This window comes from Populus alba, chromosome 7, assembly GCF_005239225.2.
Source record: "Populus alba chromosome 7, ASM523922v2, whole genome shotgun sequence".
NCBI lineage: Eukaryota > Viridiplantae > Streptophyta > Magnoliopsida > Malpighiales > Salicaceae > Populus > Populus alba.
Genome location: NC_133290.1, coordinates 4125876 through 4267817, shown reverse-complemented (window position 1 = coordinate 4267817; position 141942 = coordinate 4125876). Strand labels below are relative to the sequence as shown.

The window sequence follows — 141942 nt, the reverse complement described above, 5'->3', positions numbered from 1 at the left end:
CAACTCTTTGTTAGGTTTCCTTTCATTTTCCAAGGTTGTTTTGTTTTGTTCTTTCTCAATGATTCGTGGATTTGTGCTAATGAATCTGCCAGTGGTTGCATCGCCTCTCCCTATGGTTTAAGAAGCTGCACGTCGTTGGTTTATCACGTACGTGGGCTCTCTTGGACAGCAACCTGAATTACAAGAGTCATCCATTCCTTTTGAACAAATTATATCTTGAATTGAAATTTTACAGTTTAAATTTTTAAATTAAAATAATTTTTAATATAATATTAAAAATTTAATGATTAAACAATTACGAGTTCAAATTTTATTACTTTAATTATATTTAATAAAAATTAATTATAAAATAATGTAAATTTATACAAGTTTTAAACCAAAAAAATTTCAGTTGTATCTTGATATCTTACCTGATAAACCTTATCTGCTTCTCTTTTTTTTTTTTTTTTTTTAATGCTAAAATTCTCAATTATTAATTTGTTTTGCGAGTTGCCGACGGACAGGAGGGACAAATTCGCAAATTTTTTATCCCTTTTCACTGAGGTTAATCGAGAGTAACAAAAGACGTTCAGACACTAGGCCCATCAGCAAATGACGAAAGGTTTGTAGGCCCAATTACATTTATAGGTGGTTAGGCTTTCATGGGGTTTCTTGCCTGTTGGCGACGTGATCCAATCCAAATTTAATCAATGCATTCTTTTAGTTGGACCGATAAATTAGACATCTTCATTTCGTGAACCAAAAAGTTACTAAACGGAACACTCGTTTACTGATCCAGTTCAAGTTTTGAATTAGAAGTAAGTAAAAAAAACTAAAAAATTAATTAAATTAAAAAATAATAATTAAAAAAACCGAACCATAAAAAAAAACCAATTAAAATTTTGAAAAAACTGACCGGTTTGGTTTCGGTTTTATAAACCTGAAACAAAAAAAACCAAACCGAACCAAGCTCAAACCATAAAAAACCGAGTAAAACTGAAAAAAACCGAGTCAAGCCAATTTGAACTGGTTTTATCTTAAAAAACCAAACCAAACAGGTCGGTTTGAATCGGTTTCGGTTAGGTTTCGATTTAAAAAAAAAATTAGTTTGTTTAATTTTTTTTATAAAAACCAAACTGAACTGAAAATTATCACTCTTATGAGTTATTGATTATGTGAGTTAGTCTAATTTAATTTTTTTTTAAAACAATAGTTATAATGATATTATTTTAAAAATAAAAGAAAATAAACATATTTTTTACTTGATTGTGAATTAACCCATTATATATACCAGGTTAGTTTTTCTTTAAACTCTACCAGTAAAAGTTTTAAAACTAAAACCAATATTTCATAGCAAGTTATCAATTATCAATTAAATAATTCATTGTCTACTATTATTGTTATCATCCACCTATTTTAGTTTTTCTTACCATTGTTATTTATGTCAATATTACCATTGTCTTCGTTTCAGTCTTCATCTACCCTAGCTATGATGTTTCAAAGTGCAATAATAATTTTTTTAAAAATATTTTTCACTTAAAAAATATATTAAAATAATATTTTTTAAAAATAAATATTTGTAATAATAGCACATAAAATAATATAAAAATAAAAAAATATATTAATTTAAAATAAAAAAAAATTAAATTTTTCCAAAAGCATTTTTAAAATGCATAAATAAACAGAATCTCAGTATATCCATGCTCACTTCACCCCCTGTGGTAGTGTTGTTTTTGTGGTTGAAATGCACTTTTAAAAACTTTTGAATTTTCTCTTTTTAGTTTTATACTATTGTTTTTTTGTATTTTTTTTTATCATTTTTATGTATTAATATAAAAAATAAATTATAAAATATATATTATTTAATATATTTTTAAATAAAACACTTTAACAAATAATTTAACACCGGTCATATCATTTATTAATTACCTAATTGACCACCTTAAAATTTGTATTTTTCAATTATAAAACATTGCACTCAAAGCATTTACACATTCTTTTCTTTTCTTTTTTCATTTTTACGTTATTTTTTTATTTTTTCTTTTTTTTTTTGGATGAATTCTTTGTTTTAGATGTGATTTAGTATTTTCAAAGTTGTTCATATACCATATCATAAATTTAGTTTCACCACATTTTGTTCATGTAAACATTTGAAAGAACTTTAAACAAACATTTAAATGATTTTTCTTATTTTATTAAGAGGCTTAACATGATTTTGACTTACATAACAGAGGAAGAGAGTGTTTAGTATTGTAGCCAAAACATTGTTTATCTAAAATTTAAAAATAAAAATAAAAATAAAAAATTTAAGTGTTTTTAGATCGTTTTAATGTACTGATATCAAAAAAAAATCTAAAAAAATAAAAAATATTATTTTAATGTATTTTCAAGTGAAAAAATACTTTGAAAAAACAATTGCTATCACAATACAAAACGGGCTCTTATTCTTCTTCATTATATTATAATTGAGATGTGTCATCCAACTTCGAGGGTTATGTGTTCATATCTAAAAATCTTTAACAATATCCCAGAAGTTTCATAGTATTTCTAAATCTTTTATGTCTAACAATTTAGTCCATGCTTCCCTGTCATTTCACTAAACGATACTTGAATTTTATCTTGTTAAAAAAAACCTAATATATAGCATTTTAAACAATCAACTCAGTCAATGCACCTACACTATTGTGCATTTAAAAAACCTTGATATATAGCATTTTAAATAATCAATTCAGTTCATGCTCCCACACTGCCATGCATTTACATAGTACAAACATAAATATTCTACTAACTCAACTCACATAACATGTTTTTTTAAACTACACATAGCACTAGTTTTTTAAAGAACCAAGTACATCTAAACTATATGACCACAACTTCTATATTTACAATAGTGCTAACAGAATATGACATGTATCCATGGACACAACATCACACGAAGCACCATTAAAATATTTTTATCCCATGAAAAAGGAAATAAGACAATGTTTGTCAACGATTACCTTAGTGTCTTCATTCAACCATGTTAGCTTATATGGCATAGGATAATTTTCAATCGTTAATTGAAGCTTCTTCACTATCTCTATGGAAAACTACGTTCTTGCGGCTGTTATTGTCTATAATCAAGTTGGGAACTTTGTTGTTAATAGTGGCTTCCCATAAAAAACCTATATGTAGAATCACTTGATAAAATTTGAGTCTGACTTAATGTTAAAAGTACATGTTATACTATCCACATAGCATGCTTGGGTCAGATTCTCATCCAGTAGTGTTAGATCCTCACTTGAATGCTTGGACCTTATAGATTAAATAAGCTCAACTACATTAAACTTGGTGTCAACCAGTCATTGAGAATCAACAAGAGGCTTATTTGCAACTGCGATAAACAAATAATGATCTTCATTTATCAACATCTAAGGGTCCTAGACACTCATTCACTTACTTAACAAAATTAAACACTAAATGTTTATAAATCATTGGACATCAGAAATTATAAACTTGTTTATGAGATTATAAAAATTAGGCGTGATAGAACCTAAAAAATAAAAATTGAAACCCAATAACATATTAAATTGAGAAACCTAAAAGAGAAATTATCAATTATGATAAAAAATAATCAAAATTGAAGATCCAATTTAGATGGGGTAGGATTTAATCAGAGTATTTGGATTCAAATTTTGGTTTGGATTTGAGAGAAGAGAACTATTAGTGTTATGGTTTAGATTTTTAGGTTTTATGAAAGAGAGATTGTGAATTTTAGGAGAGATATATCAGAATTAGAGAGAGAAAGAGAAAAACAATGTTAAGTGTGAATATGATCTATCTCTTCTTATATATATATATATATATAGATATATATATATATATATCTTTTAATATTTTTTGAATTTTTTGTAAGGGTGAGCAAAAAAACTGATAAACCGATTAAACTGAGAAAACCGGAAAAAAAAATAACCGAAAAAACCAAACAAAAAAAACTGAATTAACCGATTAAAAAATCACAAAAAAATTCCGGTTCAGTTCAGTTTCGATTCCTAAAATCTGAAACCGATTGAACCGAACCGAATCGAACCGGTTCAACCAGCCATTACTTAAAAAGAAAAAAAAACTATAAATAGAATATTTTTCTAACCTAAAGTAACATTCACCCATTAGCCTCCGCCGCCCCTTCTCTGCATATCTCATTATTTCTCATTGTATTCTCAGTTTCTCACTTTACTCTTCGGGTTGATTTTTCTCCTCACCCTCTACTCTCTGCTCTGCTTTAATTTTTCTCCCCTCTCTCATGGATTTGGTTCCTTTGAGTTTTCTTCGGATCTTAGTTCTCCTGTTGAGTTTGTGGTTGGCTCTACTAACAACCAAAGCAGAGGACTATCAGGTCCACTAAGAAAACCCCCCAATCTCTATTCCGTAAAAAAAATCCCATCTTTGACGTTAGTCTCCACCAACAAGCAATCCCTTGCTTTATCAGAAGTTGCAGGCATCTCAAATAATTTGTTAAACAGTGCCTTATTGTACTTTCAATTATTGCTTTTTAAAAATAGAAGAGAGGCTCCTACTTTTTTGATTTCTAATTGAGGCATATGCTTTGTTTGTTTCTTATTTAAATTTCAGATCTGAGATGATAATTTTCTAGGGAGGGCAAAACAACTTGATTGGAGTATTGTTTCTTCAAAAGCCACTTTAGACCTAGCCAATGAACCAAAACAGAGGGAGGAATTTATTTTTTTGTTTGAGGACCGTTGGGTTTGAACCGGTTTGGAAGGAAAAAAAACGAACCGAACAGAACCGAAATTAATCGGTTTGAACCGGTTTTGGTTCGGTTCGGTTTAAAAAAATTAAAAAAAAAATAAATTGGTTTGGTTATTTATTTTGGTTCAAAACCAGACCGAACCGGAAATGCTCAGCCCTAATTTTTTGTATAACATGGTGTAATTTTTCAAAATACAACAAAAAAATTAAAATGCTATAAAACCTTAAAAGGCTTTTTATAATTAGCTATAACTATAGTCATAAATCAATGTTGCTAAGCAAAATATTGGCACCCATGCTCGTGTACTATTCAAATTAAAGCTATGTATAAATTAAATAAATAATTATATTAAATAAATTAAACTGACTTTGATAAATATTATTGAATTTTCGCATTTAATATCCTAAAACATTAATATGAGAAATTAAATTTGGCAAATTAACAATTATTCTTTTAATACATATTTTATGTATTTGTGTGTGTGAGCTTGCGTGTTGGGGAGGGAGGGAGGGAGGGAGGGAGGGTGGGGTTTGGTCAATTATTCTAGAGTTTTCACGCTGTGATTGCTTTTATTTTAAGCATTCTTAAAATGAAGGATAAATTATATATATAAAAAAACCTCTGAACTCAAGGAAGAAAAAACCACTTAATATCTCATCCTAAATAATATGATTTTTTTAAAATTTGTCCCTTTCCTTATAATTTTGTTGAAAACTTGATCGGAAAGCACGTAAAAATTCTTTTAATTCCTCTTTGTATTATTATAACTAATAATAATAACAAAAAAACACCAACCGAACTTAGGAAAATATGCTTACTGATGAAAAAAGAGTACGCACCTTACCATCTACCATATTAGCCGTTATCCTGTGATATTGCTATATTCGAAAATTGGACGGAGGAGGGTTCATATTACAAAACTGAAAATAGAAGGACTCAATCAATTAAATTGGAAATTGGGTATTCAATTGATCAAATTAGCTAAGTAGAGGGACCACGTTTGTGATTAACCCGTTGACAAGTACAATAATGGAGTACTTTTTTGGTGTTTAATGGTGAGGTTGCTGGGCTACGTGGCTACGTTCTCCATCAAAAATTGATCGCGGCCAAAAAGAGCACCAACGTGGTTCCTCTCCGCAACAACCGCCACATCACCATCGATTGAAGTTGTTCTTGTGATCTCCTAAACGACCATGATTACCCTCCAAACTCATGCCACGTTGCATTATTTAGATTTTATTTGAAAGTTTACTCAATGTTTTTTTTTATTTGAAAATATATTAAAATAATATTTTTTTATTTTAAAAAAATTATTTTTAATATCAAAACATTAAAATAATTTAAAAATATCAAAAAATATATTAATTTAAAATAAAAAAATATTTAAATTTTTTTTAAAAAATATTTTTTTTTAAAAAAAAAAAAACATCTTATTGTCTATCAACGTTTACCAACTCTTCACGAATGATTGACTTAGCACAAAACCTTTGAAATAACAAGATTCCGAAAAAAAACTGTTTAATGGATAGACAAGGACATAAAAAAATAGTTTGAGATCGAGTTTTTATTATTTTAAAATATAAATAATAGAAAGACATGTTTTTTTTTTTTTTAGTGTACTTAAATACTATCTGAATAGTAATAGTTGGATTAAAATAAAGAAAAAGAGGAATAGAAGAAATTTTGAATTTCTTGAATTTTCTTATATTTCACTTTACAATTGGGATTGTTATAGTAAATATTTTGATCTAACACCCATGCCCCAAGTCCATTATATTTGAATTCATTAAATTATTTTTTTACTTTTTTTAATTTAATATTTGGGATTGCTATAATATAAAATGTTTGGATACATATAAAATTAAATTTAATAAATAGTTTTGTATACTATTTTACTTAAATTTAATGGATCAAATGAATGTAAATATGGTACCAACATTTCAAATATGAAATATTTAGTCTTTTGGTATTTAAAAATACAGTGAAACTTATTTTTTTTAATTCTTTTATTTAGAAATATATTAAAATAATATTTTTTTTATTTTTAAAATTTATTTTTAATGTTAATAAAAAAAATTAAAACAAATAAAAATTATTTTTTTAAAATAAAATACAGGCTGGAATACAGGACAAGCGGACACTAAAATTAGATTTGTTTTTTCTTTTTTTGAGAGGAGAAAATACAATTATCTAACTTAAAATGCCAATGATGTTTTCTTTTTGTTCCTTAGGCAATTAAAGTATTAAACAAAATAGAACACGCCCCCTTCTCTCCCCGTTTCTCAGATTGAGAGAGAATATTTATAACAAACCTTCCTTTACTGCAAACTCTCCATCGCAGGTAACAAACACAAAAACAGAAAAGAGAGAGATGTGGCGGTGCGTGGCTCGTGGCCTTCGCCTTCCTTGTTCAACCAAGAGATCATCTAATGACTCTTTTAGATCTCACATTTCCAGATTATTCTCCACCGATTCTGTACGTCTCTTCTTTTCATTTTCATCTGAATCGTAGGGTTTTTGATAGCTCACTTGTTACTTGATTGTGATTTTCAAGCTTCTTTAATAGTTGATTTTTGTTCAATATTATGCGATTGGATTCTGTTAGGGTTACATTTTCTGTTTAGATTCTACTATCGAGGGTTTTTCTATAATTGTTTAGGAATTCGAATTTTTATGAGTTATTGTTTATTTTTATTTTTTTAAAAGCTAGTTAGTTTACTAGTTTGCTGAGATAAGATGGAAATCAAAATTAGCACGGCTCTTGATAATTGTTTGTGTTGTTTGTTTTCTTGCATTTGTGATTTTTCGTAATAAGCTAGGTTAAATTTTTGCTTGTTTGATTATATGATGTTTGTGGTGGATTGTTTGATAGACTGGGGGGAGATCCTCGTACACGGTTGTGGATCATACTTATGATGCGGTTGTGGTAGGAGCTGGCGGTGCGGGATTGAGAGCTGCTATTGGACTTTCAGAGCATGGATTCAACACGGCTTGCATTACCAAGCTTTTTCCTACTCGTTCGCACACCGTTGCGGCTCAGGTATGCTGTCAGCTTGAAGGTGGTAGAGTATAAATATTGATGTATTGAAGATTTTGTAGTTGAGTTATGTTCTAGCTGATATTATATGATTTGTCCATACTGTAAGTGTAGAAAGATGGCTGGATCAACATTTTTGGTTTCCTAAATTCATTCTTGGTTGGAAGAATACAATGTTTACTGAGAGACATAAGGGCTTCTAAACCACTGGGGGTGATTTTGCTATTGATACGAGGTTCATATTTTGAACTGTTGGTAATATTTTGGAAGCAGTTTGGGTGGATGGGGGATGAGGATCAGAAGGGCATGTGCTATCTTTGTGCTTAGTATGATTTTTAACTGGGATACAAGGTTCATATTTTTAACCGTTGGTAATATTTTGGAAGCAGTTTGGGTGAATGGGGGATGAGGATCAGAAGGGCATGTGCTGTCTTTGTGCTTAGTGTGATTTTTAACTGGGGATCATAAGGGCATGTGAGCTTTAGGGTTCCTGTCTTTAAGATTCAGATAAGAAAACACCTCTTTTTTTGCTTGTTATGACTTTTTTTATAGTATGTTTTTGCTGTTGGATCAGGTGTAGTTACTGTAGGTATAATCATTAACTGCACTTAATGGGATGCCACTATCTGATATCTGAAGTCTGCTTCTTTTTTGATGGATGTATTACTGATATGCTATGTAATGCTAAATTCTGTAGGGTGGTATTAATGCCGCTCTGGGAAATATGACTGAAGATGATTGGAGATGGCACATGTACGACACTGTCAAGGGAAGTGACTGGTTGGGTATGTTACTTGATTGAACTAGGAACTTTTTGTTGTAGTGCATGCATTACATTGAATCTGGAAAGTTGAGATTTCACTGTGATGCAAGTAATTATCCTACATTTAATGAGGCTGCTCTGCCTTTATACTTATCTTCGTCTTACAAAGTCAAAGATAAATTGGCATCTGATACAGTAAACCACTGGCATTACATGTGTATTCCTTATATTTGCTGAAGGGTACTGCTTTTCATTTTGAAAGATCTTTGTGTTTTGGGAAATTGGGACTTAGGCTAAGGGGCTTACGAACATCACACAAATATGCACAATCTACATTTTGCGATGCTCACGGCTAAATTTTGTTTTTGAACATTAATGTTCTATGATATTTGCACAGGTGATCAGGATGCCATACAATACATGTGTAGGGAGGCGCCAAAAGCAGTCATTGAACTTGAGAACTATGGTTTACCATTTTCTCGAACAGAAGATGGAAAAATTTATCAGCGTGCATTTGGGGGTCAAAGTCTAGATTTTGGAAAAGGTGATTTGAGCTTGCAGTCATGTGCTTTATGTTAATAACTTTCTAATATTTGGTTATTCTTACAGGTGGGCAGGCATATCGTTGTGCATGTGCTGCTGATAGAACCGGGCATGCTCTTTTGCATACTCTATATGGCCAGGCTATGAAACACAATACACAATTCTTCGTGGAATATTTTGCTCTGGATCTAATAATGAATAATGATGGTATGTTTATAAATATCATTTACATTTTTTTCTAACATTGTTCACTTGTTTGTGCTTGGTGGTATAAAACAATCAGTGTATCTTAACTATGTTTGGGAGGGTTTTAAAGGGAAGGGAGAGGGATTAAACCCTCCAAGCTTGTTTGGGGGTTTATTTCCAAAGAGAGGAAAGATTGGAGGATTTATGATAACCTTTAAGTCTCTCCATATCATAGAAAACATCAATAATAGAGGGAATGGATTTGTTATACAATTTTTAATTTTTTCCCCATTATTACCCTTAGACCTTATCATCCTCCATTAACCAAACTCCATGTACTTGGACTAAAACCATTTGTACATGGTTGCTCAAATTGGTTGAAACATCTTTACGTCATGGGCTTCAAGGGATTTTGGGTACTGAGCTTATCAGATCTCTGCCATAAGGCTAGTTGATGGTTTCTCGTAATTGTTCAAGGATAATTTTGTATTGTTGCTGTACAAGTCATATTCAAGATGTTACATTAAGTGGTGCCTTTTTGGTTTATTTTTAGTGGTATTTACTTTTAAGCTTTATTACATTGCATTTATTTTATTATCTATATTGAATTTCTTGCTTTTTTTATTTTTTTTTTTCTTTTAGGCCTTTGCATAGAATAAACAGTATATTTTCTTGTTATTATACTTGGAGGATACATATGCTGTAAGTTGACTGCTTATTGATATTTGATGAACAGGTAGCTGCCAAGGAGTAATTGCATTGAATATGGAAGATGGGACATTGCATCGATTCCGTGCTGCGTCAACAATTCTGGCCACAGGGGTACTATATTGTAGCCAATGCTTGCTGGATTTCAAGTACTTGAAAAAGATGCCTTACTTCAATTTACCTGTATCCTTGTATGTTTTCTCAGGGCTACGGTAGAACATACTTTTCTGCAACCTCAGCTCATACATGCACTGGAGATGGCAATGCAATGGTTGCACGGGCCGGGATTCCACTTGAGGTTAGCTGTGATTCTCATACCTGAAGTGAGTGATATAGAAGTTTTCATATCCAGGTATTTATTTTCTTCTTGATGTATACTTCCACAGGATCTGGAGTTTGTTCAGTTTCATCCCACAGGCATATATGGGGCTGGGTGCCTCATTACAGAAGGTTGCTTCTTTTTTCAGCTCACTTGGAAAATGCGTTGCATGTCTTTTTCCTCTTTTTTTTTTTTTGCATGTTATGAATGTAGCATGATTACTTTCTCCAAATAAACTGATTTTGATTCATTTTAAACTGAACAATGTCTGATTCTATTTTTTATCTGTGTCACGTAGGATCTCGTGGTGAAGGTGGCATCCTTAGGAATAGTGAAGGTGAGCGATTTATGGAAAGGTATGCACCTACAGCCAAGGATCTTGCTTCAAGAGATGTTGTTTCAAGATCCATGACCATGGAAATTCGGGAAGGTCGCGGTGTAGGTATGCTTGATTACTAGATCCAGATATTTGCTAATGACATGCATTTAGCAGATTTTATGTATGTTTATTATCATTATTTTTCTTGTATCTGAAGATTTGACTTGAACTGTGAGCTGATCTAGAACAGATTCTCAGAACAGTAGATTTTTGTATGACTAGAATGTAGGTTTTAGTAAGAAATATTTCTTATGTTTATTTTTGTTCTTTTCTAGTTTATATTCACAGTTGCTTGTTTCTTGTGAATCATGTGAAAGTTGTATTACATTTATTTATGCCTGGACCGATATCTACTTTTAGGTTTGAGTGAGAAGCTATATATCCATAGGTTGCCCTCTTACACTAGACTACAAGGATTGAAAGTAGTACCTGCTCTCTATCTGATATGGATACTCAGTTTAATATATAGAACGAATTTCATGCTGTTTTGACAGGACCTTTGAAGGACCATATCTATCTGCACTTGAATCACTTGCCCCCAGATGTGCTCAAGGAGAGGCTTCCTGGTATTTCTGAAACTGCTGCCATTTTTGCTGGTGTGGATGTTACAAAGGAACCCATCCCAGTGTTACCAACTGTGCATTATAACATGGGCGGAATCCCCACAAATTACCATGGAGAGGTGAGAGTTAATGAAATGCAACTTTTGGGTTTTGCTATTGTCACTAGTCAGATGCTATAAAACATGTGTACATACACCAAACTTTTTCCAAAAAAAAAAAATTGTATATAAACCAACAGAAGGCTAAATAATCGATTGAGAAAATATTTAGAACTAGGTGCTTTAGGGTTAAATTATCATGCTTCAGTATAACATGTTCATGAAAGAGCACATTTCAAATCAGCAAAAATATAAAAAAAATTTAAATCAGACAATGTTGTTTTTTGATTCCATCACACTCGTACTCAATTCATTTTCAGTATCCTGCGTTCTTAACTGTAGCTCATTATGTTCTTCAGGTAGTAACCATTAAAGGTGATGATCCAGATGCTGTTATTCCTGGACTAATGGCTGCTGGTGAGGCAGCCTGTGCTTCAGTTCATGGTGCCAACCGACTTGGTGCAAATTCTCTTCTTGACATTGTTGTGTTTGGCCGAGCTTGTGCAAATAGAGTAGCTGAGATCCATAGACCAGGCAAGTTCAATGTTTAATTGCTGTAGATGAATTAGCGATGGGGTAGGGATTAGTATTTGGTTTCCTATACAAAGAAAAAGAAAGGCTCGAGGATTTGATGTCTTCAAATCTCATTTTGCAGGGGAGAAACAGAAACCTTTGGAAAAGGATGCTGGGGAGAAAACTATTGCACGGCTGGATAAACTAAGAAATTCAAATGGATCAATTCCAACTTCACAAATTCGGTTAAATATGCAGAGGATAATGCAGAGCAATGCTGCAGTGTTTCGCACGCAAGAAACATTGGAAGAGGGTACTCAATTTACATGAACTACTGTTTTGTCTTGCTATAATTCCAAAACTCTCAGGTCATGTTTTGTGGAATGCATGTTGATCTAGTAAAGTGAACTATCACTACTTCCTCTTGTTGGTACATTAAATTAAACCATTACGGTCTCTAGCATACCATCCTCTCTCTGCATTTAATGGATATTGATTGTCCCAATCTTTTCCCTTTTCCTTGTCCCTTTCTTTTTCTCCTTTTTGCATGAATTGTAAAATTGAGTTATTATTACATGAACTTGAAGGGAAGGGCTTGGGACTCAAATACCAGTCCCACAGCTCTAATTTTTTTTTTTTACTATTTTAAATTTTCAATTGGCTTCAATTTGATTATACTGCCATTATTTTGAGGCAATTTTTATTTTGATCATATTTATCTTACTATGCTTATGAATCCTACCCTGTTACTTCTGCAGGTTGTCATTTGATTGATAAAGCATGGGAAAGCTTTCATGATGTTAAAGTGAAAGATCGGAGTTTAATATGGTATATTACAGTTGAGGCTGTTGATGATCAAATTATTTGCAGTTTGTTTGCTGTTTGAATTTCAATTATCATGTCTTTTAACAGGAACTCTGACTTGATCGAGACTGTAGAGTTGGAAAACCTTTTGATAAATGCCTGTATAACTATGCACTCTGCTGAAGCCAGGAAAGAGAGCAGAGGAGCACATGCCCGTGAAGACTTTACTGTTAGTCTAGTTCTCTCTTCAGTTAATTGTTTCTCTTTTGCTTCCAGTTTTCTTGCAATAAAAGTAAGTTGCTTTGCTTTTGCAGAAAAGAGATGATGAGAAATGGATGAAGCACACTCTGGGGTAAGTCTTATATCTTGTTTCTACCAGAAGATTATTTATTTGAATCGAAGATGTAGATTTCCTGTTATCATAGCAGAAACTGAATTCTGAAATGGAGCAATTCAAATGATAAGTCAACCTGTTAGTTTGGAGGGTTGTGATTACATCCAAGTCAACCTCTCATTATCCATTCATGTTAACACGGTGGTGCTTGTTGCATTTGCAGATATTGGGAGAAGGAGAAGGTCCGACTTGATTACAGGCCAGTTCACATGAACACATTGGATGATGAGGTTGAGACCTTCCCACCAAAGGCTCGTGTTTATTGATATATATATTTGCTCTTTAAAGAACTAGGATGGCATGTGGAGAGGTTTCGCTGAGATGCAATAACCTCCATGGTGAGAATAAGCCTGCGGTTGCAATAAATTATCTTAGGTACATCACTTTGACCGTAATGCTGCTAAATTCAAGATGGAAATCATCCATATATCTTAATCGATCAAAGTTGGATTTGTATTTTTAGCAGTAAGTGAATGCTGATTCATTGTTAGTTCAGCCAGCAATGAGTTGCTTGGAATTTTGTCTGAAATTCTTCAATTTCCAACGTGGTTTCTACATTGTAATGGAGTCACTGGTCTAAGGTGGCGTGTACTGATCACATACTCGTTCCTAAAACTGTCAATAAGATAATGATTGGTTGCATGTGTTAGGTGCGTACTTACTGCCTTATTTTAATCTCAATTAGTTTTCTCCGGCGCCAATCATCATGCTATTACCAGGAAATGTTAGATAATATGTAGGCCTCAACGTATATCATTACTATATTTTTGTGCCCTGGGCCAAGCCATAATCCGTTCAACATGGAAGCAATGTAGGGATGCGAGGTTTGTTTTAGGCTCTATTTGTTAGGAAGTAGGGGAAAGGGTAAAAACGAAAGGATGGATATTGACCTGGCTGTGGCTAATAATTGAGGAAAAGGATGGAAATCAATTGCAAGAGATACATGCTGCGAAGGATAGCACCCAGGACCCAACCCAAAAGGAGGAAGCAACCCCGCCCTCCCTTCTCATCTTCCTGAGAAAAAGAGGGTTCGTTGCTGGTTTTAGAGGTTTTTGTTGCTTTCGGCTCTTGAGGTCGAAGATGCTTTGTTCGGTGGGAAATTCTTTTTGGAATGGCTAATCATCTCTTCTGCCTTTTCTCCTTTCTAATTCAATGTGGGATTATGAAAATTGAGTGGTCATCTTTGAATCTAAACTACTACAGTATAGATCACTGGGAGCTGGTTTTGAAAGAATTGGAGACAATAGAGGGAGAAGAGTAAAGTTTTTTTCTTCAGAAAGATCAAATGAGAGCTTGAACAGGTACCGTCCAATTCCTTTTTTTTTTTTTTTTAAATTTGGTGATATATCATAATTCGTTACATGAACTGATGAACATCACGATAGAGGGGCAAGTAAAGACCGATCGTGTATACAACTAACTACTGGGTGGTCTGCATTTAAGTCATCATTGTCTTGTTTAATAATTATGACTATTGTTGTGATGACCAGTGGACAGTGTGTTTTTAGTTTCAAAAGCATGGAATTTGAAAGTAAGGTAAAGAAATTGCTGTAATGAGTAGTTTATCTGATTTGTCAAAGAAACAATGTCACCCACCACAAAAAAATAAATAATATACGTCTCTCTCCATCTTGTCTTGAGGTGAGGACAATTAAAGCCACCATAGCAGTCTTCGGATCAAAACACGAATCCATTGCAAATTTGACTGAAAAACAACCATTTGTCATCATTTACTAGGAATTATTTAAAAATGATCGTCACTTCATGTTCTTGTTTGCAATGAAGACATGCACCCACTATCCTAGTAAGGATTAGAGTTTTGCAAGAGCTTAGCAATCAAAAACAAATAAGAAGAAACAAATCCTAGTGTGACTAATCAAAATGATGGAGAAATTGCTTAGTACACGTTGTGCCCATCACTTTCTTCTGATCTTATTTAACGTTCATTGTCTACTGTCTTCCAAGTAGTAGAAGCAGCTAAAAGTCAATACTCGGCACCAAAAACTTTAAAAAAAAAGAAAAAAAAAAGTGGTTTACAGTAAATTATCGGTCCCCTATAATTAACTTCTCTATTGTTCAAACTTCAAAATCCTTCATCCCTCAATTACTCGAAAACAATAAAGAAAAAAAGACAAGACTGGACCCGTGAGCCCTGTTCGTGACATTTAGAACGTCATTAGGAGAAGCTACCACAAAAAATAAACAGCAGGGTAGGTGTTAAGCTTACAAATTTAACCTTGATAGAGACTTTCTATAGGCATTGGAGTCCAAGTTGGACGTAGAGTTAAAACTTAAAAGGTCAGCCGGCCTTTCATGACGGACCAAATGAAAGAAGATAACAGCTTGATGAGTGGGATAACTCGTTATCTTCCACATGGTGACATCATACTATAAGAATAAAAATTGACTATAAAAATATAATTTAATTGATCAAATTTTAAATTTATTTTTTAAAAATTACTAATTCAAGTATTATAAATTTCAAAACCATTAAAAACTTGTATAATTACTAATTTTAAGGTTTATAAAATTAATTGAAGTATGTACAAGTTAACCTAAACATCCATATTAATAATAATAAAAAAAAAAAATTATCTTGTAAAATATCAAATTCAAATTCAGCAAAAGCTTGACAAATCCTAACAAGAAGATGCTAATAATATTTTTTAACTTTATCATTAAATTTTATGTAAACAAATACACACACAAAAATATCATCCAGGAAAGTGCCGGTGAATTAGATGGTGCCTGTTGGATTTTGAATAGTCTTGAATCTCTTTATTTCATTTTCAGCCGCATTTTCATTTTTTTAAGTTCCTCCACGAGGGAAAGGGTATTTGATAATATTATATACTAGGTGTGGGCCCGCATTACGTAGCCGGTCCATATTCTTTCCATAGTAAAAACAATGTCCAGACACAATAAGTACGTTTTGAAAAAAAATAAAAAACCAATGACATAGCTCTGAACAGTATAATAAGTTGATTTATTTTAATTACAGGATAAAAAAAAATTGGCAATGATAGTAAATAAATAATTTTTTTTTTAAATCATGATAACTTGAAAAAAATACTTTTGAAAACACAAAATTAAATAAAAAATTAGCATGAATCAACTCTAAATAGCATGATAAATATGTAACTTAGATGATAAGAAACAAACCAACCCGGATTAACACAAAAAACTTATAGCTCAAGTCATGATATTAGGATAATCCAACATAAAAAAATATTGAAGAAAATTATGAAGTCAATTTGTTTTAACAAAAATAATGTCAAAAAATGAAAGCAAAAGAAAAATAAGCAAGAAAAAAAGGATATTGATCCAGGTTAACTTATCAGGCCCATGATATGGGTCATTAGACTGGAACTACCATGCATGGAAAAATTATGAAAACCAATTCTCGGTAAATCAAATATTGAATTATGAATTTGAAAAAAATAAAACAATTATAAAAAAAGAAACCCAAAAAATAGCAATTAGAAGAATAAAAATAAAATCAAAATAAAAAATAAATTAGAGGGCAACCACAATCTTCGACTAAAAGGTGAAATTGAGAAGAAAAATAATTTTAACAAAAAAACAAAAAAATCAAAATAATAAAGATTAAATTGAAAAAATTAATGTACCATAAATTTGTATTAAGGGATCAAATTAAAAACAAAAACAATTGCACAAAAGGGTTAAGAAAAATACAATTGAGCATGCGTCCCCCACCGAAAATAGAACATCTTGTTGCTCCTAAAGCCATCACGGATGGAGGATTTTGGTAACTGGACGACTCCACACGCGATGCCCGAATGGCGTAGGGGGTGTCACATGTTGACACATGGAAATTTTTTTAATAGTATTTAATTACTAAAAATTACTAAACAGCCCTTGATCAAATTCAAAAATAATAAAAACCTAGAATAAAAGGAATAAAACAACCTTGAAATCAACCCCTTTTTTTTTCTTCCAAGAGTTATTCTGTCATTTAATTGTTTTAAAAAATAAAAAGGATGAAGAAGCCTCTTTGTGCATGCTCATTTTTTTTTCTTCCAAGGGTATGATCATAACTTAAATGTGCAATTTTTTAAATAAAAAGACTAAAGAGCCCTTCACTGAAAATTTAACATATATTTTGTTTTTAATAGTAAAATAGTCATTTTATTGTAATAAAAAAAAAAGATATCCTGACTAATTTGTCCCCAATCAACTTTGCAATAACCAATGTATTCTCTTTAAAAGATAATCCTACCTTAAATTGCAAATTTAATTAGTTTTTTTTATTTATGGTAAAAATATAATTTTACTATTCCAATAAATAATGAGACGTGTCTATTATTACAATATTTTTTAGTTTTTTTAATTACTATTTCAATAAACAGTGAGACGTGTCTATAACCACGTATTTTCATGATATCTTTTAATTTATTTTTTTAATGTAGTTGATAATTAAACTAATTATGGTCACCAAAATAATCATGATACACAATTATTGCATGCGTGTGATCGGGTCAATAATAGCTTGATTCATGAAATAGGGCTTCTGAATTTATTTATTTATTTATTGTTTTTTGACGATAAGAACCAAACCCTATCTTTCCATTAAGCTATCACGGCACACCCCACCTCTAGAGCTAACAATATTGCTAGAGGACCCAAATCCTTACGACTCGCCTAAGAAAGAAGCTAATGCACGTCGTGGACTTTGTAGTTATCGGGACTGTTTTTGCTTGTGATTTTTCATGGATGATTAGTAATCTTCAAGTTCTTGCTGCTTAATTTTGCCATTTTTTTGTATAGTATTGTTAATTTCTTTTTATGTAAGTTTGGGAGTGTGTTTCAAAACGTAACTTTACTTTATCAATTTATTTTTAATATTTTTTAATGATTTTGATATATCAATATAAAAAATATTTTTAAAAAAACATTTACATCATAATATCAAATAGTAAATACTTACTGTGACTACCTCATCGTTCGCTTTTGAAGTCTGAAATCTTGGCAAAATATGATATTTTTTTGCCAGTCAGACCTGTGGCTAAGGCAATAGCCAAGAATTGAATAAAAATAAAATAAACTGATTTTTATTGCTAAAGAGATTCAAAAATCTTGTAAAAATAAAATAAGAGAAATATTAATGTCAGTTTAACTATCATCACAGTACCGTTGACAACAAAAGAGAAAGTAGGCTTTTGTAAACCTACTTTTCCATTAATTAAGATGGAAAACAGTAATTATAGATATAAGAGAAGAAATTAATAATTTAAAAATATATAGAAAATTAATTTAATATTTTTCAAATAAAAAATAATTTAAAAAAACATGTAAAAAAACAAAAATTAAAAAACGGTAGACTGCTGCAACAATTTGTTGTCTAATCAAGCAACTAACAGCGGTGGACTATGACATGAAATTTTGTCTACTTATTGGAAATATAATTTTTCTACACCTTGCGCTAAGATCTTGAATAATGCTATGATACAATCCAATTAAAGCTTCACTTTGTTCAACAACGTCTAAACTGGGAAGAAGGCTTCAGTCACTGTAAGCGGATATACGACTCTTGTATAATTAATTAGGGCAAGAATAAATTTATTTTTCAGGAGGGCTGCGCGCGCGTGTATACACAAAACTAATTGGAATTTTTTAAGTTTTGTGAGAGATATTTCAGAGAACAATTTCAAGCCAATAAGTTAAGCTTGTTAAATGAGATCCTAATATATAATTTATATTATTTTTTAATATATATTCTTAAATAAAAAAATTTTGGACTTGAAACTTATATATACTTGTACTATCTTATGCTTGATTTTTATTAAATAAATGAGGGTGATGATATTCAAACCCGTTATCACTTGATTATTAAGGTTCTATTATTATATCAAAAAATCATTTTAACTTAATAACTTAAACTGTTAGATGAAATCTCAATATATTATTTATATTATTTTTTAAAGACAATGATGTGAGGATGAGAAGTTAAATTCACTTTTGAATGAATCATGTAAGTACAATCTTAGAGTTGAAATCCACTTTGAATATTTATTTTTGGGTTTTTTTTCTTGTCATAGGACCCATAAAATCAGCCTAAGTTGTTTTATTTTTGGAATTCAGGCTCTACTTTTTTTTTTTTATCTAATTTCATTATTTTTTAGTTTATTTTATTTACTAGTTTAGCCTTTGATCACCAAGGGTAAATTACTTGTCTTGTTTGTAAGTATTTGACCATGATTATTCAAACTTACAGGTGTATTGTGCATTTCTTTCGTTATACATTGTTGTTGTTGTGAGCTATAGATTGAACAAAAAATTACAATTGTTTATATTATATATTTTATGAAAAAGTATCTAAACAAGTCAAAGTTGCAAATTTATATATAAAACTTAGTCATGCATTATTGTCATGTAAACAAAAAATATATATATAAAAACTAAAAGTAGAGAAATTATGGTATACACTTGACAATGAAACCCATAAGCACAAAAGGTAACAAGATATTATTGTTAATGATAGATTTTTTATCTTGAAGTTTTATTACTCATTTCTTAATATAAAATAAAATTAAAAAAAATTCATAGGATTCCAACAACAATACTTTTAAAATGTAAATTTATTTTAAAAGTTATCGAATCAAGGTGCCATATACTCAAAAGCTTTCCTGGAGTAAAAGAACTTAAACTTTAGAAATGAGAGAAAATAAGTAAAACATGAAAAATATTGATATGTAGAGTGTTAAAAAGTTTTTTTTTTTTATGGATCCAAAAATTATTTTATAATAAACTTGAAATTCCAGAATTAAAATAAGTTAGCAAAAAAAAAAAAAAACACTTAAATCAGGATTTGAAGTCCAGTCTTGAGTGAGCATGCATGTATGGGTTAAATTCATACTATTTTGTTAAGAATTATTTATGATCATTCAACTGTTCACTGTATAAATTAAAATAAAATCTCATTTTTATTCTATATATTCTTTGTAAGAACAATTTTAATAAAATATTAACCCTGAGAGTGAATACACCGCACTTTGAATTTGGCATAAAATGTTTCCGTTGGCTACGTTTTATAAAACAAATCCCAACCTCCGCAATTAAAAATATACATCTTATACTAACTTCTGTCAGGTAAAATTAAAGGCATCTCCGCAATGTGGTTGTCAAACACCGTTGGATTCAAATCGGTCAAGATTTAGGGTTACTTGGTTCAAGATTCAACAACCAAGATAGTAGTTGAATCGATGACGATGAGTATATATACTATAAATAACAATGGATTTTAAAATTGAAAAGCGATGAAGTTTTGAAAAGAAAAGAAAAGAAATTATTATTTCTTAATTATTTAGTTACAAACCAGGTTTCAACTAAATTAGATGATTTATTATGCGAGGCAAACTACAATAACTATTCTTGTTTATTTTTGTATTTTAAAAATAATTTTAAAATTTTTTTTATTTTTTTCTTTACTTTAAATTAATATATATTTTTTAAATTATTTTTATATGCTAATATCAAAAATAATTTTTAAAAAATAAAAAAAATATTATTTTGATATATTTTTGAATAAAAAACACATTCAAAAGCAACCGCAACCACACTTAAATTGGCGAGACAGCTACAATTTTTCAAATAGAGCCAATATAAAATATTAGGTTAAACATGAAATAAAATAAAATAAAAACCATATAGTAAATACATATTTTTTTGGGGGGGTGAAGAACATATATTTTCCATGGAATAAATCTTCATTCGAAGGATATAATTAAAAAAATTTCTTAGATCTAAAATCTTTGAAAATTCGAGAGTGCCACGTGTTTATCATAAAAGATAATTCCATCATTGGCAAACTTGATCGGATGAATACCTTGTCTCCATGACTGGCCGGAAGCCTATTAGTGTCATGTTTGACAGATATACAAGGCCAATCCTTTTAAGATGGCTAACTATTTCAAAGAAGTTAAAACAACATATGTTCATTTTCAATTTCCTTCACGGCTGCTAACAATAGAAACAAGCCTACCCCTGTTTTTGTGTATGAAATTGTACTTGGATATTTTAAAAAAAAAATATTAAATTAGTATTTTTTTATGTTTTTTTTTTATGGTTTTGATATACTAATATAAAAAATAAAAAAACTATTTTTGTATATTTTTAAGAAAAAATATTTTTGAAAAACATTTTATACCACAATAATATACACTTGGATAGTGTTTGATATTGTGGTGGCATTTATTTTCAAAGTATTTTTTACTTGAAAATACATCAAAATAATATTTTTATTTTTTACAATTTATTTTTAACACAAGCATGTCAAAACAAAAAAAAAAAACACCAAAAAAATTATTTAAAAAAATATAACCACGTCGCAATAACAAATGATCTCTTAGCTAGTTTGACTACGCCGTAACTTCTGTTTTTCAAGGTACTTCTTACTAAAAAATATTAATTAATATTTTAAAAAAAATATTCTTCATTAATTTATATATGTTGACGTTGAAAAACAAATAAAAACATATTTTATTATATTTTTAATTAAATTTATTTTTTTGAAAATCACCATCATAATACACACCAGAACACGCAAAGATTCAAGACGTTTTGTTATTTATCACACTTCAAAAGTTGCATCCTTGAATCGGGGGGTGGGTGGGTGTGTGTGTGTAAATATAAAATATAGACGTTGCAAGTTGACCGGGGGTCTTCCTGACGTGGATACACCACAGATCCATGCCAAAACCATAACCCATCTAGGGTTGCTTTCTCTTTTTTCCATCTTGCAACCCTCCCTCAAAGTATCCTCCACCGTTGCTTTTTATGATCATTTCCATTGGTTCAAGATCGATGGCTCCTCCTTTGGGTGGACCCCATCTTGTACTGCTTTTTCCTAATTAGTCATAGGCACCAGGGCCCCACAGTGGGTCCACGTGGGCCCCATAACCGCCCTAGAAAGAACGGTCCTTAATTGGCAAGCTCTTCCCACTTTTATCGATAGAGTCCTCCTCTTTCTTCACCGTGGATCAGTTTTCTTCCCCTTTCTATTCTCTTTTTATCTTTTATCTCTACTTTTACCTATCCACCTCTTCACCACTTCCAAACGAAAGGCTTTTAACACCCTTAAAGGGACCCCACTTGATACACCTGTCGATCTACGCAAAAAGAAACGGGCAATTGTCCACAACGGTATAATTATCTACCTGTTAAAACCATTAGTTCTTGAAACTTGGGCCGGAAGTTTCTAGATCATGGGTTAACTAGAGTAATAAAAATAAAATTGAAAAAATTACTCTTAATATTTTATGATTTTGATCGAAATTATTTGTTTTGACTTTTTAAAATTACAATTTGTATTTTCAGTGAGTATAAAATATACTAAATTATAGAATAACTTGCGTCCAACAAAATTCAAGTTGTAAAGTATGATTTTTTTAAAAGTTTATATGCAAATATAATTTCAACTAAACTATAGAATAACAAAGATAATTTTTCTAAAACTCAAAAGGTTAATAAATTTTTTAATATATTTTTAACCTGATTATTTTTAATTTAATTAATTATTTTTTTATTTATTATAAAAACTCAAGCCGAGTTAAGCTTCAAATTAATTAGATTGTTAGTTCACTGCAATCTTTTCTTCTTCTTCTTTCACTCTGTAAATCAAGAGGAGAGAGAAAGAGATAGAGCTAATTACAACTTAATCCTTGTAATTGAATAAAAACTAATTAATATTATTAACTTCAGAAACTATATGTTTAAAGTATGTTTTCCATAACTAATCCTTTTGTTATTTTGTACCTTATTTTGTTTTCTATTGAGAAAACGGTAAGATGGAGAAAATTGGTAAAAAATAAGGCATTTTTAGAATTAAAAGTTAATTAATTGAAGATGGCTAATATTAATTAAATAACTATTTGATATCCATAATATTACAGGCATAAGATATTATTTTTAATTAACTAAAAAAATTACTATTAATCATAGCTTAAACAAACAAAGAAAGTGCATACGTGTTAGCATAATAATGCAGGTGATGCTTTATCTAAATTATCCTGCCAAGGTACTGTACCCGTAACGTCGTTTTCAGCTACAGTAAGTGGCGCGATTCCATTTTGGTAAATGAGGACGCTAGATGTCCAAAATGGACGGCAAAGATATACTTTACATTCCCCAAGAAGATCACAACAGATGACGTCATTAAGACGGCGACACCGACCCGCCGTATAACGATCGACGTGTCAAGTGGGCTGTGGGCCCCACGTCAAGGTACCCGAATAGAGCGGGAGTGAAAGGGAGAGAGAAAATATTTTTAGGAAGAAAATAATAAAAAAAAGTGGAACACGTGGACGTTGATGACCTGGTGTTGTCATGTCGAGAAGGAAGTGTCCTACGAGCACAACAACCGCGATTCTCAAGTCCCAGTAGACAGAAAGAAGCTGCGAAAATGCCATCAAAAACTGTGGTTGCGGAAGTACAAAAATTATTTTTGAGATACATTTTTGTCAGATGAGTTTTTTTTTTTAGATTAAGTTCTTTTTAATTAAGCTTTTGGTGTGTTTGTTTTTGTTTTTGAGTTTGTTGTGGGGTGCAATTCTTAAAAAAAAAAAAAAAGATTAAAAACAGTAAATTTATGTTTTTGTTGCTGTTTTTATTTTTTTATTATTTTTAATAATAGCCCCACTATTAAAAGCAAACACAATAGCAAAAATAAACTTAAACTAAATGATTCATTGATTTGGAATTTGGCCTAGCTATATTATCAAAAATACATATTTTTTTAATAAAATTTTGATTTTTTATTCTTAAAAGTAAAAAAAATGGTATGGTATAGTCAACTTGATATCAATGATCAAGTCTCGTACAAAGTCACCCCTTACTCAAAATTTATTACAATTCTAGTTTATGGCATTTAATAACCTTTTTAATGTTTATACATGGATTTTGTATGGGATGGCAATATATACTAATGATGGAGTTTAACATTATTCATACTCGAACCTGAATCTAAGATTGGTATTCATACATGATCTAATCAAGTTTTAGATATCCAAGTTTAATATTATTCATTCTCGAAATTTGAATCTAAAATTGTAAATCATACTCAACTTGATTATGTTTTAGATATTCAGATTTGACATTATTTATACTCCAACCTTAATCCAAATTTGTTAATCATATCCAACTCAATCATGTTTTGAGTATTTATAATCCCTCAGCTGAAAAAAAAAAAGACAACACCATTGTGTTTTTATAAGATGGAAAGTCAACTTGTAAACTTGGTAGGTATCTTTTAAAAGTGATTTGGTGAGATGAGATGTTTTTTTGATAAACCTAAATTTAAGGGCCCAAAAAACCTTTCACAAAACTCAACCTTTCTTAGACTCGACTAAAAAAATAACCCACCTCTATTATGAGAAAACAATGTGTTTTACTATTGTTAAGTATGAGAAGTCAAATGATGACACTAGTTAGGAAAAAACAATGTGTTTTTATCATTGTTGATGATATTATCCAAGAAAGTGTTGGACAATAAAATTCAGATTCTAGTATAATTATATCTACTTTCTAGTTTTACGGTAACAATCATAATTTTCAATCTGATCATTGTGTGAACTAAAACTTTACCCATGGCTTCCTAAAATAATGTTTTATACTTGGGTAAAATCTCGGGTCAATGAGAATTCATAAAGGCATTGTGATAAATGTAAGAATAAGTTGTATAAATTTTATTATTTACTTTCTTTTGACTTTTAAAATTTTTATTTGGCGATGATCCTTTTTTTATAAGGATTTAACAGCTTAGTTTGGGAGTTTCATAACTATACAATAAAGGTTAAAGGAATGCGGCAAGGACTTTCATATTTTAAGAGGATTATTTAAAGTTACAATTAATCATCTTAGACAAACAAGAAAACTAAAGGGGAGGCAGCTTTACCAATCAATTTCCTAGCTTATTCTGAACATCTAAAAGTGGCAACAAAGATCCTAGTATTTATAAAATGAGAATTTTGTTTATGACATTGTTTAAATTTTGTTCATGTTATTTTATCTAATCAGGTGCACCAACTTTAGTTTATGTGTTATATTATTATTTTTATTATTTTCTTTATGTTTGGACTTAGTTAACCTGCCTTGAGTTTATTATAAGTGGATAAATATTAGCCCACAAGTTTTAGGTTCATTAAGGTTATTAGTTGAACTACTATATAAGGTTTTGTAAGCTGAAATTCTTAGGAATTATAGATCTATGAAATAAACTTGTGTTTTATGTGATGCAACACGTTTTCTTTGCTGTGATAAAGAACAAATCTGACTTATCAAGGTATAATTGATCTTGTGACATTTTCCATTCACTTCTTGTTCACAAATTGATATTAGTTGGACAGGGGTTTCTTATTCCACTAATGTTGGTGCCTTGAGACATATTTTTATCGTGTCACACTCCTATTAAACCTAATTTCTTAGCTTTCTGATAGTTGTATCATCTTTATTGTGGGTTATTTAACCACGTGATCAAGAAGTTCACATCAATTTATTTTAAGGTATTTAATGTTGTTTTGGTTGGTGTTATGTTTTTTCAATTGAAACAGTAAGTTTTGGTTTCAAAGTGTTTTAGTATGTTTTTTCGGAGCTATACTATTCATGTAATATTAACACACATGTATAATTCAAAATATTAATTTCACAAGCATAATTTCAATTAAACTCCAAAGACAAATCAACTTGAAACTATGAAAATCAAGTTTCAAACACAAGTAAAAAAGTGGGAGTTAAACTGATATATGACTTGATCGACTCGATGAATTCAAAAACATTTAGGATGATTGATAAAAATATAGTTTGACTAGAAAAAATTCAAGATAACATAATTTTTTTTTTTAAAAAATATTGAGATAATAACATATTAGATTAATTCGAGTCAATAAAACTAAAACATTCCAAGAAAAATTTAGGCAAAATTTTCATAATAAGTGAGATTCTGAGTAAGATGAATTTTGTTTTGGCTTGTTTTGTATTTTAAGCTACAACGAGAATATATCGATCATTTCGGCAAAACATAATGAAATTAACAACCGGAAATCCTGATTCTTTCTCTCTTTATATATATATATATATATATATATATATTTTTTTTTTAAAAAAATTTAATGGTATTGAGGTTTTACTTGAACCTTGTTAAATCAAAACTAAGCGTACTCCTGTAAGATTCAATCATTGTCTGACCATTTAGAAACAAGATTTCAAAATTTATATACATCCATCAGTGATTTACATTCTTAAACTTCATCTGGATTAAGCCTTGGCTATACATTATCATTCATCTATTTTCTATAAGCATTCAAAATGACCCATACTGTTCAAAATCCTTTTGAACAATCAAAATACTTATTTTGGCCTACCCTTTAGTCGAATAATTTAAATCTATCATAAATTTAAAGCCTGGCTATTTTCACGAGTTAAATGAATAATTTGAACATGGGATATAAGTAATTTATAAAAGAAATAAATAAAGTAGGGAGTCAAATGTTCTAGCAAATAAATTAATATTACCTCATTTTGTTGAGAACACTGAAAATATAAATTTTGATTAATCAAAAAAATTAAAATCCTTTACGTATCTGTATGTCTATATGCTGGCAATTAAATGTGAATTTTTTTATTTCATAAAAAAATGAATTTGTTTAAAAGATTTGGGAAATCATTTTTTAAAAAAACCTCAGATTTAATTCATACTAAATACTATACAATTTCATTATATAATTAATTAGTTCACATCAAACTGAAATCTATCATATCATGATAATTATTTATACATCTTATTTTTTTAGAATAAGAGAAGGATATTAACTCTAGAATACATAATATTTAAGAGAATGATTTGTATTGTGATAATTTTTAATTTTAAAAGAACTAAAGTAATATTTTTTGATGATTTTAATGTGATAATGTAAAAAAATATTATTTTAATTAAAAAATAATTTTTTTTACATAATAATACCAAATACAAATTGCTCTTCCCATTTTTTTTTTAATAAATAAAATGTAAACCCTAAGAAATACAATTTGCTCCGTATCTCATTATAGCACCATAAATTAAAATCCTATTTAAAAACCATAAACTAATATTTTCTTCAATCGCATAAGTGGCCCCCATTTGTCGTCTGTGTAGACTTTAATCATCGTTTGTCCACCACCTCCTCCTCCTCCTCCTCTATTCTAAACGTTGAACTTAAAAATCCCCCCCCCCCTCTCTCTCTCCCCCACTGTCTACCATCATCACCAAATCCAGCTAGTGATCCTCTTCCTTCACTGCCCTCTTCTCTAAGTACGTGCTCTCTCTCCCTGCTTCTTTCTTTCTTTGACTGCTTTTTTATGGCACTATAAATCCACCATTTCAAGATTCTGTCACTCTTTCTTACTAACAATGTCTTCTTTCAACGTAACTTGCAGGTAAGAAGGTTGGCTGGAGAATGGCATATATGTGTGCAGATAGTGGAAATCTAATGGCAATAGCCCAACAAGTTATTAAGCAAAAACAACAACAAGAACAACAGCAGCAACAAAGCCACCACCACCATCATAACCAACAGCAACAATTTCTTGGCCTAAACCCATTTTCTTTAAATCCTTGGCCGACTAATATAATGCCTGCTAACCCAAACTTGGGTTATGGGCTCTCGGGTCCGGCTGCTTTCTCTGACCCATTTCAGAGTGGACAAGAAACAGGTGACCCACCTGTGTTTAGTTTCTCGAACATGGAGCAGCACCACTCAAGCGGGTTTCGGCTTCCTTATTTTACTGGAGCTGGTGGTGAGTTTGACTCGGATGAGTGGATGGACAGTTTAATGAACGGTGGAGACTCAACGGATAGTTCTAATCTTCCTTCTGGTTGTGACGCGTGGCAAAACAGTACTGATTTTGGGATGTACACTTCTGATCCGTTTAATACGTGCCCCAGTCGACTCACTGCTGGCTGCTCTCCACCGTCTGATCTTAACGGGGTTCTCTCTAATTCGCTCTGGGTCGCCCCATCTCCTCCTCAAGAAATCAAGCCCACAACGTCACCCCCGCCACTGCTTCCGCCAACAGTAAAAAATGAAACCGTCGGAGGGTCAGAGGAAATTGTACAGTTATCTTCCTCGCCGGTTTTGAAAGCGCTTGTTGAGTGCGCTCAACTTGTCGAGTCCAAAGCTGATCAAGCCGTGAAATCGTTGGTTAAGTTCAAGGACTCGGTGAGTGAAAACGGTGATCCAGTTGAGCGAGCTGGTTTCTACTTCGCGGAAGGATTATGCCGAAGAGTTGCTGTAGGAGAGCTTGATGTCTTGAAAAAATTTGATCAGACAAGTGAAGAGTTCACTCTGTCCTATAAAGCTTTGAATGATGCCTGTCCATATTCAAAGTTTGCTCATTTAACAGCAAACCAAGCAATTCTTGAGGCAACAGAGAAAGCAAGCAAGATTCACATAGTTGATTTTGGTATTGTTCATGGAGTTCAATGGGCTGCTCTTTTACAAGCTTTTGCTACACGTTCAGCTGGAAAACCTGTTAGAATTCGGATCTCAGGTATACCTGCTCCAGTTCTTGGTAAGAATCCAGCTGCCTCTCTTTTAGCTACCGGTAATAGGCTTCTTGATTATGCCAAGCTTCTTGGTTTGAATTTCGAGTTTGAGCCTATTCTGACTCCAATTCATGAGTTAAATGAATCTTGTTTTCGGGTCGAGCCGGATGAGGTTTTGTCTGTTAATTTCATGCTTCAATTGTATAATTTATTGGATGAGTCTCCAGTTGCTGTAGAAACTGCTTTAAAGATGGCTAAATCGTTGAACCCGATAATTGTCACTCTTGGTGAATATGAAGTTAGTTTGAACCGGGTTGGATACTTGACTCGGTTTAAGAATGCTTTGAGATACTACACTGCTGTTTTTGAGTCTCTTGAGCCTAACTTGAGTAGAGACTCACCAGAGAGGCTTCAAGTTGAGAGGTTGTTATTGGGTCAGAGAATTTCTAGTGTTGTAGGGCCAGAGGAGCCTGGAACGAGAAGGGAAAGGATGGAGGATAAAGATCAATGGGGAGTTTTAATGGAAAGTTCAGGTTTTGAATCGGTTTCGCTTAGCCATTATGCAATGAGTCAGGCTAAGATACTCTTATGGTATTGCAATTACAGTGATTTGTATTCTCTTGATGATTCCCAGCCTGGGTTCCTAACTTTAGCTTGGAATGAGGTGCCACTACTCACAGTTTCGTCTTGGCGATAATCGATGGGGCTGGACTTGAATTTGATTTAAGTTTCCACCTGGTAATTTTTCTCTGGTGTGGAACAATGTTCTAGTTTGTATTATACGCCATCGAATGGGATTGTTGGGGGGGTGCTTCTTGATCAGATCACGAACTGGAAGGGTAATTAGTTTTTATTTTATTGCAATTGTGCATTGACAGGTCCATTGAAGCCTGTAACTAGTTGTAGTCTTTCAGTTTGGTCATTTAGATATATGGTTTCCTTTTGTATTCTGTTGGGTTTTTGTTATAGGTTTGAAGTTCTTGAGTCTCACAAATTGTAAAAAACATGTGAAAGGAAAAGTTTCTTTCTCTTAGGTGTTTGTAACTCTTTTATATAAATTTCAATCTTATGAGCTTTAGTTTTATTTCTTGTGTTCTTAGTACTTAGTAATAGTAGATTGCAATGAAGAAAATAGATCCAGGGTAAAGTTGATGACCTTAAAACTTGATGAGGCCTCTTGTGGTGCTCTGCTTCATGACCCATGGCCTGTGTGGGTCATTAATCTTGTAAAGGGATCAGTTTTTCTTCCTTTTTCTTAGCTATGACTTGCAGGCAACAAGAATGATAAACAAGAACTGAAGGAAGTAAATGGGGTCATAATTTTTAAGTTTGTAATGGGATCAGTTTTTTTTTTTTCCTTTTTTTTTTTTTTGCTGCAACTTGCAGGCAGCAAGAATGATAAACAAGAACTGAAGTTAGTAAATGGGGTCATAATCTTTAAGTTTGTAACGGGATCAGTTTTTTTTTTCCTTTTTTTTTTTTGCTGCAACTTGCAGGCAGCAAGAATTATAAACAAGAACTGAAGGTAGTAAATGGGGTCATAATCTCCTAGGTTCTGCAGTTGGTGTTCGATGCAGACCCACAGGTCATTGAAATCTGTGCGTTTGAAATTGGCAATTTGATGAGCACATGCGATGAGTGTTTACAAATGTAAATGGTAATTGATTTAGACCTACACGGCTGTGTTTGTTGCGTAAACGATCTTAGCAGATGATCTTAGTAGATCTTAGCAGATGATCTTAGTAGATCTTAGCAAACCTACACATTTACTTTTTATATTCTAGGCTTTCCAGTTCTTACTCTGCTTAGCTGCTATCAATTTCCTTAAAAATCTATGAATGAAAAGGACTTGAATTTGTACATGGGGCCTCATTTCCTTCCCTGACAATTGCATAATCTCAGTCTACAAGGCTTTTTATCTCTTGATCATGGCTTTAATGCCTGCCCTTGTCATCCAGCGATCAGACTCTCTGTCATCTCTGTGACATAAATTGAGAAGCAACAAAGGTGGAGGAACCAAACCTCTTTCCAGCTCTCTGAAAATTAATGGGCCAGGACACGACAAGTTTGGCAATAGATTGCATGACGTTGCTGTTCCTGGTTCAAGTGATTGTGACCATTCAGAGTCTTCTTTAGCAAGTTAAAGAGTACCAGAAAAATTTTCATATGCCAAGGGTCCCTCCCCTCTGTTAATTTTTTTGTTAACAAGAATAGACAACTCTTTGTAGTGCTTGTCATGCTTCTTCCAAGTTCTAATTCTCTTCTTGCAGGCTCGCACCACAATTCATCGTTGCTAATCACTACCGTTCTTCATCGCCTCAAAAACAGATGCGAAAGAAACTCTCACGAGCTCACTCACCACTCACCACTCACCAGATAAGCCCTGTACTGTGACATATCAAGCTGATCTGATCTCTCTTGCATTTGAGCCCTGCAATGTGAATTGTACGAATAAAGATGAGGGTTTTCATGTTTTCTGCACAGTGCCAAGAAGCCGTGTACTTTGATTCTGCAATTTAATTTGACCACGTCAAAACAATGCACTATAGTTGAATTGTACAGTATTATATGGAGCAGTGGACCAGCAGATTTCGTGCCCTAAAGACTTCAAATTCTACATTTGTAAGTATCTGGGATGGTGGAGATGGGGGGCCATTTTTCTATAAACTTGATGCATCGAGAGCTAAAAGTCTGTACATCCAATTGCACCAGATATTTGTTGTCATGATTCTAGCTTTTGTGAATTTTGTACTCATGTGAGATTCAAAATTCCCAAGATTTTATTATTGTGATTTTAGCACTTATTGGTCTTTTAATTTGCAAATTAATGTCTAAGATTAGCGAAAAAATGCTGAAAAGCTTTCTGCATAATTGCTGTGCCAAATTCTTTTCCTATCAAGTAATTAAAAACAAAACAAAAAAAAACCCTCCAAGGTCTGCATGATTGGGAGCAAAAGCTCTCATTAGGGCCCTTATTACTTGTAATTTACTCGAGTGAATCAAAAACAGGTCTTCCAGCAATCTGTAGCGTATGGTCACCAGGGAAGTTCAGACTTAAAACTGTCATGATGAAGCTGAAGGCAACAAATATGAAGATGTTTGTAACAGTGATAGAAATTAATTTATAATTTTTTTTTAAAGATACATCAAAATAATATTTTTTAAATTTATTTTTAATACCACAATATAAAAAAAATTTAAAAATTTAAAATTTAAAAATTAAAATTTATCTGGTTGCACAGCTGCGGGTGCCTAAATCCAGTGCGACAAGGTTAGGTTTTGTCTTCCACCGTGCAACTTGGTGAACTGGCATGCCTTGTTTTCTCCGTCTTTACATGCCAGTAAGTTATTGGAGTTCTCACACCGGCATCTAACTCAGAACCCCAGCAGAACATTAGTTTTAAAAAAAGGTTACAGATCTATACTCAAAATTTAAAAACCCAGTTAGCCTTGTCAAATTTTACGTGCTTCAAGTGTTTAATATTATTGTAATTGTTTTTTTTTTAATATTTTTTAGCTGTAAATACATAAAAAAAATATAAAAAATAATTCAAAATTAAAAATTTTAAAAAAATACAATCATGCCGCAAAAACAAATAGCCCCTACAAAACCATTGCATGATATTCCTGAAATGTTATTTAATTAGAGATTATCAGAGTTGTTTTACACTGTAATTAATTAGAAGAACTAATTTACAAGAAAAAAATAAAATAAAAATTATTACTAGTAATTACATTGATCAATGATCATGATCTACTATTAACTAGGGGTGTCATCATAAAAACTATAAGAGTGAAGAGTAAATATTTTATTTTTTGATGGCTAAATGCATAATTATCATGCAAAAATTAAGAATTAAAATTTTAGGGTGCCAAGCTCCCAAAACTTGCTGTAGAACAGTCCACGGGCATGGCTGATTTTTCTCGTAATCTGTTCTTATAATTTGTTTTCTTATGAAATAAAATATTTCATAAATAAGTATTATTGTGTGAACTTACAACCATATATTCTAGCCAAAGTGGCACTTTAAAAATTCAAGCCCTGCAATATACAGAGACAGAGAGAGAGAGAGAGAGAGCAGAAGAAAAGGGGGAAGAAAACTGACCTGGAAAAATATATAGGATCCGGATTTAAAGTCAAGTCATGACCTGATGGGTGATTCATGATTGTCTCGCAGCTGTTACTTTACAAGTTCTTAGCTACGGCTCTGAGTGTGAATGTGCTCGCTGACGTTGTGTGGCAGCTGCAACGGTCGGGTGGTCCCACCGACTGGAGACATGGACGTAAAAAAAGTGACCTTTCACATTTTCTGTTTTTTTCTTAACAGAGGAGCAGCAGCGAAGCTGTGGTAGACTAGGACTGACCAACCACCAATGCCATCGCTCTGTCTTAGCAGGACACAAGCTGCAGATCTATGGCTTAATTCTCTTTTTTAAATCTCAAACTGATCGAAGCACATGAGCTGCTAGATGGGCCAGGCCCATCTAGTCCATTTGCGTGCTTGAGCCGATCTTGCACCATCCGCAAACGAACGTGAGCCCAGTTGGCCTCGAGTGTGACCCTTTAGCCTTGCGCATGCCCTTACGATAGTACTATAAAGAATATTAATGAATAGTATTAAAAAAAACAACATCTACTTAGATTGAAGCAAATAATAGATTTTATTAATTCTAAAACAAGGTTTATTATTTTCACCCCATGATACAGGGTTTAACATAATTAAAAAAAAAATACATAGAAAAATAATGCATACTGATAGAGCACACCAACATAACCCATAATAAAAACACTAAATCAAAAGCATCGTGGTTCAATAAATGGAAATAGATAAGAACTTTCAATTTCTTTTAATACAAAAAATGAAGAAAAATATGTAGCTTTTTTGGTTGGGTCAAACAAGCTTGTTAGATACATGGTACTTTTTAATTTAATCATTTTACTTTTGATTTTTTATTTTTTTTCCCTTAACTTTTTTTTCAAAGTTCATATAGTTTTTAATTTTACCATTCAAATCAAATTTATAGTTTTTTTTTTTCCAATAGCAATAATATATTTTTTTTCAAAATTATTAATAATATTAACAATAACGAAAATAATAACAACAACAACAACAATAATAATAATAATTAATATAATAATATTAAATATATCTGATTTAAGTTTAAGTGGGTCTGACAAACATACCCAACCTATGTAGGTCTGGCAAGCATACCGAGCCCACCTTGGTTGGATATTACAAGCCTTCCAGACCCATATTTCTTGAGTTTTGGCAAGCATGTCATATCTATCTTGGTTGAGTTAGGCAAGTATGTTAAACTCGCAATGCTTTTCAATTCAATTATTCTACTTTTGAATTTTTTATTTTCTTTCCTTTACTCTTTTTCAAAGTTATAATTTTTAATGTTATTATTCAAATCAAAATTTATGGTTTTTTTTCAATAGCAATAATATTTTGTTTTCAATAATAATAATTTTTAATTTTACCATTCAAATCAATTTTATGATTTTTTTATAGTAATAATATTTTTTTAAAAATTTATTAATAATTATAATAATAATAATAAATATAATAATATTAAACATATCTTACCCAAGTTTAAATGGGTTTGACAAGCATGTCAAACTCGTTTTCTTTCTCCCCCCCTCTCTCTACCCCCTAAAAAATCACACTAATCATTTAAAATTTTAAAGTTGTATTTGAATTGTTTCAATAAAAAAAAAAAAAGACAAAAGAAGCTCCTAACCTAAAGATTAAAATTTTGTGCTTTGAAAGGCAAATCAGTATCTATACTGCAACCCAAAAAAATCGAACAAACCATTTTATCTCCAATCATTTTTTCAATGCCAAATGCATTTAATGAAAAAGACAATCTCATCCCAACTGTATGCTTAATAAGTTTCTTTAACAAAAAAAATTATATCATTACACTGCTTTAATCCACAATAATTTGTGTTGTCATGAACAGCAAAACATTGATCTTTTTTAGTATATTGTATAATAATATATATGGTTTCCCCTCCCTTTTGTTTTTCTCCAGACCTATGTTGGTTGGTTTTAGCAAGCATGCTAGGCCCATTATTTTTTCCCCTCCTTTTTTTTTTTTCTCTAGACCCCTCTAAAAAATCACGCTATATCATTTAGAATTTCAGAGTTGTATTTAAACTGTTTCAATAAAAAAAGATAAAAAAGCCCCCAATTCAAAGGTTAAAAATTTATCCCTTAAAGGCAAATCAATATCTATACTACATCCCAAAAAACCCGAGCAAATTGTTTTGTCCCTAATCATTCTTTCAATACCCAAATGTATCTCATGGGAAAAACAATCACATCCCAAATTTGTATGCTTAATAGGTATTTTTGGTAAGAACAATCACGTCATTATACTGCTCCAATCTATAGTGATTTGTATCTTGGTGAACGATAAAAAGATAAATAGCAAAACACTTATATCCTTTAGTATATTGTATAATAATATATATGATTTTCCCTTTTTTTTTTTTTCTCCAAACCCACGTGTTGGTTGAGTCTAGCAAGTATGATAAACCCACTTTCTTTCCCCTCTTTTTTTCTCTATCTACCTCTTAAAAATCACGCTAACCATTCAGAATTTTAAAATTATATTTGAATTATTTTAATAAAAGAAAATAATAAAAAAGATCTCTAATCCAAAGATTTAAATTTTATACATAAAAATTAAATTAATATCTGCAGCCTAAAAAACCTAAGCATACCATTTTATCTCCGGTGATTCTTCCAGATGCTAATAAATATCTCAGTAAAAAGACAATTCTACCCGAAATCCATGCTTAGAATATTGCATATTTCTTTATTAAGCTCTGCAGCCTGAATGAAAAGTGGCGATTGTTGAAGGCTGTTTCCTTGCCACGTTTTTGGTTGAAATGCTACGTGCCATGACGTAGGTGCAAGGGTCGGTTTTACCTATCGAATCAGTTCTAATTTGCTGGATAATATAAAAATGTCATGTTCTTGCTGGCAAATGACACTTCTCACCTTTTCTGGATAACTATATTGAGATCAATCTCCCTGGAAATGCGAAGATGGGCCATATAGTAAAGATGAACCACGCCATTAAATCATTGAGAACTTCTCCACCTTGTGTTCTCTCATCTCCTACAAAACAAGTCGGTAGAAAAACTCCAGGGGTCAGTTTCAGGCAGGTCACAACCATGGCCGGCAAGCCGGAGAGTGAGCAAAAGAACAAGTCCAATGATGAGAACCCAGATGATAAAAATGGGTTAGTGTTAATCCTCGGCTGGTATTTTGGTTAGATTGTTGCTAGCCATCGTTTTTTGCTATCTTGTGGTATATATGTAATTTTGTGGTATTCCTGTTGTTAAAATGTTATCTAGCTAGCCGTGTACATAACTTTAGTGCAATTGTTTTTGGTGGGCATGTAAATTAGGGACCTGATGTCCCGTTCATTTGGAGAAGGGTATGCTACGAGGTCTGATGAAGAAGGATTTGGTGGGATTTATGGCGGAAATCGATCAATCACAGAGGTTGAAACTGATGTGAAAGTCGAACAGAGTCACCCAGAGCGATAAAATTTTTAAAGTATGATAAATTTTTTATGGTTTTAATGATAAAAAAAAAATCAGAGCGACGACATAATATTGCAACGCATAAAAATTTTATGTAAGATTTTTATGTTAATTAGTTACAGTCCTTGTAAGAAAATAATTGAAAGTCTAATTTATTGAATTTCAACAGGAATCAGGAATAAAAATATGAATTGGAATATGTTTGTTTTAATGTAATAATTATTATAAAAAAGGGAAAATAAAATATTTTATAGACCCAGCTATTCTATGCTATTTTTATTACTATAATCATCATCAAGAATATATATTAAAAATTAAGGATATGACTCGATGATTTAGTAATTTAATTAATTATAATGTAATTTTATTGTTTCTATTTTTTTTGTTATGGGATTTCTTGTTGTATTCGATGCTTAGAATAGATTATCAATAAGATATTAAATTTAATAATTTTATTGTATATCAATTGTAATCTTATTTGTTGTATATCAAAACTGATCTATTTTTTTTTAAGAATTATATTAATATTTTAATTTCATTTCCAATTAGAGATAGATTTGAATTCATATCATTAATTGACATACAAAAAATAATATTTTTTTATATAGATTAGTCTTTTAAATATAATGATATCTATTTAATTTTTAAGAATATAAGGTATGGATTTTTTAAAATAAGATATATAATTTTTTTTGTTTTGATATATATAGATAATACTGTGGGCTTATCCAGTCCAAACAAAAAAAACGATTCACACGTAAGCCCGATTGGCCGTAAACGAGTAAACCCGTGCGCCATGGAACGACACCGAACAAGGGATTCGTCAAGTCTTCTAATAAAAATCTCAGTTTTTTATTTCAATTTTAACAAAATAAAATTGATTTTGTTTCAAAAAGTAGGGACAGGAAATATTTATTTAACCGAACGACGCTTCTCCCAGCAATATTATAATTAAGGCCGTTTGTTTACGTTGTGTAGCTTTTAAAATAAATTATAATTTCAGCGTTTCGAAAGGTTTTTTAAAAATAATTAAATTTTTTTATTTTTTTTATTAACTTTAAATTAATATATTTTTAATGTTTTTAAATCATTTTAATATATTGATGTTAAAAATAATTTTTTAAAATAAAAAATATCATTAAAATGTATTTTAGCACGAAATATTATTTGAAAAACAACCACAACTATATTGTTAAACAAAATATTTAATAATAATAAAACGCAATTTACTATTTATATGAAACCATTTAAATTTTATTATAATTTTTTTTTATTTATTTAAATTAAAAAAAGCCATGAGATGGGAAATGTCAAACTATTGAAAATACATTTTTTTCAAACAAAAGGCCATGTAGTTATTTTTTTTATCACAAAGATTCATTTGGCTGTATTTAATTTAAAAATCACACGCGTAACGTGGAAGAAAAATAAAGGCCACAAAGCACACGCGTATGAATTGAGCCAATCCTTTCAATGCCGTCCATATCTATCCTACTAACCAGCGTGATTACTACGAATATCATATCTTGCCAGCTCATATGTGCCGTCCATTTCTGCACCATCTAAACTGAATCTCAGCCCTCCATTATTCAACTAAGCGACTAATCCTGTCCGTCCATTCCCTCAAACCCTCTATATAACAATCACTTACACGCCTTTCATTTCTACCTAATCTTATTAGCAAAGCTCTAGTTTCTCCTATAGATCTACTCTTCATGGATCATCCATCGATCTTTTCAATTGCAGCTTCATCTAGATAGCCTTGCGATCTATATCTTGATATCCGTTTCGATGCTTGAACTCCATGATCTCGATTTGCTCCGAGATAGCTCCTGAGGTATGTATAAGTGTTTTGTTTACGTTCCTAAGCTAAATCTAATTGAATATCATCTATTGGTTATTGATCAGGTCATTAATCCGCGTAAATCTAATTTTTTTCTGTAGATATGGAGCGGCCCTGTTTCGATAGCTCGAATATTTACCAGATCTGTCCTTTCCGGCCATGCTCTCCTCGAATATGAGGAATTATAGCAATATTTAAGTTTGGTTGTTGGCGGAAAGCAGAAGATGATTTGAGATTTTTTCTGCAGGTGGTGTTGTAAGCAGTCGCAGAATCCGCTGAACGTGTTGCTGGATTTTGACATGGCTGAAGATTGGTTATGTGAGCTGTGGTGTAGCATGTAATGTGTAATTTGTTGGTGGAGAAGGTCAGGAAGGAGATGATGCTGGTGTTGGTGTTCGATTTATTTATGAGGATGATGTATAAGATATATATCGGGACCAGAAGGCCAAGAGGCCAAGGTCTTGTTTATTATCTTTGTCATCCGACCTTTGCCATGACAGGTGCGCTTGCATGGCAGGTCAACCACTATCTTAATAAAATTATCATTTTCGTGTTTGGAGGGGAGATCGCACGGGGATTTCCCGGGTTCTCCCCTCTAGTCTCTGTGTCCCGCTTTCTCTTCTCTTTGCCTTACATTCCATGGCTAACCTTGATAGCGCGGCCCGACTCCAGCTAGCAATCATGGCACGATATTGCAATTTTTGACGGTGACCCAAAGGTATTCTCCTACTCATATCCTATATCCTCAATTCGAATTTCCTGCACTTAGAATCATGTAGTCACATGCCCTTTCACTTAGAATCAGTTGTTAGCAAGAGATCATGAATTTTTAATCTGGGTTCTCATGTGTTCATCAATATTTGCTCCCATCAAATATTCATCTTGATAATATGGGCTAATAAGAGAATTCTCTACTAAAACTTGTTTCACCACTTGAAACTGGCTGTTACACATCAGAGTACATAAAAAACAAAAAGATAATTGAAGTTATGATATCAGGTCTTACCTTTCACTCTATATTAAACAGTATCTTTTCCTTGCACTGAAGCTTTTATTCCATTGCACAACACCCCGTTATTGCTGGTAACATTCGTTCCAAGTTATTTCATTATCCAACGCATCTCATGTTATTATTTTACAGAGCAATCATGATCACAAGTATTGTTTATTTAGATATAGATTGTCAATCCATTACTGCGATCTTCTGCAGAATTTCTGTTTCGATAGCTTTACTGTTGTTGCTAGCGTTTTACAATTACATATTTTTTAGCATGTTAATTAAGCTTATTGTCCTCTATGATATCCTTGTAAGACCTTGGGGATGGATGTAATTGGCTTTTACATAGTCTTGTGATTTGCAATTGGATCTTCATGTTTGGTTCTCTGGGTGTGTGATTTGGCCTTAGTATGGTAGTGTTGAAGATGGATTTGTAATCCTCAGTGGGCGATCCACGTTTGTAAAGACCTTGTGCTGCTGAGCTTCAATGATCAATGGTGATGGCTTCAAAGGGTGACAGAAAGCTCAGGAGGGGCCCTCACACAAATCTCAATTGATTCACACAATTTTGAGGTGACATGTTCTTCAATGGTTTACTGTTCCACCTGAAAGAAAAATAAAACACTCAATTAAATTGTTATGCAGTGTCATTCAGTTTAAAATCTGCGCTGCTATGTTTTCCTTGTTTTAGCTGGAGATGTTGTATATGCTCTGCGTGTCTTCTTTTTTATGTGCTGTTTTATTATACGTGCTCATAATTATCTATCCTTTCCACTAATTCGAAGAAGAGTGGTCCTCTCTCATTTTGTTTGGTATTTGGTAATTAGTTAGTGTTTTTCAATATAATATTCTTGATTGGCGAAGCAATTTAATTGAAATACCAAATTGTCCACGTATTGTTCTCCCAGAAGTTTCACACGATAGGTTTCATGAATTGCCACGTATTGGAAGGTTAAGGTAATGCCTTTCCGCTGACAGGGATGGTGGTGATTGATGCTTGTCCCTGACCGAAGTTCTTTCAAAGCAAGCTTTCGGGTGTATATTTTTTCGAAGGCCACTAGAACAACCATATTAGTAATTGTAGTCTTCGGATCGTGAAATAGTAAGTATTAAGCTGATTTTTTAGTTTTAATGTATACAACAAAAAAATAAAATTATCTTGATGTATTAAATATATATTATAAGTGTCTAATGTTGTTGTGTTTTTGTTTTTTGAGTTGTTTGAAAAAATATTAAATTGATTTTTTTGTGTTGTTTGATGGTTTTGATATGTTCATATTAGAAATACATTAAAAATTCTAAAAAGCTAGTTTATATTCAATTAGAAAGCAATACATCTGGCATTATATTACTGGACACTTGATTTAATTCTTTATCTAAAATCATGTTATGTAAAAATGAAATTATGTTTCAGTCCTAATTTTGTGTTGTTCAAAAAAGCAAATACATAGTTGTTTTTTCCAAAATTTCTTTCTAGATTTTTTGTTTTTAAATTTGCACCTATAATATATACGAGTGTTTTTTTATTCATTTTTCAAATGATAAAAGAAAACATGACATAATTTTTTCTGCATGTTCTTTTTAACAATATGAAATGTATATATATATATTTAAGAGCTATAAATTTAATTTATATAATAAATGTAATTATAATGAAACAAAATATTAAGAATTTATATATTTTAAATATGGTTTTTATATATAAAAAAAATGACCCGACTTTATCTTGAATGTAAATTTTTTGATTGATAGAATATATTTTTCTCTGAACATGTTCTCTTATTATTCATTAAAAGAAATCAAGATTAAAGAAAGTATTCATTTACCATCATAACGGTAATGTAAAAATGGTCTCCGGTGATAAATGATTCACAGGAGTGCAAAAATGAGTCCAGCAGGAATCTGGTTTGATGCGGTCAGCTCTTTATTATTGATTTGTCTAGTCAAATGATATATATATTCGAAATGTGCTTTTGCCCGTGAAAAAAGGTCAGGTCATTAAAAAATTTCATTTTGTGGTAACTTTGGTGATTAAGTAGTGGAGGATTTGTAGATAAGAAAAGAGGAGAGAGGTAACTCTTGTTTTGATGCGCGTTCTTCAATGATAATAAGATCCGTAAGCTCAAAACGGTAGAGCGCTCAAAGTCCCGTGATCGGGTTTTGAGAGGCTGGTGGTTCAAATCCACTCGGATCTCTTAATTATTTTACAATCAAATCTTACCTGCTCTATCTAGTAATGAATGAGGCAGCTTATTTTTTAAACAAGTAAAATAAATCGTTTGAAAGCATCATTACATTTATTAGTAAAATTAAAATAATTTATTAGCAATTATTTGGCGGTTTTCTAGCTCTTGTTAAAATAATATCAGTCAATTTTTTGTATAGCACAATTCTTTTGTTTATTCTATTCTACTTCTCACCCCCTATTTTTAAAAGTATTTAACTTGCAATATTAATTATAAAATATATGATAATTACATTTTATGTCAATTAGATTTTATTTGAATTATGAAATATTTAAGTATAAATATTTCATTCGAGTTTAAAAAACCACATTTAATCTTGCATGCTTCATACTAGCTTTTGTAATTGTTTTTTTCAATATACGCAAAAACGTTAAGAATAAATTTTCAACTCATCATTTATTACCCAACTAAATACATTAAAATAATTTATATTTTAATGAACAAATGATGCCATAAAATAATTAATATTTTTTTTGTCCGTAAAATTTATTTTTCCAGTGTTTTGATATCACGTTATATTATTTTATAGAAAAATACTAAAAGGAGTGGAATATACATGTTTCACTAAGGACTCCCAATATGATTTTTTTTTTTTTACAAATATACAAATTAAAATCTATTCACATTGGATTTTAGGTGATTGAAGATGAACTAAATTAAATATTTCATTAAAGATAAAATCAATCAATGGGATGAGCAATTATGACTAAATAAAAAGAAAAAATTATAACTTTGAAGTTATAAAATCCTGCTCTGAAAAAAGAATTGAGAGGTTTGAAATAGGTATAATTAATGGGATTTTGTAATATATGTATAATTATATATACATATATTACAAAATCCCATTAATTATACCTATTTCAAACCTCTCAATTCTTTAGTAAGAAATACAGCTTTTGCAAAAAAAAGAAAAAGAAAAAGAGAGGAAGTTGTAACAACAGTATTTTCTGACCTAGCCGGAGCAGCTAGATTCGCACGCATGGATTCGCACAGACAAATTGTGGAATGCTAGACCACAGAGCTCAGGAGGTTTATCGAGCGGAATACCAATAAAGTGTTTAATTTCCACTATACATATAAACTAGCCATGGCCATTTATCCAATGCATTGAATCATTAAATTATATATTATGATCCGGGCTCTTTTTATTGGCCCTTTGATATTTTTTTTTCTGTATTTATTTATTTTATTATTTTAGGGTTTTTTTTAATTATATCATAGAATTTTTTAAATTTAAACTGTTTAATAATAATATCAAAAAAAAATTTACAATCTAAATATTTTTTTCTTACATTCTATTATATCTTTTAGTGCAGGGAAAAGCTAACCTAGTACAATGCTAAATTAATTACCTAGATAAGCCTCATTACATTCTGAACACGATGGATATATTTTTAATATGTGCACTAAAAAAACAAAACGTATCATAGCAAAATTGAAATAATTTATAAAAAATAAGTCAAATTAATTTAAAAATTTAGACCAAGAAAATAATTGAGTCGAGATTTTTTAAATATGAACCACTGTTCAAGTCCAATAAAAAAATTAATTTTTTTTAATATTTAAAATATTATTTTTTCATATCCTAAAAATCTTAAATCCAACTCGCAAAAAAAAAAAAAAATGATAAAAAACTAGTAATCCACAAAGCTTTAGTACAAGACCTAGAAGCACTATTTCCATTAGTGAAATGAACAGTCTAGGAAAAAAGTACTAAAAAAGACGACATTGTTTACGAAATAAAAGACAACGTGATGTTGTAGAGTAAAAATCGCAAGGAAGAGACAAATGAAATGTTTCAATAATAGAATCTTTCATTAATGTTTTCCTCTTATGAAGGTTTTCAATAACTCCATATATCATCATTTACAACTAAAATTTTCATTAATTAGGAGAAATTTATGTAATACATTGATTAATTTGTATATATCATATTCGAAAATTGAAGCTTTTCTCTTCTTTTTTTCCCTCATTTGTTTCCATTTCTAGAAATGATCATAAGAAATGTAGAAGGCTCTTTATCTTCCTAGTACAGTAGAATAAAAAAACCAATTTTTTAAAAAATATTTCAACAATATACAACTCATTTACTATGAGAGGCCTTTAATCCTTTAATCACTCATGGATTATTTGTTTTGATAATAACAATATATTATTGCATATAATATGGATGTCAAAGTATTATTATTATAAAAAAATTTCTACATCAAATTAAAACTATAAACTTTTTAGATGCAAACTTAACTTAAGATTCTCAGAATCATATCTTTATATAATCAACTCTTTTGACATCATAAAAAATATATATTTTTGTTATATATACTTCCATCCAAAAATATTTCATCATATATTTTGTTATTTACATTTAAATAAAGAACATAATACTTATCATGTGCCTTGCACTATAAAATATTTTAACAATCAATTGTAGCTAAAAATGTTATCACATTGGTTTTAATTTATACCATTTATGTGATAAATTTATAATTTTAACAAAAACATGCTCAATACTCTTCTTTTTCTCGCAATAACTTTCTCTCAAATCTTCAATCTAGATGCTTCCCATATCTTGGGAAATAACTTGGAAGAGTAAAACTTCAACTCTTCTCTTTATTTTGACTGTTAGTAACAACTAGTTTTGGGGTTTTCCAATAAATACACATTCTCAATATTTCTAATTGTTCTTGCATATGATGGTATGATATTTCTTATTCTAAAAAATTCTTTTGAAAATCTTTGAATCTTATCACATCAAAATCACCTTTTCATCTTTATGTGTTAGATTATAATCTATAAATATTTGAGTTTATATTTTGTAATCTTTTCACCCTATAAGGAGTGATCTTTCTCTTGTGAGAAACAAACATATTATGAAAAAATATAAGTGACACTTTAACCACTTAGGTTTATTCTTTAGGTATGAATATGAGAGAGGTTCTCAATCTTGATCATAAAAAAAAAATATGTGATAAGATTTCTATCTTGAGTTCGTGAAATTGATTATCAGCTCATTAAAAAAATTGTGTTTAATATTGAGTTTCAAAAACAATTGAGACATGTTTAATCCTTAACCCATAAAAAGTTTGAGTTTAATTTTAAACCTGATAGAAGGATTATGTAATCTAAACCATTATAAAATTAAAGTATCTCGCTTTATTCTTATCTCTTTATTTATGATTAATTATATTACTTCGGTGTTTTGACTATCTTTGTGTATTAAGATATAGTTTGTGAGTTTTGGTATTAATTTTTGATTTAGGAATTGTTAACGAAATTGAGATTAATTTAGACTATCTTGAGTAAATTGGAGATTATTTTTAAAGTGTCATAAAAACATAGCAAGTCAAATAAATTTTATTAAATTAATATTTTATTGAATTTAATTAATATTTTATTTTAAATTATCTTTTTAATAAAATCGCCAAATCATGCTGAATTTCAAAACACGAGTGGAACATGACTGTGCATATCACTTTTTCCCCCCTCTCTATTCTATTTAAATTCAATGTGCTTGCCCCACAGTGTATTTGCCGCCCGATTGATTGATGTTAAAACCTAAAAAATCATATGTACGCATGTAAATGACAGCTACCGGTTTTCTAAAAAGATATTTAAAACTGTGAGTGAGAGGAATTATTTTTTAAAATATATTAAAATAATAATTTTTTATTTTTTAAAATTTATTTTTAATATCTACATATTAAAACAATAAAAAAAAATTAATTGAAAGCAAAATTTTTCTTTCAAAAATATACAAAACTCCAGTTGAAACGAAGGCCAAACAGCGGAGGGAGGGGGGATTGGCAGGGGCCCGGCCACGGCAAAAAAAATGCCCCTCCCTTCTATATTTATAATTTATAATTGTAAATATTTATAATATTTCTTGACCCTTCAATTTATATTTCTTGACCCTTCAAACTTTCTTTTCTTGCTCCGCCCCTGCAAACACCCATGTATTTGAGAGTGTTTCAAATCTTTATTTATTGTTTCTATTTCTAACCAGTAACTTGCGTGATTATAACGAAAAAAGAAATTGTTTTTGGCTTACTTGCGAAGAATTTGTAATTTTTTTTAAAGAAAACTCATCTAACGAGTCGTAAATGATTTTCCAGCATATTGGCACAAAATTCAGATCACCTATGGCTTTTAATCGCTATCGCACCCATCTGAAATATATACGATTATGAAACATGAATGTTCTTCATTGTTAAGTGCAAAACCCAGGATTGCTGGTTCTAAATTGTCGGCATTCAATGAAGATTCCAATTTACATTCAAAAAGTGATTTTTCTGCTCGGTCATCACTCTGATAGACCTAAAGCTATTGATCATGATGCTCTTAGTCTTCTATCATCATGTTCATATAGTTTTTTGAGTGATAATTTACTGATTGCTTGCAAAATGGAACTTGTGTAGGGATCCCTTTTAGTATTGTTCTCTATCTATCTACCATATTATGAGAGATTTGTCCTAGGCCCTGTCCTTGATACAACAAATTTATGTGCTTGGACTTTATGTTCTCATGCTAAACATATTCAATTAATTCAGATGCTTCAAATTCAATTTCAAGGAGGCAACTTGATCAGAAGAAGCCTTTTCTCGTTATATTCGCGTGTTTGTCAAAATCATGGTTCTTGTCGGAGACATTGCTGCCTTTCATCAAGTGTTGCCTTTTGGCTACTGAAGTGTTCATCACTTGTCGGAAGTTCATAAGCAAGGACTTTCAAAGACCCAGTGCTCATAATCAAGGGGTTCAAGCAGTCTGGGCATTTGGATAGAACCCAGTAGATCCTTCACAGACAAATAGCAACGTATTATTCATGGACATTGCAGAATACAACTAGCAGCATCATAAGCTAAATCTATTCTGCTTGAGGTGTTTGGATTATTTTCCACGAAGCCATCTTGTACAGACCTGCTTTGCTTGGGTTTTAAATTCGGTTGTTGGTTAGAAGAACAATTTAATAATTGAGTGGGAACATTACAAATCGTTTTGAAGTAATAAATGCTATGCTTCCTTCTTGATAATTTAGCCATGTGATCAATTGACTATCTGAGCATTTCTTCGTCGTCTTTTCTAGCCTTTTCCTTGAGATTTCTTCAATCTTCTCGCCACATGAGATCCGGAGGAATGAAAACCCAGTTAATGATCTTAGTTATTGCTATGCCTAGCTCCTTGACTTTGACTGTAAATCACCAACCCTGCACAGGCCATCTCCTTTCAGGATCAGGAAGCCATGAAGACCTTTTCTTCTGCCCTTTTTTCTCCTCTTGAGTCACCATATCTGCTTGCTGCCTTGTCTCACAATCGCTGGAGATTTTCCTGAAGCTGAAAACCTTGCTTATAAACGTGTAAGCCCTGCTTTTCCTGCTCCTATATCCGATATCTTGATCATTGCTCATCCTCATAGAAGCTGAAAGATTCTCATAGCGGGCAACTCGTGTACATTCCGATGATATAGATTCTGATACCAGCAGTGAACTGTTCGATCGCCCAAACTTTATTGATGGCCCTCTTTCTACCCTGAAGCTTCTGCAAACAAGCTCCATTGTCTTGCCTGTATCTTTCTTGGTAGAAAAAAAGTATAATCCTCCTTGTTCCTCTCAATTACTACCAGTGAGGTCGTTTTCTTTGAAAAGTAATAGATTCTTTAGCTGGAAGGTACAGCGCCTGTGCCATTTGCGTGGCGAGGACCTAATCAATGCTTGGTCTGTGGAATACTTGCTATTTAATGCTTATTTATTCAAGCCTGAAACTTGACATGCTAGCTGTTAATTGGCTAGACGCCAGCACGATTTTGGTTTGTAAGGAAAGTCAATTGTTCAGGCAAATGCCCATCTGCTCATAGCTTGGATCCAACAATCCCCGGAGCAAGAAAAAGACTTCCAGCCACCGACGGTACCGCTCGCTATTCATGAATTGGAGACAGATGGGCCAACTCTTATCATTCATGTACTGTTCTTCTAAAAAAAAAAAAAAAAAAGAAGAAGAAGAAAAAATCAATATGTGCAGGCTAGCAGTCAGCCTCAAAAGTCAACGGAATAGCAATTCTTTCCTAATTATGATAATAATCTCTCCTGGGCCTTATATGAACCCTACCAAGTTTTATCTAGTTTCAAATAACCCAGGAAAAGGAACCAGGTTAATAGCCATCCTTGAATTTGAACCTTTTCACTAAGCCCACCTCCAAGAGTTGATGTATAAGCGGATTACGTCCAAATAGATGTCGGTTAAAATTCAATTATTTTTTAATTTAATTTTTATATATATATATTTTTAGATTATTTTGATGTTTTAGTGTAAAAAATAAATTTTAAAAAATAAAAAAAATGTTATTTGAATATATTTATGAACGGAAACACTTTAAAAAATGAGCTCTCTTTTCCCTCTCTTAGTGACCTGAACAGTAAAACCAAAAACAATAACAACAATAAAGAAAGGAAACTTGGTCACCCTGAAGCAACAACAACAACCGATCTATGAATCGAGAGGCAATAAAAAAAAGAAAGAAAGAATTAGTACAAAAAACTGAAAGGATCATTGCTTAGCGATGGTGTTACACTCCAAAATACATCTCTGTACATGGTTTGACGAAACGACGTTTCCGGTCCCTTTCTTCCTTTCGTTTGCGCCAAGAGATTTAGTCAACGATTCAGCCTCATTATTATGTGATTTCAAAGCTGTAAGCAAACCCTCCTTAGTCAACATAGGAGGGTAGCGAGAAATGCTAAAAAAACATATGGCCAGACATTAATTATTTCAGACAAAAACACTAAACGTGACCAAGCTGCGATGGTGCTCTCTTGAATTCTATTGGTGAGATTTGCTTAACAAGAATCGATAAAAATCTTCACCAAGCTCTAGCAATATCTCTTCGATTCTCTCAATCTCTACCATTATCTTGAAGATTTACTGTAAACTTTCGGGTAGTGTTTAGTTATTTTTTTTAAATAAAAAAAAATATAGGTAGCAGAGATAAAAGTAACATGTCTTTATATATTTTTTTATTATAAGAATACATAAATTCATTTTATTTTAAAAATAAATTCATTTTATATTATTTCTGTCGCTTTTCCTTCTACCAAATAATATTAATCAAACACTACTTTATAATTTCCTAAACCTTCCTTTGGGGTAAAGCGCTGGAACAGACCTTGCCAAGTATTAAATATGCTAAAACGTGGAAGTGGCAACATTTTTTATTTATTTATTATTATTATTAATATGAGTATTCTGTCTAGCTTATATGTATTTTAATTAATTTCATGAATCCTGAAATTAATGATCATGTAAGTTTTCAATAGCTCTAAGACTTTTAAAACTTGAATTGATAACTTCTAAAAAACAAATTTAAAATCTAACTTGTTGAATTATACTAATTAAGATCTATATTTATGGATGCAATGTATTTTTCATAGATTCCTATTGTTTGTTCATGGATCATTAGCATTTTTATTCGGAACCTGTCGTCTGTTTTCTCACCAGGAAAAAAGAGAGTATATTTTCATTTCACACCTTGATAGTCATGCAGCGAAATGGATGAAGTGATCTCTATAATATTCGAATTTTGATGTGTCCAGAGGACATGGCATTTTTTTTTGACACACCACATGCTCACGATAAGCAAGCGTCATGCTGACATAGCCTATTTTTATTTTTAATTGTTTTTACACGTGTCATTAATCGAAGCATGACAATTTATTAGTTTTTTTTAATCATATATTATTTAGTCATTAATAATGATATCATCTTCTCCCAATATCTTGGTATTTCATATCAGGGTTCTATTTTTGAATCATGTATTATTTAGTCATTAATAATTTAAAAAATAAAATCAAACATAATGAATTGAATACTAGTGTTTTGTTTTTGTTTTTTAAATAGTTAAAAATATCTTCTCATCTCTTTGAATAACGTTTCTATGACATGAATAAATAAATATTTCAAAGGAGACTCCTAATTCAGATAAAATAAATAGATAAATAAAATTATTGAGTATTATTTAAATAACTTAAAACTCCCATTATAGTTGGAACCTTAATAATAAGAATTCAAAATATCACACATTGACCATTCAAAGAGAAATTCAACAACTAAATGTTTTTGACAAAAACAAAAATAAAAAAATATGGTATATATAAATTAGAATTTTATCTATTTAATTTTGAGCAACATTAATTTCATTAAATATTTTTCTCCAAATCACCATCTCAAAAATAAAAATCCTCAAAACATGTATATTTACAAACACATATATTACTCTTCACATTATCATAATCTTTAAATTTATCGATGAATTTTTTTGTTGGTATTTGTATTACCATTTCATTGGTAATTAATTTACCAACAAAATCATCGACAAAAATAATTTGTCGGTGAATCTTTCATTGATAATTTTTTATTTGTTGGTAAATTTATTAGTAATAAAAAAATATTATTATCAATGGATTTACTAACAAAAAAAACAAGCAAAAAAAAGAATTACCCGCTTCATTCTATCGGTAATTTCCTTGAAAAAATACTACTATATGTAATTCCATCGATAATTATTTAAAATAATCTATTTTACAAAACTATTAAATAATTAAATTAATATTAATCAATACTCTATAATAGTTAAAATACTTAGAAAAAAAAAAATCAACTCAAACAATAAAAAAATCAACTCAAAAAATAACTTCTAGTTTTGTACAAAGACTTTGAAACGCCATGCCAGGTCAAATCTTTTGCTCTTGCTTCCTCAATATAAAAGCAGGAAACCGCCTCATTTAAACAAAGTCCCAGCCAGCTACCATTTCATTTCTGAAACACAAGAGAGAGGCCTTGATAGAGCTTCAGTGGAGAGTTCTTCTTCACTTCTGCTTCATCAGGTTTGCTAGCTTGACATTCCTATATCTCAATTCATTTCACCATTGCTAGTTTTATTTTTCCACCTTCCTTTGTTGCAGTAACTGTAAGCTTTGAGTTTAGCATGACTAAACGATTTTTTCTTGGTTTTGTTTCTTGTTGAAATTAAAGGCCCTTTTGGTTTTCCATCCGAAATGAAGCTCAAAACCCTAGCTTTCTTCAAAATTATTACTTTAGAATTTGTTCTCTTGGTGGATCTTTCAGGTTCTAATTATAACTTCTAGTTTTTGCTAGAGTGATCAGGCTAATATTATGCTGTGTGCCTGATGATTACTAAAAATACTTGACTTGGTATTGCCATTCAAAAAATTAATAGCATAAGAAAGAAAGCAGAAAGTCCATGGCAAGATAGAGCCTAGTTGATGAAAATTATTTCAACGGGAAAGTTTATTTTCTATGAATACTAATTTTGCTTCAAGATTTAAGGGAGAAAATAGATGTCATTGCTTTTTTTTCTTCTAAATGTACGAGGAGGATTGATTTCTTAACACAAGTTAAACTCTTTTTGAAGTCAACATGTATCTTATAAGAAGGCAGCCACATACTCAGCAGGAGAATGGCCCTTCAGAACGAGATGCAAAGGTAAAGTTTGAGTCGGACGGGCGTTTTTTACTCTGTGATTTTCGTCTCCTGAAGAAATCATGAAAAAGTGGATTGAAAATAGACATTAAATGGTTTTCCGACAAGCAGGTTTGTGAGCTCAGGGCTGCTCTTGGACCTCTATCTGGTCGGAGTTTACAGTACTGCACTGATTCATGCTTGAGAAGGTATTTGGAAGCTCGGAACTGGAATGTCGACAAGGCAAAGAAAATGCTGGAAGAGACGATTAAGTGGAGAGCAACCTTCAAGCCTGAAGAAATCCGCTGGGTATGTGGGATGCAATGATTGCCTGCACATTTTCTTGATTAGATGGCCAGATCTAACCGCTGTTTTTCGATTCTAGACTATATTATTCAGACCATTTTTTTGACATATGCACGTGTAATTTCTCAGCATGAAGTAGCACATGAAGGCGTGACAGGGAAAATCTCCAGAGCAAATTTTCATGATCGATCCGGGAGGACTGTGCTTATAATGAGGCCAGGGATGCAGGTTTGTACTGTTTTTTTCTTTCTTTTTACTCGTTTTTATCTAGTGGTTTTTGTTTTTCTGGCTCTTTAGCAAGCATACTGTTACCGAAGCTTTTGCAAATTGACCTTTGACCTTTTCTTCTGCAATTTGGCAGACCACAAAATGTACTGAAGACAATGTCCGCTACATGGTCTATCTTTTAGAAAATGGAATCCTTAACCTTGCTGATGGTCAAGAACAAATGTCATGGTTGCTAGACTTCACTGGATGGTCCTTGAGCACCAATATTCCCATCAAAACTAGCCGTGATTGCATCAATGTTTTGCAAAACCATTATCCCCAAAGGCTGGCCATTGCATTTCTTTATAATCCTCCAAGAATTTTCGAGGCGTTCTGGAAGGTTTGTTCTTCTGTCACACGTCCATTTTGTCTGTTCTGAGCATAATCAGCGGTTAAATTTAAGTTTGTTGAAAACCAAGCATCGTGCTCTTGAGGGCATCACAATTCAATTAGTCTAGTTTCACCACCACCTGTGCAGTTGACCTTTTATATTGGACTGGACTCGCGTTTGGGATAACCATAAAATTGCTGCATTTATTCTACTTCAAATTTAGCACCTGGACATGTGCATTGCTGAACCTGTCACCACTCCATCTCTTCAGGTTGTCAGATACTTCTTGGATCCAGTAACATTCAACAAGGTGAAGTTTGCTTACCCAAAAAAGAAAGAAAGTTCGGAGCTCATGCAGTCTTACTTTGATATTGAAAATCTTCCAAGTGAATTTGGGGGAAAAGCCTCACTCGAGTATGACCATGAGGAGTTCTCACGGTGGATGGTCGAGGATGACGAAAGAACTGCCAAGTTCTGGGGATCTGATGAAAAGTCGAGACACATTGCTGATGATATTTAGCTCAGATGGATTGCAATAACAGCTAGCTAATCTGGGCTGCCTGATGCTCAAATCTGGTATTCTAGCAACTTAAGAAGAAAAGTGTTGCTTGGACTCTATCTAAAAAAAGGAACTGGAAATCACGTGGGGTAAATAAACATAATCGACGATTATATACACTCATGTTGAGTGCTAAGTATCATCTGCTGTATGAAAAGAAACTATTGTTAAATAGTTTCCATTCTATTAACTTCAATCTTTTTTTATGAGCAATTAATTACTTTAATGTTAATAATAAAATAATAAAAAAATTATTTTAATATATTTTTTAAAAATATTATATACCACAATACCAAAACAGTACCAACGCAGGCAGGTACAAGAGCAACACTTTGCGTGGAGGAGACTGACCAGATGTAATACTTCCATTTTAAACGTTTAATTCAAAGAAATAATAAATAAATAAAAAACAAACAAATTGATGAAAAGAAAGGAAAAGTTTTTTAAAGTCAGAGAATAAAAGCAAGAAAAAGCATGTCTAGAAGACAACAGGGAAACCCTACAATTCCTTTTCTCTTATAGCTTCATCCCTAATTCCTTCCCCACTATAAATGCAGAATTATAGCTTCAGTCATCCTCTAATCCCTACATCCCTCACAATATGTAGCTTCCACGTTAAGTAAAAATTTACAATTAATATTATTTAAAAATAAATAAAATATTTTTTATAATTCATCTAAAATAATGAATTCTCTATAAATTATTTAAATACTTTCGTATAATTTATATTATACTCAATATTTATTTGTTTGTTATCTAGATTAAGGATAACGTGTTGCATGATGAAAACATAACATTTTTTTTTATCTAAGATAACTTAGTAATCCCATGCTTAAGGATTACTAATCCAGCTGAGTGCGCTTTTCGGGGATAGGGTTTTCTCGAATAAAAAAAAAATATTATTACTTATCCAGCCGTCATGTGAATTTTTCTATAAACACAAGTGATTTCTCCATATAAAACTCTCATACGAGTTAATTGAGTGTATATATCATCCGACAAACACCTACATGTTAGCTCTAGGTATCTCTCATATATGATTTTATAAGAACAACTATTTTATTTTATAATTAAAAGAACATAATATGTAATTGTTTCAACCGCTCTAATTAATGTTTAGTATTGACCAAGAATATTTAAAAACAATGTTTTTATACAATAAAAATCTCATGATTATAGTAACATTATAATTTTATTTACAAAATATTTTTGTTCATAACTTTATCTTTACCCTAAATTAAATATTTAATAAATATTAAAAATAAATTAAATATATTTATATAAAGAAAATCGATATTATATATATATATATATATATATATATATATATATATATATTTCAGGGCATAAAACAACATTAATATATGAACGTTACGAGTAACCCCTTCGATCTTTTATTCTCTTCCTTCATGCTTTACAGACAAAAAAAGACACCAAGAAAGCATGCGTTTGTTCTACCTTATCTTTGGTTGTTGGCTTATTAAAAATCGCCAGCCATGAAAATGGACCAGTAGCTGTATGAACCACATTGATTTCCAGGGATGGTTTAGAAATGAATGTGAATTGTGTTTTTTTTTTTTTTTTTTTTTTTTATTTTTAATTTGTTTTTAGATATTTTGATATGCTAATATTAAAAATAATTTTTAAAAAATAAAAAATATATTTTTTTATATATAATTAAATAAAAAATATTTTAAACTACAATCACTACTGCAATCCCAAATATATTCTTAATAGCGTTGTTTACTGCTTTTCAAACGCTATTTTACTATTTGTTTTGTTTAAAATTATTGTATTATATATTTTTGTATTTTTTTGATGTTTTGATATTAAAATAATTTTTTAAAAATAAAAAAATATTATTTAATATATTTTCAAAAAAAAAAAAATCTTAGCCACAGCCTCTGCCTTTTACCAGTTTACATAATATTTTCTGTTGGAAAAATTGTTCAATAATCAGCAGTACTGATTGGACCACCATTGCCTAATAATGCGTCAATTATATAAGTTTGTACAGTTTCGTTGACATTAATCAGAATTAACTATTTGATCGTAACAGCTTGTCGTCAGGCTCAATAACTTATTCACACCAAGAACAATTAATTTTGCCTTTGAAAACGGGTCATTCATCAACTTTCTCTCTCCGTCTTCATAATTCATGGACTCTCTCTTTCTCTCAGATTAAAATATTAGCAAAATAAAATTTTGGAATAAATCGGTTTATGTCCATAGAAGAAAATTGACAAAATTTCAAGTCACAAAGGCCTCAACACAATTTTCTTTTTAACAGGCCTTCCATTCGTTCTCTGTTTCAAATTTGGTCCTTTTATCTTTAGTTTTTGTCAAACAATAAAATCAAGTGTCAGTCAAATGACTAGGTTTCTTTTTTTTAGATTGAAATAACTCTATAAAAGTATATTGAAACAAATCATTGATCTTAAATCCCAATAACACAACAATGAAGGGTCAAATTAAAAATAAAAAATAGATAATCAAAGGAAGAAAAAAAAAAAAGAGAACCAAAGATGACACCCCTGTATTTTTTAAAACAAAAGAAATCAATTTTTTTTTCAAATTTGATCCCTTCTTTTTTAATTTTTTAAAAACAAAAAAATTAAAATTTTTCTCATGAAATTGAGCACTAAACCGATGCCATATTGCTTCTTTTTTCAAAAAAAAAAAATGCATGAATAATATAAAAAGTAAATAAAAATAAATTATTAACCCCAAATCTAGCATGAAACTTGGAAAAAAAAAATTGATGATAGAGAAAAAGAGACCAAAAAAAGAAGAGCAAAACACTATATGAATCCAATATTTTGTTTTGTCTCACAAGCTACAAGGATTCATTGATCCCTTTTGATTTTTTTTTTAATTTTAATTTTAATTTTAATATGGGACAATTGCAGTTCTGATATTTTAACGAGAAATTGACCACAATCTTGAAATGTATTTCTTTCCTTCAACTGTTATTATATGGTTTAATACGTTGAAGTTAATTGCCCCAATTGACCGTCATGTGCAGAACTATCAAGAAAAGAATTCAAACACAAATTTTAAAAAATAAAAATATTATTTAAATATATTTTTAAATAAAAATATTTTAAAAAATAACTTCTGATGATAACAAATAAACTCATAAAACCTATTACGTTCTTTAGAAAAATATGCCGAAGAAGAAAAAAGAAAAGAATTGATAGAAAATAAAAAGGTCAAAGAATCCAATGTCAAAAAGAGGAGGGTCAAAAACGAACTGCTATCTTATTATTATTTCTTCATCATTAGAGAAAAGGAAGTTCCATGGGTTCTAACATATATATATATATATATATATATATATATATATATATAAAAGATAAAATAATACCATGTAAAATATAGTTAGAAAAATAATGGAATTTAGAAAGTTACTAATGACATTTGTGATTCTCAAGTTCTTATTTACGACTTTTTTAAAATTATAAAATTGCTAAACACCATATTTAATATAGAAAGATAATAAAAGAGAGAGAAGAAAAGGAAAAGAAAAGATCTCAGAGGTAAATTAAAATTCTATTGACAATATTATTAGCATTGTTAGAAAAATCTCGATAAGAAAAATCTAATGATACAAAAAAAATCACCAACAGTGATTAAAGTGGGTCACACAAGCGGTCCAAAGATAAATAAGCTCCAATATTTTTGGACGGTTCATGTGACCCACTTTATTAACTGTTTATGACTTCTTTAGTGTTGTTAGATTCATATTGTCAAAATCTTTTCAACAGCAATAATGATGTCATCATCAGAGTTTTGGTGTGCCTCTAGCATTTTATTATATTTTTGTTTTTCGGTCTCTCCTATCTCTCTACAAATTACAAGGAGGAGAGAGCAGAAAAAAAAAAACAAGAAAAATGATACCTGAGACACATCAAGGCTTTGATGATGATAATACTGGTAACGTTGGAAAGATCTCAATAAAATAAATTCAACGATATCAAAGAAATTCATAGATGGTGAACCGAGCAGGTCACACAAGCCCTCTAAAAATATCAAGGTTCACTTGCTTTTGGGGTATTTGTGTGGCCCACTCTGATCACTAATAGTAATTTTTTTTGATGTCGTTGGATTCATCTCGTTAAAATCTTTCTAACGATACTGGTGGTGTTATCATCAGAGTTTTGGCGTGTCTTCAAAGTCTTTTTTCATTCTTTTCCTTTTCTTCTCTCTCATTTTTTTATCAAATCTCGTGTCCATTTATTTTACAATTTTAAAGTTGTATGTAATACTTACAACTCAGGAATCTCATATATTATTTGCAACATTGATGTTTTTCTAAATATTTTTTACATTACATTATTTTTTTTAACCATGTTATAATCCCAAAGAACTCAAAGAAAAGGACCCCCCAAAAAAAAAAATAAAAAAATAAAAAAATAAACAAAGGTTAAATGTCTAATCATATCACTTAATCAATTTTTTTTCTTAGATTTAAATGCCTATGAATATTCAATGATTTGGTTAGTGAAATAATAGGAGAATCGGGAAAACTAGCATATATTATTGTGAATCAAATGCATGCATTTTTTGGAATTATTATTTCACCACCTCTCTAGCTGATATATCATTGTTACTCTCCTGTACTGAGAAAGACATTTACAAGGTTGAAGTTAGTTTGTTAATGAAGCGTGGTGCACCTTGATATTAAATTAGATATTTTTTTTTTAGTTTAAAATTATTTTTGAATTGGTTTATATATTTTTAATCTCGATTTTGATCTTTTATAATTTGATATAGTTAAAATCAAGTCCTTTTATTATTTTTTCAGGATTTTATTTATATTTTAAATATAAAACTAATAAAAATAACTTAAATATCCTTAATTTTAAGAACCTTTAATCTAATCTAACTGATCAGTACTAAATTGTTTTCTATGAAATTAATTTTGAATTTAAAAGATAGAATTTAATATCATAATCTTAATTATTCCTTTAAAATCTTTTGTTTAATCTTTCTCAAGAAAATATATTAATAATGCTGGTGTTTTATTTGAACAGAAAAAGGGTATTTAGGCTATCAAGTTTTTTTTTTTTAAAAATTAAAAATGAGAATATTTGGATGGAGAACTGGAATTGTGATATTAAATTTTAAGTTATTTAGTTCGTTTTCAAATTTCAAATCAATTCTATTAAAAATATAAAAAAATCATTGAAAATTATTGAAATTGAGTGAGAATATTTAAGTCATTTAATCAGTTTTATATGTAAAATATACACGAAATCCTGAAAAAAACGAAAACAGCTTGATTTCAAATATATCAAAATATAAGAAATTAAAATTAAAATCAATATTAAAAAAAATCATTTAATGACTTTAAGTTTGAGAAAAGTTTCACCTCTTTAAGCTTCTTATAAATACATTAGCTTAAATATCATTAATAACCTGAAAAGTTAGAAACAAAGATGCCTAAAAATCTCAGCATGTTAAACATATTAACGAGGATATTAATTGCTCCAATAATGCTTTCTTTTCAGTAAAAGTTTTTTCTTTTCGACTCTAATTTCTTTATTTTTATTCTTATATAAAACATGGTCTGCCATCCGATTTTCTCAGTAAAAATTTTTAATTTTATATTTAGATTAGATAGAGTTGGAGAGTATATTTTTAAAGTATTTTTTATTTAAAAATATATTAAAATAATATATATTTTTTATTTTTTAAAAATTATTTTTAAAATTATCATAATCAAACTAATCTAAAAATTTATTAAAAAAATTAATTAATGTTTTTTAAATATAGTGAAACGCCCTTCTGCCTCAGTCCACAAAGTCGTCCAGCTCCAGCCTCTAGAAAGAACGTAGAAAAGATGCATAATGCGGGCAGACTTTACATTCCACAACAAAAGGTTCCAGTCACCCTGCCCTGCAAAAGATTCCAAGTCATGTCAAGTGGCTCTCGCCCTTTGGCTTTCCCATTATAAATGAACATATCAAGTTTCCCTAAACACATCTCCCTCGCTTTCCCTTTCTTCCGAATCTGGTAGGGTTCATCCTTTACGAGAGAGAGATTAAATGTACCACTCTACCTATAACTCTTCAAAACTCTCGAGGACCATTGTCTAAATCTAAAAGTCACACCTTTATTGCCTCTCCACAGAACCCGAATCATCCCCATCACCTAAAAAGTGGCTTTTTAAATAAGCTCACCACTATAGAATCTGGGAGAGCTCTCTTTGTTTTGCTTCACCACTCACAAGGTTTGTTAAACTCTACATTTCATGACCAAGTGGCTTTTTTTTCATTTGGGGTTTTTTTGTGTGTGAATGTGATGGAGATCTGTTGCTCTTGTTAAACTCACTAGGCTGTTTTTGTGTTTTTTTCCCCTTAATGTGATGTGGAGCACCTTGTTCTAGTTTATTTTTTTAAATGATTAGGTTATTTGAGATCTGCTGAATTACTCTTTGGTGGGTTTTTCATGTTTTGATAAGTCGTTTAGTTTTGGTAAGTCTTAGGTTGTAATTTCTTTGCTCGGTGATTACTAGGATTGCCTGTGCTGTGTAGAGGTCTGGATATTCTAGACTGTATAAATATTCAGCGTTTTGGGTTCAAAGAACTGAAGTAATCTGAAATCTGTTAGTGTTTGTGTTTGTATTTATGTTTAGAAACCAAAGCATAAGGTTTGGTTGGATCAGGTCGGCCATTGTGTAGTCTCGGTGATCAGTGTTTGATTGGGTCATGGATTCTCCCATTGCTTTGCTGATCGATAAAATAGATCAATACACTACTACCAATTTTTTAGAAGATAAAATTAAACAGAATAAGAAAAGGTTGACCAACGATTCCTATGTTGTCTGCCATTAGATCGTGTGTGGTGGAATACAGCCTATCGTTCATGAAAGTTTTTTTGTTGGCAAGTTTATTTTTTCTGTATTCAAATGAAGATAAAATATTCAATATTGTTGGCCTGTCTTTGAGTTTGCTACAAATCCTGCGTTTTTTAGGTGGAGGTTGTATTTCCATTTCGATTTAGGCCTTTTGAGAGGCTATTAGTTCAGCTGCAAAATAAATTGGTTGGAAATAATTATCCTTAACAGACTTTTATGTTGAAGACTACTTACCATAGGTTCAACTTTATTGGCAGTCAACATGTTTCGAAGAAAGCACTCTCAGAATCATCAGGAGAATGGCCTTGCAGAACAAGAAGCAAAGGTAGTGTCAAAGTTTGGCAGACATTTAAGTAGAAAGCTTTTGTTTTTTGTTTCACCCTACAAGTGTCATAACATCAAGAAATGAATTTATATTTTACAATCATTCCAAAGCAAGGTTTATGAACAAAATGAGAAACTTCTCTCAAATTGTGGTTTTATCTGAACAAGATAAGATTTCCGAGTGATTGAAAGACAGATGTTGAATACTTTTTCTGCAAGCAGGTCAGTGAACTCAGGTCTGCTCTAGGACCTCTTTCTGATCGAAGTGTAAAGTACTGCACCGATGCATGCCTGAAGAGATATTTAATTGCACGGAACTGGAATGTCGACAAGGCAAAGAAAATGTTGGAAGAGACACTCAAGTGGAGAGCAACTTATAAGCCTGAAGAAATCCGCTGGGTATGCATTGTTGCCTACTTATTTTAATAACTTCTACAATGTTTTTCCATTCTATATATGCTTGATACATCAATTTTTTATAATATTATTTTCATTCTATTAGATCAATTGAATCCCTTACTATTATGCAGCATGAAGTAGCTCATGAAGGTGAGACTGGTAAAGTCTCCAGAGCAGATTTTCATGATCGATCTGGGAGGACTGTGCTCATAATGAGACCAGGAATGCAGGTTTGTTCTAGGACTCTACTTTTTTATATTTATTGATGTCTTCTTATTGGTCTTTTCCCCATTTATAAAGTTTCCGTGACTTAGCTTTTGTAGATTGACCTTCCACTTTTTCTTTCATTTTTGCAGAACACAACATGTGCAGAAGACAATGTCCGCCATTTGGTTTATCTTATAGAGAACGGTATTCTTAACCTTGGTGAGGGTCAAGAACAAATGTCATGGTTGATAGACTTCACTGGATGGGGTTTGAGCGTCAAGGTCCCTATCAAAACTGCTCGTGAATGCATTAACATCTTACAGAACCATTACCCAGAGAGACTTGCTGTTGCATTTCTTTATAATCCGCCTAGAATATTTGAAGCATTTTGGAAGGTGCATGCTTCTTCCTAATGTCCATTGCAGTCCATTTGATATTTGGATTAACCTAACACTCACTGATCTTTTGCCAAATTATTTTTTGATTGCATATTGATTGTTACTTGGTATAAAATATACCATGGGGCATTGGAAGGTTAAAATTTGGAATTCTTCCATAACTAATACCTCATGTTTCAGAGAACCCGTGATCATAGTAGCTCAACTTTCATACAATTAATGGATTTAGTAGAACTTAAGTGAACATAATAAAATGTTTTGGAAAGTATGGACTATCTTATTTGCTTCTCACTAAATTACATTGCATGATATCCGTCTTTACCAAAATAATCTAGACAACTCAAAATGTGTGAGGACCAAGTGTGGTGCTCTAGATCGTGTCTTCTTCTGTCAGTTATTTCTATCACCTGGGCAGTTGATTTGTTTATTTTTGCTCTTATCCTCTTCTCCATTCAGATTCGATGGGAGAGGGTGGGAGGGTCTGCCCTGTTATTAGGTTTAGTGATAGAAACTCCCATCCCCCCCTCAGGTGAAATCTTATAATATGCATGTTTGCCCGTTAGAACTGGTATATGTGCTCTAGATATATCTCCTAGGTAGATTTGAAAATTTATCATAGAATAGAGCTTTTTCTGTTGTATTATGCGCATAATTGCCACATTTATATTGCTTGAAATGTTTTACCCCTTCATGTTTGGAATGACGAACCTTGTGTTACTTCATTTGTATAGGTTGTCAAGTTCTTCCTGGATCCAATTACTATCCAGAAGGTGAAGTTTGTTTACCCTAAAAAAGAAGATAGTTTCGAGCTCATGAAGTCTTTCTTTGATGTTGACAACCTCCCAAACGAGTTCGGGGGAAAAGCCACACTGACGTACGACCATGAAGAGTTCTCACGACTAATGGCCCAGGATGATGTAAAAACAGCCAAGTTCTGGGGGTTAGATGAAAAACCAAGCCACATTGCTAACAGTCACTCAGGGGCGCAGGTGGCGCCAGAGCCAACACCTCTTGCCCTGCCGGCTAGCTAAGTCTGGCTGATGCTTGGACTAGTAGGCAAGAGACCAGAGACATGGACAGTGTAGCCTGGACTAAATTAACTGATACTTCATTATCAAATCTCATAATGGAACTTGAAAAAACGTTGAGGTGAATTAAGCATTATGTTGTTATGCTAATGTTTACTTCTAACTATTAAAAATAATAGTCATCCACTGCTTCTTCCTCTTTTGTATGCTGTCCTTTTATTCTCGTGTTCCCTAACCTCATTGTTCTAACTAGAAAAGAAGCAATAATAATGTTAAACTGTATCATCTTTCATCAGTCTACCTTTTCCTTAGGATTTTCTTACTTTGATAGCTATGAGTCCATGACCACCGCTTCGAAAGTTGGCAGCATCGAGGGTGCAAAATTTGACTGTATCATCGAACTAGATTGGAGGGTGCTGCTACCATCACAGCATAAAATTTTACAAGTTTTATTATCCACGCTCCGTTGTGGATTCGAGATAGAGATATCAGTACCGTTCTTGCAAGTTTAGTAAAAAACTTGCAAGAATGTAAAACTTGCAAGAATGTACAAATAAAATTTAGTCAAAACCAACCTGATATAGGTAAAAGCAAATTCAATTGTCAAAAATCTTACGTAACATTGTTTTCTTAAAAGTGAAAAAATAGAGTAGGCCGTGGGGAACTTTTCTCGTGTCAGTAATCTTAAATTGATTGTGGAGGAATTGATTTGACATAAGAGGCTAAAAATAATCTATATGATTAATTAAAACATTGGTTAACTATTAAAAAAAACTAGTATGATATTTTTTTTTTTATATAATTTTAAGGCGGATAACAAGCAAATCACTTTATGATCAACCAAAGTTAAAAGCAAAAATCATGATTTAGGTAATGAGCACAATCAAAATGCATTAACTTGTTCAATCAACTATCATTTTTTGTTTTCCTATCCTTATTCTCTCCTTGACTGCCCTTGCCCTTGGATTGGATTGAATATAAGTCTAAATTGAAAAGTTATTTAGAGAGTTATTAGACAATTAAAAATTATATTGAGAAAAAAGTCTTAACCAAGCAGGGATGTAATTTTGGAATTAATTAAAGGGTTCCTATATAAGCAAGGGCAAATTGACCAAGGGGCTAAGAATAGTTGGCGTGTGTCAAACGCTCACCAATGTGTGGGAGAACCTACAATATTTTGACGATGTGTGCAGAGTTATTCGGTCTAGAGATGAGCAACTAGTTTTCCTATAAACCATAAGCCATGAACTTGATTGTTTAGATGATGAAAAATCTCTCAATGTAGAGAGTTGGCCTTTTTTTTTTTGTTGCTTTTTGGGTCCAAGTCCACCTATACTAAAATAGTATAAAATATGTAGGAAACAATTACAAAGATATGAACATACACATATAATAAGGTTTTCTAATAACTGTATTGCTTTCCAAGATGTCCTTTTTTATTAGTTGGTTAATTTGTAATTAGCTATGAACTATTACAACTAGTTGTATATAGTTGTATAACAATTTCCATGTCACTAACATGACTAGTCTTACAATATATAGACCTTATAGATTCCTTAAAAAAATGGGATGTTTCGATATCTAGTTTTTTAAGCATGTATCATTTAACCAGTCTTAAGGTTGTCTAATTATTTTAGAGAGTTTACTAGTTTCTATAGAGGATCCTCTAACCACCCTCAAGGTTCCCTCTTTTTAGATTCAAGGTTGTTTAGTGTCTCTTCATTTAAGATCGCTCCAAATTTAATGAATATCATAAAAATATGTACTATGATTTAAAAAAATCATTAAATTTTGGGAGAGAGAACCTTAAAAAATTCCTTATGATGTTGGCTTTTCATTCCAAAATCATACCTAAACTCCTCCATAATAAGATAAAGGAAACACAACTGGTTTTATGATGGTTAAAAGAGGTTTTATAAGCTTTAAGTGTGATTTGATGACTAGTTTATAACTTGACAACATAAACATTTGCTTGAAATTATAGAAAAAAGAGAGAACAAGATGGAAACTAGACTAATTTTCTAAAAGTGATAGTATAAGGATAGTTCTTAGTCTTATCCACACACACACACACACATCATTAATGATGTCCTGTCATCTCCAACCACATGTCCCATATGACAACCCTTTAATTTCTTATATTCTTGTCATGTGTCGCTGATATTTAGACAACTCCATGTGATCTATAATAATGGCTCATTTATTAGATATCTATGCTTGGGGCCGGCCTAGATATATGTTAAAGTCTTTGTTATCCTGAATATAAATACTTAAGATGACTATTAGTGGTTTTAGGATTAACACTCTTATTTTGAGGCCCAAATTGAGCACACCAATAATAGATCCATGGTTGGGCTCATAATTGAACTTAGATTTATCTTATCCATCATTAGGCTTTGTATGAAATGTAAGGCAAAATTCATTAAGATCACCAACCCAAAACTCGGCAAGACATTAGTCCCGTAAGAAAATACTATGCTAAAATAGGATTTACCTTTCTATTTTAGTTCATTATATAAAAAAGGTATATAGTCTCCTAGGTGCCCAATTGGCCTAATTAGCATAACCTCCAAGGTAGCAAACTCATATGAACTATAAAATATTTTAATTAGCCTAACTAGAATGACCTCTAAAGTGGTCCAATTGTCCTAATTAGCATCTTATATACCAATTCTCATTTGGACTTAGGATCAATGCTCTCATGCTCGGGTTAGAACACCTAAACCTAATTTCCTTCATCTACCCTTTTATGTAGTTAGTACTTAGCATAAAATGCTAATGTGACCTTACTATAGTGGTGCTATATAATGGTGTTAAGGCATTCTATGCTAGAGTATTGCCCATCTAAAACAATCCTTTCTTAATCAATAGTGTAACTACCAACCATTAAAGATCATGGACAATTTCTCATATATACTAATTCTCCATGCAAGTTGATATCTTTTATTGGTATAAAAACACCTATTAAACACTAGGCAAGAGTTATTTCATCCATTTCAAACATATATACATGCATTACTTCTTTTTTTCCCCACAACACCAACATTTATCATCTTCTTTAATACATATTACTTATTTCTTTTATGACTATATTTCTTATATAACTTAACTAACTTAAGCATGAGAGATTCTTCAAATTTTACAAGAGACTTTGTTTTGTAAGTGTGTATGAGATTTCGGTGCATCTCTTTTCTTTCAACTTTACAACCCATTTATCCAGCATTGAAAAACCTAAATTCAACGAGGTCTGCTTCCAGCCTTTGATCTTTCTTAATCTCAATTTAAAGAGAAAAAAAAGAATAAATGGTTTTGCTTTTCAAGTCTTTGTTTTTGTAAAAGAGATAAACACTTCAAAGAACATGATGGGTATATAGCCTATGGTTAGTTGTTGTTGTTTTTTTTTTTTTTTCAAATGAGTATAATAAGATAGGCTAGACTATCCTGATGGGTAAAATATGCTAGGTCTTCTAATTTTTTTGTTAAGTAATTTGATTATAGATAATCAATTCCATTTACATATTCTTTTTATGAAAAGAAACTCTTTTCAAAAAATGATTATCACTTATCTTAAGAAGAAAACCATGAGAATGAACGTCTATGCTAATTAAATCCATACATAAATATAATTAGACTATGAAAGATTATATATATATATATATATATATATATATATATTTTTTTTTTTTTTTGATAACAATTGACTAAACCACACACCATATATTCCAAATTAATTGAGCATAAAATTTAAAAATAGAGATAATTAAAAAAAAAAAACCTTCTCTAGTTTGATTTTTTTTGTTTGATATGACTTAAAAAAATGAATTTGATTTTGAATCATAATTTAAAAAAATAACTTATGTTAAAAGTGACTTTAAGTTAAAAATATGTTTAATAAAAATGATTCAAAACAATTTTTTTAAAAGAAAAAGTTATTTTATAATTCAAAAGTTAGAAAAATTAAATTAGATTTTGACTTAATTTTATAATAAAGTTAAAAGTTATTTTTAACTAGATATAATAATAAACTCTTTAAATAAAAAATTAAATTAATTTGGAAAGTTAATACCAAATAAAAAAAAATAAGACAGGGGATCAATTTGTAATTAACCGATCTACTTATGAAATTCTTCTCTGTATTTTGTGAAACGATCAAAAGCTGAAACTAATAATGGTGCACAATGCCTACGATTCCTTCGAGCTCCTCACAAATTCCCCTAACAAAATCGACGCAATCGAATCCTACGGTTCAAAACTTCTGGTTGCTTGTTCCGATGGAGCTCTCAGAATCTACGCTCCAGAATCCACAATCTCCGACAAATCTCCACCGCTTGATTACCATAACCACGGTGATCAACTGCGAAAGGAACCGTACGCACTGGAGAGAACCGTAAACGGATTCTCTAAAAAGCCGATTCTGTCAATGAAAGTATTGGCTTCAAGAGAACTGCTTCTATCGCTCTCTGAGTCTATCGCGTTTCATAGATTGCCTAATTTGGAGACTATTGCGGTGCTTACTAAAGCTAAAGGTGCTAATGTGTTTGATTGGGATGACAAGCGAGGGTTTTTGTGCTTCGCCAGGCAAAAGAGAGTCTGTATTTTTAGACATGACGGTAATTAGTTCAAAATTTGGTGTATTTTTTGGTTGTTAACTAATTGATTTGAACTGATTTTGTCTTGTTATAAATAATAATGAAAGCGATAGAAATAAGGATAATCTAGCAGTTTGCATTTTTTTTTGGTTATTTTCGAGGATTGTAGTGGTAAATGTTAGTGAAAGCAATGGAAACTAGGAGAATTTAGTAATTTTTGGAGTTAATATAATTAATTAAAAACTCGGTGTTGTTTTGGATGATTATATTGTTATTTGATAATTAAGGTTTTAATAATGGTGTAATTGATTTGAATCGCTATTTAGATTGTGGGGTGATTGACATTATCAACTTTGATTTTGATTGTTGATGTCGAGGTGGTAATTAGTTATTTTGATGTTACTTTGTGCTCGTTGGGCTTGAATCGATAGTTTAAAGTTGATATTAGGTTATTTGGATTGCAAATGGAGTTACATGGTTATCTTTGTTTCTTTCATTTCTAATCAAGTAATGGGACGATTTATCATTAAATGCATTTTGAAATTATATTATGTTATGATAAATCAGTATTTTGTTTTCAAGTGGAGCTAATTATAGTGTTAAAAATGATCGGAACAAATGTTTCTTTGTTATTAAATGATTGGAAAAACAAAATTATAAAGTTAATATTAGGTTATCTTGATTGTGAATGGAGTTGTGATACTACATTTGAATTTGATATTGTGATAAACTACATTTGAGTTTGATATTGTGATAATCAGGTGTTTAATATATTTTTTTTCTTGTTTGTTTTTTTGGTGGAGCTGAATTTTGAGCTTATTTTTCAGGAGGAAGGGGATTTGTGGAGGTGAAAGATTTTGGAGTTTCAGATACAGTGAAGTCAATGTCATGGTGTGGTGAGAACATTTGTATGGGGATTAGAAAGGAATATTGGATATTGAATGCAACAAACGGTGCATTGAGTCAGGTTTTTCCTTCTGGAAGACTAGCTCCTCCATTAGTGGTATCTCTTCCTTCCAGGGAGCTTCTTCTTTGGAAGGTACTCTGTCTCTCTGCTGCTGACACTTGCATAGTTTTATTTGGCTTGCCTTTGTTAATAGGAACTGTTTAATTAATTCATTTCTGCCTTTTAGTTTCTTAATTCATTAGTAAATTATGTGCTTTTTTGGTGACTTGATACCCCTGCTGATTTGAAAAATTAGTATTCTTTTCATGTTGAGCACTGGAGGAAAAAGATCAAAGTTAGATAGCTTGTTTTGGGGTTTGCCTGCTTGATTTCTTTAATCTCCTTCCCAGGCCAACTTTTACGAACTATTTAAACTGGAACATAATTGTTGTGGTATTTTCAGAAAAGATACCGATGACATGTCACTTTCTTTGGAAACTTGGTATGTGACAGATGATGGACTTTCATCTATGATGAGCTATGTGCTGCAAGAACACCTGTGCATAATGTAATCACAATGGTTAAAAACTGCATAGGTTGCATTAGTATTCCTTACAGAAATATTAAATGGCTGTTGAAGGTTTTCAATGTGGTCAAGAGTTACAGATATAACTCTTAATATGCATGTCCGGAGCATATTGGCTATTCTCCCTTATGCTATTTATTTGTCTTCTCTTCCCACACAACATGAATGAAGCAAGAAACTCTTGTTTTTGTTGCTACATCAGGATAACATTGGTGTCTTTGTGGACCAAAATGGCAAGCATCTCCAAGCAGAGAAATTATGTTGGTCAGAGGCCCCTTCTGTTGTTGTCATTCAGAAGTCCTATGCAATTGCTCTGCTACCAAGACGGATTGAGGTACCTTAACCATATGCCACACCCAAAATTAAAAGGGAAAACCCTCCCTCTCGTTTCTATCTATGTGGTTGTGCATTTGGTTAGAATTTGCTATTAATGTTTACAGATCCGGTCTCTTCGAGTTCCATATTCATTGATACAAGCTGTTGTTCTTCAAAATGTTCGCCATCTTATTGAAAGCAACAATGCGATAATTGTTGCATTAAGCAATTCTGTTTGTGCGCTGTTCCCTGTTCCTCTTGGTGCACAGGTATTCCCTATTCCTGTTTGTAAGTTTGTTGATTTGCTATCTTTGAGTTGTAGTAAAGACATGGAAGGCACACCTTCTCATCTATTGAGTTCACAATTTGACTGTTTTTAAGATTTCAAACAAAATGTACATTACATTTCTCTTTGCACAATACCCATGTCTGTAATTGAATTATGCCTTTTGCTGTAACCTTCACATAAGAACCTAAAAAATTACTAGGAAGTGGTACTTCAGACACAGAACTAAGGGCAGTATTATGGTGCAGATTGTACAATTGACAGCATCTGGAAATTTTGAGGAAGCCTTGGCCTTGTGCAAGCTGCTTCCACCAGAAGATTCAAATCTTCGAGCTGCTAAGGAGGGGTCAATTCACATAAGGTGAATGTTCCACTTAGGCTTTTAAAATAGGCATTAGAATAATGCTAGTTGTACCACTTTTAGTCTTACATTTTATTTGAATAAGCTAATGTCATCGCCTTTCAGATACGCTCATTATCTTTTTGATAATGGGAGCTACGAGGAGGCTATGGAACAGTTTTTAGCATCCCAAGTTGATATCACCTACGTGCTTTCTTTATATCCATCTATTGTTCTCCCCAAAACATCTATGGTTCCAGAACCCGAGAAGCTAATTGACATGTCTCCAGATGTTCCATATCTCTCAAGAGGTTCCTCTGGGTTGTCTGATGATATGGAATCCTCACCTGATTTTGATGAGCATTCAGCACTTGAATCCAAGAAGATGAGCCATAACACTCTCAAGGCTTTAATCAAGTACTTGCAGAAAAGAAGATATAGCATAATTGAAAAGGCCACTGCTGAGGTAACAGACGAGGTTGTTTTAGACGCTGTTGGAGATAATTATGGAGCTTATGACTCTGGTAGATTTAAGAAATCCAGCAAGGTAATACCTGGCTTTTATTTCTTCATTTTTATGTGATTTTGGTGTTATTCTGCTCTAAATAGGTATGAAGTTCAAATACATGGACCTTAAACAAGGGTTATGTATCAGTCCTTTGTTTCAGAGAACTAACTACTGGCTCCTTCATATAGAGAAACTAATCTATGAAAATTGTCTGTGCGCGCGTGCATAGCTGTGTTTGGATGGGTGGGGGCTGGGTGACTGAGTAGGAGAGGCACGAGAGCCTTGAGCATGTTTATTGATGTTTTACAGAGATCGAATGCCTACATAACATATGGTGTTTATCTGTTGTCTATTATTTGGTTTTTCATGCCAATCAACATTTATTATTTTCACCAATATACTTGTCAAAGCAAGTCTTGGTGCCATGGCTACTTACTGATTTTAAGTTTATAACCTCATATTGTATTTGGTCCCCCAGGGTCGTGGTAACATTACCTTTAACTCAGGTGCCAGGGAAATGGCAGCAATATTGGACACAGCTCTTCTTCAGGCTGTTCTTCTTACAGGGCAGACTTCAGCAGCCTTAGAATTACTGAAGGGTGTTAACTACTGTGACCTAAAAATATGTGAGGAGATTCTTCAGAAATGGAATCATTATAGTGCTTTACTAGAACTCTACAAATGCAATGGCATGCACCGTGAAGCTCTTAAACTTCTGCATCAATTAGTTGAAGAGTCAAACCAGTCGCAGCCCGAGCTCAACCCCAAGTTCAAGCCTGAGTCTATTATTGAATATCTCAAGGTAGGATCTCTCATTTGGTTTGTAGCTTTGGTGCTGTTTTTTTGTTTTACTGGTGAAACTAGAAAATAGCATGGAAACATAAGATTGGATCAACTGCATAAAAGAATTTGACAAAATATGGTGTTTCGTGGCACTGATATGTAAAAGTATATATATGGCTGCCAAACTTATTAGACACGATGTTTTTTCTCATTTTATCGTGCCAGCATATTCCTTCACATGGGTTTGACAACTAATTCAACTTTATGTATCCACTAAAACTGTTCCCTGGCATCTAGGTTTTCACAAAAAATTCTCTCCTGGTCTTAAATATTTCTGTGTCTTGGCATATTAATATTACTATTTTTTTTGTGCTTTTAACCATTTGTAACGACACAAGTAGTTTTGATGTTTTGTTGCTGGAATATCATGAAAGCAATTTTATGTAGTTTCTTTCTTTAAATAGATTACTACTTCACTGAATGAGTTAAATCTACAACCTTTACATGTTTGATTCTGAATAAGTTCTGATGGATTTCTACATGCAGCCTTTGTGTGGGACTGATCCCATGCTTGTCTTGGAGTTTTCGATGCTTGTTCTTGAAAGCTGTCCTACACAAACTATTGAGCTATTTTTGTCCGGGAATATTCCTGCAGACTTGGTCAACTCTTATTTGAAGCAGCATGCTCCATGCATGCAAGGCAGATATTTAGAACTTATGCTTGCAATGGATGAAAATGGGATCTCTGGAAACCTGCAAAATGAAATGGTGAAGTCTTGCATTTATGTCATATCATTTTTCTTATTCATTCTAATTGACTTGGCAAAACAGATAGTGCTGCCAGCCTCATGTTCTTAGGATGGGTACTAGCAATGATGCTGCTAATTTTACGATCATTAGTAGTATTTACTTGTCAATTTTATGTGCTACAGGTGCAAATCTATCTCTTGGAAGTACTTGATTGGCATGCAGAGTTGAATGCTCAAGAAAAATGGGATGAAAAGGCTTATTCGCCATCGCGGAAGAAGTTATTGTCTGCTTTGGAGAGCATCTCAGGGTATAACCCAGAATCTTTGTTGAAATGTCTTCCAGCAGATGCATTATTTGAAGAGCGTGCACTTTTGTTGGGAAAAATGAACCAGCATGAGCTTGCCTTATCTCTATATGTTCACAAGGTATTCAGTATTAAAGATCATCTGTATGTTCCTTGTTCATACATACATATAATGTGATTCTTCATTATTTTTATCGTTAGTGGTTGAAAAAGTTACCCAACCTCAACTCATTTTGGATTTGAGGCTTTGTTGAGTCGAGGTTAGTTCTTACAAGTTCTTTTACCTTTCCAGCTTCATGTTCCTGATCTGGCATTATCCTACTGCGACCGTGTCTACGTGCCTGCAGCTCATCCACCATCTGTAAAATCATCTGGCAATATATACCTAACTCTCTTGCAAATTTACCTCAATCCCCAGAAGACAACCAAGAATTTTGAAAAGCGAATAACAAATCTAGTATCCCCACAGAATACTAACATTCCCAAGATAAGTTCTGGGACCCTGGTTAAAGCTAAAGGAGGTCGTGCTACAAAGAAAATTGCTGCTATAGAGGGTGCAGAAGACATACGAGTCAGTCTTAGTGGCACTGACAGTAGCAGGAGTGATGGAGATGCAGATGAATTTGGTGAGGAAGGGGGTTCTACTATTATGCTTGATGAGGTCCTTGATCTGTTGAGCAAAAGGTGGGACAGAATCAATGGAGCTCAGGCCCTCAAACTCTTACCAAAAGAAACTAAATTACAGGTACTTAATATTTGGCAATAACATACAGACCTTGAACAATTCCATCTTGATCTTCCCATTAATATTTATTTGCTTTAATTCCTTTGCAGAACTTGCTTCCCTTTCTTGGACCTCTTCTGAAAAAATCCAGTGAAGCATACAGGAATCTCTCAGTAATCAAAAGCTTGAGGCAGAGTGAGAACCTGCAGGTATCCACTGTATAATGCATACACATTCAACTGGGGGAACATGTTAGTATAAGTTATTTGCACCAGGAATCCTAACCAATCACAGTATTTCTATAAGAAGATTTAATAGCTTGAAGGAAAGGATTATTTATGAAACACGAGAGTAGCACTAAGAATTATGGCATTTAGCTTGCACTGATCGTAACTTCTGTCATAGAGGCCATATTTATGATGGGGTAACCCTTTTGTATCAGTACTCACTAGTATGGCTGTTGAAAAGAAAAACATAATTGACACGGAAAAAAATCTGTTCAATAATTATCAAACCATCAATTTGCACAACTTCTGTGCAAGATTCAATAATTCCTTGCAATTTACAGTACACCAAGTTTTATAGCAAAGTTCACTGTAAGAGGCAAGTTCAATTATCTTCAAACTGAAGCTAATATGACTAAAACATTTCATTCTTGAATCAAAGTGATTGTCTTGTCTTGATATATACCTTAGGTGAGTATTTTTTATGCATTCATAAGCCCCCCCCCCCCCCCACCCCTCTTACATAAATATAATTTTTTTTTCTTCCAATTGGTACATTTTTCTTTGCTGGTGTGCTTTGCACAACTATCTGTACCCATTCTATTTTCCTCACAAATTATCATGTATACAGGTGAAGGATGAAATGTATAATCGTAGGAAAACAGTAGTCAAGATTACCAGTGATACTACATGCGCGCTTTGCAACAAGAAAATCGGGACGAGTGTTTTTGCGGTCTACCCCAATGGTCAAACAATTGTTCACTTTGTTTGCTTTAAGGATTCGCAGAGCATGAAAGCTGTGGCTAAGGGCTCAGCTCTAAGGAAGAGATGAGGTATTTTTTCAGTGGCTAAATAAAATATTCCTTTTCGACCGAAGCTTGGGAATGACAGTTTCTTTTGATCAGTTTGAGCACATCTAAGCTTATTGTTGGTCTTCTCCTGCCGGTGATTTGAAACTGCAATGGCAGCATTCAGGTGTTTGGACGGTGACTTCTCATCCGGTTGGTAATATTTTATGTCGTGAATGTAGATAAGTGTAAATCTCCGGCGGCTTGCAATTCAAAGGGCTTGAGATGATTCATATTTATTGACTGGAGTATTGTGATTGATTGAGGGTGTCTTGTTGTAAAAAAGCTTGTGAAAATAGCCGCATAATATTTCTGTTTGTTAGTGAGAGGCTTGAGACCATGTAAAGATATTTTTCCCGATCACCTGAAACATGGCAGCGTTGTGTAACTTTGACAGTGCGTATTTGTTGAATGGTCTGTTTTTGTTTCTTTCTTTACGCCGTCGTCTGGGAGTTTTGCTTGGATAAGGGGAGACAATATGATAATGATAGCACCGTGTAATTTTCCTTGATCTGTTTTCTTTCTTCTCTCCTGTGCTTGGCAAGTGAAATTATGTAGCAAAAATAGAATTTCAATGGCAAGAAAACAAAATATCGTGAATTTCCTTGTTTAACAAAGATGGCATTGATCACAAAGAATTGCGATTTAAGCCAGCAGGCAACCTTTGGGGCTTGGCAGCAAAGCGATAAACAGCAACACCAATCCTAGACCCTTCACAGGGACTATCCACATGAACAACCTCAACATTAAAAACCTTCTTGGCCCTCTTAAAAAACACAGAATCCTTCTTCCACCTCCTCAAATGAGCCATAACAAAGACCATCTTTTTACCCTCACCCAGCATCAACAAACGCAGTGTTTTAAGCAAAGGCTCGTAAAGGTAATCGTAATAGACGACGTCGGATGCCAACACAAGATCAAACTCCCTCCCCACTGCCTCCACGTCAGCATCCTCTCCCCACCTTAGAGCTGCCACAGTTACAGCCCCACCTCGTGAAGCCAACACGTCAGCGTTAGCATCCACGTTGAATTGCAAGTTGGGTATCACGTGAGGCAAGTCTGTGACCGTGACCTTGGCACCAAGCGTCACAGCTGCGGCAATTCCTACAATCCCAGTACCTGACCCCAGTTCAAGAATCTTAAGATCCCCATGAGTAGAACCGTTGGATATTGTATCAAGAATTGGTGATAAAGGGCTGGTGCTGTGGTTGTCGAGGAGAGTGAAGAGAGTTGTAGCTGCTGGCCAGAGCTGGAAGGAGAGACCTTGTGATGGGAGTTGTCTGATCATCACCGTTGACTTGATCGAATGGATGTAATGCTGCTGTACTTCCTGTGCTGGTGTGTCATGTTGTAGTTTAGAGAATCCGTTTTGCTTGTCTGGTAGGAGGATCTTGATGGGGTCTAAGTCATCTTCAGAGTCTTCTTCTTGCTGCTGAGGAGTTGCCATGCGCCGTCAAGGCAGAAGCTTTCACTTTCCTTGAAGTGTCGCTGCTTGATAAATTAGGGCTTTGACTTTGAAAAGGTTGTTTATATACATGTTGGCTATGCGTTGGTGAATTTTCTTTCGTGCCCTACGTCTTGTTTTGCCAACAAACTTCTGATATGGATTATACTGTGGAGAGAGGCTGATATTGATTTTTCACCTTCATATTTATTACTAATTTTCGAAAATAGATTATTATCCAGAGTTTCTTTAATAATTCTATCTGTTAAAGGAAAGTGTGATGCTGCATTTATTTGGTATTGTGTTTTAAAAGGAATTTTAAAAAAATAATTTATTTTAAATTAATTTTTTAAATATTTTTATATCATTTTGACATGTTAATATTAAAAATAAAATTTAAAAAATAAAAAAAAATTATTTATATACCTTTCTAATAAAAAATACTTAAAAAAAACTACCATATTACCATTAAACTTTTATTAGATATTCAAACTCTCTCTCTCTCTCCTTGTACTGTGGATAAGCTTAAGGTATTTTTTTAAAGATTTTTATTAATTTTCTAGTGAAAAGAGATTTATCTTTGTTTAATTTCTTTTAAAATCTTCATAATAATATACAAAGATGATAATTTAATCCTACTCCCTCTACCTCAACCATTTTGCCCTCTTCTAAACATGCTTTAATAATTTTTTTTTATAGGTTATACTATGAATTTTATAATTTAATAAACTTTATTATAAAACTTGTAAGGTAAATTCTACAAAATCAGCTGTAGTAAAACTCATCTTTCTTTTTATTTGTGCGCGCGCGCACATTTTAATTTTATTTATAAACGCGCATTTTAATTTTATTTATAACTTATTTTCTAATCAACTTTGAACACACAAGTCTATTCAAATTAATTTATATAATGTACCATCATAAATCAAATTTATAGTTTAATAACTATATAAAATTTTAGTCAAATTCAAATCTCTAAAATTTTAGTCAAATTTATAGTGTAATTTGTAGCAAATACTAACTGTTTAGTATTCCTAATAGTGTGGGGAGAAAGAAAATAATATATGATTCTTAGTTAAATTAGTATATAAAAATTTAGTCAAATTCTAAATATGATTTTCTAATCTAATTGGATTTTAAACAATAGTTATCAGACCCAGCTTGGTGGGTCAATTCAGATGACCCGGGACCTTGATCGAGCCTATTTTATTAAAAATCCGGGCCTGCAATTAGCCTAGAAAAACTAGTTAACCCACTAGGTCAACCCGAAACCCGGGTGACCCATTTTGTTTTAAAATGTGTTTTTTTTATCTAGCCAAAGATTCCCTTTTCATATTTTTTTAGTTGGTTATTAACCCATTTCAAAGTTCATTATATAATTATTAGAAGAATATTTTATTTCAATTTGAAATTTGAAGTGGGTTAGTATGTATATTCTATATTTACAAGAAAAAAATTATGTTTTTTTTTCAATGTGGGATAAAAATCTTTTGAAATAATCTTTTAAACTTTATTATTTACAACATATATAGCATATATTTACATGGATTGCTTCTTAATTTTTTTATATTAAATATTAAAACCTCAAATATTGTTTTTTAATTTTTTAGGTTGATCCGGGTCAACCCATGTAACCCGGAACCTCATCCATTGGCCGGGTCAACCTTCAAGCCGGGTTTGATAACTATATTTTAAACATATGGTTTTTTAGTCTTTTTCATAAATATAATCTCTATTCTAATTGATATATGCAAATTGAAATAGTATATAGGAATTTAAGCAAATTCAAATTTAAAATTTCAATCATTTTCATGAAAACAATCTCGACTTGAGATTTTTGTGAACCTAAAATATATTTTTAAATAATTATTTCCCAAGAGAATATTAGCAAAAAATTAACATTATAAAGAGTGCAAATTAACTGTATAAAACATTAAATAATTTTAACATTTAGATTAAAGCTAATATACAATATCGAGATAAAAAAATATTTTTAAAATAACTATGTTAAAACAATTATATTTATTTAATTTTATTATGTTCATGAACAAGCTTGGACTTGATCAAAAAATAACAAACCAAGCTTACATTAACTTTATTTTTAAACTCGAAATTATTCAAACTTGGTTTAATTTTATGAACCAATCTTAAATATCATGTACTCAGACTAGACTAAGCTTGTTTACGGTGGTTGTGAAGAGCTTGTATAGTAGTGTGGTTGTTGTTTCTTTTCAAATAACTTTTCTTGTCAAAATATATGTCAATGATTTTTTTTTAATTATTTTTAATATCAGCATATCAAAATAATTTAAAAACACTAAAAATATATTAATTTGAAATTAATAAAAAAATAAAAATATTTTTAAAACACAAAAAAATCAGGCAGTTGGAGCTGCTGCTTCCTCTGTGGTATAGATTATTTATATTCCCATATCAAAGCCGGGCAAAGAAGAAAGGAAATATTCACTCTAACCGCTTGCGAAATATTTCATCATTGTAATCAGGAACCTCTGTGGTCTGTAGTATGATTCCTTTTGTTCTTTGTGATTTTTTTTTACAGCACTCTATAATTTCTTATAAGATCTCTACAGATTAAAACTAATCCAACACATCCATGGAAATTGATCACATGCTAAACTTTCTTCTTCTTCTTCTTCTTCTTCTCTCTCTCTGTTTTTTTTTTAATATATAATCACATCAAAAGCAAACAATAACAAATCATATAGGTGAATCTCTAACAAATTAAATATTAAATAGTAAAATTTTAAAAAAAACATAGATAAAAAAAACAAAGGAAAAAAAACACTATTGCAGTGAATAGTGTTATGTGAGGTGGTGGATAATAAAAACACCACATGTTTTAGTTTTTGTTAACTAGATTTATAGCCTGCGCTTTGTCGCGGGTTGGGCAAATTGTTTTTCACCATGAAAAAAGAATGTCAAGAAAAAAAAATCGAAGACTTGAGTCACCGATTCAATTGATAATTTAAATAATATGATTAAAAAAAAAACAACAACAATAAATAAATAGACCAAAAAAATAACAACAAAAAAAAGTTTTAAAGAACCCTATCTAAGCCAATCTAGATTTTGAAACAACTCAATGATGAAGGTCAATTTTTTTTTTAAAAAAAAGACAACAAAAAAAAAAACTCAAGTTTAACTAGGTTAATTTAAAAACTTTGTGATCATGGATGTAAGATCGGGTAATCTCATAGAAAAAAGCATAGAAAAATTAACGTTTAAACACCATTTCCTAATAAATCAAAATGAGAACAAGATAACTTCAAAAGAAAAAAGAAAAAAGGTGAAGCTCAATCTCTAGCAAATAAAAAATTGAAGGATAAAATTAAAGAAAATAATAATTTAAAAAGGTAAAAAAACTGGATTCAAGCCCACTTGGGTCAAGATGCAAAATCTCTGACCCACCCGTTATACCTGAGTGAACGTGTTCGGAAGAAAATTAAATAATATCATGAAGCTCAATCATCGAATCACTTAATGTTGAAGGAAAAAAATTAAAGAAAAAATAGAATTTAAAAAGGTAAAAAAACTTGATTCAAGCTCACTTGGGTCAAGATACAAAATCTCTGACCCACCCGAGATACCTTGGTGAACGTGTTTGGAAGAAAATTGAATAATATCATGAAGTTTAATCATCAAATAACCTAATGTTGAAAAGAAAATTAAAAAAAAAAAAATTTAAAAACAATGGAAAAAAATATAAGTTAACTTGGGTTAAATCACAAACCCTATGAACATGGAAATCGTGAAATCCTTGAACCAAGTTCAATAAAAAAACTTAATTATCAACTAATTTAATTTTGAAGGATTAAATCATGAAAAAAAAATACTAATGTAGAAAACTTGCTTAAAAAAAAAGATAGCAATAAAAAAATATTGCTTACAAACTCAAACCATGAATATCCTCTAAAAAGTTTTGAAGTCACTTCTTCTCTAGTTGTGTCTAAAGTTATAAAATCAGACTCGACAATGGATTTGACTATGTTTATTTGTTTAGAGGGTTTTCAAGAGATTTTACCTCCTCCTATAATAAATACTAGCTATTTGACCTGGGTTCTGTCATTGATCAATTTTTTTTTTCCAGTAAAAAAATTGAACATGCAAACTTTTCTTACATGTTTTTTTACGTAAAAACAATTTCTAAATATAAATCAGAAGGTCTATGCACACATATAATTAAATAAATCAAGAACTATTTGTGTAAATAGATGAAAAAAAATCATTAATGATAACTAAAAACAAAAAAAATAAAATTAAGAGAGACGTAGATCAAGATATTAAATCTCGCAATGCAAGCCATTTACCCAGATGTGTTTAATGAATTTATTTATTAAAATTAATTAATTTATTAAATCAAATAATTATAAAAACCGACATACAAATAAAACTTATTGAATAAAATAAAATAAAAACATGTAAGGTTGCTTATATTAGAAATGTTATCCAAAATACATATTTTTTTATTTTAAAAAAATAAAGTTCATCTATATAAAATGTAAAAAAAAAATATAGATGAATCACAATAACCTCTTAAAAAATTAAATACATACAAAATAATTAAAATTAATCTCTATTTTAAAAAAAAATGCTAAATAAGCCCAAAAAATTCTAGAGAAGAGGTATTAATTAAAATATAAATTAGAAATTATTAAGAAAAAGACATAAAAAGGTATTACTTTAAAACAAAAAAATTACAATGAAAAAAGAAAAAAAAATAGACAATGCATTATTAGACTTGATAAGCCAAGTCAAACGTCTGGCCCATTAAGGTAGGCTTGCATGCAAATCTTTAGTTTTTTAAGTTAATGGGATGGATGATAAGTTGTTGATCCAAAATTATTTTGAAAAAAAATAAAATAGACAACGCTTTGTTTGAAATTCCCCTTATTTTGGTTATTATGGTGGCTGAAAAATCAAGATTCTTGTTTTTTTTTGTTTTTGCTTTGAAATCCAATTTTCAACACAAAAAACCTAGAAAAAAAAACACTAAACAACTTCATAAACCCATAAATACCCATAAAACTTTTTCATTTAAGAACACTTATGATGTCCTTTCAATGATCATTTCCAATATTACTTTCTAAAGTAAAAGAGATTAACTTTCTAAAATAGGGTTTATCGTGGGTTAATTGTGATGTAAAAGAGGCTCGTGAAGGAGATTAACTTTCTAAAGTAGCCATGAGTGCAATTATACAATAAACTCTAACGCTATAATAGAGCAAGGAAGAGGCTTGAGAGAGAGAAAACATTTTTGTTACACACACGCTAACTTGGCTAGTACGTACTAGTGAGCTTTTGTATAATTTACCTTATATATATATATATATATATATATATATATATATATATTACTAACAATAGAATATAACTGGATCTAAAGTTATATTTGATGATATTGCTTCAATAATACTGTTACTTAGAATTCCTTCTTTTTAGTGTCCAAAACCTCTGTTTATTGTCTCTCATGACAAAGGAAAGTAGAAAAGCAACGAATTTCAAGTCTCTTCATCCTCGCAGCATCTCTGTATTACTATTTAGCATATATTCATTGGTTTGTACCCAAGCCAAGTACCAAGTTCTTGTACATGTAACCAAGGTTTGCAAAAGTTGGTCATGCAAGCTTTAGTGGGTGTTTGTTTACGCGGTAGCTTCTGCTTTTAAAGCTAATTGTGTAAACCAAGCGTTTGGTAACATAAAAAAACTGTTTTTTATTTGGTGGGTCCCATAATTTTTTCCATCAAACCAGGGTTTTGCAAAAATAGCTAAGAGCTGCTTCTCTCCTGCTGTTTCTCTTTATTTACCTGTGTACTGTTCGTAACGGTGCTTATTGCAGGTGATGACAGGTGAATTAAATTCACCTTAGCACTGTTCACTCAAGAAGTGAACAGTGCCCAAGTGAATTATAGTTCACCTGTAATGCAAGAAGCATTAACCTGTCATTGTTCACTATTCACGTGAGCATAATTCATTGGACCACGTCCGACCCGGTAAATTTTTTTTAATTTTTTTAAAATTATGTTTTACTCAAAAAAATAATATTTAATAACACTACGTAAATTAAAAGAATATCACATGATGTAGTATTTGTGGAATTTAATCACAATTCTAATTTTATTTCTGATGATATTTTACCTGATTTTGTTGTACGCTCAAAAAACCATGGAACCTATAGTTCTTATCGGATGAATTTTGTACGTAATGGAATTACAAATAGTTTAATGGAATAATAAATAATATTTTATATAAAGTATTATTTATTTCATGATGTAATAGGAGTAATTAATTCTATAATATTTAAATTTAAAATCATCAATATTAATATATATATTTTTTAAAATTATTTTATAACCTCAATTTCAAAAACATTCTTAACCAAACACATTAAACTACTTTTTCTTCAATTTCAATTTCAACCACAGTTTTAACTAAACACCTATTTTTTTAAACTAACCTCAACTAAACACCTAAAATAATTTTTTTTAAACCATAATCATAACAGCTACCGCAATGCCAAACACACTCAAGCTGGTCAGCATCTCTTTTTCTTTGCTTTCTGTGACAACAAAACGCAGCAACTCAAATCTTATGACACCTTACCCGAAATCTACTGCAAAAGTTTTTTCTTATAAGACTTGTTTCACTATCTATTTTAAGAGATTTTTTTATATATAGAAATATCCACGTACATTTACTTTTCATCTTACAATCGAGAGAACTAGTTCCCAGTATTGTTGACGAAAAGATGACAATGCTCAAGAAATTGCCTGAAAAAGTCTTAAATTTGTGGAACAAATGGGAGATTCGAGGAATGCTTTTAGTTAGTCTCTTACTACAAATCATCCTCATTATATTTGGTTCCCGAAGAAAGTACATTGCAAGAAGCTGGGCCAGGATTTTTGTTTGGTGTGCATACCTATCAGCCGACTTGGTGGCGACTGTTGCACTGGGTATTTTATCTAGGAGCCAAGGCGATTCAGCAGGAGACTGTTCAAATAAAGCAAACAATTTAATCCAGGTATTTTGGGCTCCTTTTCTGCTCCTACACCTTGGTGGCCCAGACACAATCACTGCATACTCGATTGAAGATAACGAGTTGTGGTTAAGGCACTTACTTGGTCTTGCAGTCCAGGTCGGAGTGGCTTTGCAGGTCTTCTCAAGGTCTTGGGGTAGCAGTATCCTCGCATTCATAGCGATCCCAATGCTCATTGTTGGCATTATAAGGTACGCAGAGAGGACCTGGGTGCTCAGGTCTTCATGCTCCAAGAGCTTGAAAAACACCTTTCTCTCAAAATTTCGACCATTTTACCCATTAAGGGCAACAGAAACTCTTCAACGAGCTCTCGGGGGAAATTATCTTCGTCAAGCATATACCTTCTTCGATATATCCATGTTTATGATGCAGGATCTTGTCCCTGGCATTCCTGCACTAATGAACAGCCAGTTGCTGATTTCCTCAAATTCAGCAGATGATGCCTTCAAGGTGGTAGAAGTTGAGCTTGGATTAATATATGATATATTTTATACTAAAGCGCCCTTGATTTACTCCTTTGTCGGAATCATTTTTCGCTCTATCAGCTTTCTACTCTTTTTCACTGCGTTTATTACCTTTCAAGTCATGATTGACAAGCATGCCTACTCAACAATCGACATTACAATTACGTATTTATTGTTTGCGGGCTCCGCTTTTCACGAGATTTATGCCTTTTCATGCCTTGTTTTCCCTGACTGGACAATGATTTGGTTGATTGATGAAGGAGGGAACACCCTAACTAGAGCTATTTATTCTCTGATAACGAAGTTAACTAGAAGCAAGAGGTGGTCGAGATCCATAGCACAACATAACCTGATAAGCTTTTGCATTGAAAACAAGCCACTTAAATATTGTTTGGAATTGCTCGGAATCCTTGAAATGACGAGGCAGGTGTATGTGAATCGTGAAGATATGAATGTTGGACTGCGGAATTCTATTTTCGGACACCTTCAAAAGAAATGCGAGAAGATCAAGGAGAATTTTAATTTCATTGATACAAATTTCAGAAGGAAAATAATTGGTCATAGAGGAGATGGTGTGCTGGAAAGAGAGGGACAATTACATGACTTCAAGTGGTGTACAACTGAAGTAGAATTCAGCCGGAGCCTTCTTGTCTGGCACCAACAGATATTTGCTATTTTGCTGATAAAGATGCAAATAATAATGTCCCTTCAGACTGTGAAACAAGCAAATGCTTGTCTGAATACATGATGTATCTTCTGGTGGCGAGACCAAATATGCTCCCTAAAGGAATCGGAGATATAGAGAAGGGATATCTAGATACTTGCCAGGACCTGGAGCTTTTAGGAAAAGTCATTGAAACAGGCGAGAAGGCACCGAGTAAGAAGGATGTTGTCGATACAATACTGCTCCGCATTGAATCATACACTGCAGCTGAGAGTGACTTTCTGAGCGACTGGAGAACAACCAAGTCAGTGCTAGATGGTGGATATTGGCTCGCCAGGCAACTGCGGTCATGGGGACTCGAGAAGCGATGGAGGACGATAAATGAAGTTTGGATAGAAATGCTTGCTTATGCTGCAGCTCATTGCCCATGGAAAGAACATGCCTAGCAACTGAGGAGAGGTGGAGAGCTACTCACTCATGTCAGCTTTCTTATGCTACATCTTGGTTTGAGCGAACGCTATGAATACTTCCGATTTGAAGACGTCCAAGTTCTTAGTTGTTGGAATTTGACGGCGGTAAGTATTCCTAAAATTAATAAAAAATAATTATTACTACAACTTCAAATAATACCTAAATAATTAGTATTGAAAAAATATTTGCTTTTTTTAACCGATGACTACATGAATTTCTAACATCAAATTCAATGATGTTTGATTGCAATTTTCAACAAGAAAGGAGGAGCAACGGCAATGTTCGTTGGCTATATTAAGGTATGAGCTAGGAAACGCAGGCATGTCAGTGTCGAGTGCTGATGAGGTATGATGCTAATTTCCTTTATACTCGTTCTTTTTCTCAAGTAGATTGCATAATGGAAAAGTGCATAATCAATTATTTATTTGATCATCGTCTGTTTACTTCCACGCAACACCCAAGTCATTTTAAAAATATAGAAATTATATATAAATATATATCATTGAAAAAAAAGAATTAAAAAAAAACGTTAATGTCATCTTTATTAAATATAAAACATTTTGCTCATAATAATTTGGTGTATGAGAAAATATAAAAAAATAACATTTTATGGTTTTATTTTTCTTACTTGAAATCACTGGATTTAAAATCAATAATTATATTTGAAATATGATCGATTAAAGTTTTTTAAAAATACGCGAGTGTTCAAATTCAAAAATAAGAACGAGAAGAAAGAATTGGCGGCTTGTAAAAAGAAAAAAGAAAAAGGAAATATTCTATATTGTTGACTTTATCTTTACTGACATGTATACATGTTAGCTTTACCTCAGAATTTAGCATTGTTTTGCTGTAAAGCCATATCGAATCTCCTTTTTGCTATGAAATAGTAGCTAACTTCTTCTTGTTTTTTATTTATTTATTTGAATATTGGGTGAAGGATATTTTTACCCTTATAAATTATCAATGTTCCACTTCCATTTCAAAACTTTAAAATATTTCAATGTTGCCCTCTAACAACTTTTTATTATTGTAAACATTTTTTATGTCATATGTATTCATGTTGTGTTGTTTTATTTACAAGAAATACCTTTAAGCTCCTTTCTTGTTCTTGCTAATTTACACTCAACTGGTATCAGGAAATTAGTCAAATTACATCTCTATGTTGAAGTGAAAAATGAATTGAAGCTCATGAGACTCCTTTTTTGTATTTTTAAATAAGAATAAAGTTCTGCAGACATTAATCAAATATCAACTAATTACTCAGAGTTTCAACATTGCTATATATTTTGAAGGAGGTGAAAGAACTTAAGAAAGCCTTGTCAGATAAAGACCGGGAGCTCGAGCTGGCGAGGTCTCTCTTAGCTGCATCAACTCAGCAGCAGCAAAATACTGGTGCATTCCCAGAAGGTTCATCAGCAAAAAGTGATGATCAAAGGACTAGCCAATCTTCATCAAATAATGGGCATATCAGTTTAAGACTTCAGAAATAGGAGGTAGCTCTTGTTTTGCGTTATTTATGTGAATTAATTGAAATTAATAAGGGCATGCAAATCGCTAATTAAATGCCTTCTAGGGAAAAATATGAGAAAAACATCTGTGTTCATTATATCATCAGGTGAAGGAACATAAATACTGATTTACTATATATAACGTCCTAATTGATGCTGAGAAACTGGCAATTCTTTTTTCATTTTGCTGCAATCTCTTGAGAAGGAAGATATGGAGATCCCACTTACATCTTGTTGATCGGATATTTAGGATAAATAATCAGTTTTCTTGAATTAAAATGAGTCCAATTTTATTGATCAGTTCATGTAAAAATCTGAAGAAATTGTGCTTGAGAATGATGCCACTTGGAGTGAGATTGCATTCTTTTCTGGCTTCTAACTGGGAGATTTTTTTTCCCCGTTAGTTATTGCTACCACCTTCTTATTTTGTTATTACTAGCTATTTAATCTGAGCGTGTTCTGTCATGGATTTTTTTTTTTTAAAAAAAAGGGATATGTAAGCTTTTTTTATGCGTTGTTTACGTTAAAAAAAAATTAAAGTGTAAATTTAAAATATTATATAAGTATTTAATTAAATATATTGATAATTATTTATGTGACTAAATAAATAAAAATTCAATAACAATAATTAAAAATAAAATAAAAAAATTAAGAGATAAATATAGATCAAGATACTTAATTTTATAATAAAAAAATATTTACTCAATTGTACTATATTTATTCATTAAAAAAAATAATAGTCTTATCTAATTTAGAAGCTGAATACAGAGCTATATAAATTGCCATGATTGAAATATTAGATGGAGGAGTTGGGCTAGAAATGAGAGAGAGTTTACTACTTTTATTTTCTATTCTTTTAATCAATACATTTGGAATAAAAAATTTTGATTTAGTTAGAATTCTGTTAATATTATAAAGAAGAAAGGCTGCAAATTGCTGATGTGCAGTGTACGTATACCCTAATTTGAAAAATACAACTTAAAAAACTCCTTGCTTTGGGAATTAAGTTTTTAAACCATTATCTAGAAAAATCTCAATAAATTTATTCTTGATTCGGTCCAATAAATCAACCCAATAAGATTCAAAATCTAGCTTGTGTTGGCCTAGTAAAAAACCCTGATTATTTTTTTTTTTATGAAAACAATAGGGATTTGAATCTTTTTTCAAAAATTAAATTAATCTGAGTGTCACCTGAGTCGGTCTACCTGACAATGGACCTAGGCCTTGGACTTGAACCAGATCCACCTCGGATCGATTCTTATAACTACGAATAAAACATTTCTTCTGGATCTACTAGCAAATTTCCATTCGAGAAGGACTGAAGGAGACATAGATAATAACACAAGATACATACAGCTAACAGGGAGCGAGAGAAGATAACCCAAAAGCTGGAAACACCGGAACTAGGAATCATCAGGAGGCACAAGATATTGAGAAAGCAAGCATGATAAAAGCGGTGCTGGTGATTAACACCCAAGGCAAACCTCGCCTTACCAAATTCTACGATTTTTTGGTAACAATTTATTTCTTTAACAAACTTTCTTTCATAAAGATTCACGAACAAATTATAAAAAAATTGTTTCTTTGATGATGTCAGACTGTAGAGAAGCAGCAAGAGCTTATACGCGGTGTATTTGGAGGTTGAGATTGATCTGATCACTTTTGTTTTTTTTTTTTGCTCCTGTTGATGATTGTGTCATTTCTGATTCTGGGTTTTGATTTTTATGTGCCATAGTGTTATGTAGTAGAGCTGAGAAAGTTAGCAATTTCATGGAGGCTGATTCAATCTTCGGCCCGGTAAATTTTCTTATTTTGTTTCATTTCTGAATTTTGATATGATTTGATTGCGGTTGGTTGTCTTTGCATTTGGGGATTTCTATGATTTTTCTGTTCTATGTGGGCAGGATAGTCGTCTTGTGTACAAACATTATGCAACATTGTACTTTGTCTTTGTGTTTGATAGTTCTGAGAATGAGCTTGCGATGCTTGATCTCATACAAGGTACTACTACCTTCACTAATCATGATTGAATGATATGAAAAAAATGGATTATTGCAAAATGACTTATTGCTAGCTGTTATCAAGTGGAAGGTAGATGGTAGAGAGGCTGATGGATTTTGAGAATTTTGGAGTATTGAATGAACCAATGATTTAGCTGCGAGAAAGATGCAAGGAGGCGGGCTGAATGGCATTGGAATTGTATAGAATTGAACTTTGGTATTGATAATTGTTTGATAGAGGCAAAAACACTTGAGGAAAACTGGATGTTTCAATATATCAAAAACCATCAACTGATTTAACTGCATTTTTTGTTCATTTGGTTGGCGGCTTTACGGTTTATGGTCTGAAGATTTATTGTCATTTGAAGTGGATTTTTTTCTTATATTTAGCACTTGAAACAGCACAGTCGACAACTTTTAGGACCCTTTTTAGATTGATGATAGCTTTTGCTATCCTTTTAACCTGCATTATGAAGGACAAAAGATTAAGCTTATTGGTCGTGTTCTTCTCACAAATATAAGTGCTTCCTTTATTTTATTGCTAACATTCCTTTTGTGTTTTATGCTTATGTAAACCCTCCTGCCTTTCAGTTTTTGTAGAAACATTGGACAAGTGCTTCAGGAATGTATGCGAGCTTGACATTGTGTTCAATTACAGCAAGGTATGTGGATTCCCCATTTCTTCTTAGCTTTTTTGTTACGCCGATAGTGCTGTGGGATTTAGGTTTTCAACTTCTAAATAGGATAAAGAAAATTACTCAACCGACATTATTGCATATTTATTTCACTACCCACAGGATAGGAGGGCATGCATTTCAGAGATTTAATTGCCAATTGCTTGTGGAAATCTCCAACATCGAATCAGTTGACTATTTTTTTAGGAGTTTTCACTTGATCATATAACCTGAAGTTCTTAATGTTCGATTTGCCAGTAGTATAGATGGAAATATTTTCCATTGAAACTAAGCTTTCATCTTTCTTTTGCAGCTCCATGCTATTATAGATGAGATAATTTCTGGAGGTCAAGTGTTGGAAACAAGTTCTATAGAAGTTATGAGAGCCGTTGAAGAAATATCAAAGTCCTCCCTCCCTCCCTCCCTCATGTGTGTACTGTTATTGTCCATGGCTACGATGAGTTAATGGATTATATCTAAATTGATGCAGGTTAGAAGCAGCCTCAAATTCCATCTCATTAGTCCCCAAAACAGTTTCTGGTTGGCGGAGCCGGTAATACATTATCTAGAACGATGTTGGAATAACGATCGATGGACTCTTCAAAATGTTATGGCAGTCAAACATTTTTGATGCAAGCTCATGCAGTAAACGGAGTTTGATGCACTAGCAATTCTTTCAATGCTAAACAGAGATTTAGATTCTATAATCTAGATTTGTGGCTAACTAATTCGGTAAAAATTGGATGCTCAAGGCTAGCCATCGGAAAATCTTTATATTGCTGCTGTTTGTTCTATGATATTTCCCGTTTGTGATTTCCGAACATTCTTGCATTGAAATAGGCCTTGGAACAGCCGGGGAAACCCCTACTTTTTTAACTGTTGATTCAGGAAGAGCCACAGATCTTAATTGCTAAGCTGCTTATGAGCTTGTTGTCTAGGCTTTGAAACAATTCCAAGGATAAAGTTATTTTAAGGAAATAAGAGAAAGAAAACAGATCAATCATCAAGAAACAAAAGTTCTTTTATATGATGTTATTGTTACTGACCCGTGTAGAGAAACAATAATTATACCTGTTTGAGAAGAGTGATAATTCAAAAGTGTTTTTTTATGTAAAAACATATTAAAATTATTTTTATTTTTAAAAAATTATTTTTAATATCCATACATCACAATTTGAAAATATAAAAAAAAAATTCAAAATTTTTGGGAATCCCAAACACACTACAAGAGAATCGGTTCAAGGTTTTTCAACATCTTGAAGAACGACATGTGCAGCATTGCGTCCAGGTGCGCCCATCACACCACCCCCTGGATGGGTTCCGCTTCCACACAAATACAGCCCTTGGAGAGGAGTCCTATAGCTCGACCTGTATGGTCAAGAAAAAATAATTTGTTTAGAATACCATGCATGATTTTTTTTATTTTTTTTTTAGCAACAACATCCTATTTGTTACTCTTTAAAAATCCAATTGTTTGAGTTACCATCCTTTCACTGGTCGCATGAGGAAAAGGGAATCCAATCCCATAGCACCGTGGAATATATTCCCTCCTGTAAGAAACCATTCAAGTATCAGGATATTTTGTAGCTTGTTAAGAACCTGGAGAATCTGGAGCTCAGTTAAATTTGAGACTGATCGCTTAAAAACAAATCATCTTTTGAAGATTGTGTACTACGAGGACCTGATTCTAATTATCTAATGGCGGTAACTTCGAGGCTGCATTCCTTGTCTCATTTATTGTTACGAAATGACCTGTCTAAGATCCAAATGCAGATAATGGGTGCCGAAAAGGTACCTGTAAGACCAATTTCCCTTTCAAGATCTGGTGGAGTCAACATGTCATAGCCAATGATTGATGAGCTGAATCCAGGGGCATATTCCTCAATCAAGCTAAAACATTTTTGTGCAAATGATTCCTATAAAGCAGATCAATTTTTTTCAGAGTTCAAAAGATGAAACTTGCACCTTTTACTGAATGGAAGTGAGAATCACATGTAGCATAAGAAATTAGAAGCATTATCACGTATAAAACTTAAGACTGCAATAAGTACTAGCTGACATTGTAAAAGAAGAAAAACGAGATCTTCTGGTCAAACACTGAGAGACTCAGCCTAGATAGTAGGCACCGGGGGGCCAATTATAAGGTCACAGTAATGTTTAAGTTCCCAACCTTGGAAGTAGAGGCTAAAATTTCAACAATTTAACTTACTCTATAAGCAGAATCTCCCCAGCTTCCATCTGATGGCTTATAGGGTGTGTACTGGACAAACAAATTGATCACATGCTTACCTGCAAAGAGAGGGTAACATTCCAATGGTGTTGTCCAATACAGGAAATTACAACAGATTAAGTTGCATCAAAAACAAAGTTTCATGTACCAGGAGGAGAAATAGTTTTGTCCAATACAGAAGGAATTGTCATTTCGATAACTGGCCTTCTTGATGGTACCCCATTGACAGCATCTTGACAAGCCAAATCAATCTCCTCCATACTTTTAAAGAAACACAAAACAAAAGTGAGCAGTGGATTGTCAATTCTCCATTAAGGTAGTAAAATCAAATCTAATAATAAAAGGTGGTGATAGTTTGTTTGCGGGATCATCCAGTAATGTTTAACGGTTGTCAGTAGCTGTCCACTGGGCTGGATGTTTTTTCCAGCCACCATTGCAACGACCAGCAATTCTACAAGATATCTAACACTAGTGCTAAGAACTTTTAGCATTATTACCACTATTTCTTTCCAGCTTGATGTCACTAGTAAGAAAATCAGCAGAAATGAGTTTCCTGTTCAGTAGACACACCCCTACTTCCTGTTTCATTTCTAACAAATTACAAACTGAAACACATTATACAAACAGCAGCAAAAGAAAAGCTGGCTAAATCAATCAATTACATCACCATGCAAGTTCTAGTGTCTCCCTAAATTGAGATCAGCTAGCAGAAAACTAGAAGAAAATTTTGGACCATGATTGGGTTATGATCCTTCTACTCTATTTGGGTCTCAAACCCCACTTTAAAACTTAAAAATCAAGAGTCTTACAGATTAGGTCAAGAACCAACAGAACAGTACTGCAGATCTAAAAAGATACCTCTCTGAACCAATATGAATAGTGCCCACGTGCTGAGGACCAGCATCAGGATGATTCAACTTGCAGCATTGAAATTGGGGGAGTTTATCAACAGCTAGATTAATCTTTGTAGTTGCCTGTATTTGTTTGCAGAACCACGAAGATTGGGTCTAAATAGAATCAAGCAATGCATGTATGACAGAAATTTCAAGTAAAAAAAACCAAGCTTACAGAGCTATAGTCAGAGTACTTCAGGGCCCGGGTAAAATCATCAGGAAGGGTATTATTAGGGACTAATTCCTGTGCCAAAAATGCATAATACATCACCAAAATCAAAGTTTGTTTAGGACATAAGTTAATTTAAAAACAAAAGCTCGGTATACATGGTATACATGATATTTCCAATATCGCTTTTACAAACTCAATAGGCTGTTCATCTCAGAAAAAATAGTGATGGAAGAACAGAATTAAAATTTTACCAAGAAAGTTTTATAAGGAGTGGCATTTGACAGAACAATTGGAGAGAGAACTTCTGTACCATCAGCCAGTAATACCTAAATAATTTGATCATGTTCACTGTATCTGATTAGTTTGATTTGAGATTTTAAACACACTTAATATATAGAATTGCTTAATGAACTAACCCCATTCACAGTGTCAGAATCCTTGATCATCAATTGTGAAACCTGGACAAAGAAAAGAAAATATCAAAGATAGCCTAGAACAATTCCACAAGGCACCAATGCAAACAGCTAAACATACAAACAAGTGAAGTTTAGGAAATGAAAGCATGATTGGCTCTCAACTACAAGACAGTGATTGATGAATCAATATATCTTAGCTAATTAAGTTCAATTAACCTTACCATCATCATTAAGGCATTTCAGAAGTAGCATAAGAAATTCAACTTAATCTCCAAAGCGTAACAGATGCTAACATGAACATACAAAGCCATATTCATGTAGAGAAAAGAAATGATGATCAAGGCATCATGAATTAACTTCAGCTGAGTTCGCATCAAGAATGATTCCAAACCTCATATTAAGAGGTAGGCAGTTCAGGGACAAACAATCAGTTATCCATCCAAAGATAGCTACTTTCCTTTTTTCTAAGATGTATATTGTTTGTTTTCACTTGTAGCGGGTGCCTTAAGAAAGATAACAGTAATTGAACCAAAGATACCTCTGCACTTGTCACAATATGAGCCCCAGATTCCCTAGCAGCATTTGCGATAGCAGAGGATACTGAACCCATCCCACCTTCAACATACCTACAAATAATATGACTTCTCATGTATAATTGCTGATGAATGTGGTGCTTATAATGTGACAAAGGCACACTACGTTTTTATACATCTGAAAGAAGAAAATGTGTGAGGAACAATATGTAAGGAAAAGAAAAGATGAGTCAAATGAATTAAATTGAGAATTTAGATGAAGCCAAAGTTGTGAGTTAGTTAAAGAAGATTAGAGTAAGTTTATTTCATGAGCTTCAACATAACAATCCTAATGTTTCACATACAAAGAGCATATGCATATTGGAGGTACTCTCAACTCATAATGAAAGCTCTACAAGCTTTGCTTGTTAAACTGATGGTCGATGCAGAAACCTTTCCTTTTTGAAGACAAAATGACTGCACTGAGATTCAATGCCACATCACAATTTAGTTAGATTAGCCTGGTTCCGATTAAAAAAAAAAGAAAAGGTGAGTACTGATAACACATTAGAGCAATAAAAAATAAAGATATCTAGGCAATTTACAGCTTTCTATTTCTGTGATTGACAATCAACACATCAAAACAGAAATGGATATACATACGACCAAATTCCACGTTCCCCATCAGTTTCTCCCATCACGTGATGTAGCAAAACATATCCACTCCCTGGTGTATGGACACTTGCCTGCATATACATTCAAGAAACCAAAAAAATGGTTCAATCCACAGTATTTGCTTTCTTCTTCCGAACCCCCTCTCCCCCATATTTTCATCATTAGAGGGGAGTAAGTTAATAGGCATGCCTCTGCGTGTGCACTGTGTGCTGCTGCCTGCTGAGTGTTTTACATGAAATGGACTAGATCTAAAACTAATTTTCCACACTGGTGCTGGAATCTTACCGTAGAACCTATCACAGCATCTGTTGCAAGAGTTGCCTTAAGAACATCTGTCTGTAAATTCAGCAGCAGAAGATTAAAAAGCCAAAAATCATAAAAACACAGCAAAGATTCGAATCCAATGCATATTATAAACAATATCATATTTACAAAGCAAATGTAATCACCAAAACTTCATCAAAATTAGTTGCAATCACTTTGTTACCATTAGAGAAAAATGAGTGACATCCACTTATAATTGTATGCTTTAAACAGTTTTTATTTTATTGTTGATTCTTGAACTTAAACACATTATGAACATGCTACATATAAACAAATGAAAGGAATTAACAAAAAAAACTTCTCAAAAATTTCCTTCTTTGAATTAGAGAATAAAGTACGAAGAAAACTAGTTAGATAACAAACCTCAAACCATTTATTCAAAACCTTCGAAGCTGGAGACAACAAAAGGTCCATAAAATCCCTGCCAAAATCAACAAGCATATCCTAACATTCAAAGTTTGAATATCAGCATTCCTAATCGCCTTTTCTTACTTAGTTCTACTACCTAACCAAACCCACGGACTTGGATCACTAAAAGAGCTCTTACACCAAATCTTTTTGCCCTAATGAGAGCGCTTGCCGCATAAAGCTTGCCCAAAATGCCGATTTTCTCAATTTGTCCTTCAATCGCTCATTAAAAGACGCTCCATTTTGCGCAGTTTCTGGTGGTGGCGAGTCCAACAAAGGATCCATCAACTTACAGAAACTCTCTAGCTGCTTCTCATATCTGCAAATGCCAGTTTTTTTTATAAAAAAAAATAATAATAAACAAAAAAAACCATTTATCTCAAAGGTAAAAACTAATTAAGAGAGAAAGAAAGAAAGAAAACTAATCATTACCTGTGATATGCATTGGCGTCATTAACAGAGAACTTAGAGATCTCTGAATGATTAAGCTCTCTATCAGGCCCTAATAAAAGGTAGCTTCCATCTAAGCACGGCGTAAACGACGACGGACTCCTCTTCAACAACTTCAATCCATGCCTCCCTAACTCCAACTCTCTTCAAGCACGGATAAATAAAACGACAGGACAAACGCGGACTTAAAAAAAAAAAAAAAACAAAATGAAAATAGAGATTTTGTGCATGTAGTATACTTGATGAGTGAAGGACGGAGAAGACTTTGGAGGTAACTACAGCGAGAGAACTTGAAGCCTGGAATCAGTTCTTCCGTTACGGCAGCTCCGCCGATGACGTGGCGGCGTTCAAGAACGGCGACGGATAGGCCGGAGCCAGCTAAATAAGCGGCGGCTGTTAGGCCGTTGTGGCCGGCGCCGATCACCAGCGCGTCCCATTTCTTCTCCTTCAGTGCGGTCGAGGCATTGGTTGCCGTGCTACAGCTCCGTCGCCACATTACGGTGTTTTTTTTTCTTAAAACAAAAAAAAGTTTCTGTTTGTCTTGTTTCTGTTAGCGATTCTTTAAAATGAATAGTTGTGGTGTTTGGAGGGAGAATCAGGCGGTGGAGTGGAGTGAAGTGGAGAGAGGCAGCAGTGGCAGGGGGGGAGTGAGATATTACGTGGAAATTAAAACGACTTTTACAAGCGAGGGAAGCCCTGTTTGGTAGTGTTTGGAAAGGTGGTGTGAATTATATTTTAAAAAAAAAATTATATAAATTAGAGGTTTTAAAAAAAAATTATTTTTAATATTAATATATCAAAATAATTTAAAAATATAAAAAAATTAAAAAACATGGTTTTAATAATAAAAACAAACATTCTTTTTGTTTATTTGTCTTTTTTATTATTATTTTTTATTTGTTTGTGAGAGAAAGATAGTCATAATTCAGTGGAACTAAAATTTAAAAATGAATAACTACTAATTTAATTATAAATTCTCAATTATCCTATAAAATTATTCAAATCTATAAAGAAAAATTGAAACAATTCATTCATTTTTTCTTACAAAAAAAAAGATGTTCAAACTCAAGATCACTTGAAAGAGAACAGAGAATATTAATATTAATTGAACTACAATTTATTAGCAAAAGAATCCATACATGAAGAAATATATAATTAATCAAAGAATGCACAATTGGAAAGAAAACTAATGACATGAAAGTCACCTTCCATTAGTTCTCTTAATGGAGATTGATTTGAAGGGTAAACTGAACCTTTTCGAAAAGTTCAGGAAGCGATCGAGCAAAAGTCTTGGGACCTAAATTTCAAGGAGGAAAATGAAATTATCCAATCCTTGCATCATCACAAACAAATTTTCGAGAAAGAATCTCTTAGCCCAATAAGAGGAACTAGCCACCTGATCTTTGTTGCTAGTTTATTTTTGTTGTGTTTTAAAAATAAAAAAATATTATTAATATACTTTTTTAAATAAAAAATATTTTAAAAATAATTATAATTACATTTCTAAACACGTAATTATCAAAATTGTTAATAGAAAAAGAAAAAGAAAAGAAGAAGGGGGGTAGGAGGGGAGGTCGTGTGCAGCAAGAAAGTAGAAAGATTGAAATCAATGTTCCAAAGTCGAATTTCCATATTAAGTTATCTTTTCGTTTTTCAAATAAAATCTCAAAATCAATTGATAATTAACATGGAAATAGGTCAGATTTATCTCAACAAGAACAACAGGATAATTAAGTTGTATGCTCATCTAGATCATTTTTGCTTGCATTGTATTATTTGATTTATGCACCAATAACTAATAACATTCAAGATTATACGGAATTATCAGTGGAGGTTCAAGTATCAATTCTCACTCGAAAAGAATAAAGCTATGTTATTCAAATGGCTTTGGTGACTAAGCACAGAATGTAAAGGTAAATGGAGCGATTGAGTACCTCGTAAGTTTTGAGAATGGTCTTCCTTATTGCAGCAAGAAACAATCAGGTATTTTGGCAGGGAATAATAAAAACAATAAATCCATCAGGAATTAGTGTAGAAACTTCAAGAAATAGCACTAGATTTGTAGTCGGGAATGGCGAGTCTGTTCACTTTTGCGACAATTTCGAACATGGGTTCTGGGTATAATGGATTCTGGACTTGGAAGTTGGGCTGGACTTGAGATTTTTAAGGGCTTTTGAGCTTTTTTTTTACTGCAATGCTTTCTAAATGAGATTCAGTGTGTTAGTGTGGTGTTCAGAAAAGTATGCCAATAATTTTTTAAGATAAGCATATTAAAATGATTTAAAATATCAAGAAACGCTTTTAAAAAACACTCCCACCCTCTCAATTGCTTCAATGGAAACTAGATGCTAAAATCTGGATCAATATTGAAAGAGATGGGAAATTTTCAGTTAAATCTTGTGGTACACTAATTTATGGGTTGGATTATCATGGAACTTGCTCTTTTACACCAAACATCTAGGATTCCGCAGCTCCCCTAAAGATTCAGACATTTTTATGGTTAGCTGTGCAAAATAGATTATATACAAAATCCTTTCTTTTTAGCAGACTGTTAATTCCAGTTTATCAATCTTGTTATCTTTTTTTGCAAAGACTCCAGACCATTTGTTACTTCAGTGCAAGGTTGCTTGAAATTTTTAATCAAAATTCATCTCATAGTGAGGTATTTCTTGGTAAGTTTCAAAAACTTTGATGAGCTATTTTTCAAATGATATTTAATGATTAAGGGTAAATTTCAAAGGAAAGCGTAAAATATTCTTATTTTGTATGATCCTTGGAGTATTTGATAATTAGAGTGTTTAGTAGAGATTTAACTGAGGATTAAATCAATTACTAATGGAATGTGCATATAAAGGAGAGACTTGTCTAAAGTCTTACCTTAGGTTAGATAAAACCTAGAAATTGCTAAAAACAAAGTAAAAGTTGGAAAAAAAACAACAACGGGTGAGATCATTACTTGTATAGTTAAAGTTTGAGTCATATTTTTCATATAGACTGACAATGTATACAATATTAAAGTGAAACACGCTTTTTCTAGTCTAGTTGAATTTTCTTAAAAATTATATTATTCTTGACTAGCTAAATATTCTAAGTAACACCAAAATATTTCACGCTTTCCTTTGAAAGTCTTTCAAAAACTTTGAAAGTCTTTCGAAAACTTTCAATGAGCTATTTTTCAAATAGTATATAATGACTAAGGGTAAATTTCAAAGAAAAGCACGAAATATTCTCACTTTTGATGTTACTTAGAGTATTTGATAATTGGAGTGTTTAGTAGAGACCTAATTGAAGACTAAATCAATTATTAATGGAATGTGAATATAGGGATCATAATGAGGAGAAAGACTTGCCCAAAGTCTTACTTTATGTTAGACAAAACCTAAAGATTGCTAAAAACAAAGTAAAAGTTGGAAAAAAAAAAAAACAACAACTGGTGAGGTCATTACTTATAATTAAAGTTTGAGTCATAATTTTTCATATAGACTGATAATAGGTGCAATATTAAAGTGAAACACGCTTTTTAGTCTAGTTAAATTTCCTTAAAAATTATATTATACTTGATTAGCTAAATATTCTTAAGTAACACCAAAAGTGAGAATATTTTGCGCTTTTCTTTGAAAGTCTTTCAAAAACTTTCAATGAGCTATTTTTTAAATGGTATATAATGACTAAAGGTAAATTTCAAAGGAAAACGTGAAATATTCTCATTTTTAGTTTTACTTAGAATATTTGATAATTAGAGTGTTTAGTAGAGCCTTAATTAAAGACTAAATCAATTATTAATGGAATGTGCATACAAGGATCATAATGACAAGAGAGTCTTGTCCAAAGTCTCACCTTAGGTTAGACAAAACCTAAAAATTGCTAAAACCAAAGTAAAAGTTTTAAAAAAACAACCAGTGAGGTCATTATATGTGTAGTTAAAGTTTGAGTTATAATTTTTAATATAGACTGGCAATCAATGCAATATTAAAATGAAATACGCTTCCTACTCTAGTTGAACTACAATAATGTTCCTTTCAAGTTGTGTATGCCTATGCTTAATTTTGATTATCATCAAGTTCCTTAACAGACTCCAATTTACGTACAGTCTGCCTTGCAGTACTCACAATTAAGGAGTTGAAGGCCCTTCTTGCTGCAGATTCCTCCATGGAAACTTGAAAGAGTTCTTCGACTTGACAACAGAGGCCATGAGCAAGCCCATGGAATTACGCCATCAACCATTCCCTACAGTTCAACCTCATGTTTCATTTTATCTACCATATTTTGGTGCAGGGAAGGATTTCTTTTGGTGGAAACGCAGCGTAGCACAGCTGGAAGTCGCTGAACCTGAACAGGTTGAAGCCCTCAAGTCTGAGCTGCCATCTTTTATTCAAAGAGACTCTTTGGGGACGGACTAATCTGCGCAAATTGGGCAATCATGCTTTCCATGGAGAGAGCTTGAAAGTAATTTCTTTTTGCACTTGCTTCTCAAGTGTACAGAAACTTTATTTACGTATTTTTATGTCACAGTTTATATACTGATGCAGAAGTGTTACTTCATTTTCTCAGCAGTTAAACAGTTTATTTGGAGAGAAAAAGAAAAAAGGAGCAATTTATGTAAGTATTTGAGCATGAAAATTCCTGGTTAGTGGCCTCTCTAAGAATCAAATTTAGGCTGAAATGAAAATACATAGCATGAGGAAAGCATTTACCTTGAACAACTAAAGTAATTTGTCGTTTGCGATAATTAAGTCATAGATATTTAATCAACTCAAATTTAACGATTCAGATCTCCTTCTAAGAACTCAAAAAAAACTTTTCCATAAACACATGGCCATGCAACAGCCGGCCAATAGGAACGGGCCTAGGCTGTTGTTTGAGCCCAAGGTGTCCAATGCTGCTCGGCGCCCCTAGACACTCCCGTGGACATGCACCTCAGCACGTTGAAGCCCAACGTGCTTGAGTCTAGATAGTGTATTTATATTTATTTTTTACTTTTAACAGGCTCAAATAACTTTTTCAAGCTCAACACTTTATTAAAAATTCTTTTAGAATTTCATATAGGTGTCTCAGTATTTTATATTATTTTAAATAAAATATAACTCAAAATATTATAAAGTTAAAATAATTTTTTTATCTTTTATCTCCACAAAAGATAAAACTAATGAATTATAAATAAATTCTTTAAAATATTATTGTACTTTTTTTTTCTATAAAAATACTTATTTAAATATTCAAAAGTTTCTATATCTATTAAAAAAGATTTTTTACATTATCATGCATCAAACATCAACTACCAGCCCCCGGAAGGATAGATTTCTTGAATATTTTTGTACATCCTAACTTTGTATTGGTGTCGGGGTGGGCAGATCAAAGCTAAGAGAAAGTTGCTTTCATGTGGTAGCCGGCCACAATTATTCAAGTGTTGAGAAGACTGAAAAGGAGAGATTAATTATTTAAGTTTAATTATGCTATCACATGGGATAATAAAATTAAATGGTCCAGGTGGACAATAGTAAAAATTTAAAATTTAGGGATTTTTTTTTTTTTATGTTTTCAAGTTTGATTTTTATCCGTTATAAATATGATAACTACTAAAAATTTAATGATTAATTAATTTTAGAGTTTGTAAAATTAATCAAAATATATGTAAACTAACTTGAAAATTCATGTTAAAAAATAATTAATTTAAATGGACTAAAAAAAGGTGTTAAAACTTGAAAATGCTTTAATAAAAGGTAAAGCTTATGATAAACATGAGAAATTGTAAAATTCTTCGAGGCATGATCACTTTTAGACCTGTTCTTAGTCAAAACTCAGACACGGTGTTTTTCAAATGCCAGCATTTTCACAACCTGCTATTGGAGATTAGAGGTGGACAAAGAAAAGCGAAGCAGACTGCAGACCCCACATGAGATTATAATTTTGAGGGTGTGTTTTTTTCAATAAAATATGATGATCACAGCTCCTAAAGCTACATTATTTTAAGTTAATCAAGTAATCTCTATGATCCAACTTGATTTTCAATGTCAGTGAGACCAAAGCATGCCAGAAATTTCAACACACATGAACATCTCCAGCTCAGCCTAGATTACCCCCCCACCTATGAAAACTTTGCCTTTGCCTAGGAGTCAAGACCAAAATTATTCACGTCAGATTCATAACAAGTGTGCTTGAAGTAATGGCCTCTCGGATCAGTTTGTAATCAGCAAAAGATTTTCAAAAACCAGTTTAGCAGTATATCAAATTGTAAATGTTTGGCAATAATGAACACTTAATCTCGGAGACCATATATATAAAATCAAGTTAGGTCACTTTGGAAGAAGAGGACCGGCAAGGCAAACTGTTGGTGTCAGTTCAGGTCGATCACCACCATGAATCTGGGGGGTTCCGGGACTGAAACTAGATCGGACAGTCCATTTTTCATCAAGTGGACACAATTGGATTTATGCTCTTAACTTCTGAGATGGGTTATATGAGATCAGACCACAGATTCTACTAAGTAGGTGAAAAACAACACCAGAAAACAGCAATCACGGAGAAAAATAGATTTGGCGGATTTACACTCTATATATAGGGCAAGAAACAAACTTTTATAAGATAAGAAAATTAGAATCTTAAACCAAATAGAAAAGCGATATAAAATCTAAAATTAAGTTAAAAATTCAAAAAGAAAAAGAAAAGGTAACGAAATTGACATCTTTCAAGTTTAATTTAAGGGTTTTTTTGGAGCTCAATTTGTTATGGTTAGATCTAACATGCATGTAAAATCATCTATTAAAATATAATGTCAGAACAAAAGTTATAGACTTTTCTTATTAGGTTGTTCATTTGACATAAACAAATCTCTTTTTAAATTTAGCTTTGTTCCATTGATTTATAAACGAGTATACTCGGCTTCTTGCATGATCAACTTGTAGCAGATTCAACTGTTTAAAATTATCAAATCATATGGCTCGCCTGCCTGCGTCACCGAGGTTGATTATCAACGAGGCTTTTTGTTTCCCGAGAGCAATACTGGCACCGAATGATAAATCATTTGAATATTTGTATCCAGTGGGTTTGTTTCTTTCAAGAATGGTAGGTGAATTTCCTGTTTATAAAATCCCACATGCTCATAAAATAAACAGACATCGTACTTGCAATGGGTATTATTAACACATCCAAACATCATCAAGTGATCCTCCGAAAAACTTATCTCGACACTGCTGCTATGGCCTCTGAGGTACTTTTCCATTAAATAATGTGTACTTTTGCAATTTTTCAATATGCATTTGCCAACTAGCAAATCACCCCTCCCACCGTGCTGATCGGGCATAAACACTTGCATCGCAGCTTCCCATGCTCGCCTTTCCTTGACTCACATTTCGTTCTTTGTACTGTATTGAATCTCTTTGGAAGACCATGCCTTTCTGCTATCTTTCCATTCTCTTGTTTTCATACTCAAATTTGACATCTTGAATTACAATATTGTCTTATTTCCGACAGACATAAACGGGTTTCGCCATTTAAGCATCCTCCACCCTCTCTAAAATCTCCATGGGAGATATGGCATCAAGTTCTTCCCCGCAGCCCAGCACAAACTGGTCAGCCGAACAAAACAAGTTGTTCGAAAATGCTCTTGCGATATATGATAAGGACACTCCGGATCGTTGGGGGAAAATAGCCAAGATTGTCAAAGGAACAACCGAGGAGGAAGTAAAGAAGCAATACGAGATCCTTCTTGATGATATAAAGAGCATTGAGTCGGACAAAGTTCCGCTACCGATTTACAAGAATGAAGGAAGCAGCAAGGAAAACATCATCGGTAATGAAGAGGAGAGGTAATACTAATTAACACATGATCGGCACCTTAATCATCAATCCGAAGAATGGACAAAGAGATTTGCTGAATGTTTTAGTCCACGAAAGCATAATTCTTATATGGATTGGTTAATTTAGATTCACAAACTTGTCATGAGTTCTAGTATAAAAAAAATCTCATTTTTATGCTATTATAAATTTGGAAAAACATTATTGAATGTAATTCACTACTAAAAAATTGATTACATCGGTCTATAAGCTGTATTTCCATTGATAATTCGTGATGAAATATTTTTCTTCTGTAATTTATGTTGGGAATTTCCAACCAATGTTTTCTGTCATTATTTTCATTGAAAATTACCAATGGAATATATTCTATTGTTATTTAACAATTTTCTAGTAGTAACTGGGATGGTGAAAGAATGAAATGATTTGATTATGTTGCGTATGTTTCCTTACTTGGCCCTCTCTTCTGCAGGCTGCAGTCACTAAAGCTCTAGTGGAAAAGGATTTCAACAATAGAGACGGCTATTTTCCTTGAAGTTTTGAGTCAATATTTTTGTACTCTCTTAAATGTGATGACTTCTATCCTATATATGTACCAAAGAAGCAGCGTTAAGCATTTTATCCGTTGTGTTAACTCTCCTTTCTGCTTTATAATTAGTCATGGATGCATTCTTTCCTGGCATATGAAATTGATTTCTAAAGCGATTTTATTTGAAAGCTCAAGATACAGAATTCGAAAAAACGAAAGGGAAAATGCAGAACTCGGATACAGAAAAAACGAAAGAGTCAGGAACATGCAGAATTCGGATACAGAAAGGGAAAATGATCCTCTAAGAAAAATGTGCCGTTTAATAGTGTAGTAAAAATGCTTTCGTAAGTCCAAAAGCTCGTGATAATCGATAATCATGAGGCGCTGTCAGCATAATCATTTCTAGTTCGGAAGAGGACATGATGTTACAGTAAAAAACTCAGACATGTGATTTCTCTCTATTACCACCATTTCCATTGGTTGGCAGACAGAAAACCCACCTTTTTCAAGTGTTTGCTTGTCCATAAATCATGCGCATCACAGTTTGACAGACCTACAGTTCTAAGTCAGTCAGTCAATCTCAAGGAAGCAACTTGATTTCCAATGCCAAACATGCCAAAAATCTCTGCAAGAATTACGAAATTACTTCATCTCTGCCTACGATACCCCCTTGCGCCATGAAACCTTTGCCTTTGCTTAGGAGTCGAGGATGTTACCAACATAAAAGTGCTAACAAGTTGGCCTAAAGTAAGCACTGGCCTTTCTTCTCTATATATTTTAAATCAGGATAAGATCTTGACTTAACAACATCACCAGCAATTATGGATCTTTGCCAATAATGAACACTGAGGTTTAATACTATTAAATGATGTAGTTTTAGTATATTTAGTTTCTTATTCTAGGCACTGCAACATGTAGCTAAAATATAGCTCAACTGGCTTGCTAAAAAACTAGATAGGGCACTTGGGAAGTAAAAGAAATGCAAACTGCATGTATCCGTTAGATCACCTTCTGAATCTTTGCGAAGGGTCTTTTTCCATTTTTCCTTTCGTTCTAAGACCATAGATTTTTCATCAAAGAGAACAGAGCAGAATCAGCTTTGTGCTCCACCTTACGGAACCGGTTAACTAGGGGCCAGATACTGCTGGCTACTTCTGGTTTGCAATTTCTGAGAGCATTACTGGTTCTGATTTCTAAATGACAAATAATTTGAATATCCCGATCAGGGAAGTGGGTCTCGTTTCTTTCAAGATTGTGGAGCGAATTTCCTGCTAGATGAAAGCCCACATGCTTATTAAATAGACAAGCTTGAAACATAGTACTTGCAAATAATATTGTAAACACCTTCAAAATAGCATCAAGTGATCCTCGAGCTCAAAAACACCGATCTCAAGACTCTACTTTACATAATTTGTAGTTTTGCAAGTTAGGTTTGGTTAGTATTACATGACAGAATCAGATACACATAGAAATAAATAAAAAGAATTTTTCTCTATGGTTTTGAAATGAATTTATATCCTTTTAAAATAGGATACGATGTTCTCTCTGTCTTAACTATCCACGTCTCCTCTCGTTTCGAGACAGTAACCAGTGACTTGTGTCAAGTGTCAACTACAGTGTTTAAGGTTTAAGCGTGGCTTGCATTGCAACTTCCTTAATTTCTCGCCAATCACTTGACTACAGTCTTCTTTCATGATTCACACATTCCATGTTTCTACCCTCCTGAATTTTCACACTAGTCTTGTCTAGCAGTCGGCATTTCTTCCATTTTCTAGTTTTCATACTCAAATTTGATCCTCTATCACATTCTCGACCTTATTCCCAAGACTATAAAAATTAGCATCACCGTTTTCGCTCTTATCTCGGCAAGAGAAATGGGATCCAGTTCTTTCCCACTGCCTAACTCAAATTGGTCAGAACAGAAAAACAAGTTGTTCGAAAATGCTCTTGCAATATATGACAAGGATAGCCCAGATCGTTGGCGAAACATAGCCAGGTTTGTCGGAGAAACAACCGAAGAGGAAGTGAAGAAGCAGTATGAGATCCTTCTAGACGATATCAAGAGAATCGAGTCAGACCAAGTGCCACTGCCAAATTACAAGAATCATGAAGAAAGCATCAAGGAAAACAGCATCATGAGCAATGAAGGGGATAGGTAACACACTAACACATATATATCCAGTTCCTTGATCATTAATAGAAAGAATGGACGAACAGATTGCTACATGTTTAGCCCAACAAAGCATTATTCTTTTGTGCATTGATTGATCTATTAGATTCACAGTTTATAGATTCACAAACTGATAAAACAATGAATTCTAAGCAGCATAAAAGCCGATCTTTTTTAGATTATCATGTCATTTTGTAAAACATAACAAAATGTTATAATGAAGGAATCTCGATTGATACGAAAACTGGTTACGCTAAATGTAATGGTTGATCTTTTCAATACATAATGTACCATGAACAGTGAAATGGAAGCTGATTTCAGTTTTTTCCTGTTTCCTTACTTGACCCTCTCTTCTGCAGGCTGCAGCAACTGAAGCTCTAATGAAGAATGGTCTCAGCTGTTGCCTGTTAGAGACAGCAATTTTTCCTTGATTCATCAATATCACCCTTAAACTCTTTTCCTTTCAAGTATAAATAAATTCTAAACATATATATATGTACCAAAGATGAAACATTAGCATTTTCTCCTTTGTATTGATTTTCTTTTCTCCTTAACTGGTCATCAATATGTGAAAGATGCATTCTCTCCGGCTCAGCATATAGATTTGACAGATTCAACAATAAATCCCAAGCATTTCAATTCAGAATCAAAGGGGGCCTCAACAATCAAAAAGATCCCAACAAATACTGGCAAAGCTAGAAAAAGAAAATTCATAGAGAAAGTAAGTAGGAATAATTCAAAAGGTGAGCATTTGTTCGAGCACCTATGATGTTTGAATAATCTTCGGTGGCTAGTTTTTTGTACTTCCAATGCATATATTCTTTTTCCAACATTTATAGAATACCTACTGTATTTCTTTGTTATTTCCTTTTAAATACTTACAATTTTTTCTTCTAAATATATGCACAAGAATTTTTTATCTGTGCTAATAAATGTGAGAGAAGAAATACGTGCACTCCATGATAATTGTTTATCAAAGAGGGATAAAAAAAAAAAACACTATATTTTCACCCCCATGCATTAAGCAATGTTGCATGTTCGTACAGTTCAAAAAATTTCAAAGTGAATCTAGCTAAAAACTTGAAAATCTTTTAATTGGGCTCTGTTTGTTAAATAGTTAATAAAAAGGTTATGGAGGGCCCATTTTTCAATGTCAATCCAGCTCAAATCTAGAAAAACTTATTCTGGAGATCTTGAAGAAAATGTAAAGAGAAAAACATGAAAATCTTTAATTTGGCATTTGTTTGTCAAATAGTTAATAAAAATTAAAGGAGGGCCAATTTTATTTTTTTTAAAATAAGTTTCGAAACGTCATTGATGGATATTATTCCATGTATGGAGATTTCGAAGAAAAGTCAAAGAGAAAAACATGAAAGTCAAAGAAGAAAATAGAGAGAGAGAGAGAGAGAATGGATATTCTATTAGCGATTGTTTACATAGTTTTTGTTTTTTTAGTGTATTTTACTAAAAAAAACAACCAAGTTGTTTTTTATATATAATTTAGATGCTCATACCAAAAATAAATAATTTTAAAAAAATTATTTTAAAATATTAAAAAAAAAACATCATGAATCACAAAATACACAAATGGAGTGAGAGACCAACAACAAACATTTTAATTAAAGCTGATGTTAAAGATTCTAAAATATGAGGACCAAAATAAAATATTTCCGAATCTATAGTGGCTACAAAATAGTTAAGCCGAAAAAACTTGTGCTCACTTGGCAACTTCCTGGACAAACAAAATACGCTGCAAGAAATTCTACCATTCGCACCTCTCCGGGCAACGCAGCATCTCTTAAAAAATGGAGCTTGAAAAGGAGATAGAGGGAAAGATGACGACTTGTAATTCCTCCTTTAAGGTTAGTTCCTTGGGACTCTATCTCTATTGCTGCATTTTTTTCCTTTCTCCTTTCTTTTCTTCTTTAGCTTCATTCTATAAAAAATATTCTCATGAAGCAATTGAAAAGTAAATTGCGTGTTTTAACAAAGGAGTTTTGAAAACCTCAAGTTAATAATTTTCTTGTTGGAGAATCCTTAAAGAATATTAAATTGGGTTTAGAATGTAAACCTGTTTTGTCCATGTGAAGGAATTATACAGCCTCCAAAATAATTGGAAATGGTGTTCTTACGGTTAGGAATAAGGAACTGCAATGAAAAGCAGTTCTTTTATTAGTGCGGTATCTCTATTAGTTCCAAAGTTGAAAACTTTCTTGCTATTGTAATATACAATGGAAAAATATTGATGGGTTGTTGTGAAAATTCAACAAGAAGAAGTTTCATGGAGTGTGACATTAGTTTCAAAGCTGAAAACTTTCATGATGTTATAATTAAAAGAGCAAAAGAAAAAGGGAAATGATTATTGATGGGTAGTTGTGATATTTCAATGGCAGATAATATTGGGTTCATCATCTTTGGCGCGGCGGCAAATTCTCAATGAGATGGGATATGAATTTACTGTTGTGGTATATTCTTAAGCTGCATTCTCGTGCTTTTTATTTATTTATTTATTTGTTGAGAATGTTAGTTTTCAATTATGGATTTTATGTTCTGTTTGTGTCGTTAATGTGATATCGGTTTAGACCGCAGATATAGATGAAAAAAGTATAAGAAAAGATAATCCAGAGGAATTGGTGATGGCTCTAGCTGAGGCAAAGGTATAACTTTTACACCTGTATAACTTTTACACCTGTTATACCTTTTGTATGTTTGGATGTCTCAAATGTCATTTTATTGCTTTGAATGGGCTTTATAACTCATTGCTGAGGTTTTCTCAATGTGGGCTTCCTGCATTTGTCCTTGCACAGATTTTGGTTTTGTGATGGATTGCTAACTGGGGCATAACTGGGTCGTTCTGTTTCACTAATAATGTAAAGTTTGCTTTTTTTGTCTTTTTGGGCTTTCTTTTTGTAATGGAATTATGTGAAATGAAATTTGAAAATGGTAGTGTTGACTGGCAACTGTGCATATTACTGACTGTTCTTTCATGGTTCATGGTTGTATTATTGAAGTGCCATATTTATTTAATTTTATTCCCTAGGCAAATGCCATCATAGAAAGGCTTCGAATTGAAGGTCATGTGGAAGAGGATGCTCAGGCAACATTGTTAATTACTGCAGACACAGTATGCTTTTATTCCAGCTCACTATTCTTAATTACAACGTCTACCTATTTTAAATTTGTGTTCTGTGAATCTATTTATTGCTTCATATAGTTCTCCTGTGATTGCTTCTGTATTAAAGGTCTTGTCCCCTTTTTGACATTCCTTGTGGAGTTTTATCTTACTGCCAAGTCTCATTGATTTTTGAGGTGGTGGTGAGTAATGGGATGGTTAGAGAAAAGCCAAATAGCAAGGACGAAGCACGGGAGTTTATCAAAGGTTTACTTAATTGGGTTCACTCGTGTCCTCTACTGTTTATAAAGCTCGACTTGTTTTGGTGGTCAAATATGACTAGTAGTTGCACTATTTCAGGCTATTCCGGTGGTCATGCAGCAGTCATAGGATCTGTGGTTGTAAGTAACCTTACTACTGGAATGCGAAAAGGAGCATGGGAAAAAGCTGAGGTACAGCTTGCTTGTGCTTGTATTTAGCTTAGATTTTACTGGATAGTGACATTCAAATGGTTCCTAGCCATCGTAATCCTGTAGGTATATTGTTCATTCAAAATGGCAGAGCATTGCTTTAAATTCAAGAAAGAGTTTTGCTATCATCTGATCCCACTGAATTACTCTCCTCTAATGTCCATTCCCGTATGAACAACTTGATGAGAAAAAAGGTGCATAGATGCAACAAGGTTTCCAGATCAATTATTTATCAGCGTCTATATATCCACTGTAACATGTAGGAGTGTGGAATGGTTGTTCTCTATATATATGTTGATTGTTTTCTCCATCTTTCTGGATGGAGATTATGATATGGTAATCTTAACTATTTTATATAGATGAGATAGTAACAGTTAAGTATTTACATGCCCAGGAAAAAAATTTCCCATTTGAGCTGGTACTGTTTATAGGAATATTTCAGATGGTTCGGTGCTCCTGAGATAAAAGAGCAGCAGACCATGAACATATATCTGAACTTTATCTGAAAGCTCTTTGAAGTCTTTACAATTCAATGACATTGAGTTTTGAAAGAATAATCTAGTTCACTTGTGCAGGTTTATTTCCATGAGATACCTGATGAGATCATTGATAGCGTGGTAAATTTTGTAAATGCATATTCTTTATTGGATTTTGTTTCTGAAGCTATTTTCTCAGCCACACAGTGTTTTTAATTTCTCTGTTAATGATGAGATGTGCCTTAGATTGAGGAGGGAAGTACACTCCATGTTGCTGGGGGTTTGACACTGGAACATCCATTGACATCACCATTTGTTGAAGCAGTGGTGAGCTCTCCCTGCCCCTCTCCCTATCCCCCTCCCTTTCTCTTTGACACTGGGTTAGTTGTTATACTCTTTGCATGGCTGACAAACTCAGTTAGCCAGGGTATTTAGCTCTTCAGGTGCCCACATTATGCCCCAACATGTGGCCATTGTTAGGGTCCTTATCTTCATTCTACAGCCTTCTTCATGTCAAGTGCTGAGTTTTCTTTTAGTATTCTTACTTATGCTTTACTTGGGTCCTCCTTAAAAGCGCACAATTCAATGGAGCTTCATTTATCAACTATCTGCTTTAGGATTTATATAACCACACCTTGTCTTGTATGTTCTTTGAGTTGGTCGTGTCTACCCTTTTCCACTCAAATCTGAATGGCATTGAAGCTTAAAATTGCATCAGCAAAGACCACCTAAATGTTTTTTGTTCTTTTTTATGGGCTTAAGCGGCTGAAGTGAACATGGTTGCTGTGTTACAATATACAAGCAGTTGATACTTTGGTTTCGTAGAATAGAAGGATTTAACTCCTTCCCTCCGTCTGATTCTTCTGATGAAAACATCAGTGATGTATTTTGCAGGTAGGGAGCACAGATACAGTGTGGGGGCTTTCAAAAGCATTGACCGAAGAACTCATCAAGGATAACCTTGTAGCTGCAAAATCACTCAAAGTGAGAACTGTCCACGATTGTTGGGTATTCTGAACCATCTCTTGAAATTCCTAGGCTTACCGCTTACTTTCGATATGAATTTGCAGGATTGATATCGCTTGAATTCTATTCAGTCCATGGCTCAAGTCTTTTTACTCTTCAAAACTAAACATGCTGACGACGGAGAACTATACTGTCCTGCAAACGAAAAGATGCATACAAGATTCTTTATTGCATTCACATATTTTTTTTTTTATCTATTCTAGTGATATTCAAATTGCAAGATTTTTTAAGTTTCTTTTGCATTTCTTTTTTATTCCTACAGCTAGTTGATTCTTACATTTCTCCAGATTGTTTGCACCGATGTTTCTAATTTCTTTACAATATTTTTTATTAGTACAATCTAACAGTCTCTTTTTTTTTTTCATTTCTTTGTGAATATTGAATGAGAGGGGTGTTGACATTTTCTGCCATTGACAGGCTACATATACCTGGTGTGCGACTCAAAAGCAGCAAATTTGATAATTCGAAGCTTCTAATTTTTTTGAAAAAATCCATTTCTGTTTAGATTAGCCTAGAATCTAATATAGTCTGTAGATAATGAACAGGATCTATTTTTGTGCAATATAAATGAACATCATTTTCTTCTTATTACTATTCATTATACAAAAATACTAAAGCAGAATTGCATTTCATTATACACCATTCACGGTCCACGCACTCATAAAACATGGTTCATTTTTTACTTTTTTTCATTTTGATCCCTACAGTTTGCAAAACTTTACGATGTGGTCATGGAACCTTATTTTCCTCAAGCTTTAGTCTCTAGACGAGGAACGAAAGAGATTTGTTGGAAAAGAAAAGGGGAGAGGAAGAATTTGTCAGCTATATTTCTAACACCTTTGCTTACCCGACATTTTGCTCCTTTGCTTCATTTCTTGAATTTGTAACAGAATCATTGTGTGTTGATTTGCACAAGCACTATTTTCATCCAAGTAGAATGATCAGAACAGGCAAGCTAGTAAAACAACGGATCCAGGTGATTAATTAAAGATGAACTGGGTATTAGACAAATCCAATGCCGAAAACAGATTCTGTGTTTTCTGATGAGAGCACAAGAGTAACATCACATCGTTAAGAAATATGAATTTCCAAGCATTCAGATGTGCACGGACAGCTATGTCCATGTCCTCTACTGTTGTCCTTTCAAGCCATCCACAGACTCTTCCAAGGGCTTTGATTCTGCAAACACCAGCAGTTCTATCGAAACCAAAGAAATTTAGGAATGCACCATCAACTCGCTAAATTTCAAAGTCCCAAATTTAGGAATGTATTCTTGGTGAAAATCGAAACCCCAAATCACTTGAACACCAACCGAGTTTCAAAGTCTTAAACTTTCAACAAATTTCGACAAAATTAGAAGAAAAAATAAACCCCATCTTAATCATGATTAAAAATACAAAAAGGGCTAGACCGGAAGACTAGATAGAAACCCTAAAGTGAGAAACGTTTTAACCAAAAAAACTGGAGAAAAAAAAAGGATTTGTGATCGAGTTTTCCAAAATCGAGGAACACTAAGATGGAGGAAGAGAAATAGGGCATGAAAATGAGGAATGGTACTGCATCTGAGCATTGCAAATTTAAGAAATATAAAAGAGAGAGAATGGAAGGGCAAGAAAGCAATAAAAAAGAGCAAAATGCTCGGAGTGTGTTTCTAGTTATTTTTAAATTGTTTTTTATATTAAAATTTATTAAAATAATATTTTTTTTATTTTTAAAAAATTATGTTTTATATTAGCACATTTAAAATACATAAAAAAAATTAAATTTTTATAAACCACGCACCGTATTTTCAAACTTTCTTGAAGAGATTATAATATATATATATATATATATATATATATAAAAGGATAATTTAGTTATTTTATTATATTTAAAAATTTGTGTTGACTTACTATTTAACCTATAATATGGTAAATGAAAAAAACAACTATTCTAAATATAATTTTTCTTTTTTTATCAAATTAAACATTTTTTAGTGCTTTAAAATTCAGTGAAAAATAACTCTTTTAATACGACAATGATTTATAACTGAAATTATTCAGAGATGAATACATACACTTTAGCAGTGATTCATTATAAATAAATCCATAATTATAACTTCAGCATTACATTTTTTGTCATTAATATTGTAAGTTAATAATTCCAATAACATAAACGATTTCCCCTCTCAAAATTCAAAACCTTATGTGCTTTCCTTTAGAAGGAACACTCCTTCAATCAACTTATTTTTTCAAAAACTCACAAAACATGAGAAAATGTGAAAAGCATTTTCCATATCAAAAACAAATTGGGTCTAAAAGGAACTTCTACGAAACTCGAAGGACTATTTGAGAAAATTATGAAAGTTAAAGATAATATTTTAGGAATTGTGGGTTTAAACAGAAGTTGGCGCACCCAAAAAGCATAATAGCTTGACTGCCTGCGCTCGCTGGCGTTGCCAAACACATCCAGCTCTTTAGCTACGGAAATAGAGCGGCGGCAGCAGCACATGCCATTTCTCCAGTGAAGCAAACCTGTCATCAACTTCCCATTTTTACTTGCAGGTACGACCCATTTTCAAATTCATGTAAGAATGCGATGATTCCTTTCTTCTAGGATTTTCATAGGAATTGTAGTATATCTCTTTGGAGAGTGATCTGTGCGTGTTACAAACTTATTGGAAAATTCATTCCTTCTGTGCTATCTGGTCACTAAGAAACCATGGGAAAAAATGAAAATTTCAAGAACCCTTTAATTAGACCTTCATTCTGTTAGTCAAAATCACAAACCCGAAAAGCCCCTATTGGGAGGTTGGTGAAATCTATTTCCTTATCGTATTGTTCACCAACTGTTTGATAAAACGCTTGACTGTGATCCTTTTTTTTTTTCCTTTTTTTTTTTATCCCAGGAAAGCTTTCAAGTGATATCACTTCGCAATGGAATCCAAGTTCTTTCGATTTCTCAAAATTGTAGGTGTTGGTTACAAAGCGCGAGCAGAAGCAGAAGGCCGTTTGTTATTTCTCAAACTGGGTTACAGTCATGAAGTTGAACTAACTGTGCCACCTGCAGTCCGGGTGTTTTGTTTCAAGAACAATGTGGTTTGCTGTACTGGAATTGATAAGGGAAGAGTGCATCAGTTTGCTGCTTCGGTTCGTAGTTGTAAGCCACCTGAAGTTTATAAAGGCAAAGGGATCATGTATATTGATGAAGTTATTAAGAAGAAACAAGGAAAGAAGTCAAAATGATCGTGGCTGAGATGTGTGATTCTGATGCTTCAGTAGGTCAAATTGGGTTTGTTTTTGGTATTGAATTGCAAGGATTTTGTAGTTTGGAAGAGGTTTCAATCAGTTTATGATGTTTTAGAATAATAGAATTTGCTGGTTGCAAGATTGCAAGGTTTTTAGCTCTCTCTTTTCTTGAGGATTTGTTATCGTCGGATGCTGGAAAATGATGGCTATTCAATGCTTTTAATAAGCTATTAATTTCAGTAGAATTTCCCCACGACACAAATAATTTATACTCAGATTGTGTTGAAATTCAATTCCCCTGGAGTCATTCCACCAAAAGGCCAGCAAATAGGTTTTGAGTTATTGCTATGTTTGCTCTTGATGTTACTTATGTTCATGAATCCAATAAGCATGGCTCGTGAATAGTCCTGCTTGATCCTTGAATATGCAGGGTCCCTGCTGTTAGTTCTTCTGTAGTGTTCAGTCTCATGAAACTCAGTCCATCTCCATGATAATCCAATCAGTGTTATATTTATAAACCAAAGTGTGTGAAAATGGATGCTTGTGCTTCATTCATGTGCAAACATAAACATGCTATGGGGCTTGTTGGCACGATACCATCAGTCAGCCATTGCAAAATCAAAAGATAGTTTTTGCTTCTATTAATGCATTAGGAATATCATCTTACACAACAACAAACATAAGGACTGGCCAATAAAGACTAAATTGGTAAATTTGAACCAAAAGTACAGACACGCATCCACATAGTAGGCAATTTGCAAAGCCAAAAAAAACCCTCAATTTTGCTATCACAAATTCATTTGAAGAATGTCTTGGGCAGAGTAAATATGTTTCAGAGTACTTAGTCAAGCATATAGATTCGCGAGGCAATGTCCTGAACCAACCAATCAAATCCTTCAAGCAGCCCTTCACCTGTGTACGCACTGCAGCCCACAATTTTCCAGTGTCGGGTTTTATCCATATTCTCTAGGTTCAATACCTGAGCAAGCATAACAGAACCACTTCAGAAATTCAAACAGGTGAAGGGCAAGGCCCCATATCACCATGAAAACATCACCATGCAGGAGAAGTTAAGTAGTGCAAATCAGGTGCCGCTAATTATGTAGATTAAATGTATATGGTTTCTACCATATCTTGACACAAAGAATAGGAGCTCAACCCATTAATGTGCGTGGATCCCTAACATCAAAATACTAAATAGATGCATAAGTTTTGCAAATAGAACTATTCTTCAATGACAAAAACCATCAAGTTGATTGATTCTGCCTGATGGCTTAAGGTGCACATAAATGCCCCTCTAACAAAAGAAAACAATTGAAGAGCACTTTTGCAAGCAAAGCTGACCAGAATGTAACTGAGTTTCAAGCAGCATGGAAATCATATTATGAGGAACCCCAGCTAAATGTCCCGCATTCAACCACCAAGAGACAAGTCTGGGAAGGAAGGCACATGAGAGATTTTACAATAACCTCTAAGACATGTTTACATCATCAGCCAACTGTGTGCTAAAGTTAAATCAACTTTGAAACGAAAGAGTCCATTTCAATTGTTCAGTATGAAATACACGACATGGATGACATTTGACTTCTTTCAGCACTGAGAAAAGCAAAAATACACGAGGGAATAGGACACCAAATGCTTTGTATATGAACAAAAAACAATGCTGACTCATAAACAAGGAGATATGATCGGTGAGAAACCTTACTTTAGCAATTTCCTCCGGTGTAAGAGCACCTTTTATGTCTTGCTTATTTGCAAATATTAGTAGAGATGCTCCTGATAGCCTCTGACAGATGAACAAGCAAATTAGAGGATTCACAAGGAAATAGCAGATGAATAAGAAAAGAAAAAAAAAAAAGGCAAAGAAGAACAAGACATGAGAAACACATTACATTAATAGAAAAACAAATGAAGGCCATTGTTTTCAAACAAAACATAACATCAAAGAAACTTAAAACTGGCTAATACCTCTTCCTTCAAAAGATTATCGAGCTCCATTTTGCAATCATCCAACCTTCTAAGATCTGAACTATCCACCACCCACACCATGCCATCAGTTTGCTCAAAGTAGTTCCTCCAGTATGATCTTATAGTTCTTTGTCCCCCCACATCCCATATATTTAAAGTGTACCTATCAAACAAATACATAGCATTTCAACCTTCCATGTTACAACAAACATTCTAATATTTAAAATTCCAATCTTGGAAAGCTCAGCAGACACTACAACATCGTCAGTATACATAATGTCGCAAGAGAAACTGTTGAACTATAGTAATGATAGTTTTGATCAATCAATGCTAAACTAAAACATCTCCAGTTTGTATTTATTTTATCACTCTTTGACAAATTCACATTAAAAAAACAAGGTCAATTAAGATCCCAAGTTCTCATATTCACTTGTATCTGAAATGGGTTGTGTCAAATTGGTAGTTCAAAACAATAGCAAATACACAAAATCATTACTACCCATTTCCAACAATAACGAGAGCAACATACAAACAAAGAAAGAGGAATAAAAGAAAGAAAGAAACTGGAAGAAAGATCTAACTTTGCTGCTTACTTTTGATAAGAGATGGTTTTGATATTGAATCCAAGAGTAGGACTAATAACACTGGTGTCTTCTCCATTTATCTTCAAAACTATTGTAGTCTTCCCTGAATTATCAAGTCCCCTTCAACCAAAAAAACCCATTATTAATCTGCATATTAGATACAGAGACAGAGACAGCACGGTGGATGGATACATACACCATGAGGATGCGCATTTCTTTCTCTTTTCTCTTGATTTTTCTAATGATGCTAAGCAGCCCCATTGTTTAGCAGCAACAAAGAAAAAACAACAACAGCAACTGGTGTTTCTTTTCTTTCTCTTTGCCTTTGCCTTTAGAATGAACCAGACCTCACCGAACTATCCTCCTTTCTTCCTTTGTGGGTTGGTTTGGTCCAATAGGAGTGTGATGATCAATCAGCCCATAAATTGAATTATTCACCATAGATTGTAGAGTTGGTCCATTTGTGGTTGAGCCCAGATAAGCAGAGCATTATTGACAAACTGTTCATGGTTAGCCTTGCTTTAAAAATAGAAGTTGGTCTAAATTTATATGTCAAGGAATAGTAAACACTTCCTGCCCAGGGATTTTTTTTAAAAGAAAGATTTACTACCCGCGGTTACGCACGAGTCTACTGGTTCAGGATATCCTATCTATTTGACTTGTATTTTATTTTTGGTTAGATTTTTTTAATTAAAAAAAATAAAAGTTTTTTCAACATACTTTTAGATATAAAAAATTATCAATCATAAATTAAAATGGTTATATGCACATCTATATAATTAAATCAATATTTAATCAATAAATAATTAAGATTAAAATATTTGATATCACAAAATGAGTCATGTACTCATTCGTGTTTAATAACTTTATTTTTTAATAAATATTTTATTCAACTTAATGATTATTTATGCCAATAAAAATTAAAAAAAAAATTGTTAACAAAAACGAATTAAATAAAAGCATAAAGATCAACTATAAAAAAATTTAATATTAAATGATAAAATTAAAAAGAAAATAATTTAAATTAATCTAATGTTCAAGTTTAAAATAAAAAAAAATATCAATTTTAAAAACCTAGAAAAACCTCCTAAACATAGGTTAATCTCTAAAACTTGCAACTCTTAAAATTTTGAACTCGGACTCAACTAAGAAGCTTAATTCTAAACCAATTTAATATTGAAAGATACAACAAAAAAAAAAATTAAAAATATTACCAAAAAAAATAACAATTAAAAGAAGGAATATCAAATTTGATACCACTATATTTTTCCACTTATCTTCACCACTACCATAATCACCTTTCATCTTTTTCACTTACATCATTACTAATAAAATTATTTTTTTTAATTATTATTCTTTTTCATATTAAAAGATATTTATTAAAAATTTTAAATTTTATTTTGATTTCTTGTTACAGACCAAACACAGTATTGGAAATAAAATATCATTTTAATTCTCTGTTTTTTTATTTTGATTCCTCCATTCTCATTTTAAATCTTTCATTTCCAAAAACCAAACAGCACCCGCGTTGAGATATTATAACATAAAACTCTTATAAAATAAAATAACACAATTAATATGAAAAGAAGGTTTCAATAAAATAAAAAACAATTGATAGTATATACTTTTAAAAACATATAAAAAACTAAGATGCATCAATATTTGACTAGTGTGCATCATGACTCATTATATTTTTAATTACTATAATATAATGGCTTTTTTACCCTCCACATCAAAAACTAATGAACTGAATATTGAGAGGCAAAATGCTCTTTTTATAAGATTTATTTAGTATTATCAAATTAATCGGGATTGAAGCAGTCTTCTTAGATTTTTTAGAATAGTAAAATGAGTTAATTTCTCTTTTAAAAAAAATTAAACTAGCGTCCAAGAGCTTCTTAGAGTGTGTTTGATATTATGGTAGCTAATGTGATTGTGATTTGAAAAAAATTGTTTTATAAAAAGTACTTTTGGTTGAGGTTGATTTGGTATTTATGTATGTTTGGTTAAAATTATGGTTGAAATTGAGGTTATAAAATAATTTTAAAAAATATATATTAATATTGATGATTTTTAATTTAAATATTGTAAATTTAACTATTATTATTACATCATGAAATAAATAATACCTTATATAAAATATTTTTTTATTAGTCATTAAACTATCTATATTTCCATCACGTATGAAATACATCCGACAAGGACTACAATTTTTTTGATTTCTTAAGCACGCAACAACATCAGGTAAAATATAATCGGGAACAAAATTGGGATTGCGATCAAATTCTGCAAATGCTACGTCATGAAGCGATTTTTGTTTAATTTATGTAATGTCATTAAATAATGTTAAACACTAGTTTTTCGAATAAAACACAATTAAAAAATAAAAAATAATTTTTATTTTTTTTACTAGGTCAGATCCGGTTCCATGCATTTTGAGCTTTGGACTAGATCCGATCCGACCAAAACCGGTCCAACCGGAATAGCATGCTACACTATTCATCTTACGCAGTGTTCATAGAATGAATTAATTAGTATGAATCATGCTAATTAAATTCTATGAGTGCGCAAGAAGCATGAGAGAGGCAAGAACGCAATGAGAAGCATGGAATTTCAGTTTCAACAAAACAACGTTTTCAACGCAGATAATGGTAGGATCCACGTGTAAAAATCACGACTAATTTTATAATCAAACAATATAGTGCAACTATTCTACACTAAACGTAGCCACAAACAAACTCCTAGTCTTTTCACCTTTTTCAAAATAATACAATGACTAAATTGCTCTTTTAAAGAAAAGTTACTAAACTTAGTCTCATAGGCTTTTTTGTATTTTCATTATAGTTTTTTCTTTGTTACAATCAAATAAATTGAGGAGTGATTTTGTAATTTAATAAATATAACTATTATATATAAAAAAAAATAGATAGCATGGGTATTACACTCGTTGATGTGTGGGTTGTGCCCACGCACTTATGTGATGTGCTCGGCGTCACTCAACGGCTAAACTCGAGTTTTCAAAGCCGTGTTGGAATCTCCTTAACAACCCCTTCATGCCTGGATGACACATATGATCAATGGATTTCAAACCATATATATATTTTTTTTTTTTTATATCCTTGATTTTCATATCAAACCATATAATTTTTCAAAGCAGCCATTTAATTTATTTTTATTTTGGATTTGATTTCTATTCTTTTTATTTCTATTCTTTTTATTTGAAATAATTTTTATAAAATTATATATATATATATATATATATATATATATATATATTAGTTTCATCATTATTCAATTGTTTTCATCTATCGTATTTTTTTATTATTATTTTTAATTTCTTGTTTTTTTATAAATAACGAGAAAATACATTAACTAATCTATTGTTATAGCCATTAAGAACATGACGTATCAGTTACAAGAGTGCAGAAAAAACGCAGTAGAGTAAAATGTTTTACTGACAAAACTAAACACAATCAAAATTAAGTTTTCGATTTTTTTTATTTTTCAATCATGCTTTTTTATTTTTTTATTTAATTTTTATATAAAATTTAATTCTCATTTTTTTATTATTATTTTTGTATACTTTTCTTTCTTTATTTTTCAATTTCATCTCATTGTTTTATTTTAATTTTTCAATTTCATGAGCTTGACTCCTAACTAGAATCATGTTTTTTTTTTTTAATTATTTTTTTTAATTTATCCTTTAATGTTTGATTTGCTGGTAATTAATTTTTTTATTTTTTTTTTTTTTTTTCTTTATATTCTCACTTATTTTTTATTTTTTTATTTTTTTTTATTTTTTCTTTATATTCTCACTTATTTTTTATTTTGTTATCAAATAAGATCATTGAGATCTTGTAAGAATGTTGAAAGGGTATTCTTTTTATTGACAAGCGTTTAATTTTATCAACTAGTCATGGAATTTTTTTATTGTCACTGGTTTTTTTTATAATTATATAATTCAATTAACTGATTTTATTCAACTATTCAAATAAATAATTTGAGACCCAAATTTTTCTTGCTTCCTTAAAATTACTATCATCACTTGAGTATTTTTTTTTTTTTTTATGTCAAGAAAAAATTGATCCAGCCTGAGATATAGCATAAACATAAGAAACCTATCTAGTATGATTCAATCCAGGTAAAACCCAATAACAGTTAGACACATAAATTAAATGACCAAAAAAGTTGATTTCATTTTTCTGTTCCTTACTTATTAGTTACAAAAAAATTCTTATACCAAGAAGTCCTGAACCTTGTTGCCCATAAAAAAAATCTGGTAAGTTGAACTCCAGACCTCATATTTCATACCAAATCCTTACAACTTGTGCTGACCCTTTGATTAAGTGTTAATTGTAACTTAATTAATTATTGATTAATTGATTTGATAATTAAAAATCCCCTAATCTTATTTTATCAATCACTTGCTCATCTTTTATTTATAACTCGAATTTTAGTTTCTATGCTTGATGTATACAAAATTTCTCACGGTAAAGGGTGATCCATAGGTTAAAGGGCAACCAAATTTTTTTAGTCACAGCACAAATGCACACAAACTCAAGACACCAAAAGCTAAAAGACATAATAAGAATCTCTTTTTAGTATTTACTTCTTTTGAGGTGGCGAAGAGAAGGTTAAAGGAATTTCTTGAATAGTGGGTAAAGAACAAAATGAAGTCATTAGACACGATATACCTCTGTTTGTAATTGTGATAATAATAATAATTTAAAATATTTTTTTATATAGAAATATATTAAAATAAAATTATTTTTTAAAAAATAATTTATTTTTGATATTAATGTAAAAAATAATTTAAAATATAAAACATTTATTTTCAACAGAAAAATTTTATAATTTAAAAGAATGGAGGTGTAGACTGGTTTGTTTTTACGTTTTAAAAGCGTTTTTGAAAAAAATTGAATTTTATTTTATTTTTTTATTAACTTCAAATTAATATGTTTTTAGTGTTTTTAAATTATTTTGATATGCTGATATCAAAATAATTTAAATATATTTTAGCACAAAAAATTACTTGAAAAACAATTGCAACTATGCTACCAAAAACAAATTACTTATATAGTGAATGTGATGGGATGGGAATAATTTATTTACTAAGGGCGTTAAATATACAACTTAGTCCCTATAGTTTATCAAGAATAATTAATTGATCATTTAACTTGGATTGGCCATCCTCATTGCTTCTTCTTGATTTTCTTTACTTTTCAAAATGTAAAAATAAAAAAGTAAATTAGAAAAGAGTAGGAGACTTACAAGAGGACTATGTTACGAGCAAATTAAGAGCTATAAAGATTAAATGGATAGATTTCGAAGCCATAAGGACTGATTTAATAGTTTCCTTGAACTACAAGGAGTACATTATAATTCACTTTTTAATATTATTGCCACGATATTAATGAAAATGTCGTGTTGCCATTTCATTGGAAAAGGAAAAGGTATTCATAAAAAGATGTCATCAGGTTCAGACTGCTCAGATGCTACTCAAAAGCCCTTGAAGAACCGACCCTTATCCATGCGTTCCCAGTCTTTCCATTAAAGCATAGCAAAATTGTTCTTCTCTACTTGTCGCATGAGTGAAAATCAATCAATAAAAGAATAAAAATTGAACAATCTTGGTACAATGTTTTGTGCCCTCTTGTCAGCAAACCTGTAACCCCGGTAGTATCACCAGCTAGAGTGGCTTTAGTTCTCCCATTAGAGCATGAGAAGGCCAGAGCTGTGTCAAGGGCCGCGATGCCGAAGGCTGAACAAATGTCACTGAGAAGGTTCCTCCTGAGCTACTTTCTGAAAGTGACAGGAAATGATGCATTGCTTCCTGACAAATCTTGTAAATCATAGTTACTTAATTACAGAATAAATTAAATTCGTTTTTTAAAGTTGTCCTCTGATTGAGCCTCGACAACTGCACAAGCCACGTAAAAAGGTTTGAGACAACCTTGTGGAATTCATCATCATCATCATATAGAGAAACATACATCGAAGCGAGAATCACAAAAATGGCATCCACTGCTGTTACTACGTTCATAGTTTTCATAGCAGTCTTGTTCTTGCTTGTGAACAGCAGTGCTGCTCATTACATCCCCTGTAGTGAATCTCTCGTTAAGATAGCCCAGGAAAAAAACATTTCACACTGCAAGAAATTGACCACTCTAGGAGCTGAGTTCGGATGGGAGGTCATGAGTAAACACAACGAGAGCCAGGTCGACATTCTCATTGGCACAAGGCTAAATAATGCAGAAATGGTGTGGCTAGCCTGGGGAGTGAACCCGGAGGACAAGCCACGGATGGTTGGAACAAGAGCAATAATAGGCATCAGGCAGCTGAATGGCTCAGTCGGTGCCAACACCTATAATATCACAGGTGATACCAAGCTAGGTTGCAAGCTACAGCCTTCAGAAATTGATGTGCATGTTAAGAGTATGAAATTAGATTATGTGACATCATCAGACTATCTAACGCTACATGCAACAATTGTACTTCCTTCAATGTACAATATTTCAAGACTGAATCATGTGTGGCAAGTTGGATATGATGCCCAAGGAGAAGAACCCTCGATGCATCCCACAGCTCTCCAGAATGTTGACAGTGCAGAAACAATAGACTTGAAGGATGGATTGGCTCATCATGTGGGAGAGTTCGAGGGTCGTCTCAGAAAGGTAAGGATTAGCTAGAAATAATAATATACATACATAAATACACACACACATGTAGCTAAATCATTTCTTCTGGTGATCAGATTCATGGCGTCTTGAACATTATAGGGTGGGGAACCTTCTTGCCTGCTGGTGTGATAATCGCAAGATATTTCCCATATCCATTGACACTCGGAAGTTATAGGTATCATCTTCATGTGGGCTGCCAAATTATAGGGTACAATCTTGGTGTAGCTGGGTGGAGCGTTGGCCTATGGCTAGGACAAGCTTCTAAACACTACTCCTTCAAAATCCACAGGCTTTTTGCCATATTTATATTCACCTTCACAACATTACAAGTAAGCCTCTCAATTACTATTCACTAATTACCCATGAATGAAGGTTCATCATCATTAACATGAATTAATTAAATACTCCATAATTGATATAATTAACTGCAGATGTTGGCATTGCACTTGAAACCGCGTAAAACGGACGGGTATAGGAAGTACTGGAACATATACCATCATTTTCTGGGCTATGCTCTGCTTGCTGTGATCTCAGTAAACATTTTTCATGGCATTGACATTCTGAAGCCAGACCACTCCTGGAAATGGGCTTACGTTGGAATCCTTGGGGTGTTTGCTGCCATTGTTATAGCTCTTGAGATCTACACTTGGGCCAGGTTTCTTACGGAGAAAAAAGAAGAAGCCAAAAAGGCGGAATCTGGATCCGTAGGGACTGCTGCTGCTACTTAAACTCAAGCCACCACCCGTTGAGAGTTTAGCCAATCTATCAGATTAGAGGCATCAAGTTCTTAACCATTTGCATATTCTACTCATTTTCCTTTGTCCATTTTGACTTTCGGATACACCCCTTTGTTGCTTGATCCTTCTGTATTGTGGAGTTATTAGAAATTGTTGTGATTTTGGAACAACTGCCATGACATTTTAGTTTCTTGAATACGCTGCCATTAATTTGCAAAAGCATTTAAATAGATGTATGGTTAACGAACTACTATCAAAAGAGAAAGCAACCACCCTATCCCACGTTCCCCTGGCTAAATTGATTTTTCTACATTATTTTGGCTCAAACTGTGGATGCTTAATGGTCAGAGCAATGAACGAAGAAGTTAGTTACATGGAGCACATTGTCGTATCGTTTCCGAGGATCTTTCAGAAACCGGCTTCCTCAACCGCGTGTGACGGTGAGAGCACATCAGTTTGCGGCAATAAAACCTCATGGAAGCCGCATAAACCATAAAAGGGGTTTTCTCGCACTAGTTGGTGGAACTGGAAGCTCTTACCATGGCCATCGACCAGACAATAATCTAAGAAATAAACTCAAATTTCGGTATAACTAGATGGCTAAAACAAAAGAAAATTTAAGAACTATATACACTTCCAAATGCATTTATATGATTAAACTCAAATTTCGGTACAGCGTTTCTGCTTCCTCGCGGAGCAAACATAAATACAGATCACGGCAGCAAACAACTAGGTTTCTTCAAAACTGTGACTGTTGTATCAGATTTGCCTACTATATTGAAAAGAAAACAAGCTTACAACAACGAATTTCGTGATTCCTATTCTAGGTCTAGAGAAGAGTAATGCTTAATTCATGACCCTTGGAGCCTTGAGAAAATGTACACTCTTTACAAACCCTTTACCAGCTTCACCCACAGCCTTTAAGACATCAATTGGGTCTTCATCGCCGCTGGCTTCATCGCTGGCTTCCTCTCTATCCCGCTTCTGGGAGAAGTAAACAAACTCAAGAGATCAGGTGAGTGTATTTGATAAGATTTCTAAGCTGTTCCAGAAGATATTGTATATCATTAGAGGACACTTTGAATGACATTCTATTATACCTTTGAACAAGATCTCTCCCATGTTAGTCCAATTGCGTCGCCTCCCAGAGAATCATACCACATCTTCAATGTGTTGCATTCTTTCTAAAGATGTTCAAGGAGAGTAAGAAAATTAAGAGCAACATGGTCAATTTGAATAACAAAGCATTTCAGAACACTTGCCTCCAGATCTGCAATGTAGCACCTAAGTGGATCAAAGTCCACCAATAGCTTATTTTTCAACTTGTCTAAGCTCCCTCGTAAATCTCCAGGTAACATAAAGGGCTGGAAAGCTTTGCTAGCATTCCCACGGGCCACAAGCCTCCCTGCCCAATATGTGCAATAAATTACAAATTTCAGGCAAGAAGTTAATACAAGAATCAGACAATAGCCAAGCCAAACTCTGGGATATTTGTAGGAACATACCATGGTTTAATTTTGATGGGAAGAGAAGACGTTGAGGATATGGTAATCTGTCCCCATGGAGAAGGATTACGGCATCATAGTTGGTAAGAGGAGTGCAGAAAAGGCACTGTGGTAAAAAAAATAAAGCCATTAAAGTCAAAAGTATAAGGCGGAAGAGTTAAAAAGCACTTTGAAATTAACTCACCTCCCATCTGTAAGATTCTGTCTGATCCTGAAATACGAGTCTGGTAAGCAGGTTTGCACTGCTACGAGCATAAGCCACCAACCTTTTAAGTTCCTTTGGATTCAACAAACCAACATGTCAATAAAGAATATGAACAGGGAACTGCCTAAGATAAATTAGAAGTGATTTAGCATATCTGGATATGATTATGAACTCAATGTAACCTTGGGGTTGACCTATTGGTAACAGTTCATTTCCCAATGCTTAATGAAGATATTATAACTTTTTACTGACTACACGCAAATCAAATGAAATATCAAAACATAAGAGGATCAGACCAAGATGTAAACAACATTAACAGATGGCCAAAACAGCCAAAAGCAGCTCAGGAAGGAAGGGGAGGAAAAACAATCAAAATCAAAAGGAAACATTTGCTAAACTTGCAAGCACATACAATAAAAGATTTTCTCATAAAAGATTATACAGCCCGAGTTTGATTGGAGAAATCACTAACCAGTACGTTTGGTGAGAGTCTGGTCCAAGCCTCAGATGCCTTGTCATAGGATGTCGCCAAGAACATTGCTGGACTTATGTTTTGGCTACTTTCTTCATAACCTTTTCTAGTCAGCATAAACTTGTCCTGGATAATGTTATAGAATTAACAGCCATAGAAAAAGAGAGCAAAATCACCTAATAAAAGATTAAAGAGACCAGCAAAAAACAAACGATCATTACTTGATTGCAGAACTTAACGTAAATCAAACAATAAGAGACCAATAAATATTAAACAATCATTACCCTTCGGCAGAACTTACATAAATCTCTTTCTTATCACTTGGGTTGAAATCACTATTTATGTCAATAATAAGAGGAGAAAAGGTCCAATCATACTCTGCTAGCAATCGCAAGAACCTGTTACAAAAATTTCAACGACATGGATCATTGACCAACAAAAATAGATCCCAGAAACAAAAATCCATAATGGTTAAAAGAAAAAAGCTCATAGAAAACAGACAGCAAATTCCTGCTTCAGCTGAAATAATTGATTAATAGTCAAACAACAAGCTTGCAGGAGTATAAGTTTCAACCTTAGAAATCCAGTGATGCGTGAACAAGGAGCAGTGAAAGGCAAAGGCTTCACAAAGAGATGTGCGACCAATAACTCAATTGCCTCCTCTGACAAGCATGCCGAGAACATATGTGAAGCAACCCATCTTTTAGCAAGCCTTTACAGAAAGTCAAGCAAAACACTTTAAGAAGGCAATTAACATACTAGCAAGTAAATAGAACAACGCCACAGATTCATCACTAACCTAACAACTGGCCCATATATTGGGAAAACACCTTGCAACCCATTAATCATGCTAGAATGCTGACTGCGAACAAAGAGTTTCTGGTCTGCAGAAGAGACCTGTTTTCCTTGGTCACTTCCAGCTAGAAATCAGACTGGGTTAGTAATTTAAATATCAAAAGAATCTAGCCAAACAAGCATGAATTACATGTACACTGAAACTTGCTTACTTTCTCTTTTCACCAAGCTCAAGCCTCTCTCGTGCAAAACTTTTAGACGAAATGCATATCCAGACAGAAAAACATCCACGTCATCTTCAGTCGCAGTACATGTCATCCCCCAACTATTCTCAAGACTGCCATGAATTCATGATCAGCTACTACCATACTTTTACAAGTATGATTATCAATTGCATAAAGAAGAAGCCACAATCACCCACCTCTCTCCAATTTTGAGAAGAAAAGCAGATTTGGTTTTCTCAATTGCCACATCATCCATTGGCCAGTTCCCAGAACCTTCCAACTGAAAACAGGTTTAAGATGCTAGCTTGATGGAAAATGATATAAAAAGCATGGGTGGACAACTAGGCACCATACCTGAATCATAACTTCCAATGGCTGGATGCAGGATGAAGTGAGCTTATGTGGTCTCGGAATGCTACCCCTTTCACTTGCTAGTGGGTGTGGTACAGGAGGGAAGACAGATGTGAACCTGAAAGCTGGAAAGGTAACAAGCAAAATTGAATTTCTACTAATTGCTAGCATTTATGCAATAATAATTTTTGCTATATATTAGCATATCATTACAGCAGGGAAAACCATCTAACAATGGTAACAATATCTTGGATATACCTGGGTCTAAAGGCTGCACGCTGGACACCTTTAAGGGAATGTCTTCTATAAGACGCAAGCGCTTTGATAGGACATCAAATGCCCCAAGCAAACTTGAAGAAAATGACATAGGATCTGACAAAATAGCATCATTGTTAAAACTTATAGAATTCTGTGTGAAAAGGTACATTGCAGAAATAAAGGAGAAAAAAGGGGAAACCAACTAACAGTAAATGGTTAATCTCATCACCTTCAACACCATGAAGAAGAGAAAAGTCAAGCTGATCCACAGTTTGCTCAATACTGGTTTTTGATATAGAAAGATGACGAAGAAGTGTATATTCTACTATTCTTTTTAAAATGAGATGTTTCATCCACTGCTCACTTTCCCATACTACATAAAAATTGGGACAGCAAAGTCATGATAATCATCATGTTGCAACTAAGTTCAATCCAAGAAGCCAGGACGAATAAAGCGCCTCACCTGTGCTTTCAGCAATTTTGCCATCCTTAAATCTTCTGAGCTCTGCTTTCTCTCCCCAAAACTTCCTAAACCTGGCAGCCTAGTGCGTAACATGAAAAAATTAGTACATTGGAATCCCTTTCTTCAATTAATTGAAAGTGGATGCAACAAAAAGCTAATATAAATTTCAAGCATGGAATTCAAATACCTCTTCTTTATTTTCAGCATCCGGACCAATATCAACAACTCGAAATGTTTTATCTAAAGAGCTTAGAGAAATTCCAGCTAGCAATGGTTCTCCATCAAGTGTTGACAAACCCTGAAATAGATAGTGATTACAACTAGTCGAAGAAATGGAACAAATATGATCTCAAAATTAGATAGAAATAACAAGAAGAACAACATACATTTTCCAGACTGCAACCTGAAGGGATATTTCTCCAAATAACACGAATTGACTTGGCTCGATCACTCAGTCCTTGAGATAGAAGACCGTGCACCTTTTTCTCATACAATCTCCAACATTCTTCGTCCAAGCAATATCCAGAAGAATAGAACTCGCTATTTCCTTTTAAGCTCAATCTAAAAGGCCCAAAACATGTAAAAATTAAGGGCAATGAAGATATAGACCAGCATAAGTAAATGTTAGATCAAAAGGCAAAACAATATAACACATGCATCATTGAAAAAGACGAGCATTTCCCATGGCAATTGTACAGAAACGCCAAAGAATTTATTTCCATTCACACCATTCCATTTCTTGTATTTCAATCATAATAGTTTCCTATTTTATTGAATACCTGAGATATTCTCTGCTCAGACTTCCAAAACTTTTATAAATGCCCACAATCTTCACCAGAAATCATTCTGAAAAGGTATGATGGTGTGCTTGCAACAAGTTTCTCAATTTTGATTTATTCAAGAATAAGAAACTCATATTTTTTCCTCAATCCAAGTGGGGCCCACTAATAAAAACTCATGAATGAGAACTCACAGCTTCTTTGAAAAATAGTTTGAAGGTGTACCAGAAAAAGAATGAAAAGGCAATTGACAACTCCAGATCATAAAGATATACCTTACACAATAATCATATTTGGCAGGAAAGTCAATCTTGGTCATGAAGATATCCTCAAATGCACTATCTCCAGATTTCCCAAAGCATTGAAGTGTCAGAGCAGCCTCATCTTGGAGCTGAACATTGGAGCAAAGAAACAATACTGAGACATGGCAACAAAACCCAAAAAGAAAAGGAATGGAATGGAAACAAGAGATGGACTCCCCAAATTGAAGTTCTTGCCAAACATAAATTTAGTTCAAAGGCAACTCCCCGTCTCAGCAGGCAAGTTGTTGGGTTCAAACCCGAAATTTGGGGGTTCCCAGGGGGCAAGGACTTTATTGTTAGGCCAATACCCACAAAAGACTAAAGAAAGAGAAACATCTAGCAAATGGTACCTCTGAGAAACCACTATCTTTTATCCGAAAAGTTAAATTGATGTGAGTGGTTGAATCGAATATGACAACTGGAAATGATTCTTTATACACCATCCTATCCTGCAACTCCAAAGTAAGATTACAAATAACCAATGATGCAGAGTGCAATAAAGCAATATCATATCAAAGCACTCAAGATAGAAACAAGCAATGAGCTCCTAGAGGTTACGGAAAGCTGTAAACAGTTCGAAACAATCGGGTGAAATTTCAAACTAGACTAAGTAATTAGTCATTATGCGACTCCATTTTTTCAATGACGACACAGTAGTGCTAGCAGCATTAGTTGGTTAATTTACTAATCTCACAACACTTTCTTTGCAAAACAGAGCCCATCTGCAAAAATTGTGACCTGCATCAATTTCCTCATGCACTGAGGTTGGCAAGATGATATTGGTAGGAGATGGACTGACCAATGCAGTCGTCACTTTGTGCATATAGCTAAATGGTAGTTTTTTTCAGTTACAGGTGAGATATGGAAGAGTGGGAAGCATATTGTGATATGCATAGAAATTAATAAAAAGAATGAAAGCAAGCAAAGAGACATGTATCTATATACATAGAAATAAAAAGCAGCTCACTTACCTCCTTCAATATCTTGACCTCACCTTGCTTTTGTAAGAAAAGCCCCCGGGTCCATAATTTTGAATTGGCTGCATAACAGTGTCAGCAGTGTGCATTTTATTGATTATATGAAAGGCTGTTAATATCAACAAACATAATTTCTAAAGCATTATGAAACCAGATTCACATGATAAAGTACCAAGTAGGAAACATCTGCTGCCTAAGTATCTGAAAGGGTATGCCTCCACCATTTACATGATATTTGGTTTGTTTTTTATTTATTTTTTATATTTTTTTAGTTACACAAAGAAAATGAAAGCTAATACCATAAAGATCATTCTAAAGCAAAGGAAAACATATAGAAAGAGGGTCATTCATGAAGGAAGCCCCTGGCTCAAGCCCCATCATGAAGTTAGGGGACCAATCAGCTACTTTGCTAGCCCTGTAGACATGGGAAACATGAATAACCCATTCATGTTTCAGACTTTTGCCTCCATTATTTACTTGTTATTTGCTTTATCATATCCATGAGTTACGATGATTGGTCACTTCACTTCAAATATTTCTCAAATTTTACATCAGCAATGGACTATTTAACTCCAGAGCTTTACAACTGAGTTTACATCATTATCAAAATTGTGCATAAAGAATAGCATTTTAAATGTAGAAATTATAAAAATAATTTAAGAAACAACGATACACATTAATGAGAAAAAAATTTAACCCAATTCAAATTATTTACAACTGATATGCAGGTACTTTTGGCAAAAAGAAAAACTGAACATACCTATAAAGTCCAACGTGACTCGAAATATTTGCAGTGGCCTCATGGAACTATTAACCTTCTCATAAGCTACAAGATATGACAATATGATAGCTATTAAATATCCATTTAGGCCATCGTGAGAATGTATAGAATCTCTCTGTCGAGCCCAAACCTGCACAAATAAGACAGAAAATATTACTTCCATATCCTAGGAAAACCTTCTAGATTTATATTCAGAATGGAGAGAGAGAAAAATACTTCACCTTCAGCAAAACTAAAGCCTCTCCCAATGCCTTCTGTCCAAGAAAAGTTTTCTTGAGAAATTCTGTATTGTCCTCTAAACACATGTCTTCCAAAATACTACTGTTATATCTTGGTGTAGGCAAAGCAGTCCCACCTAAATATTTCCAAAACAGAATTACAGCTTGGTGAACACAATGCATTATTTGTTAATGAAAAAAACATTCCCAAAATTAAAAAAAGAAGAAGTTATATTCTACCTTGATTCAAAGCACGGACATTGTTCCGTTTCAAGTCCAACTTTGCAGCATTAAACAAAGATTTCGCTGTAGGAATTATCCTCACAAAGAACCCAGGAACTTCGGCAAGCTTGTCAGCTATCAAAAAGAAAAGAAAAATAAAACTTTGCATAAGTTATCCATTTAGGCAATGACTACTTCCCGGCAACTCCTAAAAAAAACTATGGTAAGCAAGAGGCACCTGGATAGACAAGCAGCACAGGTTTCCGGGCCTCGTTTTGAAGCGTAGACCATTCAACCTTTTCAAACGATGAATCCGACTTCAAAAACTTGTTAATCACACATAAATAAACAAACCTCTTCGCATGATAGCGATGATTTAAATAATCTTTCTCATGAAAACACTCCTGCCAATAATTACAAAAAATTTCAATCAATACAAACTATTCATGATGCAATCGATCAATCATTTATAAGCGCATTAATGTAACCAACAGCTGCGTGGATTAATAGTCAAAAAGCCAGGTACCTTAGGCAATTGAATGAAAAGGTCAACACTAACATCCGGCTTCACGACACACTTTATCGAATAACTGCCACCAATTGCAATCGATTTCGGCTTCTTAAACTTAAACTCCACTTTATCCGCTCCGACGTCTCTTACGAACCCCGCCGCTTCCTGGCCTGTAACCTGCATTTAAAAAAAAAGAGTTCATTAACTTCCCAATTAAGCTTAAAGAAATTAAACAGGACTGATAAAAGGAGAGTAGTTTAAAAAACGGACCACGAGGTTGTTGGGGATTTTGTCGATGGAATTTTGGATAGATGAAACGGTGTCGTTTACGAGCTTGGTGAAAGAAGGAGAATGTTCGATTTGAACTTCGTTTATTAATTCTGATACTTTAAAGTCCATCGGTTCTGTTAGAGTATCGGAATCCATGGAAGGAGGAGGGAGAGGTTTTGTCTTGTCGGCGAAGGGGTTTTGTTAGGGTTTAACGGAAATCGGTAGCGGGAGGGAGCTAGAAGAGAAGTCAGGAGAGGGTGTTTAAACGAATTTGAGATGTAGAAGGCCCAAGAGTTTTTTATTTATAGCATAGTGGGCTTTGAGATTTGAGTTTTTTTAAGAATTTAGATGGGCTTTTAAGCCTGTGAAACTTTTCCATTTGTTTGTTTTATGTGTGTTTTGTATTATCGTACTGTTTTTTTAAAACAATAATTTTTTATTTAAAAATATATTAAAATAATTTTTTTAGGTTTTTTTATTTTTAAATTATAATTTAATTTAATATTTTTTTCAAATCAAATATATTTTTGAAATATATTCAAACACAATTCAAAAAAAATATGTGAAGAACACTTAATTCCATTATATTACACATTTGATTACATTATATTATATTGCATGTCGTCATAACTTTAATCATGTCTTTCTTTTATTAATTATTTTATTTAATATATTTGATAATTATTTTTTCTTAATTTATTTATCTTTTTGTTGGTCATGTGATTTTTAATTGATCCCACGACATCATTATACCTATTTTTTAATGAAAATGAAACTAACAGAAAGTTTAAAAATATGAAAAATGTAAAGATTTAAAAAGATTCCCCTACCTTCCCTCGAATAATTTTAAATTTTAATCTTAAAATTAGTAAATTCTTGAAAGATTTTTTCTAGTCCAGCCCCAAACTAGATATCCTTGCTCCAAGAATTGAATGATAAAGACTTAATTATCCGAATTAAATTCTAATGGGTGTAATTTAGCTTGTTAGCTTTTAAGTTTGCTCCTGAGATTACTAATTCAAGTTTCATAAATTTCATAGTTATTGAAAACTTATAAAATCGTTAATTTCAGGATTTATGAGATTAGTAGAAGTACGCGCAAATTGATCGATACACCAATGTTAAAAAAAAAATTACCCAAATTAAAATTAAAAAAATATATTCATAAAAATCATACTAAGATAACCTCTAATGTCGTTTAACCCAAAAAAAATTGTAAACTAAATAGTACAATTGCAGGAGCATTGGTACATCTAGTTGGACATTTGAATTGGAGAATCAAACAGCATGAGGATAGGGCAAGCCCTAAAGCATCACTTGAATGGCTAAAGCGGGGAACAGCTGCATATAAAAAGAACATGCGAAGTGCACTACTGCAAGGAACAAAGATAAAGACCTGAGACACAGGAATGACAGAAAAGTAAAGAAAAAGAAACTAAGGAGTCAAAGCTAACAAAACATATTTTAAAGTAATATTTTTATTTGAAAATGTAATAAAATAATATTTTTTTTATTTTTAAAATTTTATTTTTGATAGCAATAAATAAAAAAATTAAAAAAAAATATTAAAGTAAATATATTCAATTACTTTAAAAATTATTTTTGCAGCACGCTGAAGCATTATTACTTGATGTAAAAATGGGAGCCATGGAGTTTATAACGTACATATTCTTGTCCCACATCTATAGGCTATACCTACACGAGCCACAAGTACGGAAAGTGCACTCAAATGTACATTGTGGCCCACTTGTATGGGCCCTACAAAAAGCCTTTGGTACTCCAGCCTCAACTTAAGAATCCAGCAGGACAAACAGATATATTTTGATTATTGATAAAGATTAAAAAAAAAAACATATCTTTTATTTATTTATTTTATTTTGATAATGCGTAAATTTATTTCAAAACTATTCTAGAGACGTTTGTTTTATGATTTTATCTTTGTAAACATTAAGACAACCTATCTTCGAGGTTACCAAGCCAATTACCCTTAACTTGGTCTGGAAAACAAGTGAGATTGCTTATCCTCCTGTCTATGAAAAAAAAGAAGAAGAAGAAGGTATGTATGGATAGATTTGAGGGACAATTGGTGTAGTAAAAGCTTGAGTAGCATATGTTAAGCATTGCAGCTGATATTATCATATTTAATAACTTTACTGAATAAAATTTATGTAAGTACTTACATTAATAATTTATCGGTAATTATTTTACTAACAAGATTATAGATGAACATTATATGTTGGAAAAACACTCATTAATAATATTTGATCTGTCAATAAATTCATTGTTAATAAATTTATTGATGGTTTTATAAACAAAAAATACATGTAAAAAAAAATCCACTTTATCCTGTTGGTAATTCCTTCAATACAATTTAACATATCATTGAGAAGATGATTGAATATAATTTTATCATGAATTTTTTTATTTTTTAAAAAAAAGAAGGTATGTATGGATAGATTCGAGGGGTAATTGGCGTAGTTAAAGCTTGATTAGTGTATGTTAACAAGTGCTGCCGAGTCCCCAAAGAGATGAACTGGTAAAGGTGGATTCTGAGGACTTGATCCGTCTTGTTTTTTACAAGACTATGAACGAGATGTGATCGTAACCAAGCACAAAATTGCTCCCGCTGTCAGCCATTTTAATTATATATATATATTATGTATTAAATTTTTTTAATTATTTCTTAAATAAAAAGTATGGCACTAAAAAAATATCATGGATGAACCATCTCTCGTTTTTATAAAGATCCGGTTGTAACAAAAAGGTTCTTGAAATTTTTTACTAATAATAATTATCATAGGTTACGGTAATTCTTATTCTTAAGGTTCGAAATTTTTTATCTAGTCAAACCAAAATTAATAATATAGTATGTATTAAAAATCTTAATTATTTTTTAAATAGCAAGTACAGCACTAAAAAAATATAATGGATGTACTATCTCTCGTTTTTATTTAAATTAAATTTTGATTTATTCAAAACTATTTTTTAAATTAATTTCAGTGCTAAAAATCAAAACAATGCTAGCCTAGCAAGTACATTACTTGTAGGAGAAGTGTCAAGTTTTTTTATGAAAACTGCAAGAATATTGCCTTTCGTAGGAGATTATTTTGTCTCGTTAAGAGTCTTTTTTTTTTTTTTTTTTTGAAAAAAAGGAGTGTCTAGAGTATTTTGAGTAAATTATGAAATAGTCTCTAGTTTCAAAATGAATTAATTAGTCCCCTTTAATTTGAAAACTAATTATTCAGTCCTTTGTCAAGTGTTGACTATGCTTAGTTTAATATTATTTTATTTCAAAAACTGTCTTCTTCTCTTAGAAAAAAATAAAATATATTGGAAAAGAACAAACAATGGATAAAAAGGATGAAAGAATTAGTTTTTAAAACAAGGAAGACCAATTAATCTGTTTCTTAAAACTAAAGGGACTAATTTATATTTTACCCACAATATATTAAACGGGGTAAGAGGTGTCGAGCCCCCTTAACTACTGACAAAGTAGATTCAGTCCTTAAATAATATATATAATTAGTGTTATCTCAAGTATGTGAGATGCAATTGGCTCTTATATTTCAGTCTTAAAAAGAGGATTCTTTTTCATTTTTTTTAATTTATAATTTAATCTATCTAATTAGCTCTTCAATTTTATTTAGGGATTTTGAGCATGTATTACTTATTTAGAGACTAATTCTATTTCGACTAATAGTTCAAAAATGTTTGGCACCCTTCACCCAGAAAATTTGACTCCATGATCAAATCAAAACAAGAGGGTAACATTTATCCAAAACATAGTTCAAGGACGTAATTGATCAAATTGATAATTCCAATTAGAGCATGTTTGGCTCTGCGGTTTAATCTGTGTTTGGCCAAATTTTAAAATTCATTTTTTTTTCTAAAATTGAGTGTGGTTTGTACTTTTTAAATCGTTTTGATATGCTAATGTAAAAAATAACACGAAAAATTATTTAAAAAACAACCGATAGCCAAACATATTCTAAATACACTCCAACTTCAATAGTCCAGGGCCTTCAAGATGGCCTCTAGATCCTGTTCTTCTCCCACATCAAAAATGATTCAGGGCCTTCACGCAAAACCCGTACAAAGAAACCTCCCAACACACAATTATTTATATTTTTCTTTAGCATATTCTACCCATTTTTTCCCTTGCTTAGAATATGATTCAAGAATATAATTTCCTCAAGGCTCGGAAGTAGATAATAATAATAGACATAGCATCTCTCCATTGTCGAGAATAGATTGCCGAGTAGCACTTTTCTGCAGTTCTCATTGTTGAGTGATGGAGAAACTGTGCCCTCCACGACTAAAAAGAAAAAAGCGTGAACTGCCGCGAATCCTGTCCGAATCCAACAAGCTGGAAATTCTTCTGAAATCGCAGGGTGGCAAGACATCACAATGGCTTGGATATTTGTGGGTTACTCAAAGGAATTCTGGTTCTTAAAGAGTGATTCCTGATTCTGCATGTGTCACGCTAGCTTTGAAGTTCTGACCGGAAAATCCTACAGGACAAGCTGCCATGCCGGAGTACGTCTTTGGTTGAATATACAAAGCTTTCTGCCATCAATCTGACTATGGACTTTTCCTTGAAGGGAAATAAAGATTCATCAAAACAAACATAAGCAAGAGGAAAAACAAAACTGGTGTATGGACTCGAGCAAGTTCGATATGTGGAAATTACAGCAAAGGAAAATAAATATGTTTTAAAACGATAGTTCATGACCTGGAAAGCCAAGTTCTTAGGAATCATCAGAGTGTCTATCTATCTCTAAATTATAGTAAATTTTGTAAAAAAAGAGAAACACTCGAAATCAAAGTAGCAGAAATCAGAAGGCATTCTTGCAGCTCGCCTCGTCACAAGAATTCTTATTAGACTTGAGATAAAATATGGTTCAATTGATTGAAAAAACTTGCTCTCTTTCTTGTAGATCAACGTTTTTTTTAAAAAAAGATCTATATTTCAGGTCGGTGTCTTGATTAATACCATGTAATTACAATTTTATTTTTCTTAACTTTATCACCAACAGCGACAAAGCAAGGATACACGTTATCCATGTATAAACCAAATAGATCCAAGATTTTTATGCTTAACTGAGAAAAAGAAGAAGAATAATGCAAACCAATAACCTAGCCAACGAATAAATGCTGTTTGAAATGATCCGGAAAATAATAGGCATAAAGGTAAAACAAGAAAGACATCATTGTCTACTGGCAGGAGAAATATGCTCCATCATGAAATTTAGAATTTTGTTTCGAGATTTCAGATGTAGTACTGCAAAAAGGTTAGAAAGATTCAAAGTATAAAAGAGAAAGAAATCATGGTACTGGAAGAACAACAAAAAAGAAAGAGAGGATTGATCACGCAAGAGGGAGACTAAGCTTAGCTAGATCTAAAACAAAGATACCTCCCCCAGATTTGGGGCATTCATCATGCTGTTGGTCAAAAAACATTTGAGCTTAGTTTCTGCCTTGCAATGGCTCTTTCTCTTTAAGTTACTAGAATTCTACGGTATGATGCCCTTTTTATTCAAAGGTGTACAGTCGTCGATGGGGGCTAATTGAACAGCCTATCGGTTAAGTACGCTTAGTGACCGTTTGGGCTACGGTGCCACTGTAGTTTTATTGAAAAAAAAATAATTTTTATTGTTTTGGTATGCTAGTTTGAAAAATAAATTTTAAAAATAAAAAATATATTATTTTAATATGTTTTTAAATAAAAAAAATTAAAAAAATAATAATTATTGTCACGGTCTCAAACATCCACTTACTAGAAAATGATTAATTAAATGAATTATGAGAGAAATCCAATTTTAATAATAACTGTTAAATCTAATCCAAATACCAAGTAAAAAAGGTATAGGACTGATTGGTTACTAGATGAATCATTTTTATTTAATCATTATTATTTTATTTTATTTTACAAGATATTAATGTAGAAGATTTTGGGTTGGGTTTGATTGAGTAAACTAAGTTAATGCAAACCCCATCAAGTCAAACAAGTTTAATCATAACAGTATCCTATTCTTTTTATTTAATCAATATTATTATTATTTTCTTACAAGACATCAACCAAAATGGTTTTTAAATTAGATTTGATTAGATCAATTGAGTTAATAAAAACTTAATCAAGTCAAACAAGTTTAATCAAAATAATATTTTGTTGGATTCAATTATTTAGATAATCAATGTTTGGCATTGCTGTTAGAGAGCATTTTAAAAAAAAATTGAATTTTATTTTATTTTATTTACTTTAAATTAATATATTTTTGATATTTTTATATTATTTTGATGTGCTGGTATTAAAAATAATTTTAAAAAATAAAAAATATATTATTTTAATATATTTTAAAATAAAAATTATTTTAAAAAATAACTAATATTAAACTCCAAGTAGACTCTGATTTTGAGGTAACATCCACTATTTGAAAATTAATCAGCGGCGAGGTAAAAAGAGAAGGCTGATTAATATTATTGGCCACCATTTCTCTGCATTTGTTTAATTAGCGAAAAAGAAAAATCGGTGCGAGTTTAGTAATAAAATCAGTGAGTTTTTTTAAGGGCTTTTATACATTCATTGATGATTATAGGTATCCAAACTAACTTAAACATAACTTAATTAACATCTTAAAATTTTTAAGTTAACAAGAAGGTAAATTTTTAGTAATTTTAAAATTTATGGCATTCTAAATAGTGATTTATTGGAAACAAACTTAAAACTTATTCAGTTGAGTTACACTGTGTATTGTATTTTATTTGATATGTAAAAATTAGGACTTATAAACTCCTTGATTTAAAAAACAATGGTCAAAATTATCTTACTTTTACTTTATAAAAATGAAAATAACTAGATTTGTAACAATTAAAAGTGTACAGTAATTACCATTTCAAAAATACACATGAGCTATTGTATTATTCTTCTATATTAAAGTGAGATTCATAATTGGATAACACTAACATGATAATTCACATATATTTTTATTTTTTTTAATATTTATATGTTAACATTTCTTCTATATTAAAGTGAGATCAACCTTTGCTATTTCTTTATTGCATCAATACGTTATAGAGAGCCCATTTATTTTTATATTTTAAGATTGTATTTTTTTAAAAAATAAATGATAATTTTAATGGAAAGATAACAAAAATAATTTTAAAAAAATAAAAAAACATATATTTTAATATATTTTCAATAATTTATTTTTAATAAAAAAAAAAACAACAAAAACCGTACTCACCGATCACATTCACCCTGTAGAATTACATAACCTTACAATAGAAGTACAGGCTAGATAGAACACAGGGATATAGCTAGCTAGTACGTAGGAAAAGAAAGAAAGGCAGTCATCGGTTAAACTCTCTTTCAAGTCACTCACAGGCACAGGGCTATGGTCTTTTAGATCACAACCTTGGAGGAGACAATTAGGGGTTTACAAGACACCTGCTTTGCGGTCATGAGTGCTGACACGAATTTATCTTCTTTTACAGGACGGCCTCTCTCATGGGGTTTTCTTCTTCACCCTTTTTCTCATCGCTTGATCCATTGGGTTCTTGCCTCCTCCCTTTCTCTTTTCTCCCCAATTTCCTTTTTAAATACCATTACTTTAGCCATCCTTCCAAAGAAAGATCCTGACAGCAACAGCAAAATCACCACACCGATCCAATTTCCCTTTCAAACCCTACTACACCACGAAAACTAAAACCATAAATTAAAAAAAAATTATATATATATATATTCTGCTCCTAGATCCAAACCCACTCTCAAAGAGAAACAAACATTCCAGTCGTATCTTGTTGCTTTTGAGGAATTAACGTTATTTTTATGTGCTCAAAGAAGCACTGTTCCACCACTCCAGTGCTTGTTCAACACACTTGTTCCTATGTTTGCATGCATGCATGCATGCACACGTGGCACCTTGATTAGCGATAGCCATTATTATTATGATTGTTGTTGCTGTTGTTACATTTATTACAGGTAGATACGATGTTCTGCTTAATTAGTGCTTCACACGCCTTGGAAAGGAGGAACAAGAGCACACGGGCCCCACCAAATCCAACGAGCCACGTAACATCATGATTAGTGAGCATGTAATGCTCTTCCCGTATTTTTTTGTGGGTGGACCTTAATTATTTTCGGGCTGGCATGATTAAGCAAATCCCAGGGTTTCCAATTAATTAAAACGGAGATCCTCATTAATTACTCGAATTTACAGGCCTCGGAGCAAATGCCCTCCACCACCACTTTCCCTCCACCAACCGTGTAAACCAAACCCCACAAAGTTATGGTCACGTCTGTTTCTTTTTCCCAGAAGGGAACATTGGAAGCTGGGTCTTTTGCCGTTGGCTTCTGTAGTAAATTATATATGTGTTTCGTATTATTGTTTTGAGTTGAAAAGAAGAAAGAATATTTTTCTTTAAGACCTTATTTGCAAAAATATTTCATTTCAATCTATGAAAATTGAATGATAGAATTTCTAACACTAGTTAAAACAAAAAATGAATGGAATTTGGGTCAAAAACATTTGAACGTTTTTGCACCGCGTTCTCAAAAAATTTTAATTTATTTTTTTTAAAATTATTTTTTTAATATATTTTGAATTGTTTTGATGCATTAATCTTAATTTTTTTAAAAAAATTAAAAAATATCATTTTAATGCATCTATTAAATTACAACCATACTTCCAAACATGTGAATAATCTTATAGTAATGGCCATGAGTTTTGATCAAATTATTAAATTATATTGAGATTTTGTTAGGAAATTCCGGAGATTTGTTACTAATAGATTTTGTTTTTGTTTTTGTTTTTTATTTTTTTTAATCATCACATATTGTTAAGGCTCCAAAATTAAGCATGGAAGCTACTGTTCGAGTTTTATAATGTTTTTTCAATGGTTGAGGTTCTTTGTCAACAATTGTTTTTTGTTCTTACTATTTTTCTTATATTGTTTCAGCCTGTGTCAAAAAATCAAGTCATGATATAAAGTTATTTATTAACTACTAAATTAAACGCTAAAACAATTAAGAAAAATTATAAAAATATTACTATATTAGAACATGTTTGATAATATAGCTGACTGTATGATGTAAACAACTAATTTTTTTTGTTTAAAATTAATTACTTTAATATTTTTAAATTGTCTTTACATATTTATATTAGAAGTTTAGAACAACTCCTATTTATTTTTTCGTTGCAAAAGCGTTTTTAAAAAAAATTAATTTTTTTTTGTTTCAAATTAATATGTTTTTGGTGTTTTTAAATCATTTTGATGTCCTATTATAAAAAATAATTTTAAAAAATAAAAAAAAATATTATTTTAATAAATTTCTTAATAAAAATCACTTTAAAAATCAAACGAACCACACTCTCAAGTATACTATAACATCACATTATTGAATTCCTTGTTTTATTGTGTTGTGGAAGTGTGTTAACGTGTAAAGGAGTCGCGTGGACAAGAAAGAAAGTAAGTGGCATATGTAATGACAATGTAACAACAACACATGTATAATATATACATATAACATATTGTCTTGTGCGAATACTAATATTATACCATAGTTTTTTAAGTGGGGATGTGGTATGTTTTTTCGTGGTTAACAAAGCGAATAAGAGGGGGAGCATCTTTTGAAAAGCGGTGGTCGTCCCATTTGTCGAACTATTAAGTCACCAATCTCTAGACGATCTGATTCTCTCTTTCTCGTGTCTGCGTCTTCATGTTTTTTGAATCTTTTGATCGAATTTGGGTACTCGATATTCCAGAGGAGCTAGCTTGTTCGGTTTTGTGCCCTGATATATGTGGTGGGGTCCCCTTATTTTCCCTATTTTTTACTGCTTTTTTTGTGCTCAGCTCCTAGTGTGTATTATATTTTCTTACTTTTTTTTTCCTTTGAGTTTCCATCTTTGACTCAAGATCCATGATCTCTCCTAGTCTCGCACACACTTTTTTCCCTCTAGTACCAAGCCAAGAGGAGCTGTTGCTTTGATGATTGCAGGGATCTGGTAGGGATACCTTTATATCTATCTCTTCGCCTCCTTTCGCTACAATCAAAACAACTTGAGATTTTCTACAACTAGTCTACTAGTGATCCTTCACGACACATTATTATCACATATATCTATCTACTGCCTACATTTTTCTCTTTTGGGTGCCTGTGATAAGTAGTGTCCTTCTTTTAAAAAACCTATGAAATTATTTTTTAATAAATAATATTCCCGCGGGTCTTTGGAATTAAAACTCTTTTGGTCAAATCTTTAACAATCCACCAGTAGTGTATATGTATGTTTATGAAAATACTTTTTATTTTCTCAATACAACCTTTTCTAATATTTGAAATGGGATGGTGATAATTAAGGTGAGGATACGTGCCTGCTTAACATTGTGTGTGAAATAATAGGTTCAACTTAATAAGCGTTTCCTTGTTGAAACAAAATCTAAGGCCGATATACACTCTTTGGGAACGTGATATAAAACTAATTCTTTAAAAATTTAATTTTTATTTGTTAAAAAATAATTTTTTTTTGTGTGTTTTGAATTGTTTTAATATGCTGATCTCAAAAATAATTTTTTAAAAATAAAAAAAATATCATTTTGATATATTTCAGCACGAAAAATACTTTGAAAAGCAACCACAATCATATTCTTAAACATGATAATTATGGGATGCACTAAGTGGATCGTGAAGTTTGGATTAAAAAAAAAAGAAAATAAAAAAATTTACGATATAAACTTGTAAAAGGAATTGACTGAAGCAAGTGAAGTGAGACACTCTCAATCATGGAAAGAATAGATAGTTAACAAACGATTATTGATAATAACCTCTATATCTCGAGGTCGGAGAAACAGAACAACAACAAGATCTTAACAAAAATCAACAGTCACTCTGCAATTGAACAAAGTTTTCGGACCTTTAAAACATGTTTATCATTCCATGTTCTTCTGAGTTTTCAATATAAGTTTTTTAATCAAGAGCTGTTAAATTAATTTTTATATTCAAAACATCCAGCTTATTTGATTAAGTCACGGGTTTAAATATATATTTTTAGATATTGAAAGACCATAATATTTAGAAGCTTCATTACAAGTCTAGAATTATAGGTCTGAAATTGTAAGAATAATTTCTAGAGTTTAGATGGTTACTCAAAATCTTTTTAGTCGAGACAAATTAAAAGAAATTCAAAAGAGTTTTAAATTGGTTTTTTATATAAAAAAACATCAAAATTGATATTTTTTAATATGAACGCTAAACCAAAATATGATATTTAGCATCGTAATATATTTCAGCAGTATTTGAGAATATGGTTGAAGCTGTATTTTTATATTATTGTATTTTTTTAAAACTGTATTTTTAATGTGTTAATGTTAAAAATATTTTTATTTTTAAAAAAATATTTTAATATATTTCAAAAAAAACACTTTTAAACAGTAAACATTAAACCACTGGAATTCATCCCTCCATGTTTTATTAACAAAAACACACGGAAAAGATGATGATTTTGGTGGAAATATGATGAGAGAGAGCTTTATAGAAAGGAACACATGCATGCATATGTTGACGATGAGGCTTATAATCATGGGAATTTACTTTTCTCCCTGGGGTTTTGTTTGGTTTTGAAGTTCACGTGATTCAGCTGGCAAGTAGAGTACGGGCACTGATTGATTGCTAGGGAGTAATTGAAACTGGGTGTTTGATGATGATGGGGTCACCACGGGGAGGGCCTTTGATCCTAAGATTGACGGATTGGACGGTCTATAACAACTTACGGGGTCTTGAAGGCAAGGGCTTTCTTACACTGTAATTATGGTCATTGTTCTGTTGAAAAACATACCATACACTGACACCTGCATGATTGAGAATATTACATCATCCCCATCGCATCACGGGATTTGATCTCCACGTTTTCAATCAATTCCCTGGAGGAAGAATCCACTTATACGTGTCTATGGACTCTCTTTTTTATTTTTATT

At 32.2% G+C, this 141942-nt stretch overlaps 15 protein-coding genes, 1 long non-coding RNA gene and 1 other non-coding gene across 23 annotated transcripts; 13 read left to right on the top strand and 4 right to left on the bottom strand.

Annotated features, from left to right (window-relative positions):
* The first annotated feature begins 6969 nt into the window (after positions 1 to 6969).
* On the top strand, positions 6970 to 13678 carry LOC118063293 (succinate dehydrogenase [ubiquinone] flavoprotein subunit 1, mitochondrial). The gene is made up of 16 exons (XM_035077307.2): positions 6970 to 7205; positions 7602 to 7769; positions 8464 to 8551; positions 8927 to 9073; positions 9139 to 9279; positions 9995 to 10080; positions 10172 to 10264; positions 10353 to 10416; positions 10584 to 10727; positions 11159 to 11346; positions 11685 to 11859; positions 11981 to 12151; positions 12597 to 12666; positions 12751 to 12871; positions 12957 to 12994; positions 13200 to 13678. Exons 1-16 carry the CDS (start codon positions 7101 to 7103, stop codon positions 13300 to 13302), a joined length of 1902 nt encoding a protein of 633 aa, XP_034933198.1. The 5' UTR covers positions 6970 to 7100; the 3' UTR covers positions 13303 to 13678.
* A 13506-nt stretch (positions 13679 to 27184) lies between these two features.
* Positions 27185 to 29655, top strand: LOC118063292 (SCARECROW-LIKE protein 7). Its single transcript, XM_035077306.2, has 2 exons — positions 27185 to 27338; positions 27464 to 29655. The coding sequence occupies exon 2, from the start codon at positions 27484 to 27486 to the stop codon at positions 29266 to 29268; it is 1785 nt and encodes a 594-aa protein (XP_034933197.1). The 5' UTR covers positions 27185 to 27338; positions 27464 to 27483; the 3' UTR covers positions 29269 to 29655.
* A 5976-nt stretch (positions 29656 to 35631) lies between these two features.
* On the top strand, positions 35632 to 36138 carry LOC118063351 (uncharacterized). The gene is made up of 2 exons (XM_035077374.2): positions 35632 to 35828; positions 35997 to 36138. Exons 1-2 carry the CDS (start codon positions 35632 to 35634, stop codon positions 36136 to 36138), a joined length of 339 nt encoding a protein of 112 aa, XP_034933265.1.
* Positions 36139 to 38335: 2197 nt separating this feature from the next.
* LOC118063304 (uncharacterized) lies at positions 38336 to 40181 on the top strand. Of its 2 annotated transcripts, XR_012170289.1 has the most exons (3): positions 38336 to 38478; positions 38635 to 39548; positions 39884 to 40181. It is a non-coding gene; the product is annotated as an uncharacterized lncRNA (long non-coding RNA). The 2 variants fall into 2 exon arrangements; XR_012170288.1 differs by lacking the exon at positions 39884 to 40181 and having other exon boundaries at positions 38635 to 39665.
* Positions 40182 to 50003: 9822 nt separating this feature from the next.
* Positions 50004 to 52369, top strand: LOC118063305 (uncharacterized). The gene is made up of 6 exons (XM_035077318.2): positions 50004 to 50091; positions 50640 to 50710; positions 50819 to 50995; positions 51122 to 51220; positions 51354 to 51599; positions 51862 to 52369. Exons 2-6 carry the CDS (start codon positions 50645 to 50647, stop codon positions 52108 to 52110), a joined length of 837 nt encoding a protein of 278 aa, XP_034933209.1. The 5' UTR covers positions 50004 to 50091; positions 50640 to 50644; the 3' UTR covers positions 52111 to 52369.
* Positions 52370 to 58009: 5640 nt separating this feature from the next.
* On the top strand, positions 58010 to 61569 carry LOC118063306 (uncharacterized). 3 transcript variants are annotated; one of them, XM_073410317.1, is made up of 6 exons: positions 58010 to 58384; positions 59237 to 59336; positions 59558 to 59734; positions 59866 to 59964; positions 60091 to 60336; positions 61071 to 61569. In XM_073410317.1, the coding sequence occupies exons 2-6, from the start codon at positions 59274 to 59276 to the stop codon at positions 61368 to 61370; spliced, it is 885 nt and encodes a 294-aa protein (XP_073266418.1). In that variant the 5' UTR covers positions 58010 to 58384; positions 59237 to 59273; the 3' UTR covers positions 61371 to 61569. The 3 variants fall into 3 exon arrangements, with proteins under 3 accessions (XP_073266418.1, XP_034933210.1, XP_073266419.1); XM_035077319.2 differs by having other exon boundaries at positions 58011 to 58384; positions 59269 to 59336; XM_073410318.1 differs by lacking the exon at positions 58010 to 58384 and adding an exon at positions 58455 to 58628 and having other exon boundaries at positions 59269 to 59336.
* Positions 61570 to 65494: 3925 nt separating this feature from the next.
* Positions 65495 to 72786, top strand: LOC118063307 (vacuolar sorting protein 39). 2 transcript variants are annotated; one of them, XM_035077320.2, is made up of 13 exons: positions 65495 to 65977; positions 66784 to 66995; positions 67631 to 67762; positions 67869 to 68012; positions 68278 to 68390; positions 68496 to 68916; positions 69356 to 69679; positions 70207 to 70428; positions 70593 to 70835; positions 71007 to 71459; positions 71549 to 71647; positions 72294 to 72495; positions 72568 to 72786. In XM_035077320.2, exons 1-12 carry the CDS (start codon positions 65536 to 65538, stop codon positions 72492 to 72494), a joined length of 3006 nt encoding a protein of 1001 aa, XP_034933211.1. In that variant the 5' UTR covers positions 65495 to 65535; the 3' UTR covers position 72495; positions 72568 to 72786. The 2 variants fall into 2 exon arrangements, with proteins under 2 accessions (XP_034933211.1, XP_073266556.1); XM_073410455.1 differs by having other exon boundaries at positions 72294 to 72786.
* A 299-nt stretch (positions 72787 to 73085) lies between these two features.
* LOC118063309 (uncharacterized) lies at positions 73086 to 74110 on the bottom strand. Its single transcript, XM_035077322.2, has one exon. It carries the CDS (start codon positions 73955 to 73957, stop codon positions 73139 to 73141), a length of 819 nt encoding a protein of 272 aa, XP_034933213.1. The 5' UTR covers positions 73958 to 74110; the 3' UTR covers positions 73086 to 73138.
* A 6610-nt stretch (positions 74111 to 80720) lies between these two features.
* LOC140955808 (uncharacterized) lies at positions 80721 to 82220 on the top strand. Its single transcript, XM_073410529.1, has one exon. It carries the CDS (start codon positions 80721 to 80723, stop codon positions 82218 to 82220), a length of 1500 nt encoding a protein of 499 aa, XP_073266630.1.
* A 3101-nt stretch (positions 82221 to 85321) lies between these two features.
* Positions 85322 to 87703, top strand: LOC118063312 (AP-3 complex subunit sigma). The gene is made up of 7 exons (XM_035077326.2): positions 85322 to 85628; positions 85713 to 85755; positions 85851 to 85912; positions 86020 to 86116; positions 86707 to 86777; positions 87103 to 87194; positions 87280 to 87703. The coding sequence occupies exons 1-7, from the start codon at positions 85560 to 85562 to the stop codon at positions 87344 to 87346; spliced, it is 501 nt and encodes a 166-aa protein (XP_034933217.1). The 5' UTR covers positions 85322 to 85559; the 3' UTR covers positions 87347 to 87703.
* A 220-nt stretch (positions 87704 to 87923) lies between these two features.
* LOC118063311 (uncharacterized) lies at positions 87924 to 93534 on the bottom strand. Its single transcript, XM_035077325.2, has 16 exons — positions 93109 to 93534; positions 92852 to 93013; positions 92559 to 92738; positions 92375 to 92432; positions 91973 to 92023; positions 91676 to 91758; positions 91039 to 91126; positions 90501 to 90542; positions 90336 to 90410; positions 90088 to 90156; positions 89878 to 89993; positions 89168 to 89280; positions 88999 to 89078; positions 88585 to 88705; positions 88273 to 88339; positions 87924 to 88157 (listed from the first exon to the last, which is right to left on the bottom strand). The coding sequence occupies exons 1-16, from the start codon at positions 93363 to 93365 to the stop codon at positions 88028 to 88030; spliced, it is 1692 nt and encodes a 563-aa protein (XP_034933216.1). The 5' UTR covers positions 93366 to 93534; the 3' UTR covers positions 87924 to 88027.
* A 6548-nt stretch (positions 93535 to 100082) lies between these two features.
* On the top strand, positions 100083 to 101279 carry LOC118063313 (uncharacterized). The gene is made up of 2 exons (XR_012170244.1): positions 100083 to 100674; positions 101133 to 101279. It is a non-coding gene; the product is annotated as an uncharacterized protein (transcript).
* A 3792-nt stretch (positions 101280 to 105071) lies between these two features.
* On the top strand, positions 105072 to 108804 carry LOC118063315 (uncharacterized). Of its 3 annotated transcripts, none has more exons than XR_012170298.1 (10): positions 105072 to 105221; positions 105753 to 105824; positions 105942 to 106016; positions 106400 to 106483; positions 106669 to 106738; positions 106832 to 106923; positions 107517 to 107558; positions 107664 to 107744; positions 108297 to 108401; positions 108488 to 108804. XR_012170298.1 is itself a non-coding variant. In XM_035077330.2 (10 exons), exons 1-10 carry the CDS (start codon positions 105165 to 105167, stop codon positions 108491 to 108493), a joined length of 669 nt encoding a protein of 222 aa, XP_034933221.1. In that variant the 5' UTR covers positions 105072 to 105164; the 3' UTR covers positions 108494 to 108804. The 3 variants fall into 3 exon arrangements, 2 of the variants coding, with proteins under 2 accessions (XP_034933221.1, XP_034933220.1); XM_035077330.2 differs by having other exon boundaries at positions 108312 to 108401; XM_035077329.2 differs by lacking the exon at positions 108488 to 108804 and having other exon boundaries at positions 108312 to 108477.
* Positions 108805 to 110825: 2021 nt separating this feature from the next.
* On the top strand, positions 110826 to 111909 carry LOC118063318 (large ribosomal subunit protein uL6m). The gene is made up of 2 exons (XM_035077333.2): positions 110826 to 110986; positions 111331 to 111909. The coding sequence occupies exon 2, from the start codon at positions 111359 to 111361 to the stop codon at positions 111665 to 111667; it is 309 nt and encodes a 102-aa protein (XP_034933224.1). The 5' UTR covers positions 110826 to 110986; positions 111331 to 111358; the 3' UTR covers positions 111668 to 111909.
* Positions 111910 to 112280: 371 nt separating this feature from the next.
* Positions 112281 to 114577, bottom strand: LOC118063316 (ADP-ribosylation factor-like protein 2). Its single transcript, XM_035077332.1, has 5 exons — positions 114419 to 114577; positions 114232 to 114342; positions 113639 to 113801; positions 113376 to 113456; positions 112281 to 112649 (listed from the first exon to the last, which is right to left on the bottom strand). The coding sequence occupies exons 1-5, from the start codon at positions 114481 to 114483 to the stop codon at positions 112512 to 112514; spliced, it is 558 nt and encodes a 185-aa protein (XP_034933223.1). The 5' UTR covers positions 114484 to 114577; the 3' UTR covers positions 112281 to 112511.
* Positions 114578 to 119756: 5179 nt separating this feature from the next.
* LOC118063319 (cytochrome b561 and DOMON domain-containing protein At5g47530) lies at positions 119757 to 122576 on the top strand. Its single transcript, XM_035077334.2, has 3 exons — positions 119757 to 120896; positions 120977 to 121231; positions 121334 to 122576. The coding sequence occupies exons 1-3, from the start codon at positions 120237 to 120239 to the stop codon at positions 121628 to 121630; spliced, it is 1212 nt and encodes a 403-aa protein (XP_034933225.1). The 5' UTR covers positions 119757 to 120236; the 3' UTR covers positions 121631 to 122576.
* On the bottom strand, positions 122392 to 130231 carry LOC118063320 (uncharacterized). The gene is made up of 25 exons (XM_073410542.1): positions 129973 to 130231; positions 129718 to 129879; positions 129430 to 129595; positions 129210 to 129326; positions 128973 to 129106; positions 128731 to 128881; positions 127965 to 128032; positions 127344 to 127442; positions 126967 to 127082; positions 126299 to 126473; positions 126100 to 126210; positions 125913 to 125991; positions 125679 to 125822; positions 125450 to 125563; positions 125195 to 125316; positions 125038 to 125120; positions 124829 to 124953; positions 124621 to 124741; positions 124396 to 124533; positions 124123 to 124219; positions 123822 to 123947; positions 123329 to 123421; positions 123145 to 123250; positions 122740 to 123044; positions 122392 to 122623 (listed from the first exon to the last, which is right to left on the bottom strand). The coding sequence occupies exons 1-24, from the start codon at positions 130126 to 130128 to the stop codon at positions 122824 to 122826; spliced, it is 3024 nt and encodes a 1007-aa protein (XP_073266643.1). The 5' UTR covers positions 130129 to 130231; the 3' UTR covers positions 122392 to 122623; positions 122740 to 122823.
* Between the last annotated feature and the right edge of the window lie 11711 nt (positions 130232 to 141942).

Bases quoted from the DNA above. Each gene is read 5' to 3' on its own strand.
- LOC118063307 (XM_035077320.2), top strand. From the start codon at position 65,536: ATGGTGCACAATGCCTACGATTCCTTCGAGCTCCTCACAAATTCCCCT. The intron at 66,996-67,630 runs GTACTCTGTCTC...TTGCTACATCAG, and splicing joins GGGAGCTTCTTCTTTGGAAG to GATAACATTGGTGTCTTTGT. The intron at 70,429-70,592 runs GTGAAGTCTTGC...TATGTGCTACAG, and splicing joins GAAACCTGCAAAATGAAATG to GTGCAAATCTATCTCTTGGA.
- LOC118063315 (XM_035077329.2), top strand. From the start codon at position 105,165: ATGGAGCTTGAAAAGGAGATAGAGGGAAAGATGACGACTTGTAATTCC. The intron at 105,825-105,941 runs GTATATTCTTAA...ATATCGGTTTAG, and splicing joins GATATGAATTTACTGTTGTG to ACCGCAGATATAGATGAAAA. The intron at 106,017-106,399 runs GTATAACTTTTA...TTTATTCCCTAG, and splicing joins TGGCTCTAGCTGAGGCAAAG to GCAAATGCCATCATAGAAAG.
- LOC118063306 (XM_073410317.1), top strand. From the start codon at position 59,274: ATGTTTCGAAGAAAGCACTCTCAGAATCATCAGGAGAATGGCCTTGCA. The intron at 59,735-59,865 runs GTATGCATTGTT...ACTATTATGCAG, and splicing joins AGCCTGAAGAAATCCGCTGG to CATGAAGTAGCTCATGAAGG. The intron at 60,337-61,070 runs GTGCATGCTTCT...TCATTTGTATAG, and splicing joins TATTTGAAGCATTTTGGAAG to GTTGTCAAGTTCTTCCTGGA.
- LOC118063316 (XM_035077332.1), bottom strand. From the start codon at position 114,483: ATGGGGCTGCTTAGCATCATTAGAAAAATCAAGAGAAAAGAGAAAGAA. The intron at 114,343-114,418 runs GTATGTATCCAT...TTTTGGTTGAAG, and splicing joins GAAATGCGCATCCTCATGGT to GGGACTTGATAATTCAGGGA. The intron at 113,457-113,638 runs GTATTAGCCAGT...TTCATCTGTCAG, and splicing joins ATAATCTTTTGAAGGAAGAG to AGGCTATCAGGAGCATCTCT.
- LOC118063292 (XM_035077306.2), top strand. From the start codon at position 27,484: ATGGCATATATGTGTGCAGATAGTGGAAATCTAATGGCAATAGCCCAA.
- LOC118063305 (XM_035077318.2), top strand. From the start codon at position 50,645: ATGTATCTTATAAGAAGGCAGCCACATACTCAGCAGGAGAATGGCCCT. The intron at 50,996-51,121 runs GTATGTGGGATG...GTAATTTCTCAG, and splicing joins AGCCTGAAGAAATCCGCTGG to CATGAAGTAGCACATGAAGG. The intron at 51,600-51,861 runs GTTTGTTCTTCT...CCATCTCTTCAG, and splicing joins TTTTCGAGGCGTTCTGGAAG to GTTGTCAGATACTTCTTGGA.
- LOC118063309 (XM_035077322.2), bottom strand. From the start codon at position 73,957: ATGGCAACTCCTCAGCAGCAAGAAGAAGACTCTGAAGATGACTTAGAC.
- LOC118063351 (XM_035077374.2), top strand. From the start codon at position 35,632: ATGGGCCATATAGTAAAGATGAACCACGCCATTAAATCATTGAGAACT. The intron at 35,829-35,996 runs GTTAGTGTTAAT...CATGTAAATTAG, and splicing joins AACCCAGATGATAAAAATGG to GGACCTGATGTCCCGTTCAT.
- LOC118063293 (XM_035077307.2), top strand. From the start codon at position 7,101: ATGTGGCGGTGCGTGGCTCGTGGCCTTCGCCTTCCTTGTTCAACCAAG. The intron at 9,074-9,138 runs GTGATTTGAGCT...TTATTCTTACAG, and splicing joins AAGTCTAGATTTTGGAAAAG to GTGGGCAGGCATATCGTTGT. The intron at 11,860-11,980 runs GCAAGTTCAATG...CTCATTTTGCAG, and splicing joins AGCTGAGATCCATAGACCAG to GGGAGAAACAGAAACCTTTG.
- LOC140955808 (XM_073410529.1), top strand. From the start codon at position 80,721: ATGACAATGCTCAAGAAATTGCCTGAAAAAGTCTTAAATTTGTGGAAC.
- LOC118063311 (XM_035077325.2), bottom strand. From the start codon at position 93,365: ATGTGGCGACGGAGCTGTAGCACGGCAACCAATGCCTCGACCGCACTG. The intron at 92,739-92,851 runs GTAATGATTAGT...TGGCATTTGCAG, and splicing joins GACGCCAATGCATATCACAG to ATATGAGAAGCAGCTAGAGA. The intron at 90,157-90,335 runs GTAAAATTTTAA...TTTTTGGCACAG, and splicing joins CTCCTTATAAAACTTTCTTG to GAATTAGTCCCTAATAATAC.
- LOC118063312 (XM_035077326.2), top strand. From the start codon at position 85,560: ATGATAAAAGCGGTGCTGGTGATTAACACCCAAGGCAAACCTCGCCTT. The intron at 85,756-85,850 runs GTTGAGATTGAT...TATGTGCCATAG, and splicing joins TATACGCGGTGTATTTGGAG to TGTTATGTAGTAGAGCTGAG. The intron at 87,195-87,279 runs GTCCTCCCTCCC...AAATTGATGCAG, and splicing joins GCCGTTGAAGAAATATCAAA to GTTAGAAGCAGCCTCAAATT.
- LOC118063320 (XM_073410542.1), bottom strand. From the start codon at position 130,128: ATGGATTCCGATACTCTAACAGAACCGATGGACTTTAAAGTATCAGAA. The intron at 125,121-125,194 runs GTATGGTGCCTA...ACCTGTTTTCAG, and splicing joins CATTGGAAGTTATGATTCAG to TTGGAAGGTTCTGGGAACTG. The intron at 124,954-125,037 runs GTGGGTGATTGT...AATTCATGGCAG, and splicing joins CTTCTCAAAATTGGAGAGAG to TCTTGAGAATAGTTGGGGGA.
- LOC118063319 (XM_035077334.2), top strand. From the start codon at position 120,237: ATGGCATCCACTGCTGTTACTACGTTCATAGTTTTCATAGCAGTCTTG. The intron at 120,897-120,976 runs GTAAGGATTAGC...TCTGGTGATCAG, and splicing joins TCGAGGGTCGTCTCAGAAAG to ATTCATGGCGTCTTGAACAT. The intron at 121,232-121,333 runs GTAAGCCTCTCA...AATTAACTGCAG, and splicing joins TCACCTTCACAACATTACAA to ATGTTGGCATTGCACTTGAA.
- LOC118063318 (XM_035077333.2), top strand. From the start codon at position 111,359: ATGGAATCCAAGTTCTTTCGATTTCTCAAAATTGTAGGTGTTGGTTAC.